The sequence below is a fragment of the Pagrus pagrus genome (assembly GCF_965226575.1).
Source record: "Pagrus pagrus genome assembly, chromosome: 23".
NCBI lineage: Eukaryota > Metazoa > Chordata > Actinopteri > Spariformes > Sparidae > Pagrus > Pagrus pagrus.
This window is the reverse complement of record NC_140205.1, coordinates 7,568,086-7,695,005: the sequence shown is the minus strand read 5'-3', so window position 1 is coordinate 7,695,005 and position 126,920 is coordinate 7,568,086. Positions and strand designations below refer to the sequence as shown.

The 126,920-nt window shown below is 40.4% G+C and overlaps 12 protein-coding genes across 12 annotated transcripts in view; all 12 read left to right on the top strand.

The window, feature by feature from the left end:
- Window positions 1-5,373: 5,373 nt before the first annotated feature.
- On the top strand, window positions 5,374-7,032 carry LOC311252795 (4-galactosyl-N-acetylglucosaminide 3-alpha-L-fucosyltransferase 9-like; the record flags this gene model as incomplete). The annotated part of the gene is made up of 1 exon (XM_084346334.1): window positions 5,374-7,032. One exon carries the CDS (start codon window positions 5,374-5,376, stop codon window positions 6,529-6,531), a length of 1,158 nt encoding a protein of 385 aa, XP_084202460.1. The 3' UTR covers window positions 6,532-7,032.
- A 5,521-nt stretch (window positions 7,033-12,553) lies between these two features.
- Window positions 12,554-18,918, top strand: LOC311252427 (4-galactosyl-N-acetylglucosaminide 3-alpha-L-fucosyltransferase 9-like). The gene is made up of 2 exons (XM_084345576.1): window positions 12,554-12,568; window positions 16,938-18,918. The coding sequence occupies exon 2, from the start codon at window positions 16,945-16,947 to the stop codon at window positions 18,103-18,105; it is 1,161 nt and encodes a 386-aa protein (XP_084201702.1). The 5' UTR covers window positions 12,554-12,568; window positions 16,938-16,944; the 3' UTR covers window positions 18,106-18,918.
- Window positions 18,919-29,196: 10,278 nt separating this feature from the next.
- On the top strand, window positions 29,197-30,354 carry LOC311252794 (4-galactosyl-N-acetylglucosaminide 3-alpha-L-fucosyltransferase 9-like; the record flags this gene model as incomplete). The annotated part of the gene is made up of 1 exon (XM_084346333.1): window positions 29,197-30,354. The coding sequence occupies one exon, from the start codon at window positions 29,197-29,199 to the stop codon at window positions 30,352-30,354; it is 1,158 nt and encodes a 385-aa protein (XP_084202459.1).
- A 6,020-nt stretch (window positions 30,355-36,374) lies between these two features.
- LOC311252445 (4-galactosyl-N-acetylglucosaminide 3-alpha-L-fucosyltransferase 9-like) lies at window positions 36,375-45,629 on the top strand. The gene is made up of 2 exons (XM_084345595.1): window positions 36,375-36,391; window positions 43,715-45,629. Exon 2 carries the CDS (start codon window positions 43,722-43,724, stop codon window positions 44,868-44,870), a length of 1,149 nt encoding a protein of 382 aa, XP_084201721.1. The 5' UTR covers window positions 36,375-36,391; window positions 43,715-43,721; the 3' UTR covers window positions 44,871-45,629.
- An 8,394-nt stretch (window positions 45,630-54,023) lies between these two features.
- Window positions 54,024-55,682, top strand: LOC311252793 (4-galactosyl-N-acetylglucosaminide 3-alpha-L-fucosyltransferase 9-like; the record flags this gene model as incomplete). Its single annotated transcript, XM_084346332.1, has 1 exon — window positions 54,024-55,682. The coding sequence occupies one exon, from the start codon at window positions 54,024-54,026 to the stop codon at window positions 55,179-55,181; it is 1,158 nt and encodes a 385-aa protein (XP_084202458.1). The 3' UTR covers window positions 55,182-55,682.
- A 5,521-nt stretch (window positions 55,683-61,203) lies between these two features.
- On the top strand, window positions 61,204-67,508 carry LOC311252513 (4-galactosyl-N-acetylglucosaminide 3-alpha-L-fucosyltransferase 9-like). Its single transcript, XM_084345710.1, has 2 exons — window positions 61,204-61,218; window positions 65,588-67,508. The coding sequence occupies exon 2, from the start codon at window positions 65,595-65,597 to the stop codon at window positions 66,747-66,749; it is 1,155 nt and encodes a 384-aa protein (XP_084201836.1). The 5' UTR covers window positions 61,204-61,218; window positions 65,588-65,594; the 3' UTR covers window positions 66,750-67,508.
- Window positions 67,509-78,817: 11,309 nt separating this feature from the next.
- On the top strand, window positions 78,818-80,329 carry LOC311252235 (4-galactosyl-N-acetylglucosaminide 3-alpha-L-fucosyltransferase 9-like). Its single transcript, XM_084345215.1, has one exon. It carries the CDS (start codon window positions 78,848-78,850, stop codon window positions 79,889-79,891), a length of 1,044 nt encoding a protein of 347 aa, XP_084201341.1. The 5' UTR covers window positions 78,818-78,847; the 3' UTR covers window positions 79,892-80,329.
- A 4,742-nt stretch (window positions 80,330-85,071) lies between these two features.
- LOC311252418 (4-galactosyl-N-acetylglucosaminide 3-alpha-L-fucosyltransferase 9-like) lies at window positions 85,072-94,764 on the top strand. Its single transcript, XM_084345569.1, has 2 exons — window positions 85,072-85,091; window positions 90,809-94,764. The coding sequence occupies exon 2, from the start codon at window positions 90,816-90,818 to the stop codon at window positions 91,962-91,964; it is 1,149 nt and encodes a 382-aa protein (XP_084201695.1). The 5' UTR covers window positions 85,072-85,091; window positions 90,809-90,815; the 3' UTR covers window positions 91,965-94,764.
- A 3,530-nt stretch (window positions 94,765-98,294) lies between these two features.
- Window positions 98,295-102,692, top strand: LOC311252443 (4-galactosyl-N-acetylglucosaminide 3-alpha-L-fucosyltransferase 9-like). The gene is made up of 2 exons (XM_084345594.1): window positions 98,295-98,367; window positions 99,445-102,692. The coding sequence occupies exon 2, from the start codon at window positions 99,452-99,454 to the stop codon at window positions 100,607-100,609; it is 1,158 nt and encodes a 385-aa protein (XP_084201720.1). The 5' UTR covers window positions 98,295-98,367; window positions 99,445-99,451; the 3' UTR covers window positions 100,610-102,692.
- A 1,209-nt stretch (window positions 102,693-103,901) lies between these two features.
- LOC311252439 (4-galactosyl-N-acetylglucosaminide 3-alpha-L-fucosyltransferase 9-like) lies at window positions 103,902-108,646 on the top strand. Its single transcript, XM_084345590.1, has 2 exons — window positions 103,902-103,930; window positions 107,104-108,646. The coding sequence occupies exon 2, from the start codon at window positions 107,111-107,113 to the stop codon at window positions 108,254-108,256; it is 1,146 nt and encodes a 381-aa protein (XP_084201716.1). The 5' UTR covers window positions 103,902-103,930; window positions 107,104-107,110; the 3' UTR covers window positions 108,257-108,646.
- Window positions 108,647-115,316: 6,670 nt separating this feature from the next.
- LOC311252522 (4-galactosyl-N-acetylglucosaminide 3-alpha-L-fucosyltransferase 9-like) lies at window positions 115,317-119,027 on the top strand. The gene is made up of 2 exons (XM_084345721.1): window positions 115,317-115,385; window positions 116,221-119,027. The coding sequence occupies exon 2, from the start codon at window positions 116,228-116,230 to the stop codon at window positions 117,371-117,373; it is 1,146 nt and encodes a 381-aa protein (XP_084201847.1). The 5' UTR covers window positions 115,317-115,385; window positions 116,221-116,227; the 3' UTR covers window positions 117,374-119,027.
- A 640-nt stretch (window positions 119,028-119,667) lies between these two features.
- tcp11l2 (t-complex 11, testis-specific-like 2) overlaps window positions 119,668-126,920 on the top strand; it is a 9,115-nt gene continuing 1,862 nt past the window's right edge. The window contains exons 1-8 of the mRNA XM_084345235.1: window positions 119,668-119,777; window positions 123,484-123,664; window positions 123,790-123,922; window positions 125,464-125,584; window positions 125,739-125,962; window positions 126,080-126,216; window positions 126,355-126,542; window positions 126,840-126,920. The exon at window positions 126,840-126,920 is cut by the window's right edge and continues 101 nt beyond it. Coding sequence (XP_084201361.1) covers window positions 123,496-123,664; window positions 123,790-123,922; window positions 125,464-125,584; window positions 125,739-125,962; window positions 126,080-126,216; window positions 126,355-126,542; window positions 126,840-126,920 — 1,053 coding nt within the window. The 5' untranslated portion in view covers window positions 119,668-119,777; window positions 123,484-123,495. The remainder of the gene's footprint in view (window positions 119,778-123,483; window positions 123,665-123,789; window positions 123,923-125,463; window positions 125,585-125,738; window positions 125,963-126,079; window positions 126,217-126,354; window positions 126,543-126,839) is intronic.

Here is a 126,920-nt window from a genome sequence, read left to right as displayed (position 1 = left end):
AAGGAAGAAATAAAATCCAGGGTTTCCCCCAGAAAACTTGTTAAGCCCGGTGGTAGGGTGGCCCACCAGCGGCCCACCGGTGCCCAAGCGTGTTTTTTTGGTGTCAGGGGCCTGACCCTGACCATTGACTGATGGCAGGGCCCTATAGGTAACAGAGTCATTAATGGAGTAGTAGAGTTTAGAAGGAGTGATTCCATAAGGCTTTAAGATCAATGTTAAAAGTTGGAAATTTGAAAATATTATCATTATCATGTGTTATTATAAGACGTTTATGTAACACCAGGTCTTACAGATTGCACTCTTGAAATGCTGTTCAACCAAACACAAAAATAAATAAACAATAAAAAATACTATTTAGATAAACTGTCTGCACTAAAAACTAAAAAACAACTGCCTGGTGTCTCCAGAGATTTTTATTGTTTTCCTCAGAGATTTTTACAATCTGGAGTCCCATTGACTTCTCTGTGTGTGTGTGTGTGTGTGTGTGTGTGTGTGTGTGTGTGTGGCACCAGGCATTGTAACCTAAACTGAAGGAATCTCATTCATATTGTCATAGGGCTAGTGCATTTATGTGCTGCAGGGGGCTCAGGGGGAAACACCAGGAACATCCAGCGAGAAAGTTGTTATATCTGATCCCCCCCCCCACACACACACACATAATTCTAAGAAGCAGTGTAATAAACTTGTGTCAAAGACAAAGTTTGGTTCTCAAATGTAATGTGCATAATGTCATTGTGTTTTCATGCTAATTTCTATTCTTTTTCTTCACAGATTCACAGCTGAAGTTCAAGATTCACATTGACAAGAGCATTCTTTTCTTATTTAACTCGACCCTCTTTTTCAGCCTCTTTCTGAAATAAAGATGCCTTTTCAAATCTTCTCTGGGCTCATTTTATGTTTGTGACATTGGTGAAGTGGCTGTAGCAGTCTCCGTGGTAGCCACAGTTAGCTGGCATAGCAGCAGGTTCCTGAAGTTTGAGGTTCACAGTTAACTTATTTAAAAGGACAATTAATAAACGCACGCACACACATCCCTTCTTTTGAAAACTTCAGTCTTCTGTTACATTAATGATGTCCTCAAAATGTCATTGTGAATTTTGCACATAATATTACCAATTTCCAACATCTGAGGTCCAGTGAGTTGTTTTCTTTCCACCTGTCAAAAAAATGGAAATTAGCTTTGATATATATACATATATATATATAATCTCAAAGCTAATTTCCATTTTCAGTCTCTTTGCAAGCTAAAGCCATACACATAACAACCACTATATAGTATGACAACAAAGCTGGGTTGTAAGGTAAAACCTCAGCACTGCCTCTTCTGCCACAGCACTCACAGCAGTAACACATTTCTTCCATCCTGTGTCTGTAAACGGGGTTACAGGAACATCTTTTTCAAAAACATCTCCATTGTTGTGTTTGCTAGCAAACGTAGTTAGAGAGGTGTAGTGTGTGTGGCTAATTTTTGTGACGTTATGCTCATCATTTTTGTCAGGTGGAAAGAAAACTCACTGGACCTCAGATGTTGGAAATTGGTAATATGTGCAAAATTCACAATGACATTTTGAGGACATCATTAATGTTACAGAAGACTGAAGTTTTCAAAAGAAGGGATGACGGGACATTATACATTTTCTTCCTTTCATCAAGCTTAATAACGAACTTTATAGACCGTTAATTTGATTAATTTTACCTCCTCTTAAAGTGATTGATACGCAAAAGTTATATTAGCAATGTGTGTGCAAAGTGTTGATGTACTGTACTCCGATGCCGGTAGCTTAACCGCAGCGGCGAGTTAAACAACAGATCCATGCTAACCATGGTAACCGGCAAACAAAGGGAAAAAAAGTTAAACTCCGGGAAATTTCGAGGCGTGTCATTGGACAATACCTACAATGACGTCATACATGTCGGTCTCCGAGCATAGCTGTCTGCTCGGTTTGCCGGAACTGGTAACTCAGACAAAGTTACCAATAAACAAAAAATGTGCAAGAGGTAAGAGTGCCAACAATTTTTGTTTAATTTGTTGAAAAATTAAGATGTTGTCCACAAAAAATTAGGTCCTCCCTCGGTGGGGATAGTCTAAATACACGTAATCTCCCCTTGGCCCACCGCCTTTCTGGTGTTGGTGGAATTTGACTGAAGCTGAGCAATACAGACATACAAACATGTTGCTTAACAACTGCACACCACCTCATGATAGAGTGACAGACCGGTTTTGCTGCATGTATACATTTGATTTAAAGACAAGGCTGGCATACATATCCCGGCTGCAGTGGAGAGCAGACCAAGGTAAGCTCTTAATCTTACCCATTAAAAGACTTAAATTTAATACTATTTTTTATATTTTCAATGAGATATTTTTCACATTTCTACTTTCTGGAGAATACATTATCTGTGTGAATCGAGTAAGCGTAACATATTAATGTCAGGAAAGTAACACAGCACACATTGCTTTCCACAAGGCCTGCTTTTGGGGAGAGCGATAATCAACACCAAAGTTGTACCAAAATTACTGAGGATGAGGATAGATACGCATGATACACAGGTGGAAACAGCTCATTTAATGACAAAACTTCAATTCAACCTTCTCCACCTACCATAGAGTCAGGGGCGGTTCCTCAAATGGGCAATATGGGCATCTGTGGAGGGGCGGCATTAGCACCCGCAAGAAAAAACCTTTTTATTTTTTGTTTGTATTAATTTCATGCAGTTTTTGTATTGCTCATGTATATGTCAAGTTAATTATGTCATGTTGCCGTGTGGGGAGTGGACAGCTAGGCGCCCTCTGTTTTGTGAAGGTGCGTCTGAAATTCAGTCAGTATCGACTCACCCTCATGCTGATGAGAAGTCCGTTGTAGTTTCTTATTCCTGAAAGTGCAGCTGGAGACCCACGGGGGTACCCTCCGGCAACAATAATCCATATAACGAGCGTCAATTGTGCCCGAGCTTCAAATCACTAGTGCAGGCAGATCCCTCTTGTGTTTTTGTGTCGCTCGGTCGCTCAAAGCAGTTGCCGTGTTTCATTTCTTCTCTCTGACAACATTGGTAAGGTGAGCTTTAAAAATATTTATAGTAATATCAGTGTTGTATGAAGTACCCAAAAGTCATACTTGAGTAAAATAAAGATATCGTGTGAAAATATTACTTTTGGTAAAAGTGAAGGTCGCCCATACGAATAGTACTTGAGTAGAAATCTTAAATTAATTAAAGTCTTATCTGATATTGAATGTAAAGTATCAAAAGTAATTTTCTGACAAAAAATGTAATATGAAATAAAACAGTAATTTATACATATATTTATATGCATATACTGTATACTGTAGGTCAATCGATTATCAGCCTGGCCAATTAACGGATCCGATAGTCAGCATTTTTCAGATTTTCTTTTTCTTTTTTTTTTTTTAAAACTTGGTTGTCGACCAAACAAGTTAATTTTAACATGCACACATTTGGCTCTGATGCAGCATGGAATATGAAAAGTAACCAGTAAATAAAGCTATCAAATGAATGTAGTGAGTATAAAGTATTATTTAATTAAGTAGTAATTATTTGTCTGCAAAATGTAGTGGAGTGGAAGTATAAAGAACCAGAAAATGGAAATACTCTAGTAAAGTGCAGTACTTTAGTACAGTACTAAAGTAACTACTAAAGTACTATGTTTTTACCCTAAGCACTTACATCATAGCACTTATGTACTTAAAGTATCATTGATAAATAGCAGCTCCTATGCTCAGACAAGGGCTTGAAAATGGTTTCATTCTTACTTTATCGACGGTGATATGTTGTGCTTACTTTCTTAATATTTGTACATTTACTTTCACAAAATCAAAAAGTGAACTTGAATACATGAAAAATTAAGTCTCGTTTGAGTATTTTTCTTCCTGCTTCCTTGACTTCTCTTTATGCTCGAACTTAACATGAAACTATAGCAACCAGTATTTTATTTCCTGTTCACCATCGGGTTAAAACACTGAGCAAGTGTTGTGTTGTTGGCGGCATATTGCTGGCGTGAAGAGGACGGCTGTAACAGACCAACAAAAGGAGGACGATAAAAAAAATAAATAAAAAAAGACGTTTTAATACGAAGTGGAAAGTAAGCGTGGATGGCAAGGTTCGCGACTGGCTGGTCTACGATGTCACAACAGAAGAAATGCACTGTCAGGATTGCTGTATGTATGGCATACAAACATGTGTTGCTTAACAAGCAAGTCAAACCAGAGGGAAGTGTCTGCTCCTCCTCCTCTTTTGAGGACTCAGAGCCCTCAGTCTATGCTCTGTGACAGGGTTTTTCAATCGTTGCCTGACCTTGACATTACAGGGTAATATAGTTTGGTTTCTGTTAATTATTACGATTGTTATTGTTGTTGTTTATCTAAATGTTATTCAGTCAAAATAGTCAAAATATTAGACTCTTGTCTTGAAAAGCAACATAAACTCAATATGTACAAACTTAGAGTCTTTTCATATAAATGTAATGTTAACAGTTAATCTAAAATTCAAAAAAATGTCGAACTTGGATATGTATACACTACTGTTATTTTCTATCCTAAATGCCTGCCACACCAGGTCAGATACAGCTGTAAGTCATTATGTAGGTCTAGTCATTAATGAGATTAAGTTGGTTAATAACTCGACAGCACTTTAATGTGTATTCTGTACAAGTTCAAGAACGATTCTTATGCATTTTCTGAGTCATTCACCTTTATTTTAGGCACAAAAACTGGTGGCTGGTAAAAAACCACTGTGGCTTGTGGCCAAGAAAGTTAACTTCAGGCCCTGCTGGCATGTGTTCAATCTTTCATGTGTTTTTATGTGTTGAGGGCAAAAGCTTGCAACTGAGAGCTCCTATTACCTCTGAGTGTGAGGTAATGACACAGAATCAAACAACATAAAATAAAAAATTTAAAAAATCCCCAAAAAGATTTTTGATTTGAAAGAACATTTTATTGTAATTATCTGTTTACCCCCTTGCTTTTTAATGTGTTTCTTTCTACAAATGTCTCGTTTTTCTAAGAGTCACTCCATATCGACTGTCACTTGGGTGACTTATACTTGCGTATCCTCTGCTCCATGTTGGACTGTTTCAGTGTATGACCAGATGCTTATAATGAAGCAAATGGCAGTCGAAATTACATTTGGTAGAGTTAACTAAGTATTCAGTATGGTCAAGTAAAGTGTATTTGTATGGAGTCCAGCATATTGTTTGAATTGTTGTCAGAGCAGCGCTGTGTATTTACACTATGCCAGAAACAACAGCAGCGCGATAATGAACTGAACCACATCCTATGTAAATGATGACACAGTTAACTGCCGTATCAAAAGTTCTTTCTACAATTAATGGATCTATTCTCTCTCCAAAGGTGAGCCATGTCGTCCTCACGATCCTCCCCATGCCAGAGGACAACTCTACGCCCATTTGTCTTCAGCAGCTTCATGGTGTTGTGTTTTGTCACTCTTTTCTTCACATATAACGACTTTGAAATGAAGTTCCCTAGTTTCCCTAACATTTTTGTGGACAGAGGCCGTCAATCCTGTCCTCCAGTTGTGTGTGTAGCTGGAGACTCAAACTGTTCCACAGAGCTGCACCACAACCACACCCAGGAGATCCAGGCTGCAGCAGTGGACACTGAGCCTGACACCATCGTATTGATCTGGATGTGGCCATTTGGTTTCAAGTTTGATCTGAGTTGCAGTGATTTCCACATCAAAAAATGCCACTTGACTGATGACAAGACCCTTTACGACAAAGCCCACGGGGTTCTCTTCCACCAAAGGTCCATTCATGGAAATGTGGAAAACTTGCCAAAAGAGCCACGTCCATGGTTTCAGAAATGGGTGTGGTTCAATATGGAGTCGCCTGCAAACTCAGGTCAAATGAGTGAGCTTGATCACTTATTTAACCTGACATGCAACTATCGACTTGATTCAAATATTCCTGTGCCCTATGGGCGCCTGGAGCCTGTGACACCTGAAGATGAAAGGTTCAAATTGCCAGTAAAGGACAAGTTGGTCTGTTGGATTGTGACCAACTGGAATGCACAGTTTAGGAGAGTCCAGTTCTACAATGAACTGAAAGAACACGTCAAGATTCACACTTATGGAAAGGCATTTGACCATGAACTAAGTGAAGAAGACTATTCAAAGATAGTTTCTAGTTGTAAATTCTACCTCTCCTTTGAAAACTCAGTTTACAAAGACTACATCACAGAGAAGTTATACAAGCCAATGAGGCTCGGTAGTGTACCAGTAGTTCTGGGCCCTACAAGACAAAGTTATGAGGACCACATCCCAGGAGATTCTTTCATTCATGTCGATGACTTTTCCACTCCAAAGGAGCTGGCAGAGAGGCTACTGTACCTCGACACCAACAACTCTGAGTACATGGGATATTTTGATTGGACCAACAGGTTTAAAGTGCAAGGGGCTTCGATTGGCTGGGAACATGCTTGCAAAACCTGTAGGTACCTACAGCATAACAAAGGGTATCAAGCCTTTCATGATCTTAATAAATGGTACTGGGGCTAGCAGAATATCCCTGTTTTCTACAAACAGAACTGCGATATTTTTTTCCTGATCTGCACCTGCTAAATTGTTTATAAAACTCACTCTAGCTTTGATGATAAAGAAAACTGATTTCTGTATTATACTCTCTTCTAATGTCAGATCTAAAACTAGGACAACCTTGGTGTGGCTCTGACTGAAAAACAATGGACAAAAGCACCCAAGAAGGTCCTTTTCGTGTCATTGTATACTAGACTAATCCATTGTTCCAGACTTCCGGCTTGTCAAACTACAATTGTTCGGACCAATCAGCGTCCTCTCAGGGAACTACTGGTAGCTACAGGCGTGATTTAGGTCCGACGACAGCAAGAAAAATGACTGTTCATTTGAAAACAACAATGACTGCTTCTCATCATATCATTAAAGCTGCTATAGCATCGGTGATATCAGACCTAGAGAGTATTTTTTCATGGAGACGAACAAACAACAGCACTGAAGGATTTTCTCTGGAAAGATGTTTTTGCTCCTCTCCTGACTGGCTGATGATGATTTCCCAACAGGCTGCGATGATATCGCTGTCCTACCGTTGATCTGATTAGTTGTCTGACATAGATGCTGATAGACAGATGGTTTTTGTCCAATCACCTGCCAAGTTTTTGTTTTTTTAAAAGTGCCTCTCTTTTTCTAAACAGTTTCCAAAGACAACTTTCCAAATGGTTGCATGTAACAAACCATCTGGCACAGCAGCTTAGTGTGAGACTGGGACTCAAACAGTATAAAGCTTTTCACAGGGTTGATTTTATGGAAAGCTTTCTGATAATAAGATATGAATAATTTATTTACAGAGACCCAACATTTCCCCCATGAGCAAGCACTTGGTGACAGTGGTGAGAAACCTCGAGCAGAGCCGGACTCAGTGGTGGGCGGCCATCTGCCTCGACTGGTTGGGTTGAGAGAAGTGCCAGTGAAGTGCAATGGCTTAAATTTTGTGGCAGGGACAGGTCTCTGTAAAGATGTGGTTACAACAGGCTTTGGTTTTCCTGTTGCTTGGTCTCTGAGTCCCATTAGTCCGCTTCATGTTCCTGCAAACGGACATTAGCCAGTCGCAGCCTTAAATCCAAACTGGATCTTGGGCAATCCAGCTGGTCAGGTAGGACGGTGAGCTCAAAGTCTGCTGCTCTTAATCTAAAACTCGCACTTTCTTCTCCAATACTAATGAATGTATTTCCTGCATACTTGTTTCAGAAATAAAGCCAAAAAAAAACCCAGTTAAATACAGAAGTGTAACAGAAGTTGAAGGAGATGCTTGGCCACTGTCATTGTTTGGTCTCAATACAAGTAGATGTGTTATTGTACAACTCTGGGATTCAGTAAATGGCCACGATTAGTGATTATTATAGTGATTATTATCCTCTCCTCCATTGCAGTTCATGAATATGCAGACATCAGCAACGTTAAAGTCATGACGTCAGTGCGAATGTCAATGCTGATAGGCCTCTGTCACACAGTGTCATGCGCAAAAGTTCAATGTTATTTTTACTTGAAATGGGAACCTTTCCTGTCATACTTATAGAAACTTAAGGATCCATCCACTCCATGAAGGCATTTGAATGTAGGCGCTGATTCGCTTTTTTCTTTCTTCTTTTAAATGATTACCTCACAGGATGTTTGATGTATTGTAAATGAGTTTATTCTGATCCATCTAACACACGGTCAAATACCTGGGAAGAGTATAGAGGTCTGGCTGTGAAAATGTGCACTTGTGTTTGTAAAATGTTCTCTGAGAACAACAGCTGCCAAAGTTTGTTCAGGGAGGGTGGCTGAGGGGAATTTTTGAAATATATACTGTATTGGTTTTCTGAATAAATGACGGGTAATGTAATGGATTATGTGACCTATACTGTAGCAAGGGGATTCTACATAGTGTAGCTTTGATTTACTTATTCGGTGAAGGAGATAATGCAGCCAACTGTGATGTTCCTAAAATGTAACAGAAAGTCTGCAGTGAATGTAACCTTGGATTCTGTGGTTGTGGTTTGTAGTTGCACATATCCTTAATTATTTTCTCTGTTGTTGTTATTTCAGGTACTGTAATTTACAACAATGTTCTTTGTCATACAATGTTGTGTCATAATTGATTTTTATGTACTTTTCCATGGCTGCTACAACCTTTAATAAAATGGAGGTGGATGGAATTTCGTTGCCATTGATCAAAGTGTTGAAGCATTATTTCAAAGCTCGTCTGCATGGATAGATTTTTATTTTTATTTTTATTTAACCTTCATTTAACCAGGAATAGACTCATTGAGATTAAAAATCTCTTTTACAAGAGTGTCCTGGCCAAGACAGGCAGCAGCATAGACATACATACACACAAAGACAAAATGGACATAAACATTAATAACACTTAGCATCCAAAACAGCAAACATTTAAGATAAGCTAAAATAATAAAAGCGTCAGGCAAAACATCTGCAGCTAGAGTTTACAGCCTCCAAGTCATCCAATTTACCTTTAAAGGTGTTCAATGAGACCATCTTATTTAGTTTCAAAGTTTTTTGTAACATGTTCCAGGCAGAGGGAGCAGCAAACCTGAACGCTGTCTTACCCAGCTCAGTTCTGACTCTTGGGACAGACAGCAAGCAAAGATCCTGTGACCGAAGATTGTAAGTCCCAGCATTACTTTGGGTAATGTAGGACATAAGGTAAGAAGGGACTAAACCTAAGATTGCCTTGTAAATGAGAATATGCATATGTCTCAGTCTACGCCTTGATAAGGAGGACCATCCAACCCGTTCGTACAGTGTGCAGTGATGAGTACGTGCTTTAAAACCAGTGATGAACCTCAGAGCTCCATGATACACGGTGTCAAGAGCATGTAAGCTTTGAGACGAGGCTAGCATATAAACAACATCACCATAGTCCAAAACAGACATAAAAGTGGCAGCAACCAGTCTCTTTTTTGATTTAAAAGAAAGACAGGATTTAATCCTAAAGTAAAAACCCAGTTTCAGTTTCAGTCTTTTTACCAGTTGCTGGATATGATTTGTGAAAGAGAGGGATTCATCAATTAGTATCCCAAGATATCTGTAATTTGATACACACTCAATTTTCAAGCCCTGAGAGGAGAGGATTGAGGGCAGATTTTGTGGTTTCGACTTTGTGTTTGAGAACAGCATGACTTTAGTTTTGTCAGCATTTAAAACAAACCACGTTAAAAGCAAGTTGTAACTGGGAGTGGGTGCTGAACTGTAGAGTACAGTGTCATCAGCATAAAAGTGTGATTTCCCATTTGACACATTATGAGCAATGTCATTGATATACAAAATGAATAGGAGTAGCCCCAGGACTGATCCCTGGGGTACACCTTTACTTATAGTGAGCGAGCTAGAGGTGCAGCCCTCCACCTGCACACACTGTGTCCTGTCTGTAAGGTAATTAGCAAACCAACTGACAGTTTTTTGAGACAGTCCAGCTTTAGATAGTCTATGCTTAAGCACAAAGTGGTCCACTGTGTCAAATGCCTTAGAGAGATCAATAAATAGGGCTGCACAATGCTGCTTGTTATCCATAGATTCAATAAAATCATTTAAAACTTTAAGAGCTGCTGTTGTTGTGCTATGCATTTTTCTAAAACCAGATTGAAATTTGGATAAAACATTATTACTATATAAAAAATTCTTTAGTTGATCACTAACAGGATTCCAAAACCTTTGCCAGGACAGACAATTTTGAGATGGGCCTGTAGTTATTTAAAATAGTGGGGTCACCCCCTTTAAGCAGGGGAACAACAAAGGCTGACTTCCAGATACGAGGAATTACCTTTGTGGTTAAGCATAGATTAAAAATGTGAGTTGAAGGAGTGGCAATAAAATTTGCTGCTAACTTTAAAAATTAAGGGTCCGGTTTATCAGGGACTGCAGCTTTAGTTGTAACAAAAAGCTTGAGGGCTTTATGTACCTCAGAAACTGTAAAAGTCTGATTTGATGGATCCTGGCCAACAGACTCTTCTGTAGAAGAACAGTTATGCTGAGGACAGGAGGACTCAAATAAAAACCCAGGGGCTATAAAATGCTCATTAAAACAATCGAGCATTTTGGCCTTGTCTGTAACTTTTCCTTCATTATTCACAATGCATGGGGGAAGCTCCAAGCCTTTATTATCATTTTCTGATAATGATTTAATAATTTTCCAAAATTTTGAGGGGTTGTTCAGATTATCTGATGTTTGGGAAAGAAAATAATCGGCTTTGGCCTTTCTGAAAACCAGCCAGTCAGAGTTCTGTTTAGATTTTCTGGCTTTTGCCCATGCTAGGTTCCGTTTATGCAGGAGATCTGATAAGTCTGGTGTGAACCAAGCATTGTTGCGGCCTTTCACTCTGTACTTTTTTAGTGGAGCATGCTTGTTGATTATACTGTTAAACCCCTCAACTGTAACTGGAGGTAAGTTTTCAGTGTCACTTTGGTTAGGTTCAGGTACCAAAACTACATCTAAAAACATCACGTTCAAACTGCAACAAATATTCTGCTCCCATGAAGGAAGAAATAAAATCTATAAAAATAAAATAAAATCCCCCAGAAAATTTGTTAAGCCCGGTGGTACGGTGGCCCACCAGTGCCCAAGCGTGTTTTTTTGTGTCAGGGGCCTGACCCTGACCATTGACTGATGGCAGGGCCCTATAGGCAACAGAGTCATTAATGGAGTAGTAGAACTTAGAAGGAGTGATGTTAAAAGTTGACTGGAAATTTGAAAATATTATCATTATCATGTGTTATTAGAAGACATTTATGTAACACCAGGTCTTACAGCTTGCACTCTTGAAATGCTGTTCAACCAACCACAAAAATAAATAAACAATAAAAAATATTATTTAGATAAATAATATCAACTGTCTGCACTAAAAACTAAAAAACAACTGCCTGGTGTCTCCTTATTTTTTTCCTCAGAGATTTTTACAATCTGGAGTCACGTAAACGTGACCACGCGTCTTTTTCCAGTCAGTCGTCATGGAAACGTGACAATCACGGATCTACCAAAGATACTCTGTAATCTACTGTTTGGACCAGAGAAAACAAACGTGTGTAAACGCGAACTGTACGAGCTGAAAAATGAAACACTGGGTCATTTTCACATCTGGTGAAAGCACCTCGGCTCACAGAAGTCCAGAGCTCTGATGCTGCAGGGGACGACGTGCTAACAGCTAACAGCTACTGGCCGCTGCAGCAGCTGGCTGAGCCTCTAGAGCCACGGCTGGGCTCACGTTAACGGCTACGAGATCGACGTCGACTTCCTGCGTTCCTCTCGGTCAGCTGGCGAAGCAGCGGTCTGATGAGCATGATGTCCGTGACATGTCCCGTTCTGCGCGACGAAGTTGTGACGTTGTCAGGTGATGAAAAAGACACCTGATCACGTGTCGATGGAGTGCCGGGGGGGGGGCAAGTAAGGCTTATAATACACTGGGGGAAACCCTGCTTGTGCGCAAAGTAATTCCACACAGCTGACATGATAAAATCGCTAGGCTGTCACTCACGACGTTCTGTTTATACATGCTGCAGTGGCTGCCGGTTTACGGCACGCCACGCAACAGCACGTCGCACATTGTGCAACAGCACTTCGGACGTCGCGCAACTGCTGTTGCTGAGGCGATAGTGTCTTACGGCATGTCGTGGAAAGTGAAGTTGAGCATTTGGGATTAGGTATCGGATCGGACGGGCTATAGTTGTTTTTTTTCGATGGTCGATCCTGAAATTTTGACCAATATCGGACCAATACCGACCTAGTTTCTTCCTGGAGTTTTTGGATGAAGATGAAGAGAGAGTTAGTTACAGCTGACCAGTTTGGTGTGTACAAGGCAACAGAGGTCTGTGTACTTCAGCAAGAGTCTGGTGTTGGTGGAATTTGCCTGAAGCTGAGCAATACAGACATACTGTACAAACATGTTGCTTAACAACTGCACACCACTTCCTCATGATAGAGTGACAGACCGGTTTTGCTGCATGTATATATTTGATTAAAAGACAAGGCTGGCATACATATCCCAGCTGCAGTGGAGAGCAGACCAAGGTAAGCTCTTAATCTTACCCATTAAAAGACTTAAATTTAATACTATTTTTTACATTTTCAACAGGATACTTTTGACATTTCTACTTTCTGGAGAATGCATTATCTGTGTGAATCGAGTAAGCGTAACATATTAATGTCAGGAAAGTAACACAGCACACATTGCTTTCCACAAGACCTGCTTTTGGGGAGAGCTATAATTAACACCAAAGTTGTACCAAAATTACTGAGGATGAGGATAGATACGCATGATACACAGGTGGAAACACCCCAAAGCTCATTTAATGACAAAACTTCAATTCAACCTTCTCCACCTACCATAGAGTCAGGGGCGGTTACTCATATGGGCAATATGGGCATTTGTGGAGGGGCGGCATTAGCACCCGCAAAAAAAATAAAAAATAAATAAATTTTAGTTTGTATTAATTTCATGCAGTATAATCCATATAACGAGCGTCAATTGTGCCCGAGTGGAAAAGGTCCATAAAACTACCCTAATATTCTTCCATACTTCTCATCCGCTGCAATCCAAATGTCCTGAAGATGTGACATCCAGAGTTTACTCAAAACGACGTCATTTAGTACATTTTTCTAGCCTAAACAGTCAGTATGCTACATTTGCCTGGAGGCGCGCTCACGCGAGTCTCCCTCACAGCGTTGCCCTACGGAAGCCGCGCCAGACAAGATGAACGAGACTCGCGATAGATACACACCAGTATTTACATCCTACTGTGAGTGTCAAAGCTTCGAATCACTAGTGCAGGCAGATCCCTCTTGTGTTTTTGTGTCGCTCGGTCGCTCAAAGCAGTTGCCGTGTTTCATTTCTTTTCTCTGAAAACATTGGCAAGTGTTGTGTTGTTTACCAATCAGGTAGCCTATGTGTGTTGTTGTGTGTTGTTAAGCAAGCCCCGGCTCGCCATTTTCTTGGATTTTAAAACCAAAATGTGGCGGCATATTGCTGGCGTGAAGAGGCCGGCTGTAACAGACCAACAAAAGGAGGACGATTAAAAATTTTTTTTAAAAAGACGTTTTAATACGAAGTGGAAAGTAAGCATGGATGGCAAGGTTCGCGACTGGCTGGTCTACGACGTCACAACAGAAGAAATGCACTGTCAGGATGTATGGCTCGGAGAAAGCGAAATCAAACCAGAGAGGGGGGGGGGGTTGTCTGCTCCTCCTCTTTTGAGGACTCAGCGCCCTCAGTCTATGCTCTGTGACAGGGTTTTTCAATCATTGCTTGACCTTGACATTACAGTCTAATACGGTTTCTGTTAATTATTACGATTGTTATTGTTGTTGTTTATCTAAATGTTATTTAGTCAAAATGGTCAAAATATTAAACTCTTGTCTTGAAAAGCAACATGAACTCAATATGTACAAACTTAAAGAGTCTTTTCATATAAATGTAATGTTAACAGTTAATCTAAAATTCAAAAAAATGTCAAACTTGGATATGTAATGACACTACAGTGACAAAGAAACAGTGACTAATGGATTACAGTTGGGTGTTAACTAAATAAATGAGACCATCAGTGAGATGATTGGCTGTTTGTATTTCTGTTATTTTCTATCCTAAATGCCTGCTACACCAGGTCAGATACAGCTGTAAGTCATTATGTAGGTCTAGTCATTAATGAGATTAAAGGGTCGAATATAATACTCCTGCTACGTAATACGTAATCCGACTCCATAACCACTGAGACCCCTCAAGCCTTTGCAGTTCTCCGTCGTGGTGCCGGTTACGCAATGCAATTTCCCGCCCGATGTCTTTAAGGAGGTTCTCGTATTTTCTAATTTCTTCGGCTAGGCGTTCTTCGATCGGATTCATTCTCGTCTTAATTTCGAACCGGTCAAACTCTTTCAAAAGTAATTCCGGAAATTGTGTTTTTAGAGGACCAATCGCAGCCCTTGCCGTCTCCGTTTCCCCTCAACAGAGTGACGGACGTTTAAAAAATATTTTTTATGCGCCCGGGGAGTCCTTAGAGGGTCTCCGACAGGCTCTCCGGCGACGGAGAGGGCTCTCCGTGTCCATGTACAGCACTTTGCGCAGTAGTATAAATTAGGCTTAAGTTGGTTAATAACTCGACAGCACTTTAAAGCTCTGGTCTACGATCTGAGAAAGATTTGAAAAAAGCATCCCCCCAACACACACACCCCTCCCCTCAGAGCTTGTATCGCTCTCCCCTCGGAGCCTCCCGAGACACACCCCCTCCCGCAACAAGAGCAACAAGCCGGCCGGCAGAAACCAAATATAACGCCAGCTTTGAATGCGGAGTAATGATGTTGGATTCACAGGTAAAGTTATTACAATGCACGTTAAACTCACGTAAATCTTGTAAGTCATTACAATGTCCACAGCTGAGCTCCACAGCCAAGCTAGCGTAACGTCATTAGCATGTTACAGCTACGTTACGCTACAGCTACGTAATAAGTTACTATTTATCAACAGCTAAGTTGGCCACTTCTAAAAATTATTGAGGGCCAAGAGACTAACAGATGCTGCCGTCTGCTTTAATCACAACGATCGCTTCCACATTGTGGCTGAAAATTAAACCTTCATGAGCCTCGGACCAGCTGTGTCCCAGCTGTAGTCTGAGTAGCACCAGACCGCGACACAAACGTGCCCGTATACCGTAATGTCTTGGTTATGACAGATAAGACACACAAATACACACATCGTAGCGCGTTTATGATAATCCATCATATTGATTTAGCAGAAGCTTCGTTGAAAACAAATGGACAAGACCGGGAGGAGGGTTAGCAAAACAGTTGAGTAGTGACCGGGCGAGAGGTTGTTATGGAGAAAAAAATCTGGACAAATAAAGTAAAAAATCCGGAAATAAATTCGAAACCCCTCCGCTTCACGTTGGGGTTTCATTCATCCCTTCATTCATCTTACTTGCTGCTTCATTTAGCTGCCACGAGCAAATAAATAGGCTGATTTGTGTAAACATGATAGCAATGTTAGCTTGTTGCTAGCTTACAATGCTAAAATAGAGGCTGACGTCTCCGTCGAACAAATAAACAAGTGTTGACAATACTGCAGAGACAGAAATTGTCTCGACACCGTCTAATAACACAGAAACAAACTATCGGCAGCTTTCACAGTCATAAACCAGCATCGGCATGAAAGTTATCTGTGTCACAACATCCACAATAAAGACGAAAGATTACCTGTTCAACAGAAACTCGGCTGTATCAGCAACGCTTTTCAGGTCCATATCTTCGGGCCTTTCGCCACCGTTCAAATGATGACCCAATGTTTACTCTGGTTTGAGCCCTCTTTGTTTCACATCTCCGCTTTTTGTCTTTTCAGTGACAGACTTTCTTTCTTTGACTCTTTGTCAGTGGGGCAAGCAGAGGCAGCTGAACTGCTCAGGGCAAAACAAACCTCTTGTCCGCTTGTAGTTTCAAAAGAGGAAGTGGGTCGGGACCAAACGTGAGCAGGAGAGTGAGCGAGGGGATTGGATGGGAAAATTGATCCAATTGGTCAATTTCTTTTCAGTTTTACAGGCGCTAGAGGGAATGGATTTATTTGGTTCCTTTTACTTTTCACATTGTGTAGGTCGTACTATTGGGCCATAACCACCATCTAAATGATGTTAATAATAATGACAAATCTTTCAAATCGTAGACCATAGTGTGTATTCTGTACAAGTTCAAGAAGCATTTTCTGAGTCGTTCACCTTTATTTTAGGCACAAAAAATGTTGGCTGGTAAAAAACCACTGTGGCAAAAAAAGTTAACTTCAGGCCCTGCTGGCATGTGTTCAATCTTTCATGTATTTTTATGTGTTGAGGGCAAAAGCTTGTAACTGAGAGCTCCTATTACCTCTAAGTGTGAGGTAATGATACAGAATCAAACAACATAAAATAAAAAAATTTAAAAAAATTTAAAAAAATAAAAAACGACCAGATTTTTTATCTGAAAGAACATTTTATTGTAGTTATGGCTCTATTCTAATTATCTGTTTACCCCCTGCTTTTTAATGTGTTTCTTTCTACAAATGTCTCTTGTTTTTCTAAGAGTCACTCCATATCGACTGTCACTTGGGTGACTTATACTTGCATCTCCTCTGCTCCATGTTGGACTGTTTCGGTGTGTGACCAGATGCTTATAATGAAGCAAATGGCAGTCGAAATTACATTTGGTAGAGTTAACTAAGTATTCAGTATGGTCAAGTGAAGTGTATTTGTATGGAGTCCAGCATATTGTTTGAATTGTTGTAAGAGCAGCGCTGTGTTTTTACACTATGCCAGAAACAACAGCAGTGCGATGCTAAACTGAACCACATCCTATGTAAATGATGACACAGTTAACTGCCTTATCAAAAGTTCTTTCTACAATTAATGGATCTATTCTCTCTCCAAAGGTGAGCCATGTCGTCCTCACGATCCTCCCCATGCCAGAGGACAACTCTACGCCCATTTGTCTTCAGCAGCTTCATGGTGTTGTGTTTTGTCACTCTTTTCTTCACATATAACAACTTTGAAATGAAGTTCCCTAGTTTTAATATTTTTGTGGAGAGAGGCCGTCAATCCTGTCCTCCAGTTGTGTGTGTAGCTGGAGAATCAAACTGTTCCACAAAGCTGCACCACAATCACACCCAGGAGATCCAGGCTGCAGCAGTGGACACTGAGCCTGACACCATCGTATTGATCTGGATGTGGCCGTTTGGTCACAAGTTTGATCTGACTTGCAGCGATTTCCACATCAAAAAATGCCACTTGACTGATGACAAGACCCTTTACGACAAAGCCCACGGGGTTCTCATCCACTACAGGGACATTTATAGAAATGGAAAGATGGAAAGCTTACCAAAAAAGCCACGTCCATGGTTTCAGAAATGGGTGTGGTTCAATATGGAGCCGCCTGCAAGCTTTGATCCAATCCCTGAGATTAATAACTTATTTAACCTGACATGCAACTATCGACTTGATTCAAATATTCCTGTGCCCTATGGGCGCCTGGAGCCTGTGACACCTGAAGATGAAAGGTTCAAATTGCCAGTAAAGGACAAGTTGGTCTGTTGGATTGTGAGCAACTGGAAAGAACATTTTAGGAGAGTTCAGTTCTACAATGAACTGAAAGAACACATCAAGATTCACACTTATGGAGGGGCATTTGACCATGAACTAAGTTACAAAGAGTATACAAATGTAGTTTCTAGTTGTAAATTCTACCTCTCCTTTGAAAACTCAGTTTACAAAGACTACATCACAGAGAAGGTATACAAGCCAATGATCCTCGGTACTGTACCAGTAGTTTTGGGCCATTCAAGACAAAGCTATGAGGACCACATCCCAGGAGATTCTTTCATTCATGTCGATGACTTTTCCACTCCAAAGGAGCTGGCAGACAGGCTACTGTACCTCGACACCAACAACTCTGAGTACATGCGATACTTTGATTGGACCAAGAGGTATAAAGTGCAAAGGGCTAAGCTTGGCAGGACACATGCTTGCGAAACCTGTAGGTACCTACAGCATAACAAAGGGTATCAAGCCTTTCATGATCTTAATAAATGGTTCTGGGGCTAACTCAAACAACAAAAAGAAGCATTTTGCTCAGTTTTCTACACACAAAACCGAATGCCATGGGAATCATTTTAAAGATGTTATGATCAATCACAATCAAAAATCTACATGTTGTACCTTGGATTGACTTCTTTACCTAAATCCTCATTCATCCTCAATGCAGATACAGAAATTCTTCAGTGACAGTCTTGGCATATCCCTGTTTTCGACAAACAAAACTGCGATATATTGTCCTGATCTGCACCTGCTAAACTGTTTATAAAACTCACTCTACCTGAGAACTGATCTTTGTATTATACTCTCTTCTAATGTCAGGTTTAAAACTAGGATAACCTTGGTGTGGCTCTGACTGAAAAACAATGGTCAAAACCACCCAAGAAGGTCCTTTTTGTGCATTATATATTAGACTTGTCCCCCAAGGCAGCTGGATCTCACAAATCCATTGTTCCAGACTTCCGGCTTGTCAAACTACAATTGTTCGGGCCAATCAGTGTCCTCTCAGGGAACTACTGGTAGCTACAGGCGTGATTTAGGTCCGACGACAGCAAGAGGAGTGACTGTTGTGAAAACAACAATGGCTGCTTCTCGTCATATCATAAAAGCTGTTATAGCATCGGTGATATCAGACCTAGAGACATTTTTTTCATGGAGACGAACAAACAACAGCACTGAAGGATTTTCTCTGGAAAGATGTTTTTGCTCCTCTCCTGACTGGCTGATGATGATTTCCCAACAGGCTGCGATGATAGCGCTGTCCTACCGTTGATCTGATTAGTTGTCTGACATAGACGCTGATAGAGAGATGTTTTTTGTCCAATCACCTACCAAGTTTTTTTTTTTTTTTAAATGCCTCTCAGGTGTGGTCATTAGAAATTCATAATTATTGATGATAAATCACTAAATTAAATGAATAAAAGTTAATAAATTTAATTTGGAAATCGTTAAAACGGGGCACCACCGTGGAATTAGGGACCAATAACAAGATCAAAAATTGTCTCAAAAGAAGGGTTCACTTTAAATGTAAATATCTGTAAACAGTTTCCAAAGACAACTTCCATGTAACAAACCATCTGGCACAGTAGCTTAGTGTGAGACTGGGACTCAAACAGTATAAAGCTTTTCACGGGGTTGATTTTAAGGAAAGATTTCTGATAATAAGATATGAATAATTTATTTACAGAGACCCAACATTTCCCCCATGAGCAAGCACTTGGTGACAGTGGTGAGAAACCTCGAGCAGAGCCGGACTCAGTGGTGGGCGGCCATCTGCCTCGACTGGTTGGGTTGAGAAAAGTGCCAGTGAAGTGCAATGGCTCAAATTTTGTGGCAGGGACAGGTCTCTGTAAAGATGTGGTTACAACAGACTTTGGTTTTCCTGTTGCTTGGTCGTTTGAGTCCCATTTGTCCGCTTCATTTTCCTGCAAACGGACATTAGCCAGTCGCAGCCTTAAATCCAAACTGGATCTTGGGCAATCCAGCTGGTCAGGTAGGACGGTGAGCTCAAAGTCTGCTGCTCTTAATCTAAAACTCGCACTTTCTTCTCCAATACTAATGAATGTATTTCCTGCATACTTGTTTCAGAAATAAAGCCAAAAAAAACCCAGTTAAATACAGAAGTGTAACAGAAGTTGAAGGAGATGCTTGGCCACTGTCATTGTTTGGTCTCAATACAAGTAGATGTGTTATTGTACAACTCTGGGATTCAGTAAACGGCCACGATTAGTGATTATTATAGTGATTATTATCCTCTCCTCCATTGCAGTTCATGAATATGCAGACATCAGCAACGTTAAAGTCATGACGTCAGTGCGAATGTCAATGCTGATAGGCCTCTGTCACTCAGTGTCATGCGCAAAAGTTCAATGTTATTTTTACTTGAAATGGGAACCTTTCCTGTCATACTTATAGAAACTTAAGGATCCATCCACTCCATGAAGACATTTGAATGTCGGCAGTGATTCACTTTTTTCTTTCTTCTTTTAAATGATTACCTTACAGGAGGTTTGATGTATTGTAAAGGAGTTAATTCTGATCCATCTAACACACGGTCAAATATCTGGGCAGAGTATAGAGGTCTGGCTGTGAAAATGTGCACTTGTGTTTGTGAAATGTTCTCTGAGAACAACAGCTGCCAAAGTTTGTTCAGGGAGGGTGGCTGAGGGGAATTTTTGAAATATATACTGTATTGGTTTTCTGAATAAATGACGGGTAATGTTATGGATTATGTGACCTATACTGTAGCAAGGGGATTCTACATATTGTAGCTTTGATTTACTTATTCGGTGAAGGAGATAATGCAGCCAACTGTGATGTTCCTGAAATGTAACAGAAAGTCTGCAGTGAATGTAACCTTGGATTCTGTGGTTGTGGTTTGTAGTTGCACATATCCTTAATTGTTTTCTCTGTTGTTGTTATTTCAGGTACTGTAATTTACAACAATGTTCTTTGTCATACAATGTTGTGTCATATAATTGATTTTTATGTACTTTTCCATGGCTGCGGCAACCTTTAATAAAATGGAGGTGGATGGAATTTCGTTGCCATTGATCAAAGTGTTGAAGCATTATTTCAAAGCTCGTCTGCATGGATAGATGTAACTGGAGGTAAGTTTTCAGTGTCACTTTGGTTAGGTTCAGGTACCAAAACTACAAGGCTAACTTTAGGCAGGAAAAATTAGGTTGGTTAGGTTTAGGCATCAAAATTTCTTGGTAAGTTTTAGGCAACAAAATTACTTTGTTTACTTTAGGCAAGAAAACGGCTTGATTACCTTTGGGCACCAAAACTATGTGGTTAGGTTCAAGCACTAAAACTACTTGGTTAGGCCACAAACTAATTGGTTGGTTTAGGCAACAAAACTATCTTGTTTGTTTTTTATTTGTTGAGAGATTTGCATGGAATATGGCCAACGCTCACCACTCAAAGCTCCACTGAACTTTGCTACACAAGAGAACAAATAACAAAGAAAGGAAAATGAACACAAACTAAACTGCTTTGAAGAACACTGTTTCCAACTCAGACATTTTGCACTTCATGCTGACAGCAGCCGATGCAACAGCGGTTGCAGACCACACTTGACCACCATCCTGTCCACCATTATTGTCTCTCACGTAGTGTAGAATGTTCTGTGATCTTTACATCCTGTGACATTTCTGCTGTCACAGGATGCTAATAAGCTAGACCACACAGCCTTACTAGAAGCCCCTTTTCTTTCTTTTTTTTGAAGTTTGGTAAGCCATATATAAAACACTCAGACCAAAGACCCTGGTGTTGATTCTCTGAAAAGCAGACTGCAACAGCCTTGCAATAAACAGTCTGAAACTCCCTTGGATAAGCTAAACGTTTAACTATTTGATGCTAAATTGCAAAGCTGATGACCAGTTGCTGAACTGACGTTAAATTGTTGAACGGATGCCAATCTGCTATATGGTGAATATTCACAGTTTAACTACTAGATGCTCAACAGAACATTGTCATGTCGATTATTTGATGCTAAAGCTAATAGATTTACCTCAAAATGACTGTGAGTTAAAGCTAACATGATCTCTCTGGAATTGCTTCTGAGTTCAAACTAATATGTGACTTGGTTTTTCTGAACCACAACTTCCAAGAGTTTTAAACTGAAATTATGACATCTATGTCTTGTGTTGCACAGATGTCTGCTGAAGTTAGCGTGCTATCCAGCTATCCCTGGCCCATCCTGGTCCAAAGCTCTGAGCTTCCAGTCCTGACTGCTAACTGCACAACTAATCAAGCAAACTAGCCAACATCAGCTACAATTAGCAGCAGTTAGCGGTTCCTCTGGTGATATGCTGCCACTTATTTGTTTGAGGGATTTGACAGGCAGACAATTCTTACAAATTGCACCTTTTATCAAGTATTTTTTTGTGCATAAATTTAATCAAACTCAACCCATACTGTTGCTAAAATGAAATCATGCAGCCAACAGGGTCATTAGATCAGAAAACGCTAATATTGTTGATAGTTTGGCTATTTTGGCAATGACGAGCAACCTTTTTTGGCATTTTAGTTTGGAGGACTGTGATAAAGTATATATTATTCACTCAAAACACATTATTTAATTCTTGATTGTTTCGGCTCATTCATACCCAGAACAATTCACTGTAATGGGGAAAATAGTCTCATCCAGGGCAACTGCTTTCTGGACAGGACACTGACTGAAACACATTTCTGAACCATGAAAACCAGAGCCGGTTCAGACCTCCATGGGGCCCTAGGCAAAATTCTGCTAAGGCGCCTACCTAACTGAACTCAAAAAATGTTCAACAGTCGCATCTGACACCCAGTGCTTCCACTCATCCCAACTGACTGCATTTGTTTTATTTTCATATACTTCAAATGTAGGTAATTAGTTATAGTATTATTTATTTTATAATTATTATTTATTTAGCACCATTGTCATAATATTTCATGAGTTTTATTTATTCACTAAGATATCTGCATCTTTATTTGCCTGTGGGCTATCCAAGCAAACAAAATTCAATCTTAGTCAATATTTATCTATTACTTTCCATTTTGTATAAGTGCAGTTGTAACTACACTACAACTAAAATGATAGAAGCCAGCAAGAGGCACACGGAGACCGGGGTTCACCGGGCTCACCGCCCTGTTAATGTAGGTCAAACACGGACTAGTCCCTCCCACTCTCCCACCCGGAGAGGAGAGTTACCTGACTGCTGTTCCCGCAGTTCATTGTCATGTTGTTTCTTCCTCCTTTTTTCATTCCCCCGAGGGATAACTCCGCTTCATCCTGGCGTGCTACACGCTGTCTTGCTAGGCTGATGCGCTGGGAATCTGGGACACGTGCACGACGGACGGTCACGTTGTCACGTTTTTATTTCTTTTGTCACGGTGCCTCTATTAGTTTGCGGGGCCCTGCGCAACGTGCGTAGTGTGCGTATTGGGTGAACCGGTACTGATGAAAACAAACCGGTTTATCCGTAGGTGTGTCTGACTAACGAAAACAGGTTCACAGTGAACATTCCTTTGCTTCCTCAGAACTTCAGGTGATGTGGGTTAAGAGTTGGGCATGTATGAACTGCAGCATAAGTTACACAGTCAAATTTTGTGTTCTCTTTGGATTTTACGGCTTCTCTAACCCTGGTACTGCTGGCCGTTTCCCTTAAGTTTAAAGAAGAAGTATAATCTTAAGAAAGAAAGAAAACACTCAAGAAACAGTCAGGTTTGAGCACAATTTAAATCTATGAGGTTAACCTATTATAATACATTACAACAACATGACGGCCGGGTGGATAACCGTTAGCGACGTTAGCCAGCCACATGCTGACGTTAGGTCGCTATGGCTCTTTTTTTACACTTGGTGCTTGGAAGAGCTACCAAAAATGAAAGTGACTGACGTGTGCAGTCTGGTGAAATGGGGCAGTAAAGCTTCAACCTCATTGCGACAAAGAGATTAATGATGCTGGTGTGATATTTTATTTGATATCATCATGCTTCAGACACTACTTTTAAGTGACCTGCAAGAAAGGAGAGGACTCAGGCAATTTCTTCTAGGGATGGCTCGATACAACTTTTTCATGTCCGATACTGATACCGATATCAATCCGATACCGTCTTTTCTCCTGTTCATGTTAATAATACATATCATTTGTATAGACGTACTTTGCTTAATATGGACATCTAAAAACATCATGTTCAAACTGTGCAACAAATATTCTGCTCCCCTAAAGGAAGAAATAAAATCCAGGGTTTCCCCCAGAAAACTTGTTAAGCCCGGTGGTAGGGTGGCCCACCAGCGGCCCACCGGTGCCCAAGCGTGTTTTTTTGGTGTCAGGGGCCTGACCCTGACCATTGACTGATGGCAGGGCCCTATAGGTAACAGAGTCATTAATGGAGTAGTAGAATTTAGAAGGAGTGATTCCATAAGGCTTTAAGATCAATGTTAAAAGTTGGAAATTTGAAAATATTATCATTATCATGTGTTATTATAAGACGTTTATGTAACACCAGGTCTTACAGATTGCACTCTTGAAATGCTGTTCAACCAAACACAAAAATAAATAAACAATAAAAAATACTATTTAGATAAACTGTCTGCACTAAAAACTAAAAAACAACTGCCTGGTGTCTCCAGAGATTTTTATTGTTTTCCTCAGAGATTTTTACAATCTGGAGTCCCATTGACTTCTCTGTGTGTGTGTGTGTGTGTGTGTGTGTGTGTGTGTGTGTGTGTGTGTGTGTGTGTGTGGCACCAGGCATTGTAACCTAAACTGAAGGAATCTCATTCATATTGTCATAGGGCTAGTGCATTTATGTGCTGCAGGGGGCTCAGGGGGAAACACCAGGAACATCCAGCGAGAAAGTTGTTATATCTGATCCCCCCCCCCCCACACACACACATAATTCTAAGAAGCAGTGTAATAAACTTGTGTCAAAGACAAAGTTTGGTTCTCAAATGTAATGTGCATAATGTCATTGTGTTTTCATGCTAATTTCTATTCTTTTTCTTCACAGATTCACAGCTGAAGTTCAAGATTCACATTGACAAGAGCATTCTTTTCTTATTTAACTCGACCCTCTTTTTCAGCCTCTTTCTGAAATAAAGATGCCTTTTCAAATCTTCTCTGGGCTCATTTTATGTTTGTGACATTGGTGAAGTGGCTGTAGCAGTCTCCGTGGTAGCCACAGTTAGCTGGCATAGCAGCAGGTTCCTGAAGTTTGAGGTTCACAGTTAACTTATTTAAAAGGACAATTAATAAACGCACGCACACACATCCCTTCTTTTGAAAACTTCAGTCTTCTGTTACATTAATGATGTCCTCAAAATGTCATTGTGAATTTTGCACATAATATTACCAATTTCCAACATCTGAGGTCCAGTGAGTTGTTTTCTTTCCACCTGTCAAAAAAATGGAAATTAGCTTTGATATATATACATATATATATATAATCTCAAAGCTAATTTCCATTTTCAGTCTCTTTGCAAGCTAAAGCCATACACATAACAACCACTATATAGTATGACAACAAAGCTGGGTTGTAAGGTAAAACCTCAGCACTGCCTCTTCTGCCACAGCACTCACAGCAGTAACACATTTCTTCCATCCTGTGTCTGTAAACGGGGTTACAGGAACATCTTTTTCAAAAACATCTCCATTGTTGTGTTTGCTAGCAAACGTAGTTAGAGAGGTGTAGTGTGTGTGGCTAATTTTTGTGACGTTATGCTCATCATTTTTGTCAGGTGGAAAGAAAACTCACTGGACCTCAGATGTTGGAAATTGGTAATATGTGCAAAATTCACAATGACATTTTGAGGACATCATTAATGTTACAGAAGACTGAAGTTTTCAAAAGAAGGGATGACGGGACATTATACATTTTCTTCCTTTCATCAAGCTTAATAACGAACTTTATAGACCGTTAATTTGATTAATTTTACCTCCTCTTAAAGTGATTGATACGCAAAAGTTATATTAGCAATGTGTGTGCAAAGTGTTGATGTACTGTACTCCGATGCCGGTAGCTTAACCGCAGCGGCGAGTTAAACAACAGATCCATGCTAACCATGGTAACCGGCAAACAAAGGGAAAAAAAGTTAAACTCCGGGAAATTTCGAGGCGTGTCATTGGACAATACCTACAATGACGTCATACATGTCGGTCTCCGAGCATAGCTGTCTGCTCGGTTTGCCGGAACTGGTAACTCAGACAAAGTTACCAATAAACAAAAAATGTGCAAGAGGTAAGAGTGCCAACAATTTTTGTTTAATTTGTTGAAAAATTAAGATGTTGTCCACAAAAAATTAGGTCCTCCCTCGGTGGGGATAGTCTAAATACACGTAATCTCCCCTTGGCCCACCGCCTTTCTGGTGTTGGTGGAATTTGACTGAAGCTGAGCAATACAGACATACAAACATGTTGCTTAACAACTGCACACCACCTCATGATAGAGTGACAGACCGGTTTTGCTGCATGTATACATTTGATTTAAAGACAAGGCTGGCATACATATCCCGGCTGCAGTGGAGAGCAGACCAAGGTAAGCTCTTAATCTTACCCATTAAAAGACTTAAATTTAATACTATTTTTTATATTTTCAATGAGATATTTTTCACATTTCTACTTTCTGGAGAATACATTATCTGTGTGAATCGAGTAAGCGTAACATATTAATGTCAGGAAAGTAACACAGCACACATTGCTTTCCACAAGGCCTGCTTTTGGGGAGAGCGATAATCAACACCAAAGTTGTACCAAAATTACTGAGGATGAGGATAGATACGCATGATACACAGGTGGAAACAGCTCATTTAATGACAAAACTTCAATTCAACCTTCTCCACCTACCATAGAGTCAGGGGCGGTTCCTCAAATGGGCAATATGGGCATCTGTGGAGGGGCGGCATTAGCACCCGCAAGAAAAAACCTTTTTATTTTTTGTTTGTATTAATTTCATGCAGTTTTTGTATTGCTCATGTATATGTCAAGTTAATTATGTCATGTTGCCGTGTGGGGAGTGGACAGCTAGGCGCCCTCTGTTTTGTGAAGGTGCGTCTGAAATTCAGTCAGTATCGACTCACCCTCATGCTGATGAGAAGTCCGTTGTAGTTTCTTATTCCTGAAAGTGCAGCTGGAGACCCACGGGGGTACCCTCCGGCAACAATAATCCATATAACGAGCGTCAATTGTGCCCGAGCTTCAAATCACTAGTGCAGGCAGATCCCTCTTGTGTTTTTGTGTCGCTCGGTCGCTCAAAGCAGTTGCCGTGTTTCATTTCTTCTCTCTGACAACATTGGTAAGGTGAGCTTTAAAAATATTTATAGTAATATCAGTGTTGTATGAAGTACCCAAAAGTCATACTTGAGTAAAATAAAGATATCGTGTGAAAATATTACTTTTGGTAAAAGTGAAGGTCGCCCATACGAATAGTACTTGAGTAGAAATCTTAAATTAATTAAAGTCTTATCTGATATTGAATGTAAAGTATCAAAAGTAATTTTCTGACAAAAAATGTAATATGAAATAAAACAGTAATTTATACATATATTTATATGCATATACTGTATACTGTAGGTCAATCGATTATCAGCCTGGCCAATTAACGGATCCGATAGTCAGCATTTTTCAGATTTTCTTTTTCTTTTTTTTTTTTTAAAACTTGGTTGTCGACCAAACAAGTTAATTTTAACATGCACACATTTGGCTCTGATGCAGCATGGAATATGAAAAGTAACCAGTAAATAAAGCTATCAAATGAATGTAGTGAGTATAAAGTATTATTTAATTAAGTAGTAATTATTTGTCTGCAAAATGTAGTGGAGTGGAAGTATAAAGAACCAGAAAATGGAAATACTCTAGTAAAGTGCAGTACTTTAGTACAGTACTAAAGTAACTACTAAAGTACTATGTTTTTACCCTAAGCACTTACATCATAGCACTTATGTACTTAAAGTATCATTGATAAATAGCAGCTCCTATGCTCAGACAAGGGCTTGAAAATGGTTTCATTCTTACTTTATCGACGGTGATATGTTGTGCTTACTTTCTTAATATTTGTACATTTACTTTCACAAAATCAAAAAGTGAACTTGAATACATGAAAAATTAAGTCTCGTTTGAGTATTTTTCTTCCTGCTTCCTTGACTTCTCTTTATGCTCGAACTTAACATGAAACTATAGCAACCAGTATTTTATTTCCTGTTCACCATCGGGTTAAAACACTGAGCAAGTGTTGTGTTGTTGGCGGCATATTGCTGGCGTGAAGAGGACGGCTGTAACAGACCAACAAAAGGAGGACGATAAAAAAAATAAATAAAAAAAGACGTTTTAATACGAAGTGGAAAGTAAGCGTGGATGGCAAGGTTCGCGACTGGCTGGTCTACGATGTCACAACAGAAGAAATGCACTGTCAGGATTGCTGTATGTATGGCATACAAACATGTGTTGCTTAACAAGCAAGTCAAACCAGAGGGAAGTGTCTGCTCCTCCTCCTCTTTTGAGGACTCAGAGCCCTCAGTCTATGCTCTGTGACAGGGTTTTTCAATCGTTGCCTGACCTTGACATTACAGGGTAATATAGTTTGGTTTCTGTTAATTATTACGATTGTTATTGTTGTTGTTTATCTAAATGTTATTCAGTCAAAATAGTCAAAATATTAGACTCTTGTCTTGAAAAGCAACATAAACTCAATATGTACAAACTTAGAGTCTTTTCATATAAATGTAATGTTAACAGTTAATCTAAAATTCAAAAAAATGTCGAACTTGGATATGTATACACTACTGTTATTTTCTATCCTAAATGCCTGCCACACCAGGTCAGATACAGCTGTAAGTCATTATGTAGGTCTAGTCATTAATGAGATTAAGTTGGTTAATAACTCGACAGCACTTTAATGTGTATTCTGTACAAGTTCAAGAACGATTCTTATGCATTTTCTGAGTCATTCACCTTTATTTTAGGCACAAAAACTGGTGGCTGGTAAAAAACCACTGTGGCTTGTGGCCAAGAAAGTTAACTTCAGGCCCTGCTGGCATGTGTTCAATCTTTCATGTGTTTTTATGTGTTGAGGGCAAAAGCTTGCAACTGAGAGCTCCTATTACCTCTGAGTGTGAGGTAATGACACAGAATCAAACAACATAAAATAAAAAATTTAAAAAATCCCCAAAAAGATTTTTGATTTGAAAGAACATTTTATTGTAATTATCTGTTTACCCCCTTGCTTTTTAATGTGTTTCCTTCTACAAATGTCTCGTTTTTCTAAGAGTCACTCCATATCGACTGTCACTTGGGTGACTTATACTTGCGTATCCTCTGCTCCATGTTGGACTGTTTCAGTGTATGACCAGATGCTTATAATGAAGCAAATGGCAGTCGAAATTACATTTGGTAGAGTTAACTAAGTATTCAGTATGGTCAAGTAAAGTGTATTTGTATGGAGTCCAGCATATTGTTTGAATTGTTGTCAGAGCAGCGCTGTGTATTTACACTATGCCAGAAACAACAGCAGCGCGATAATGAACTGAACCACATCCTATGTAAATGATGACACAGTTAACTGCCGTATCAAAAGTTCTTTCTACAATTAATGGATCTATTCTCTCTCCAAAGGTGAGCCATGTCGTCCTCACGATCCTCCCCATGCCAGAGGACAACTCTACGCCCATTTGTCTTCAGCAGCTTCATGGTGTTGTGTTTTGTCACTCTTTTCTTCACATATAACGACTTTGAAATGAAGTTCCCTAGTTTCCCTAACATTTTTGTGGACAGAGGCCGTCAATCCTGTCCTCCAGTTGTGTGTGTAGCTGGAGACTCAAACTGTTCCACAGAGCTGCACCACAACCACACCCAGGAGATCCAGGCTGCAGCAGTGGACACTGAGCCTGACACCATCGTATTGATCTGGATGTGGCCATTTGGTTTCAAGTTTGATCTGAGTTGCAGTGATTTCCACATCAAAAAATGCCACTTGACTGATGACAAGACCCTTTACGACAAAGCCCACGGGGTTCTCTTCCACCAAAGGTCCATTCATGGAAATGTGGAAAACTTGCCAAAAGAGCCACGTCCATGGTTTCAGAAATGGGTGTGGTTCAATATGGAGTCGCCTGCAAACTCAGGTCAAATGAGTGAGCTTGATCACTTATTTAACCTGACATGCAACTATCGACTTGATTCAAATATTCCTGTGCCCTATGGGCGCCTGGAGCCTGTGACACCTGAAGATGAAAGGTTCAAATTGCCAGTAAAGGACAAGTTGGTCTGTTGGATTGTGACCAACTGGAATGCACAGTTTAGGAGAGTCCAGTTCTACAATGAACTGAAAGAACACGTCAAGATTCACACTTATGGAAAGGCATTTGACCATGAACTAAGTGAAGAAGACTATTCAAAGATAGTTTCTAGTTGTAAATTCTACCTCTCCTTTGAAAACTCAGTTTACAAAGACTACATCACAGAGAAGTTATACAAGCCAATGAGGCTCGGTAGTGTACCAGTAGTTCTGGGCCCTACAAGACAAAGTTATGAGGACCACATCCCAGGAGATTCTTTCATTCATGTCGATGACTTTTCCACTCCAAAGGAGCTGGCAGAGAGGCTACTGTACCTCGACACCAACAACTCTGAGTACATGGGATATTTTGATTGGACCAACAGGTTTAAAGTGCAAGGAGCTTCGATTGGCTGGGAACATGCTTGCAAAACCTGTAGGTACCTACAGCATAACAAAGGGTATCAAGCCTTTCATGATCTTAATAAATGGTACTGGGGCTAGCAGAATATCCCTGTTTTCTACAAACAGAACTGCGATATTTTTTTCCTGATCTGCACCTGCTAAATTGTTTATAAAACTCACTCTAGCTTTGATGATAAAGAAAACTGATTTCTGTATTATACTCTCTTCTAATGTCAGATCTAAAACTAGGACAACCTTGGTGTGGCTCTGACTGAAAAACAATGGACAAAAGCACCCAAGAAGGTCCTTTTCGTGTCATTGTATACTAGACTAATCCATTGTTCCAGACTTCCGGCTTGTCAAACTACAATTGTTCGGACCAATCAGCGTCCTCTCAGGGAACTACTGGTAGCTACAGGCGTGATTTAGGTCCGACGACAGCAAGAAAAATGACTGTTCATTTGAAAACAACAATGACTGCTTCTCATCATATCATTAAAGCTGCTATAGCATCGGTGATATCAGACCTAGAGAGTATTTTTTCATGGAGACGAACAAACAACAGCACTGAAGGATTTTCTCTGGAAAGATGTTTTTGCTCCTCTCCTGACTGGCTGATGATGATTTCCCAACAGGCTGCGATGATATCGCTGTCCTACCGTTGATCTGATTAGTTGTCTGACATAGATGCTGATAGACAGATGGTTTTTGTCCAATCACCTGCCAAGTTTTTGTTTTTTTAAAAGTGCCTCTCTTTTTCTAAACAGTTTCCAAAGACAACTTTCCAAATGGTTGCATGTAACAAACCATCTGGCACAGCAGCTTAGTGTGAGACTGGGACTCAAACAGTATAAAGCTTTTCACAGGGTTGATTTTATGGAAAGCTTTCTGATAATAAGATATGAATAATTTATTTACAGAGACCCAACATTTCCCCCATGAGCAAGCACTTGGTGACAGTGGTGAGAAACCTCGAGCAGAGCCGGACTCAGTGGTGGGCGGCCATCTGCCTCGACTGGTTGGGTTGAGAGAAGTGCCAGTGAAGTGCAATGGCTTAAATTTTGTGGCAGGGACAGGTCTCTGTAAAGATGTGGTTACAACAGGCTTTGGTTTTCCTGTTGCTTGGTCTCTGAGTCCCATTAGTCCGCTTCATGTTCCTGCAAACGGACATTAGCCAGTCGCAGCCTTAAATCCAAACTGGATCTTGGGCAATCCAGCTGGTCAGGTAGGACGGTGAGCTCAAAGTCTGCTGCTCTTAATCTAAAACTCGCACTTTCTTCTCCAATACTAATGAATGTATTTCCTGCATACTTGTTTCAGAAATAAAGCCAAAAAAAAACCCAGTTAAATACAGAAGTGTAACAGAAGTTGAAGGAGATGCTTGGCCACTGTCATTGTTTGGTCTCAATACAAGTAGATGTGTTATTGTACAACTCTGGGATTCAGTAAATGGCCACGATTAGTGATTATTATAGTGATTATTATCCTCTCCTCCATTGCAGTTCATGAATATGCAGACATCAGCAACGTTAAAGTCATGACGTCAGTGCGAATGTCAATGCTGATAGGCCTCTGTCACACAGTGTCATGCGCAAAAGTTCAATGTTATTTTTACTTGAAATGGGAACCTTTCCTGTCATACTTATAGAAACTTAAGGATCCATCCACTCCATGAAGGCATTTGAATGTAGGCGCTGATTCGCTTTTTTCTTTCTTCTTTTAAATGATTACCTCACAGGATGTTTGATGTATTGTAAATGAGTTTATTCTGATCCATCTAACACACGGTCAAATACCTGGGAAGAGTATAGAGGTCTGGCTGTGAAAATGTGCACTTGTGTTTGTAAAATGTTCTCTGAGAACAACAGCTGCCAAAGTTTGTTCAGGGAGGGTGGCTGAGGGGAATTTTTGAAATATATACTGTATTGGTTTTCTGAATAAATGACGGGTAATGTAATGGATTATGTGACCTATACTGTAGCAAGGGGATTCTACATAGTGTAGCTTTGATTTACTTATTCGGTGAAGGAGATAATGCAGCCAACTGTGATGTTCCTAAAATGTAACAGAAAGTCTGCAGTGAATGTAACCTTGGATTCTGTGGTTGTGGTTTGTAGTTGCACATATCCTTAATTATTTTCTCTGTTGTTGTTATTTCAGGTACTGTAATTTACAACAATGTTCTTTGTCATACAATGTTGTGTCATAATTGATTTTTATGTACTTTTCCATGGCTGCTACAACCTTTAATAAAATGGAGGTGGATGGAATTTCGTTGCCATTGATCAAAGTGTTGAAGCATTATTTCAAAGCTCGTCTGCATGGATAGATTTTTATTTTTATTTTTATTTAACCTTCATTTAACCAGGAATAGACTCATTGAGATTAAAAATCTCTTTTACAAGAGTGTCCTGGCCAAGACAGGCAGCAGCATAGACATACATACACACAAAGACAAAATGGACATAAACATTAATAACACTTAGCATCCAAAACAGCAAACATTTAAGATAAGCTAAAATAATAAAAGCGTCAGGCAAAACATCTGCAGCTAGAGTTTACAGCCTCCAAGTCATCCAATTTACCTTTAAAGGTGTTCAATGAGACCATCTTATTTAGTTTCAAAGTTTTTTGTAACATGTTCCAGGCAGAGGGAGCAGCAAACCTGAACGCTGTCTTACCCAGCTCAGTTCTGACTCTTGGGACAGACAGCAAGCAAAGATCCTGTGACCGAAGATTGTAAGTCCCAGCATTACTTTGGGTAATGTAGGACATAAGGTAAGAAGGGACTAAACCTAAGATTGCCTTGTAAATGAGAATATGCATATGTCTCAGTCTACGCCTTGATAAGGAGGACCATCCAACCCGTTCGTACAGTGTGCAGTGATGAGTACGTGCTTTAAAACCAGTGATGAACCTCAGAGCTCCATGATACACGGTGTCAAGAGCATGTAAGCTTTGAGACGAGGCTAGCATATAAACAACATCACCATAGTCCAAAACAGACATAAAAGTGGCAGCAACCAGTCTCTTTTTTGATTTAAAAGAAAGACAGGATTTAATCCTAAAGTAAAAACCCAGTTTCAGTTTCAGTCTTTTTACCAGTTGCTGGATATGATTTGTGAAAGAGAGGGATTCATCAATTAGTATCCCAAGATATCTGTAATTTGATACACACTCAATTTTCAAGCCCTGAGAGGAGAGGATTGAGGGCAGATTTTGTGGTTTCGACTTTGTGTTTGAGAACAGCATGACTTTAGTTTTGTCAGCATTTAAAACAAACCACGTTAAAAGCAAGTTGTAACTGGGAGTGGGTGCTGAACTGTAGAGTACAGTGTCATCAGCATAAAAGTGTGATTTCCCATTTGACACATTATGAGCAATGTCATTGATATACAAAATGAATAGGAGTAGCCCCAGGACTGATCCCTGGGGTACACCTTTACTTATAGTGAGCGAGCTAGAGGTGCAGCCCTCCACCTGCACACACTGTGTCCTGTCTGTAAGGTAATTAGCAAACCAACTGACAGTTTTTTGAGACAGTCCAGCTTTAGATAGTCTATGCTTAAGCACAAAGTGGTCCACTGTGTCAAATGCCTTAGCGAGATCAATAAATAGGGCTGCACAATGCTGCTTGTTATCCATAGATTCAATAAAATCATTTAAAACTTTAAGAGCTGCTGTTGTTGTGCTATGCATTTTTCTAAAACCAGATTGAAATTCGGATAAAACATTATTACTATATAAAAAATTCTTTAGTTGATCACTAACAGGATTCCAAAACCTTTGCCAGGACAGACAATTTTGAGATGGGCCTGTAGTTATTTAAAATAGTGGGGTCACCCCCTTTAAGCAGGGGAACAACAAAGGCTGACTTCCAGATACGAGGAATTACCTTTGTGGTTAAGCATAGATTAAAAATGTGAGTTGAAGGAGTGGCAATAAAATTTGCTGCTAACTTTAAAAATTAAGGGTCCGGTTTATCAGGGACTGCAGCTTTAGTTGTAACCAAAAGCTTGAGGGCTTTATGTACCTCAGAAACTGTAAAAGTCTGATTTGATGGATCCTGGCCAACAGACTCTTCTGTAGAAGAACAGTTATGCTGAGGACAGGAGGACTCAAATAAAAACCCAGGGGCTATAAAATGCTCATTAAAACAATCGAGCATTTTGGCCTTGTCTGTAACTTTTCCTTCATTATTCACAATGCATGGGGGAAGCTCCAAGCCTTTATTATCATTTTCTGATAATGATTTAATAATTTTCCAAAATTTTGAGGGGTTGTTCAGATTATCTGATGTTTGGGAAAGAAAATAATCGGCTTTGGCCTTTCTGAAAACCAGCCAGTCAGAGTTCTGTTTAGATTTTCTGGCTTTTGCCCATGCTAGGTTCCGTTTATGCAGGAGATCTGATAAGTCTGGTGTGAACCAAGCATTGTTGCGGCCTTTCACTCTGTACTTTTTTAGTGGAGCATGCTTGTTGATTATACTGTTAAACCCCTCAACTGTAACTGGAGGTAAGTTTTCAGTGTCACTTTGGTTAGGTTCAGGTACCAAAACTACATCTAAAAACATCACGTTCAAACTGCAACAAATATTCTGCTCCCATGAAGGAAGAAATAAAATCTATAAAAATAAAATAAAATCCCCCAGAAAATTTGTTAAGCCCGGTGGTACGGTGGCCCACCAGTGCCCAAGCGTGTTTTTTTGTGTCAGGGGCCTGACCCTGACCATTGACTGATGGCAGGGCCCTATAGGCAACAGAGTCATTAATGGAGTAGTAGAACTTAGAAGGAGTGATGTTAAAAGTTGACTGGAAATTTGAAAATATTATCATTATCATGTGTTATTAGAAGACATTTATGTAACACCAGGTCTTACAGCTTGCACTCTTGAAATGCTGTTCAACCAACCACAAAAATAAATAAACAATAAAAAATATTATTTAGATAAATAATATCAACTGTCTGCACTAAAAACTAAAAAACAACTGCCTGGTGTCTCCTTATTTTTTTCCTCAGAGATTTTTACAATCTGGAGTCACGTAAACGTGACCACGCGTCTTTTTCCAGTCAGTCGTCATGGAAACGTGACAATCACGGATCTACCAAAGATACTCTGTAATCTACTGTTTGGACCAGAGAAAACAAACGTGTGTAAACGCGAACTGTACGAGCTGAAAAATGAAACACTGGGTCATTTTCACATCTGGTGAAAGCACCTCGGCTCACAGAAGTCCAGAGCTCTGATGCTGCAGGGGACGACGTGCTAACAGCTAACAGCTACTGGCCGCTGCAGCAGCTGGCTGAGCCTCTAGAGCCACGGCTGGGCTCACGTTAACGGCTACGAGATCGACGTCGACTTCCTGCGTTCCTCTCGGTCAGCTGGCGAAGCAGCGGTCTGATGAGCATGATGTCCGTGACATGTCCCGTTCTGCGCGACGAAGTTGTGACGTTGTCAGGTGATGAAAAAGACACCTGATCACGTGTCGATGGAGTGCCGGGGGGGGGGCAAGTAAGGCTTATAATACACTGGGGGAAACCCTGCTTGTGCGCAAAGTAATTCCACACAGCTGACATGATAAAATCGCTAGGCTGTCACTCACGACGTTCTGTTTATACATGCTGCAGTGGCTGCCGGTTTACGGCACGCCACGCAACAGCACGTCGCACATTGTGCAACAGCACTTCGGACGTCGCGCAACTGCTGTTGCTGAGGCGATAGTGTCTTACGGCATGTCGTGGAAAGTGAAGTTGAGCATTTGGGATTAGGTATCGGATCGGACGGGCTATAGTTGTTTTTTTTCGATGGTCGATCCTGAAATTTTGACCAATATCGGACCAATACCGACCTAGTTTCTTCCTGGAGTTTTTGGATGAAGATGAAGAGAGAGTTAGTTACAGCTGACCAGTTTGGTGTGTACAAGGCAACAGAGGTCTGTGTACTTCAGCAAGAGTCTGGTGTTGGTGGAATTTGACTGAAGCTGAGCAATACAGACATACTGTACAAACATGTTGCTTAACAACTGCACACCACTTCCTCATGATAGAGTGACAGACCGGTTTTGCTGCATGTATATATTTGATTAAAAGACAAGGCTGGCATACATATCCCGGCTGCAGTGGAGAGCAGACCAAGGTAAGCTCTTAATCTTACCCATTAAAAGACTTAAATTTAATACTATTTTTTACATTTTCAACAGGATACTTTTGACATTTCTACTTTCTGGAGAATGCATTATCTGTGTGAATCGAGTAAGCGTAACATATTAATGTCAGGAAAGTAACACAGCACACATTGCTTTCCACAAGACCTGCTTTTGGGGAGAGCTATAATTAACACCAAAGTTGTACCAAAATTACTGAGGATGAGGATAGATACGCATGATACACAGGTGGAAACACCCCAAAGCTCATTTAATGACAAAACTTCAATTCAACCTTCTCCACCTACCATAGAGTCAGGGGCGGTTACTCATATGGGCAATATGGGCATTTGTGGAGGGGCGGCATTAGCACCCGCAAAAAAAATAAAAAATAAATAAATTTTAGTTTGTATTAATTTCATGCAGTATAATCCATATAACGAGCGTCAATTGTGCCCGAGTGGAAAAGGTCCATAAAACTACCCTAATATTCTTCCATACTTCTCATCCGCTGCAATCCAAATGTCCTGAAGATGTGACATCCAGAGTTTACTCAAAACGACGTCATTTAGTACATTTTTCTAGCCTAGAAATTTTTTTTTTGATATCTCCAGTTTTATCCAACGGGAGGCCCCGGTGAGAACAGTGAGGAAGCGCTACCTTACCCCCGAAGTGGCTGCAAATTTTATTGAAATTTTACACAACAGCACTGCCGACATTTTACCTGCACCCTGCGATTTTATTGTTGATAATTTTAACAGTAAACTGAGGTCAGCCCTAGACACAGTGGCTCCCATTTCCACAAAAACAATATCAATCAAACCTACATCACCCTGGATAAACACTGAAATAAAACAACTGAAAAGAAATTGCAGGAGCGCAGAGAGAAAATGGAGGCAGACAAAGCTAACAGTTCATTTTGAAATATTCCGGGACATACTCAAAACCTACAATAAATCAGTAAAACAGGCAAGAACTTCCCACTTCTCACGACTCATCTCAGACAAAAAGAACAACCATAAATTTCTCTTTTCCACTATTTCTCGTTTAATTAATACTGATTTTAAGAAATCGTCCACAGTTCCAACAGTCGATCTATGTGAAGACTTTGCAGACCACTTCAGAGGTAAAATCATTGACATTAGATCCACTCTTTTAGAACAGAAGAATGCTGCTTTTAACAGACCTGAACCATCGCTTTTATCTGTGGAGACAATGGAGCATTTTGTCCTGGTTGATGCAGAAACGCTCGGTAGAGTTTTCTCCCGAGCTAACCCAACAACCTGCCTTTTAGACCCAATTCCCACATCACTTTTAAAACAATTTTATGCGTTCTTTGAGTTTGAACTTTTAAATATTGTGAATTGCTCTCTCCAGACGGGTGTCTTCCCCACTGCCTTTAAAACAGCAGTGGTGAAGCCCCTTCTGAAGAAGAGCAATTTGGATCCTGACATTTTTGCCAACTACCGACCTGTGTCCAACCTACCCTTTTTAAGTAAAATTGTAGAAAAACTAGTTTTTATCCAATTAAATGATTTTTTAAAGACCAACAATATTTTAGAACAGTGTCAATCTGGTTTTAGGACGAACCACAGTACCGAGACAGCCCTCGTGAAGATTGTGAATGATCTCAGGTGTAACATGGACTCTCAGAAACTCTCTGTCCTGGTTCTACTGGATCTAAGTGCTGCTTTTGATACAGTAGATCACCACATCTTATTAAACAGACTTAGCCACCTAGTGGGCCTCTCTGGTACTGTTCTTAACTGGTTTTATTCCTACCTCACAGATCGTCACTTTCTTGTAAATATGGATACATGTTCCTCAGGAACGCATAAACTTGAATGTGGGGTGCCCCAAGGATCAATTTTAGGTCCAATACTTTTTAATTTATATATGCTACCCCTTGGGGACGTCATCAGGAGGCACGGCATCAATTTTCACAGCTACGCTGATGATACACAGCTTCACATTGCCGTCTCTCCTGATGACTCGGGACCTATTGATTCCCTTTTAAACTGTATTCTTGATATAAAGTCATGGATGGCAGAAAACTTCTTACAGCTCAACCAGGACAAAACAGAGGTTTTAATTATTGGTCCTGAAGGCAAAAGAGAGAAACTTTTACCAAAATTAAATGCTTTTAAACATTCACAATGCGTAAAAAACTTGGGCGTTCTTTTCGACTCTGAGCTTAATTTTATTCCACACATTAGAAACTCTACAAAGATTGGTTTTTACCATCTCAAAAATATAGTCAGAGTCCGCCCGTTTCTCTCTCTGGCCAGCACAGAGGTGCTAATGCATGCTTTTATCTCCAGCCGATTAGATTACTGTAATGCCCTGCTCTCTGGTCTTCCAAAAAAGAGCCTTTCACACCTTCAACTGCTCCAGAACTCAGCTGCACGTGTGCTGACGAAGACCAGAAAGCGGGCCCACATTACACCCGTTTTAGAATCGCTGCATTGGCTCCCTGTGCGCTTCAGGATCGACTTTAAGGTTCTTTTATTAGTTTTCAAGTGTCTTAACGGCCTTGGCCCTTCTTATCTGTCTGACCTGCTTTTACCGTATCTGCCCTCCCGGACCCTGAGGTCCTCCGGTACTGGTCTTTTATCTGTTCCCAAGGTTAGAACCAAAACCTTTGGTGAAGCCTCATTTTATCATTACGGCCCTCGCTTGTGGAACAGCCTGCCGGAGGGCCTCAGGGCCGCGGAGTCTGTTGATGCTTTTAAACGTAGGCTCAAGACTCATCTTTTTAATCTAGCTTTTAACTGAGCTCCCTTTTATCATTGTTATTTTAGTTTAATTTAACTCATTTTACTCCATTTTATTTATTTTATTTATTTACTTTTAGTATTACTCATTTATTGTCTTTTATTTTCCTCTCAAAAGTTTTATTATTTATTTTTTATTTATGTATTTATTTATATTTTCATGTATCTATTTTAATACTGCATTTATGGGTTTAACATTCATTTATGTTGTTTTAGGACGCTCTTCCATCTCTTTTAATAGTTTATAGGTTCTTAGTTTCCAGCTCCATTGTTCTCCTCATGGGGGCCCTCCACTCCGGGAGCTCTGTCTGGCCTGCCTGCGGGGGTGCCATCCTGGGGATAGTCCGGGCCTGGATAGTCAGGGAGTCCTGCCCCAGGGCTTTATGGCCGTGGTAGGGGCCCCTGGCTGTCTGGGTCGGGATGGTCTCTGTGGCGGCGCCCCCCCTGTGGTCGTGGCCTTGGGGGGCTCTCGGTGGGGATGGCTCCAACAGGTTGGCGTTTCCTCACCTGGTCTATCGGTGCTCAGCCATACTACATTTTATTTTGTATATATGTGTGTGTGTGTGTGTGTGTGTGTGTGTACGTGTGCGTGAGTGTGTGCGCATGTGTGTGTGTGCGCATATGCGTGTGTATCTGTGTCACATGAATGGGGATGTTATGCGGGGTTTGTTTCATTTTTCTTTTCTTTTAATGTACAGCACTTTGGGCTGCATTTTAACATGTATGAAAGGTGCTATATAAATAAAGTTGATTTGATTTGATTTGATTAAACAGTCAGTATGCTACATTTGCCTGGAGGCGCGCTCACGCGAGTCTCCCTCACAGCGTTGCCCTACAGAAGCCGCGCCAGACAAGATGAACGAGACTCGCGATAGATACACACCAGTATTTACATCCTACTGTGAGTGTCAAAGCTTCAAATCACTAGTGCAGGCAGATCCCTCTTGTGTTTTTGTGTCGCTCGGTCGCTCAAAGCAGTTGCCGTATTTCATTTCTTTTCTCTGAAAACATTGGCAAGTGTTGTGTTGTTTACCAATCAGGTAGCCTATGTGTGTTGTTGTGTGTTGTTAAGCAAGCCCCGGCTCGCCATTTTCTTGGATTTTAAAACCAAAATGTGGCGGCATATTGCTGGCGTGAAGAGGCCGGCTGTAACAGACCAACAAAAGGAGGACGATTAAAAATTTTTTTTAAAAAGACGTTTTAATACGAAGTGGAAAGTAAGCATGGATGGCAAGGTTCGCGACTGGCTGGTCTACGACGTCACAACAGAAGAAATGCACTGTCAGGATGTATGGCTCGGAGAAAGCGAAATCAAACCAGAGAGGGGGGGGGGGTTGTCTGCTCCTCCTCTTTTGAGGACTCAGCGCCCTCAGTCTATGCTCTGTGACAGGGTTTTTCAATCATTGCTTGACCTTGACATTACAGTCTAATACGGTTTCTGTTAATTATTACGATTGTTATTGTTGTTGTTTATCTAAATGTTATTTAGTCAAAATGGTCAAAATATTAAACTCTTGTCTTGAAAAGCAACATGAACTCAATATGTACAAACTTAAAGAGTCTTTTCATATAAATGTAATGTTAACAGTTAATCTAAAATTCAAAAAAATGTCAAACTTGGATATGTAATGACACTACAGTGACAAAGAAACAGTGACTAATGGATTACAGTTGGGTGTTAACTAAATAAATGAGACCATCAGTGAGATGATTGGCTGTTTGTATTTCTGTTATTTTCTATCCTAAATGCCTGCTACACCAGGTCAGATACAGCTGTAAGTCATTATGTAGGTCTAGTCATTAATGAGATTAAAGGGTCGAATATAATACTCCTGCTACGTAATACGTAATCCGACTCCATAACCACTGAGACCCCTCAAGCCTTTGCAGTTCTCCGTCGTGGTGCCGGTTACGCAATGCAATTTCCCGCCCGATGTCTTTAAGGAGGTTCTCGTATTTTCTAATTTCTTCGGCTAGGCGTTCTTCGATCGGATTCATTCTCGTCTTAATTTCGAACCGGTCAAACTCTTTCAAAAGTAATTCCGGAAATTGTGTTTTTAGAGGACCAATCGCAGCCCTTGCCGTCTCCGTTTCCCCTCAACAGAGTGACGGACGTTTAAAAAATATTTTTTATGCGCCCGGGGAGTCCTTAGAGGGTCTCCGACAGGCTCTCCGGCGACGGAGAGGGCTCTCCGTGTCCATGTACAGCACTTTGCGCAGTAGTATAAATTAGGCTTAAGTTGGTTAATAACTCGACAGCACTTTAAAGCTCTGGTCTACGATCTGAGAAAGATTTGAAAAAAGCATCCCCCCAACACACACACCCCTCCCCTCAGAGCTTGTATCGCTCTCCCCTCGGAGCCTCCCGAGACACACCCCCTCCCGCAACAAGAGCAACAAGCCGGCCGGCAGAAACCAAATATAACGCCAGCTTTGAATGCGGAGTAATGATGTTGGATTCACAGGTAAAGTTATTACAATGCACGTTAAACTCACGTAAATCTTGTAAGTCATTACAATGTCCACAGCTGAGCTCCACAGCCAAGCTAGCGTAACGTCATTAGCATGTTACAGCTACGTTACGCTACAGCTACGTAATAAGTTACTATTTATCAACAGCTAAGTTGGCCACTTCTAAAAATTATTGAGGGCCAAGAGACTAACAGATGCTGCCGTCTGCTTTAATCACAACGATCGCTTCCACATTGTGGCTGAAAATTAAACCTTCATGAGCCTCGGACCAGCTGTGTCCCAGCTGTAGTCTGAGTAGCACCAGACCGCGACACAAACGTGCCCGTATACCGTAATCTCTTGGTTATGACAGATAAGACACACAAATACACACATCGTAGCGCGTTTATGATAATCCATCATATTGATTTAGCAGAAGCTTCGTTGAAAACAAATGGACAAGACCGGGAGGAGGGTTAGCAAAACAGTTGAGTAGTGACCGGGCGAGAGGTTGTTATGGAGAAAAAAATCTGGACAAATAAAGTAAAAAATCCGGAAATAAATTCGAAACCCCTCCGCTTCACGTTGGGGTTTCATTCATCCCTTCATTCATCTTACTTGCTGCTTCATTTAGCTGCCACGAGCAAATAAATAGGCTGATTTGTGTAAACATGATAGCAATGTTAGCTTGTTGCTAGCTTACAATGCTAAAATAGAGGCTGACGTCTCCGTCGAACAAATAAACAAGTGTTGACAATACTGCAGAGACAGAAATTGTCTCGACACCGTCTAATAACACAGAAACAAACTATCGGCAGCTTTCACAGTCATAAACCAGCATCGGCATGAAAGTTATCTGTGTCACAACATCCACAATAAAGACGAAAGATTACCTGTTCAACAGAAACTCGGCTGTATCAGCAACGCTTTTCAGGTCCATATCTTCGGGCCTTTCGCCACCGTTCAAATGATGACCCAATGTTTACTCTGGTTTGAGCCCTCTTTGTTTCACATCTCCGCTTTTTGTCTTTTCAGTGACAGACTTTCTTTCTTTGTCTCTTTGTCAGTGGGGCAAGCAGAGGCAGCTGAACTGCTCAGGGCAAAACAAACCTCTTGTCCGCTTGTAGTTTCAAAAGAGGAAGTGGGTCGGGACCAAACGTGAGCAGGAGAGTGAGCGAGGGGATTGGATGGGAAAATTGATCCAATTGGTCAATTTCTTTTCAGTTTTACAGGCGCTAGAGGGAATGGATTTATTTGGTTCCTTTTACTTTTCACATTGTGTAGGTCGTACTATTGGGCCATAACCACCATCTAAATGATGTTAATAATAATGACAAATCTTTCAAATCGTAGACCATAGTGTGTATTCTGTACAAGTTCAAGAAGCATTTTCTGAGTCGTTCACCTTTATTTTAGGCACAAAAAATGTTGGCTGGTAAAAAACCACTGTGGCAAAAAAAGTTAACTTCAGGCCCTGCTGGCATGTGTTCAATCTTTCATGTATTTTTATGTGTTGAGGGCAAAAGCTTGTAACTGAGAGCTCCTATTACCTCTAAGTGTGAGGTAATGATACAGAATCAAACAACATAAAATAAAAAAATTTAAAAAAATTTAAAAAAATAAAAAACGACCAGATTTTTTATCTGAAAGAACATTTTATTGTAGTTATGGCTCTATTCTAATTATCTGTTTACCCCCTGCTTTTTAATGTGTTTCTTTCTACAAATGTCTCTTGTTTTTCTAAGAGTCACTCCATATCGACTGTCACTTGGGTGACTTATACTTGCGTCTCCTCTGCTCCATGTTGGACTGTTTCGGTGTGTGACCAGATGCTTATAATGAAGCAAATGGCAGTCGAAATTACATTTGGTAGAGTTAACTAAGTATTCAGTATGGTCAAGTGAAGTGTATTTGTATGGAGTCCAGCATATTGTTTGAATTGTTGTAAGAGCAGCGCTGTGTTTTTACACTATGCCAGAAACAACAGCAGTGCGATGCTAAACTGAACCACATCCTATGTAAATGATGACACAGTTAACTGCCTTATCAAAAGTTCTTTCTACAATTAATGGATCTATTCTCTCTCCAAAGGTGAGCCATGTCGTCCTCACCATGCCAGTGGACAACTCTACGCCCATTTGTCTTCAGCAGCATCATGGTGTTGTGTTTCGTCACTCTTTTCTTTGAATATAACAACTTTGAGATGAAGTTCCCTAGTTTCCCTAACATTTTTGTAGACAGAGGCCGTCAATCCTGTCCTCCAGTTGTGTGTGTAGCTGGAGAATCAAACTGTTCCACAAAGCTGCACCACAATCACACCCAGGAGATCCAGGCTGCAGCAGTGGACACTGAGCCTGACACCATCGTATTGATCTGGATGTGGCCGTTTGGTCACAAGTTTGATCTGACTTGCAGCGATTTCAACATCAAAAAATGCCACTTGACTGATGACAAGACCCTTTACGACAAAGCCCACGGGGTTCTCATCCACCACTGGGACATTGATGGAAATATGGAAAACTTGCCAAAAAAGCCACGTCCATGGTTTCAGAAATGGGTGTGGTTCAATATGGAGTCGCCTGAAAACGCAGGTCTAATCCACGGGATTAATAACATATTTAACCTGACATGCAACTATCGACTTGATTCAAATATTCCTGTGCCCTATGGGCGCCTGGAGCCTGTGACACCTGAAGATGAAAGGTTCAAATTGCCAGTAAAGGACAAGTTGGTCTGTTGGATTGTGAGCCACTGGAACGAACAGTTTAGGAGAGTTCAGTTCTACAATGAAATGAAAGAACACATCAAGATTCACACTTATGGAAAGGCATTTGACCATGAACTAAGTTACAAAGAGTATACAAATGTAGTTTCTAGTTGTAAATTCTACCTCTCCTTTGAAAACTCAGTTTACAAAGACTACATCACAGAGAAGGTATACAAGCCAATGATCCTCAGTACTGTACCAGTAGTTCTGGGCCATTCAAGACAAAGCTATGAGGACCACATCCCAGGAGATTCTTTCATTCATGTCGATGACTTTTCCACTCCAAAGGAGCTGGCAGACAGGCTACTGTACCTCGACACCAACAACTCTGAGTACATGCGATACTTTGATTGGACCAAGAGGTATAAAGTGCAAGGGGCTAAGCTTGGCAGGACACATGCTTGCGAAACCTGTAGGTACCTACAGCATTACAAAGGGTATCAAGCCTTTCATGATCTTAATAAATGGTTCTGGGGCTAGCAGAACTCAAACAACAAAAAGAAGCATTTTGCTCAGTTTTCTACACACAAAACCGAATGCCATGGGAATCATTTTAAAGATGTTATGATCAATCACAATCAAAAATCTACATGTTGTACCTTGGATTGACTTCTTTACCTAAATCGTCAAAATACAGAAGTTGAAGGAGATGCTTGGCCACTGTCATTGTTTGGTCTCAATACAAGTAGATGTGTTATCGTACAACTCTGGGAGTCGGTAAACGGCCACGACTAGTGATTATTATAGTGATTATTATCCTCTCCTCCATTGCAGTTCATGAATATGCAGACATCAGCAACATTAAAGTCACGACGTCAGTGCGAATGTCAATGCTGATAGGCCTCTGTCACACAGTGTCATGCGCAAAAGTTCAATATGCTATTTTAACTTGAAATGGGAACCTTTCCTGTCATAGAAACTTAAGGATCCATCCACTCCATGAAGACATTTGAATGTAGGCGGTGATTCTCTTTTTTCTTTCTTTTAAATGATTACCTCACAGGATGTTTGATGTATTGTAAAGGAGTTTATTCTGATCCATCGAACACACGATCAAATACCTTGGAAGAGTATAGAGGTCTGGCTGTGAAAATGCGCACTTGTGTTTGTGAAATGTTCTCTGTGAACAACAGCTGCCAAAGTTTGTTCAGGGAGGGTGGCTGAGGGGAATTTTCGAAATATATACTGTATTGGTTTTCTGAATAAATGACGGGTAATGTAATGGATTATGTGACCTATACTGTAGCAAGGGGATTCTACATATTGTAGCTTTGATTTACTTATTCGGTGAAGGAGATAATGCAGCCAACTGTGATGTTCCTAAAATGTAACAGAAAGTCTGCAGTGAATGTAACCTTGGATTCTGTGGTTGTGGTTTGTAGTTGCACATATCCTTAATTATTTTCTCTGTTGTTGTTATTTCAGGTACTGTAATTTACAACAATGTTCTTTGTCATACAATGTTGTGTCAGAGAATTGATTTTTATGTACTTTTCCATGGCTGCTGCAACCTTTAATAAAATGGAGGTGGATGGAATTTCGTTGCCATTGATCAAAGTGTTGAAGCATTATTTCAAAGCTCGTCTGCATGGATAGATGTAACTGGAGGTAAGTTTTCAGTGTCACTTTGGTTAGGTTCAGGTACCAAAACTACAAGGCTAACTTTAGGCAGAAAAAAACTCCCAATTTGGTTAGGTTTAGACACCAAAACTATGTGGTTAGGTTGAAGCCACAAACTAATTGGTTGGTGTAGGCGACAAAGCTATCTTGTTTGTTTTTTTGGATTTTTTTTTTTTTTGGTATTTGTTGAGAGGTTTGCATGGAATATGGCCAACGCTCACCACTCAAAGCTCCACTGAACTTTGCTAAACAAGAGAACAAGTAACAAAGAAAGGAAAATGAACACAAACTAAACTGCTTTGAAGAACACTGTTTCCAACTCAGACATTTTGCACTTCATGCTGACAGCAGCCGATGCAACAGCGGTTGCAGACCACACTTGACCACCATCCTGTCCACCATTACTGTCTCTCATGTAGTGTAGAATGTTCTGTGATCTTTACATCCTGTGACGTTTCTGCTGTCACGGGATGCTAATAAGCTAGACCACACAGCCTTACTAGAAGCCCCTTTTCTTTCTTTTTTTTGAAGTTTGGTAAGCCATATATAAAACACTCAGACCAAAGACCCTGGTGTTGATTCTCTGAAAAGCAGACTGCAACAGCCTTGCAATAAAAAGTCTGAAACTCCCTTGGATAAGCTAAACGTTTAACTATTTGATGCTAAATTGCAAAGCTGATAACCAGTTGCTGAACTGACGTTAAATTGTTGAACGGATGCCAATCTGCTATATGGTGAATATTCACAGTTTAACTACTAGATGCTCAACAGAACATTGTCATGTTGATTATTTGATGCTAAAGCTAATAGATTTACCTCAAAATGACTGTGAGTTAAAGCTAACATGATCACTCTGGAATTGCTTCTGAGTTCAAACTAATATGTGACTTGGTTTTTCTGAACCACAACTTCCAAGAGTTTTAAACTGAAATGATGACATCTATGTCTTGTGTTGCACAGATGTCTGCTTAAGTTAGCGTGCTATCCAGCTATCCCTGGCCCATCCTGGTCCAAAGCTCTGAGCTTCAAGTCCTGACTGCTAACTGCACAACTATTCGAGCTAACAGTCTAATAGTCTCATCCAGGGCAACTGCTTTCTGGACAGGACACTGACTGAAACACATTTCTGAACCACGAAAACCAGAGCCGGTTCAGACCTCCATGGGGCCCTAGACAAAATTCTGCTAAGGGGCCTACCTAACTGAACTCAAAAAATGTTCAACAGTCGCATCTGACACCCAGTGCTTCCACTCATCCCAATTGGCTGCATTTGTTTTATTTTCATATACTTCAAATGTAGGTAATTATTTATATTATTATTTATTTTATAATTATTATTTATTTAGCACCATTGTCATAATATTTCATGAGTTTTATTTATTCACTAAGATATCTGCATCTTTATTTGCCTGTGGGCTATCCAAGCAAACAAAATTCAATCTTAGTCAATATTTATCCATTACTTTCCATTTTGTATAAGTGCAGTTGTAACTACACTACAACTAAAATGATAGAAGCCAGCAAGAGGCACACGGAGACCGGGGTTCACCGGGCTCACCGCCCTGTTAATGTAGGTCAAACACGGACTAGTCCCTCCCACTCTCCCACCTGGAGAGGAGAGTTACCTGACTGCTGTTCCCGCAGTTCATTGTCATGTTGTTTCTTCCTCCTTTTTTCATTCCCCCGAGGGATAACTCCGCTTCATCGTGGCGTGCTACACGCTGTCTTGCTAGGCTGATGCGCTGGGAATCTTGGACACGTGCGCGACGGACGGTCACGTTTTTATTTCTTTTTGCCTCTTTTAGTTTGCGGGGCCCTGCGCAACGTGCATAGTGTGCGTATTGGGTGAACCGGTACTGATGAAAACAAACCGGTTTATCCGTAGGTGTGTCTGACTAACGAAAACAGGTTCACAGTGAACATTCCTTTGCTTCCTCAGAACTTCAGGTGATGTGGGTTAAGAGTTGGGCATGTATGAACTGCAGCATAAGTTACACAGTCAAATTTTGTGTTCTCTTTGGATTTTACGGCTTCTCTAACCCTGGTACTGCTGGCCGTTTCCCTTAAGTTTAAAGAAGAAGTATAATCTTAAGAAAGAAAGAAAACACTCAAGAAACAGTCAGGTTTGAGCACAATTTAAATCTATGAGGTTAACCTATTATAATACATTACAACAACATGACGGCCGGGTGGATAACCGTTAGCGACGTTAGCCAGCCACATGCTGACGTTAGGTCGCTATGGCTCTTTTTTTACACTTGGTGCTTGGAAGAGCTACCAAAAATGAAAGTGACTGACGTGTGCAGTCTGGTGAAATGGGGCAGTAAAGCTTCAACCTCATTGCGACAAAGAGATTAATGATGCTGGTGTGATATTTTATTTGATATCATCATGCTTCAGACACTACTTTTAAGTGACCTGCAAGAAAGGAGAGGACTCAGGCAATTTCTTCTAGGGATGGCTCGATACAACTTTTTCATGTCCGATACTGATACCGATATCAATCCGATACCGTCTTTTCTCCTGTTCATGTTAATAATACATATCATTTGTATAGACGTACTTTGCTTAATATGGACATCTAAAAACATCATGTTCAAACTGTGCAACAAATATTCTGCTCCCCTAAAGGAAGAAATAAAATCCAGGGTTTCCCCCAGAAAACTTGTTAAGCCCGGTGGTAGGGTGGCCCACCAGCGGCCCACCGGTGCCCAAGCGTGTTTTTTTGGTGTCAGGGGCCTGACCCTGACCATTGACTGATGGCAGGGCCCTATAGGTAACAGAGTCATTAATGGAGTAGTAGAATTTAGAAGGAGTGATTCCATAAGGCTTTAAGATCAATGTTAAAAGTTGGAAATTTGAAAATATTATCATTATCATGTGTTATTATAAGACGTTTATGTAACACCAGGTCTTACAGATTGCACTCTTGAAATGCTGTTCAACCAAACACAAAAATAAATAAACAATAAAAAATACTATTTAGATAAACTGTCTGCACTAAAAACTAAAAAACAACTGCCTGGTGTCTCCAGAGATTTTTATTGTTTTCCTCAGAGATTTTTACAATCTGGAGTCCCATTGACTTCTCTGTGTGTGTGTGTGTGTGTGTGTGTGTGTGTGTGTGTGTGTGTGTGTGTGTGTGGCACCAGGCATTGTAACCTAAACTGAAGGAATCTCATTCATATTGTCATAGGGCTAGTGCATTTATGTGCTGCAGGGGGCTCAGGGGGAAACACCAGGAACATCCAGCGAGAAAGTTGTTATATCTGATCCCCCCCCCCACACACACACACATAATTCTAAGAAGCAGTGTAATAAACTTGTGTCAAAGACAAAGTTTGGTTCTCAAATGTAATGTGCATAATGTCATTGTGTTTTCATGCTAATTTCTATTCTTTTTCTTCACAGATTCACAGCTGAAGTTCAAGATTCACATTGACAAGAGCATTCTTTTCTTATTTAACTCGACCCTCTTTTTCAGCCTCTTTCTGAAATAAAGATGCCTTTTCAAATCTTCTCTGGGCTCATTTTATGTTTGTGACATTGGTGAAGTGGCTGTAGCAGTCTCCGTGGTAGCCACAGTTAGCTGGCATAGCAGCAGGTTCCTGAAGTTTGAGGTTCACAGTTAACTTATTTAAAAGGACAATTAATAAACGCACGCACACACATCCCTTCTTTTGAAAACTTCAGTCTTCTGTTACATTAATGATGTCCTCAAAATGTCATTGTGAATTTTGCACATAATATTACCAATTTCCAACATCTGAGGTCCAGTGAGTTGTTTTCTTTCCACCTGTCAAAAAAATGGAAATTAGCTTTGATATATATACATATATATATATAATCTCAAAGCTAATTTCCATTTTCAGTCTCTTTGCAAGCTAAAGCCATACACATAACAACCACTATATAGTATGACAACAAAGCTGGGTTGTAAGGTAAAACCTCAGCACTGCCTCTTCTGCCACAGCACTCACAGCAGTAACACATTTCTTCCATCCTGTGTCTGTAAACGGGGTTACAGGAACATCTTTTTCAAAAACATCTCCATTGTTGTGTTTGCTAGCAAACGTAGTTAGAGAGGTGTAGTGTGTGTGGCTAATTTTTGTGACGTTATGCTCATCATTTTTGTCAGGTGGAAAGAAAACTCACTGGACCTCAGATGTTGGAAATTGGTAATATGTGCAAAATTCACAATGACATTTTGAGGACATCATTAATGTTACAGAAGACTGAAGTTTTCAAAAGAAGGGATGACGGGACATTATACATTTTCTTCCTTTCATCAAGCTTAATAACGAACTTTATAGACCGTTAATTTGATTAATTTTACCTCCTCTTAAAGTGATTGATACGCAAAAGTTATATTAGCAATGTGTGTGCAAAGTGTTGATGTACTGTACTCCGATGCCGGTAGCTTAACCGCAGCGGCGAGTTAAACAACAGATCCATGCTAACCATGGTAACCGGCAAACAAAGGGAAAAAAAGTTAAACTCCGGGAAATTTCGAGGCGTGTCATTGGACAATACCTACAATGACGTCATACATGTCGGTCTCCGAGCATAGCTGTCTGCTCGGTTTGCCGGAACTGGTAACTCAGACAAAGTTACCAATAAACAAAAAATGTGCAAGAGGTAAGAGTGCCAACAATTTTTGTTTAATTTGTTGAAAAATTAAGATGTTGTCCACAAAAAATTAGGTCCTCCCTCGGTGGGGATAGTCTAAATACACGTAATCTCCCCTTGGCCCACCGCCTTTCTGGTGTTGGTGGAATTTGACTGAAGCTGAGCAATACAGACATACAAACATGTTGCTTAACAACTGCACACCACCTCATGATAGAGTGACAGACCGGTTTTGCTGCATGTATACATTTGATTTAAAGACAAGGCTGGCATACATATCCCGGCTGCAGTGGAGAGCAGACCAAGGTAAGCTCTTAATCTTACCCATTAAAAGACTTAAATTTAATACTATTTTTTATATTTTCAATGAGATATTTTTCACATTTCTACTTTCTGGAGAATACATTATCTGTGTGAATCGAGTAAGCGTAACATATTAATGTCAGGAAAGTAACACAGCACACATTGCTTTCCACAAGGCCTGCTTTTGGGGAGAGCGATAATCAACACCAAAGTTGTACCAAAATTACTGAGGATGAGGATAGATACGCATGATACACAGGTGGAAACAGCTCATTTAATGACAAAACTTCAATTCAACCTTCTCCACCTACCATAGAGTCAGGGGCGGTTCCTCAAATGGGCAATATGGGCATCTGTGGAGGGGCGGCATTAGCACCCGCAAGAAAAAACCTTTTTATTTTTTGTTTGTATTAATTTCATGCAGTTTTTGTATTGCTCATGTATATGTCAAGTTAATTATGTCATGTTGCCGTGTGGGGAGTGGACAGCTAGGCGCCCTCTGTTTTGTGAAGGTGCGTCTGAAATTCAGTCAGTATCGACTCACCCTCATGCTGATGAGAAGTCCGTTGTAGTTTCTTATTCCTGAAAGTGCAGCTGGAGACCCACGGGGGTACCCTCCGGCAACAATAATCCATATAACGAGCGTCAATTGTGCCCGAGCTTCAAATCACTAGTGCAGGCAGATCCCTCTTGTGTTTTTGTGTCGCTCGGTCGCTCAAAGCAGTTGCCGTGTTTCATTTCTTCTCTCTGACAACATTGGTAAGGTGAGCTTTAAAAATATTTATAGTAATATCAGTGTTGTATGAAGTACCCAAAAGTCATACTTGAGTAAAATAAAGATATCGTGTGAAAATATTACTTTTGGTAAAAGTGAAGGTCGCCCATACGAATAGTACTTGAGTAGAAATCTTAAATTAATTAAAGTCTTATCTGATATTGAATGTAAAGTATCAAAAGTAATTTTCTGACAAAAAATGTAATATGAAATAAAACAGTAATTTATACATATATTTATATGCATATACTGTATACTGTAGGTCAATCGATTATCAGCCTGGCCAATTAACGGATCCGATAGTCAGCATTTTTCAGATTTTCTTTTTCTTTTTTTTTTTTTAAAACTTGGTTGTCGACCAAACAAGTTAATTTTAACATGCACACATTTGGCTCTGATGCAGCATGGAATATGAAAAGTAACCAGTAAATAAAGCTATCAAATGAATGTAGTGAGTATAAAGTATTATTTAATTAAGTAGTAATTATTTGTCTGCAAAATGTAGTGGAGTGGAAGTATAAAGAACCAGAAAATGGAAATACTCTAGTAAAGTGCAGTACTTTAGTACAGTACTAAAGTAACTACTAAAGTACTATGTTTTTACCCTAAGCACTTACATCATAGCACTTATGTACTTAAAGTATCATTGATAAATAGCAGCTCCTATGCTCAGACAAGGGCTTGAAAATGGTTTCATTCTTACTTTATCGACGGTGATATGTTGTGCTTACTTTCTTAATATTTGTACATTTACTTTCACAAAATCAAAAAGTGAACTTGAATACATGAAAAATTAAGTCTTGTTTGAGTATTTTTCTTCCTGCTTCCTTGACTTCTCTTTATGCTCGAACTTAACATGAAACTATAGCAACCAGTATTTTATTTCCTGTTCACCATCGGGTTAAAACACTGAGCAAGTGTTGTGTTGTTGGCGGCATATTGCTGGCGTGAAGAGGACGGCTGTAACAGACCAACAAAAGGAGGACGATAAAAAAAATAAATAAAAAAAGACGTTTTAATACGAAGTGGAAAGTAAGCGTGGATGGCAAGGTTCGCGACTGGCTGGTCTACGATGTCACAACAGAAGAAATGCACTGTCAGGATTGCTGTATGTATGGCATACAAACATGTGTTGCTTAACAAGCAAGTCAAACCAGAGGGAAGTGTCTGCTCCTCCTCCTCTTTTGAGGACTCAGAGCCCTCAGTCTATGCTCTGTGACAGGGTTTTTCAATCGTTGCCTGACCTTGACATTACAGGGTAATATAGTTTGGTTTCTGTTAATTATTACGATTGTTATTGTTGTTGTTTATCTAAATGTTATTCAGTCAAAATAGTCAAAATATTAGACTCTTGTCTTGAAAAGCAACATAAACTCAATATGTACAAACTTAGAGTCTTTTCATATAAATGTAATGTTAACAGTTAATCTAAAATTCAAAAAAATGTCGAACTTGGATATGTATACACTACTGTTATTTTCTATCCTAAATGCCTGCCACACCAGGTCAGATACAGCTGTAAGTCATTATGTAGGTCTAGTCATTAATGAGATTAAGTTGGTTAATAACTCGACAGCACTTTAATGTGTATTCTGTACAAGTTCAAGAACGATTCTTATGCATTTTCTGAGTCATTCACCTTTATTTTAGGCACAAAAACTGGTGGCTGGTAAAAAACCACTGTGGCTTGTGGCCAAGAAAGTTAACTTCAGGCCCTGCCGGCATGTGTTCAATCTTTCATGTGTTTTTATGTGTTGAGGGCAAAAGCTTGCAACTGAGAGCTCCTATTACCTCTGAGTGTGAGGTAATGACACAGAATCAAACAACATAAAATAAAAAATTTAAAAAATCCCCAAAAAGATTTTTGATTTGAAAGAACATTTTATTGTAATTATCTGTTTACCCCCTTGCTTTTTAATGTGTTTCTTTCTACAAATGTCTCGTTTTTCTAAGAGTCACTCCATATCGACTGTCACTTGGGTGACTTATACTTGCGTATCCTCTGCTCCATGTTGGACTGTTTCAGTGTATGACCAGATGCTTATAATGAAGCAAATGGCAGTCGAAATTACATTTGGTAGAGTTAACTAAGTATTCAGTATGGTCAAGTAAAGTGTATTTGTATGGAGTCCAGCATATTGTTTGAATTGTTGTCAGAGCAGCGCTGTGTATTTACACTATGCCAGAAACAACAGCAGCGCGATAATGAACTGAACCACATCCTATGTAAATGATGACACAGTTAACTGCCGTATCAAAAGTTCTTTCTACAATTAATGGATCTATTCTCTCTCCAAAGGTGAGCCATGTCGTCCTCACGATCCTCCCCATGCCAGAGGACAACTCTACGCCCATTTGTCTTCAGCAGCTTCATGGTGTTGTGTTTTGTCACTCTTTTCTTCACATATAACGACTTTGAAATGAAGTTCCCTAGTTTCCCTAACATTTTTGTGGACAGAGGCCGTCAATCCTGTCCTCCAGTTGTGTGTGTAGCTGGAGACTCAAACTGTTCCACAGAGCTGCACCACAACCACACCCAGGAGATCCAGGCTGCAGCAGTGGACACTGAGCCTGACACCATCGTATTGATCTGGATGTGGCCATTTGGTTTCAAGTTTGATCTGAGTTGCAGTGATTTCCACATCAAAAAATGCCACTTGACTGATGACAAGACCCTTTACGACAAAGCCCACGGGGTTCTCTTCCACCAAAGGTCCATTCATGGAAATGTGGAAAACTTGCCAAAAGAGCCACGTCCATGGTTTCAGAAATGGGTGTGGTTCAATATGGAGTCGCCTGCAAACTCAGGTCAAATGAGTGAGCTTGATCACTTATTTAACCTGACATGCAACTATCGACTTGATTCAAATATTCCTGTGCCCTATGGGCGCCTGGAGCCTGTGACACCTGAAGATGAAAGGTTCAAATTGCCAGTAAAGGACAAGTTGGTCTGTTGGATTGTGACCAACTGGAATGCACAGTTTAGGAGAGTCCAGTTCTACAATGAACTGAAAGAACACGTCAAGATTCACACTTATGGAAAGGCATTTGACCATGAACTAAGTGAAGAAGACTATTCAAAGATAGTTTCTAGTTGTAAATTCTACCTCTCCTTTGAAAACTCAGTTTACAAAGACTACATCACAGAGAAGTTATACAAGCCAATGAGGCTCGGTAGTGTACCAGTAGTTCTGGGCCCTACAAGACAAAGTTATGAGGACCACATCCCAGGAGATTCTTTCATTCATGTCGATGACTTTTCCACTCCAAAGGAGCTGGCAGAGAGGCTACTGTACCTCGACACCAACAACTCTGAGTACATGGGATATTTTGATTGGACCAACAGGTTTAAAGTGCAAGGGGCTTCGATTGGCTGGGAACATGCTTGCAAAACCTGTAGGTACCTACAGCATAACAAAGGGTATCAAGCCTTTCATGATCTTAATAAATGGTACTGGGGCTAGCAGAATATCCCTGTTTTCTACAAACAGAACTGCGATATTTTTTTCCTGATCTGCACCTGCTAAATTGTTTATAAAACTCACTCTAGCTTTGATGATAAAGAAAACTGATTTCTGTATTATACTCTCTTCTAATGTCAGATCTAAAACTAGGACAACCTTGGTGTGGCTCTGACTGAAAAACAATGGACAAAAGCACCCAAGAAGGTCCTTTTCGTGTCATTGTATACTAGACTAATCCATTGTTCCAGACTTCCGGCTTGTCAAACTACAATTGTTCGGACCAATCAGCGTCCTCTCAGGGAACTACTGGTAGCTACAGGCGTGATTTAGGTCCGACGACAGCAAGAAAAATGACTGTTCATTTGAAAACAACAATGACTGCTTCTCATCATATCATTAAAGCTGCTATAGCATCGGTGATATCAGACCTAGAGAGTATTTTTTCATGGAGACGAACAAACAACAGCACTGAAGGATTTTCTCTGGAAAGATGTTTTTGCTCCTCTCCTGACTGGCTGATGATGATTTCCCAACAGGCTGCGATGATATCGCTGTCCTACCGTTGATCTGATTAGTTGTCTGACATAGATGCTGATAGACAGATGGTTTTTGTCCAATCACCTGCCAAGTTTTTGTTTTTTTAAAAGTGCCTCTCTTTTTCTAAACAGTTTCCAAAGACAACTTTCCAAATGGTTGCATGTAACAAACCATCTGGCACAGCAGCTTAGTGTGAGACTGGGACTCAAACAGTATAAAGCTTTTCACAGGGTTGATTTTATGGAAAGCTTTCTGATAATAAGATATGAATAATTTATTTACAGAGACCCAACATTTCCCCCATGAGCAAGCACTTGGTGACAGTGGTGAGAAACCTCGAGCAGAGCCGGACTCAGTGGTGGGCGGCCATCTGCCTCGACTGGTTGGGTTGAGAGAAGTGCCAGTGAAGTGCAATGGCTTAAATTTTGTGGCAGGGACAGGTCTCTGTAAAGATGTGGTTACAACAGGCTTTGGTTTTCCTGTTGCTTGGTCTCTGAGTCCCATTAGTCCGCTTCATGTTCCTGCAAACGGACATTAGCCAGTCGCAGCCTTAAATCCAAACTGGATCTTGGGCAATCCAGCTGGTCAGGTAGGACGGTGAGCTCAAAGTCTGCTGCTCTTAATCTAAAACTCGCACTTTCTTCTCCAATACTAATGAATGTATTTCCTGCATACTTGTTTCAGAAATAAAGCCAAAAAAAAACCCAGTTAAATACAGAAGTGTAACAGAAGTTGAAGGAGATGCTTGGCCACTGTCATTGTTTGGTCTCAATACAAGTAGATGTGTTATTGTACAACTCTGGGATTCAGTAAATGGCCACGATTAGTGATTATTATAGTGATTATTATCCTCTCCTCCATTGCAGTTCATGAATATGCAGACATCAGCAACGTTAAAGTCATGACGTCAGTGCGAATGTCAATGCTGATAGGCCTCTGTCACACAGTGTCATGCGCAAAAGTTCAATGTTATTTTTACTTGAAATGGGAACCTTTCCTGTCATACTTATAGAAACTTAAGGATCCATCCACTCCATGAAGGCATTTGAATGTAGGCGCTGATTCGCTTTTTTCTTTCTTCTTTTAAATGATTACCTCACAGGATGTTTGATGTATTGTAAATGAGTTTATTCTGATCCATCTAACACACGGTCAAATACCTGGGAAGAGTATAGAGGTCTGGCTGTGAAAATGTGCACTTGTGTTTGTAAAATGTTCTCTGAGAACAACAGCTGCCAAAGTTTGTTCAGGGAGGGTGGCTGAGGGGAATTTTTGAAATATATACTGTATTGGTTTTCTGAATAAATGACGGGTAATGTAATGGATTATGTGACCTATACTGTAGCAAGGGGATTCTACATAGTGTAGCTTTGATTTACTTATTCGGTGAAGGAGATAATGCAGCCAACTGTGATGTTCCTGAAATGTAACAGAAAGTCTGCAGTGAATGTAACCTTGGATTCTGTGGTTGTGGTTTGTAGTTGCACATATCCTTAATTATTTTCTCTGTTGTTGTTATTTCAGGTACTGTAATTTACAACAATGTTCTTTGTCATACAATGTTGTGTCATAATTGATTTTTATGTACTTTTCCATGGCTGCTACAACCTTTAATAAAATGGAGGTGGATGGAATTTCGTTGCCATTGATCAAAGTGTTGAAGCATTATTTCAAAGCTCGTCTGCATGGATAGATTTTTATTTTTATTTTTATTTAACCTTCATTTAACCAGGAATAGACTCATTGAGATTAAAAATCTCTTTTACAAGAGTGTCCTGGCCAAGACAGGCAGCAGCATAGACATACATACACACAAAGACAAAATGGACATAAACATTAATAACACTTAGCATCCAAAACAGCAAACATTTAAGATAAGCTAAAATAATAAAAGCGTCAGGCAAAACATCTGCAGCTAGAGTTTACAGCCTCCAAGTCATCCAATTTACCTTTAAAGGTGTTCAATGAGACCATCTTATTTAGTTTCAAAGTTTTTTGTAACATGTTCCAGGCAGAGGGAGCAGCAAACCTGAACGCTGTCTTACCCAGCTCAGTTCTGACTCTTGGGACAGACAGCAAGCAAAGATCCTGTGACCGAAGATTGTAAGTCCCAGCATTACTTTGGGTAATGTAGGACATAAGGTAAGAAGGGACTAAACCTAAGATTGCCTTGTAAATGAGAATATGCATATGTCTCAGTCTACGCCTTGATAAGGAGGACCATCCAACCCGTTCGTACAGTGTGCAGTGATGAGTACGTGCTTTAAAACCAGTGATGAACCTCAGAGCTCCATGATACACGGTGTCAAGAGCATGTAAGCTTTGAGACGAGGCTAGCATATAAACAACATCACCATAGTCCAAAACAGACATAAAAGTGGCAGCAACCAGTCTCTTTTTTGATTTAAAAGAAAGACAGGATTTAATCCTAAAGTAAAAACCCAGTTTCAGTTTCAGTCTTTTTACCAGTTGCTGGATATGATTTGTGAAAGAGAGGGATTCATCAATTAGTATCCCAAGATATCTGTAATTTGATACACACTCAATTTTCAAGCCCTGAGAGGAGAGGATTGAGGGCAGATTTTGTGGTTTCGACTTTGTGTTTGAGAACAGCATGACTTTAGTTTTGTCAGCATTTAAAACAAACCACGTTAAAAGCAAGTTGTAACTGGGAGTGGGTGCTGAACTGTAGAGTACAGTGTCATCAGCATAAAAGTGTGATTTCCCATTTGACACATTATGAGCAATGTCATTGATATACAAAATGAATAGGAGTAGCCCCAGGACTGATCCCTGGGGTACACCTTTACTTATAGTGAGCGAGCTAGAGGTGCAGCCCTCCACCTGCACACACTGTGTCCTGTCTGTAAGGTAATTAGCAAACCAACTGACAGTTTTTTGAGACAGTCCAGCTTTAGATAGTCTATGCTTAAGCACAAAGTGGTCCACTGTGTCAAATGCCTTAGAGAGATCAATAAATAGGGCTGCACAATGCTGCTTGTTATCCATAGATTCAATAAAATCATTTAAAACTTTAAGAGCTGCTGTTGTTGTGCTATGCATTTTTCTAAAACCAGATTGAAATTTGGATAAAACATTATTACTATATAAAAAATTCTTTAGTTGATCACTAACAGGATTCCAAAACCTTTGCCAGGACAGACAATTTTGAGATGGGCCTGTAGTTATTTAAAATAGTGGGGTCACCCCCTTTAAGCAGGGGAACAACAAAGGCTGACTTCCAGATACGAGGAATTACCTTTGTGGTTAAGCATAGATTAAAAATGTGAGTTGAAGGAGTGGCAATAAAATTTGCTGCTAACTTTAAAAATTAAGGGTCCGGTTTATCAGGGACTGCAGCTTTAGTTGTAACAAAAAGCTTGAGGGCTTTATGTACCTCAGAAACTGTAAAAGTCTGATTTGATGGATCCTGGCCAACAGACTCTTCTGTAGAAGAACAGTTATGCTGAGGACAGGAGGACTCAAATAAAAACCCAGGGGCTATAAAATGCTCATTAAAACAATCGAGCATTTTGGCCTTGTCTGTAACTTTTCCTTCATTATTCACAATGCATGGGGGAAGCTCCAAGCCTTTATTATCATTTTCTGATAATGATTTAATAATTTTCCAAAATTTTGAGGGGTTGTTCAGATTATCTGATGTTTGGGAAAGAAAATAATCGGCTTTGGCCTTTCTGAAAACCAGCCAGTCAGAGTTCTGTTTAGATTTTCTGGCTTTTGCCCATGCTAGGTTCCGTTTATGCAGGAGATCTGATAAGTCTGGTGTGAACCAAGCATTGTTGCGGCCTTTCACTCTGTACTTTTTTAGTGGAGCATGCTTGTTGATTATACTGTTAAACCCCTCAACTGTAACTGGAGGTAAGTTTTCAGTGTCACTTTGGTTAGGTTCAGGTACCAAAACTACATCTAAAAACATCACGTTCAAACTGCAACAAATATTCTGCTCCCATGAAGGAAGAAATAAAATCTATAAAAATAAAATAAAATCCCCCAGAAAATTTGTTAAGCCCGGTGGTACGGTGGCCCACCAGTGCCCAAGCGTGTTTTTTTGTGTCAGGGGCCTGACCCTGACCATTGACTGATGGCAGGGCCCTATAGGCAACAGAGTCATTAATGGAGTAGTAGAACTTAGAAGGAGTGATGTTAAAAGTTGACTGGAAATTTGAAAATATTATCATTATCATGTGTTATTAGAAGACATTTATGTAACACCAGGTCTTACAGCTTGCACTCTTGAAATGCTGTTCAACCAACCACAAAAATAAATAAACAATAAAAAATATTATTTAGATAAATAATATCAACTGTCTGCACTAAAAACTAAAAAACAACTGCCTGGTGTCTCCTTATTTTTTTCCTCAGAGATTTTTACAATCTGGAGTCACGTAAACGTGACCACGCGTCTTTTTCCAGTCAGTCGTCATGGAAACGTGACAATCACGGATCTACCAAAGATACTCTGTAATCTACTGTTTGGACCAGAGAAAACAAACGTGTGTAAACGCGAACTGTACGAGCTGAAAAATGAAACACTGGGTCATTTTCACATCTGGTGAAAGCACCTCGGCTCACAGAAGTCCAGAGCTCTGATGCTGCAGGGGACGACGTGCTAACAGCTAACAGCTACTGGCCGCTGCAGCAGCTGGCTGAGCCTCTAGAGCCACGGCTGGGCTCACGTTAACGGCTACGAGATCGACGTCGACTTCCTGCGTTCCTCTCGGTCAGCTGGCGAAGCAGCGGTCTGATGAGCATGATGTCCGTGACATGTCCCGTTCTGCGCGACGAAGTTGTGACGTTGTCAGGTGATGAAAAAGACACCTGATCACGTGTCGATGGAGTGCCGGGGGGGGGGCAAGTAAGGCTTATAATACACTGGGGGAAACCCTGCTTGTGCGCAAAGTAATTCCACACAGCTGACATGATAAAATCGCTAGGCTGTCACTCACGACGTTCTGTTTATACATGCTGCAGTGGCTGCCGGTTTACGGCACGCCACGCAACAGCACGTCGCACATTGTGCAACAGCACTTCGGACGTCGCGCAACTGCTGTTGCTGAGGCGATAGTGTCTTACGGCATGTCGTGGAAAGTGAAGTTGAGCATTTGGGATTAGGTATCGGATCGGACGGGCTATAGTTGTTTTTTTTCGATGGTCGATCCTGAAATTTTGACCAATATCGGACCAATACCGACCTAGTTTCTTCCTGGAGTTTTTGGATGAAGATGAAGAGAGAGTTAGTTACAGCTGACCAGTTTGGTGTGTACAAGGCAACAGAGGTCTGTGTACTTCAGCAAGAGTCTGGTGTTGGTGGAATTTGCCTGAAGCTGAGCAATACAGACATACTGTACAAACATGTTGCTTAACAACTGCACACCACTTCCTCATGATAGAGTGACAGACCGGTTTTGCTGCATGTATATATTTGATTAAAAGACAAGGCTGGCATACATATCCCAGCTGCAGTGGAGAGCAGACCAAGGTAAGCTCTTAATCTTACCCATTAAAAGACTTAAATTTAATACTATTTTTTACATTTTCAACAGGATACTTTTGACATTTCTACTTTCTGGAGAATGCATTATCTGTGTGAATCGAGTAAGCGTAACATATTAATGTCAGGAAAGTAACACAGCACACATTGCTTTCCACAAGACCTGCTTTTGGGGAGAGCTATAATTAACACCAAAGTTGTACCAAAATTACTGAGGATGAGGATAGATACGCATGATACACAGGTGGAAACACCCCAAAGCTCATTTAATGACAAAACTTCAATTCAACCTTCTCCACCTACCATAGAGTCAGGGGCGGTTACTCATATGGGCAATATGGGCATTTGTGGAGGGGCGGCATTAGCACCCGCAAAAAAAATAAAAAATAAATAAATTTTAGTTTGTATTAATTTCATGCAGTATAATCCATATAACGAGCGTCAATTGTGCCCGAGTGGAAAAGGTCCATAAAACTACCCTAATATTCTTCCATACTTCTCATCCGCTGCAATCCAAATGTCCTGAAGATGTGACATCCAGAGTTTACTCAAAACGATGTCATTTAGTACATTTTTCTAGCCTAAACAGTCAGTATGCTACATTTGCCTGGAGGCGCGCTCACGCGAGTCTCCCTCACAGCGTTGCCCTACGGAAGCCGCGCCAGACAAGATGAACGAGACTCGCGATAGATACACACCAGTATTTACATCCTACTGTGAGTGTCAAAGCTTCGAATCACTAGTGCAGGCAGATCCCTCTTGTGTTTTTGTGTTGCTCGGTCGCTCAAAGCAGTTGCCGTGTTTCATTTCTTTTCTCTGAAAACATTGGCAAGTGTTGTGTTGTTTACCAATCAGGTAGCCTATGTGTGTTGTTGTGTGTTGTTAAGCAAGCCCCGGCTCGCCATTTTCTTGGATTTTAAAACCAAAATGTGGCGGCATATTGCTGGCGTGAAGAGGCCGGCTGTAACAGACCAACAAAAGGAGGACGATTAAAAAATTTTTTTAAAAAGACGTTTTAATACGAAGTGGAAAGTAAGCATGGATGGCAAGGTTCGCGACTGGCTGGTCTACGACGTCACAACAGAAGAAATGCACTGTCAGGATGTATGGCTCGGAGAAAGCGAAATCAAACCAGAGAGGGGGGGGGGGTTGTCTGCTCCTCCTCTTTTGAGGACTCAGCGCCCTCAGTCTATGCTCTGTGACAGGGTTTTTCAATCATTGCTTGACCTTGACATTACAGTCTAATACGGTTTCTGTTAATTATTACGATTGTTATTGTTGTTGTTTATCTAAATGTTATTTAGTCAAAATGGTCAAAATATTAAACTCTTGTCTTGAAAAGCAACATGAACTCAATATGTACAAACTTAAAGAGTCTTTTCATATAAATGTAATGTTAACAGTTAATCTAAAATTCAAAAAAATGTCAAACTTGGATATGTAATGACACTACAGTGACAAAGAAACAGTGACTAATGGATTACAGTTGGGTGTTAACTAAATAAATGAGACCATCAGTGAGATGATTGGCTGTTTGTATTTCTGTTATTTTCTATCCTAAATGCCTGCTACACCAGGTCAGATACAGCTGTAAGTCATTATGTAGGTCTAGTCATTAATGAGATTAAAGGGTCGAATATAATACTCCTGCTACGTAATACGTAATCCGACTCCATAACCACTGAGACCCCTCAAGCCTTTGCAGTTCTCCGTCGTGGTGCCGGATACGCAATGCAATTTCCCGCCCGATGTCTTTAAGGAGGTTCTCGTATTTTCTAATTTCTTCGGCTAGGCGTTCTTCGATCGGATTCATTCTCGTCTTAATTTCGAACCGGTCAAACTCTTTCAAAAGTAATTCCGGAAATTGTGTTTTTAGAGGACCAATCGCAGCCCTTGCCGTCTCCGTTTCCCCTCAACAGAGTGACGGACGTTTAAAAAATATTTTTTATGCGCCCGGGGAGTCCTTAGAGGGTCTCCGACAGGCTCTCCGGCGACGGAGAGGGCTCTCCGTGTCCATGTACAGCACTTTGCGCAGTAGTATAAATTAGGCTTAAGTTGGTTAATAACTCGACAGCACTTTAAAGCTCTGGTCTACGATCTGAGAAAGATTTGAAAAAAGCATCCCCCCAACACACACACCCCTCCCCTCAGAGCTTGTATCGCTCTCCCCTCGGAGCCTCCCGAGACACACCCCCTCCCGCAACAAGAGCAACAAGCCGGCCGGCAGAAACCAAATATAACGCCAGCTTTGAATGCGGAGTAATGATGTTGGATTCACAGGTAAAGTTATTACAATGCACGTTAAACTCACGTAAATCTTGTAAGTCATTACAATGTCCACAGCTGAGCTCCACAGCCAAGCTAGCGTAACGTCATTAGCATGTTACAGCTACGTTACGCTACAGCTACGTAATATGTTACTATTTATCAACAGCTAAGTTGGCCACTTCTAAAAATTATTGAGGGCCAAGAGACTAACAGATGCTGCCGTCTGCTTTAATCACAACGATCGCTTCCACATTGTGGCTGAAAATTAAACCTTCATGAGCCTCGGACCAGCTGTGTCCCAGCTGTAGTCTGAGTAGCACCAGACCGCGACACAAACGTGCCCGTATACCGTAATCTCTTGGTTATGACAGATAAGACACACAAATACACACATCGTAGCGCGTTTATGATAATCCATCATATTGATTTAGCAGAGGCTTCGTTGAAAACAAATGGACAAGACCGGGAGGAGGGTTAGCAAAACAGTTGAGTAGTGACCGGGCGAGAGGTTGTTATGGAGAAAAAAATCTGGACAAATAAAGTAAAAAATCCGGAAATAAATTCGAAACCCCTCCGCTTCACGTTGGGGTTTCATTCATCCCTTCATTCATCTTACTTGCTGCTTCATTTAGCTGCCACGAGCAAATAAATAGGCTGATTTGTGTAAACATGATAGCAATGTTAGCTTGTTGCTAGCTTACAATGCTAAAATAGAGGCTGACGTCTCCGTCGAACAAATAAACAAGTGTTGACAATACTGCAGAGACAGAAATTGTCTCGACACCGTCTAATAACACAGAAACAAACTATCGGCAGCTTTCACAGTCATAAACCAGCATCGGCATGAAAGTTATCTGTGTCACAACATCCACAATAAAGACGAAAGATTACCTGTTCAACAGAAACTCGGCTGTATCAGCAACGCTTTTCAGGTCCATATCTTCGGGCCTTTCGCCACCGTTCAAATGATGACCCAATGTTTACTCTGGTTTGAGCCCTCTTTGTTTCACATCTCCGCTTTTTGTCTTTTCAGTGACAGACTTTCTTTCTTTGACTCTTTGTCAGTGGGGCAAGCAGAGGCAGCTGAACTGCTCAGGGCAAAACAAACCTCTTGTCCGCTTATAGTTTCAAAAGAGGAAGTGGGTCGGGACCAAACGTGAGCAGGAGAGTGAGCGAGGGGATTGGATGGGAAAATTGATCCAATTGGTCAATTTCTTTTCAGTTTTACAGGCGCTAGAGGGAATGGATTTATTTGGTTCCTTTTACTTTTCACATTGTGTAGGTCGTACTATTGGGCCATAACCACCATCTAAATGATGTTAATAATAATGACAAATCTTTCAAATCGTAGACCATAGTGTGTATTCTGTACAAGTTCAAGAAGCATTTTCTGAGTCGTTCACCTTTATTTTAGGCACAAAAAATGTTGGCTGGTAAAAAACCACTGTGGCAAAAAAAGTTAACTTCAGGCCCTGCTGGCATGTGTTCAATCTTTCATGTATTTTTATGTGTTGAGGGCAAAAGCTTGTAACTGAGAGCTCCTATTACCTCTAAGTGTGAGGTAATGATACAGAATCAAACAACATAAAATAAAAAAATTTAAAAAAATTTAAAAAAATAAAAAACGACCAGATTTTTTATCTGAAAGAACATTTTATTGTAGTTATGGCTCTATTCTAATTATCTGTTTACCCCCTGCTTTTTAATGTGTTTCTTTCTACAAATGTCTCTTGTTTTTCTAAGAGTCACTCCATATCGACTGTCACTTGGGTGACTTATACTTGCGTCTCCTCTGCTCCATGTTGGACTGTTTCGGTGTGTGACCAGATGCTTATAATGAAGCAAATGGCAGTCGAAATTACATTTGGTAGAGTTAACTAAGTATTCAGTATGGTCAAGTGAAGTGTATTTGTATGGAGTCCAGCATATTGTTTGAATTGTTGTAAGAGCAGCGCTGTGTTTTTACACTATGCCAGAAACAACAGCAGTGCGATGCTAAACTGAACCACATCCTATGTAAATGATGACACAGTTAACTGCCTTATCAAAAGTTCTTTCTACAATTAATGGATCTATTCTCTCTCCAAAGGTGAGCCATGTCGTCCTCACGATCCTCCCCATGCCAGAGGACAACTCTACGCCCATTTGTCTTCAGCAGCTTCATGGTGTTGTGTTTTGTCACTCTTTTCTTCACATATAACAACTTTGAAATGAAGTTCCCTAGTTTTAATATTTTTGTGGAGAGAGGCCGTCAATCCTGTCCTCCAGTTGTGTGTGTAGCTGGAGAATCAAACTGTTCCACAAAGCTGCACCACAATCACACCCAGGAGATCCAGGCTGCAGCAGTGGACACTGAGCCTGACACCATCGTATTGATCTGGATGTGGCCGTTTGGTCACAAGTTTGATCTGACTTGCAGCGATTTCCACATCAAAAAATGCCACTTGACTGATGACAAGACCCTTTACGACAAAGCCCACGGGGTTCTCATCCACCACTGGGACATTGATGGAAATATGGAAAACTTGCCAAAAAAGCCACGTCCATGGTTTCAGAAATGGGTGTGGTTCAATATGGAGTCGCCTGAAAACGCAGGTCTAATCCACGGGATTAATAACATATTTAACCTGACATGCAACTATCGACTTGATTCAAATATTCCTGTGCCCTATGGGCGCCTGGAGCCTGTGACACCTGAAGATGAAAGGTTCAAATTGCCAGTAAAGGACAAGTTGGTCTGTTGGATTGTGAGCCACTGGAACGAACAGTTTAGGAGAGTTCAGTTCTACAATGAAATGAAAGAACACATCAAGATTCACACTTATGGAAAGGCATTTGACCATGAACTAAGTTACAAAGAGTATACAAATGTAGTTTCTAGTTGTAAATTCTACCTCTCCTTTGAAAACTCAGTTTACAAAGACTACATCACAGAGAAGGTATACAAGCCAATGATCCTCAGTACTGTACCAGTAGTTCTGGGCCATTCAAGACAAAGCTATGAGGACCACATCCCAGGAGATTCTTTCATTCATGTCGATGACTTTTCAACTCCAAAGGAGCTGGCAGACAGGCTACTGTACCTCGACACCAACAACTCTGAGTACATGCGATACTTTGATTGGACCAAGAGGTATAAAGTGCAAAGGGCTAAGCTTGGCAGGACACATGCTTGCGAAACCTGTAGGTACCTACAGCATTACAAAGGGTATCAAGCCTTTCATGATCTTAATAAATGGTTCTGGGGCTAGCAGAACTCAAACAACAAAAAGAAGCATTTTGCTCAGTTTTCTACACACAAAACCGAATGCCATGGGAATCATTTTAAAGATGTTATGATCAATCACAATCAAAAATCTACATGTTGTACCTTGGATTGACTTCTTTACCTAAATCGTCAAAATACAGAAGTTGAAGGAGATGCTTGGCCACTGTCATTGTTTGGTCTCAATACAAGTAGATGTGTTATCGTACAACTCTGGTAGTCGGTAAACGGCCACGACTAGTGATTATTATAGTGATTATTATCCTCTCCTCCATTGCAGTTCATGAATATGCAGACATCAGCAACATTAAAGTCACGACGTCAGTGCGAATGTCAATGCTGATAGGCCTCTGTCACACAGTGTCATGCGCAAAAGTTCAATATGCTATTTTAACTTGAAATGGGAACCTTTCCTGTCATAGAAACTTAAGGATCCATCCACTCCATGAAGACATTTGAATGTAGGCGGTGATTCTCTTTTTTCTTTCTTTTAAATGATTACCTCACAGGATGTTTGATGTATTGTAAAGGAGTTTATTCTGATCCATCGAACACACGATCAAATACCTTGGAAGAGTATAGAGGTCTGGCTGTGAAAATGCGCACTTGTGTTTGTGAAATGTTCTCTGTGAACAACAGCTGCCAAAGTTTGTTCAGGGAGGGTGGCTGAGGGGAATTTTCGAAATATATACTGTATTGGTTTTCTGAATAAATGACGGGTAATGTAATGGATTATGTGACCTATACTGTAGCAAGGGGATTCTACATATTGTAGCTTTGATTTACTTATTCGGTGAAGGAGATAATGCAGCCAACTGTGATGTTCCTAAAATGTAACAGAAAGTCTGCAGTGAATGTAACCTTGGATTCTGTGGTTGTGGTTTGTAGTTGCACATATCCTTAATTATTTTCTCTGTTGTTGTTATTTCAGGTACTGTAATTTACAACAATGTTCTTTGTCATACAATGTTGTGTCAGAGAATTGATTTTTATGTACTTTTCCATGGCTGCTGCAACCTTTAATAAAATGGAGGTGGATGGAATTTCGTTGCCATTGATCAAAGTGTTGAAGCATTATTTCAAAGCTCGTCTGCATGGATAGATGTAACTGGAGGTAAGTTTTCAGTGTCACTTTGGTTAGGTTCAGGTACCAAAACTACAAGGCTAACTTCAGGCAGAAAAAAACTCCCAATTTGGTTAGGTTTAGACACCAAAACTATGTGGTTAGGTTGAGGCCACAAACTAATTGGTTGGTGTAGGCGACAAAGCTATCTTGTTTGTTTTTTTGGATTTTTTTTTTTTTTGGTATTTGTTGAGAGGTTTGCATGGAATATGGCCAACGCTCACCACTCAAAGCTCCACTGAACTTTGCTAAACAAGAGAACAAGTAACAAAGAAAGGAAAATGAACACAAACTAAACTGCTTTGAAGAACACTGTTTCCAACTCAGACATTTTGCACTTCATGCTGACAGCAGCCGATGCAACAGCGGTTGCAGACCACACTTGACCACCATCCTGTCCACCATTACTGTCTCTCATGTAGTGTAGAATGTTCTGTGATCTTTACATCCTGTGACGTTTCTGCTGTCACGGGATGCTAATAAGCTAGACCACACAGCCTTACTAGAAGCCCCTTTTCTTTCTTTTTTTTGAAGTTTGGTAAGCCATATATAAAACACTCAGACCAAAGACCCTGGTGTTGATTCTCTGAAAAGCAGACTGCAACAGCCTTGCAATAAAAAGTCTGAAACTCCCTTGGATAAGCTAAACGTTTAACTATTTGATGCTAAATTGCAAAGCTGATAACCAGTTGCTGAACTGACGTTAAATTGTTGAACGGATGCCAATCTGCTATATGGTGAATATTCACAGTTTAACTACTAGATGCTCAACAGAACATTGTCATGTTGATTATTTGATGCTAAAGCTAATAGATTTACCTCAAAATGACTGTGAGTTAAAGCTAACATGATCACTCTGGAATTGCTTCGGAGTTCAAACTAATATGTGACTTGGTTTTTCTGAACCACAACTTCCAAGAGTTTTAAACTGAAATGATGACATCTATGTCTTGTGTTGCACAGATGTCTGCTTAAGTTAGCGTGCTATCCAGCTATCCCTGGCCCATCCTGGTCCAAAGCTCTGAGCTTCAAGTCCTGACTGCTAACTGCACAACTATTCGAGCTAACAGTCTAATAGTCTCATCCAGGGCAACTGCTTTCTGGACAGGACACTGACTGAAACACATTTCTGAACCACGAAAACCAGAGCCGGTTCAGACCTCCATGGGGCCCTAGACAAAATTCTGCTAAGGGGCCTACCTAACTGAACTCAAAAAATGTTCAACAGTCGCATCTGACACCCAGTGCTTCCACTCATCCCAATTGGCTGCATTTGTTTTATTTTCATATACTTCAAATGTAGGTAATTATTTATATTATTATTTATTTTATAATTATTATTTATTTAGCACCATTGTCATAATATTTCATGAGTTTTATTTATTCACTAAGATATCTGCATCTTTATTTGCCTGTGGGCTATCCAAGCAAACAAAATTCAATCTTAGTCAATATTTATCCATTACTTTCCATTTTGTATAAGTGCAGTTGTAACTACACTACAACTAAAATGATAGAAGCCAGCAAGAGGCACACGGAGACCGGGGTTCACCGGGCTCACCGCCCTGTTAATGTAGGTCAAACACGGACTAGTCCCTCCCACTCTCCCACCTGGAGAGGAGAGTTACCTGACTGCTGTTCCCGCAGTTCATTGTCATGTTGTTTCTTCCTCCTTTTTTCATTCCCCCGAGGGATAACTCCGCTTCATCGTGGCGTGCTACACGCTGTCTTGCTAGGCTGATGCGCTGGGAATCTGGGACACGTGCGCGACGGACGGTCACGTTTTTATTTCTTTTTGCCTCTTTTAGTTTGCGGGGCCCTGCGCAACGTGCATAGTGTGCGTATTGGGTGAACCGGTACTGATGAAAACAAACCGGTTTATCCGTAGGTGTGTCTGACTAACGAAAACAGGTTCACAGTGAACATTCCTTTGCTTCCTCAGAACTTCATGTGATGTGGGTTAAGAGTTGGGCATGTACGCATGAACTGCAGCATAAGTTACACAGTCAAATTTTGTGTTCTCTTTGGATTTTACGGCTTCTCTAACCCTGGTACTGCTGGCCGTTTCCCTTAAGTTTAAAGAAGAAGTATAATCTTAAGAAAGAAAGAAAACACTCAAGAAACAGTCAGATTTGAGCACAATTTAAATCTATGAGGTGAACCTATTATAATACATTACAACAACATGACGGCCGGGTGGATAACCGTTAGCGACGTTAGCCAGCCACATGCTGACGTTAGGTCGCTATGGCTCTTTTTTTACACTTGGTGCTTGGAAGAGCTACCAAAAATGAAAGTGACTGACGTGTGCAGTCTGGTGAAATGGGGCAGTAAAGCTTCAACCTCATTGCGACAAAGAGATTTAAATCACAAATCAGAGAGAGAGAAGGGTGACTGGTTCTACTATTACTACAGTATGTGTATATGCAGGAGTCAGCTAGGCTAGCTGACAGGAGATATTCACAGTCAGTGGTTTGTGTTGTTCATGGGTGGAGTGTGAGGCAGTTGGGAACAAAACAATAGGACAAATGTAGCCAAACCAGTATGTTGTTTTCATGAGAAAGTAATTATGTGTTCCGATCAACGTCAGAGGTCAGAATTTCCGAGTCAAAACTTCCTCCTATTATTTAACAAATATATGTTATGGGTTGGATTCACGTTTCTGGAGATGGTGAAATTCGGATCGCCGCATTTTCCGTAAATAATGATGCTGGTGTGATATTTTGAAGGACAAGCATTCCTGCAATAACCATGAAGTTGCACAAAACTTTGAAGCATAGTAAAAAAGGAAAAAAGGAAATTAAAGCATCATGCTTCAGACACTACTTTTAAGTGACCCGCAAGAAAGGAGAGGACTCAGGCAATTTCTTCTAGGGATGGCTCGATACAACTTTTTCATGTCCGATACTGATACCAATATCAATCCGATACCGTCTTTTCTCCTGTTCATGTTAATAATACATATCATTTGTATAGACGTACTTTGCTTAATATGGACATCTAAAAACATCATGTTCAAACTGTGCAACAAATATTCTGCTCCCCTGAAGGAAGAAATAAAATCCAGGGTTTCCCCCAGAAAACTTGTTAAGCCCGGTGGTAGGGTGGCCCACCAGCGGCCCACCCGTGCCCAAGCGTGTTTTTTTGTGTCAGGGGCCTGACCCTGACCATTGACTGATGGCAGGGCCCTATAGGTAGAGACATTAATGGAGTACAAGGACGAAATTTTGATTTCAGAGGTGGGGGGGACACAAGTTCTTCTAGTTTTCTATTGCTACTTTTAAGTTTACTGTTCACTTTTTTGGTTTGAATGGTTGTAAAGCATGTAGCAAAACATTTTCACCCAATTCTGTGTTTCACCTTGTTAGTCAACTTCACTCCAACTCAGTACCACCAATTTTACACTTATTTTTGGAATATATGGTAAACAGACCTCATTTCTGCTCTTCCATCTTGTGCTCCTTTACTGCCTGAGCATCTACTGACCCCTGGCTGCTGCTGACCCAGCTAAGATAAACATTACAAAAGGTGGAATATCTATGAGCAACTTATAATTTAATTAATTACAATAATGACAACAAATATTGCTCATGAACTCTCTGCTTAGTCTCTACTATTTCTTACCAATAAAATAATACATTTACACATTTACACAGACTTTTTAGTACACCGGCCTCAATATAAAACTGTACCTGGCCAGTTTGCTTCTTTCATCTGACAAAATATAAGATGCATGGTGTTTGAACTTTGAAAGCTCTGATACAGATCATCATCACCCTCACATTTGTCACAATGCTTAATCTCATGACTAACACATGTTTATTCTTTCAACCTCACCTGTGAGCCTCCAGCCTCTCCTCCTCTACCTCCTCCAGCTTCTCCTCCTCTACCTCCTCCTACATCTCCTCCAGCCTCTCCTGCTCTACCTCCTCCAGCCTCTCCTCCAGCCTCTCCTCCTCTACCTCCTCCAGCTTCTCCTCCTCTACCTCCTCCAGCCTCTCCTGCTCTCCCTCCTCCAGCCTCTTCTCCTCCATCTCCTCCAGCTTCTCCTCCTCTACCTCCTCCAGTCTCTTCTCCTCCATCTCCTCCAGCTTCTCCTCCTCTACCTCCTCCAGCCTCTTCTCCTCCATCTCCTCCAGCCTCTCCTCCTCTACCTCCTCCTACATCTCCTCCAGCCTCTCCTGCTCTCCCTCCTCCAGCCTCTCCTCCTACATCTCCTCCAGCCTCTCCTCCTCTACCTCCTCCAGCCTCTTCTCCTCCATCTCCTCCAGCCTCTCCTCCTCTACCTCCTCCAGCCTCTCCTCCTCCATCTCCTCCAGCCTCTCCTGCTCTCCCTCCTCCAGCCTCTTCTCCTCCATCTCCTCCAGCCTCTCCTCCTCTCCCTCCTCCAGCCTCTCCTCCTCTACCTCCTCCAGCTTCTCCTCCTCTACCTCCTCCAGCCTCTCCTCCTCCACCTCCTCCAGCCTCTTCTCCTCCATCTCCTCCAGCCTCTCCTCCTCTACCTCCTCCAGCTTCTCCTCCTCCATCTCCTCCAGCCTCTCCTGCTCTACCTCCTCCAGCCTCTTCTCCTCCATCTCCTCCAGCCTCTCCTCCTGTATCTCCTTCTGCATCTCTACTATCCGTCACCTGACAAAAATATATTGATACATGACATGAACAGTGGGACAATTTGGGGTGCAACAATCATCAATTTTGATGATACGGTTATAGAGGAAAAAGCTTAGTTTCACAATTATCATGAGTTTGGATATAAAATCACATTTGTAATCCGAGGTTTTATTGTATTTTTCCCTAAATCATTCATCGTTGGTGTTTTTTAAACAGTTGCTGCCTTTCAACATAAAAATAATACATGAAAATAAGTGTATCTCTTCGGCATTAAATAGAAGCTTTTTTTAAATCTTTGCATTGTTGGGGCTCTACAGTTATAATAATAATAATAATAATAATAATAATAATAATAACAACAATAATAACAATACATTTGATTTATCAGCACTTTCAATACAACTCAAAGACACTTTACAAGATTTTTGAGAGCTTTGTAATTGATGAGGAGGATCTTGAAGTGGATATGCTGCTTTATTGGGAGCCAGTTGCAGGATGGGTGTAAGGCATTTCTTTGAGTAACTTACACTTTGACTTCTAAAGAAATCTCTTATGTCCACTTTTCTTTTTTTAGACATCCTGGCTGCGCCTAATTACCAAACACACATACGCACGCACGCACACATGCACAAACGCACGCACGCACATGGACACCGATTCAAACGTTAATGTAAATGAAACCTCTGATATTACAATCCTTCTAGCTGACGTGACCCAGGCTGAACAAACGCCCAATTTACCGTGGCAGATTAATAAGGACTCCTGGGCAACTAGCAGACCGGTGTGCAAGCAAGATGGAGTGACAGCGGGGCCGGCCAATCACACAAGAAACGGCTGAGCCAATCGAGGAGCTTGTGGGCGGTCTAAACTCAGGGAAAACAGGCTTCAGTGTGAGCGGCCGTTTTCCGCTTGGTCCTAGTGCTTGTCGAGTCTCTGTTTACTATAGCGTAACATTGTTTTTGGACGGTAAAAACTGCAGGGAACCACAACGGCCTTTTGAAAAAGTGCAGGGGACATGTCCCCTGTGTCCCCCCCCCCAAATTACGTCCGTGATGGAGTAGTAGAATTTAGAAGGAGTGATTCCATAAGGCTTTAAGATCAATGTTAAAAGTTGGAAATTTGAAAATATTATCATTATCATGTGTTATTATAAGACATTTATGTAACACCAGGTCTTACAGATTGCACTCTTGAAATGCTGTTCAACCAACCACAAAAATAAATAAACAATAAAAAATACTATTTAGATAAACTGTCTGCACTAAAATTTTTTTTAAAAACTGCCTGGTGTCTCCAGAGATTTTTATTGTTTTCCTCAGAGATTTTTACAATCTGGAGTCCCATTGACTTCTGTGTGTGTGTGTGTGTGTGTGTGTGTGTGTGTGTGTGTGTGTGGCACCAGGCATTGTAACCTAAACTGAAGGAATCTCATTCATATTGTCATAGGGCTAGTGCATTTATGTGCTGCAGGGGGCTCAGGGGGAAACACCAGGAACATCCAGCGAGAAAGTTGTTATATCTGATCCCCCCCCCCCCCCACACACACACACATAATTCTAAGAAGCAGTGTAATAAACTTGTGTCAAAGACAAAGTTTGGTTCTCAAATGTAATGTGCATAATGTCATTGTGTTTTCATGCTAATTTCTATTCTTTTTCTTCACAGATTCACAGCTGAAGTTCAAGATTCACATTGACAAGAGCATTCTTTTCTTATTTAACTCGACCCTCTTTTTCAGCCTCTTTCTGAAATAAAGATGCCTTTTCAAATCTTCTCTGGGCTCATTTTATGTTTGTGACATTGGTGAAGTGGCTGTAGCAGTCTCCGTGGTAGCCACAGTTAGCTGGCATAGCAGCAGGTTCCTGAAGTTTGAGGTTCACAGTTAACTTATTTAAAAGGACAATTAATAAACGCACGCACACACATCCCTTCTTTTGAAAACTTCAGTCTTCTGTTACATTAATGATGTCCTCAAAATGTCATTGTGAATTTTGCACATAATATTACTAATTTCCAACATCTGAGGTCCAGTGAGTTGTTTTCTTTCCACCTGTCAAAAAAATGGAAATTAGCTTTGATATATATACATATATATATATAATCTCAAAGCTAATTTCCATTTTCAGTCTCTCTGCAAGCTAAAGCCATACACATAACAACCACTATATAGTATGACAACAAAGCTGGGTTGTAAGGTAAAACCTCAGCACTGCCTCTTCTGCCACAGCACTCACAGCAGTAACACATTTCTTCCATCCTGTGTCTGTAAACGGGGTTACAGGAACATCTTTTTCAAAAACATCTCCATTGTTGTGTTTGCTAGCAAACGTAGTTAGAGAGGTGTATGCTCATCATTTTTGTCAGGTGGAAAGAAAACTCACTGGACCTCAGATGTTGGAAATTGGTAATATGTGCAAAATTCACAATGACATTTTGAGGACATCATTAATGTTACAGAAGATTGAAGTTTTCAAAAGAAGGGATGACGGGACATTATACATTTTCTTCCTTTCATCAAGCTTAATAACGAACTTTATAGACCGTTAATTTGATTAATTTTACCTCCTCTTAAAGTGATTGATACGCAAAAGTTATATTAGCAATGTGTGTGCAAAGTGTTGATGTACTGTACTCCGATGCCGGTAGCTTAACCGCAGCGGCGAGTTAAACAACAGATCCATGCTAACCATGGTAACCGGCAAACAAAGGGAAAAAAAGTTAAACTCCGGGAAATTTCGAGGCGTGTCATTGGACAATACCTACAATGACGTCATACATGTTGGTCTCCGAGCATAGCTGTCCGCTCGGTTTGCCGGAACTGGTAACTCAGACAAAGTTACCAATAAACAAAAAATGTGCAAGAGGTAAGAGTGCCAACAATTTTTGTTTAATTTGTTGAAAAATTAAGATGTTGTCCACAAAAAATTAGGTCCTCCCTCGGTGGGGATCGTCTAAATACACGTAATCTCCCCTTGGCCCACCGCCTTTCTGGTGTTGGTGGAATTTGACTGAAGCTGAGCAATACAGACATACAAACATGTTGCTTAACAACTGCACACCACCTCATAATAGAGTGACAGACCGGTTTTGCTGCATGTATACATTTGATTTAAAGACAAGGCTGGCATACATATCCCGGCTGCAGTGGAGAGCAGACCAAGGTAAGCTCTTAATCTTACCCATTAAAAGACTTAAATTTAATACTATTTTTTATATTTTCAATGAGATATTTTTCACATTTCTACTTTCTGGAGAATACATTATCTGTGTGAATCGAGTAAGCGTAACATATTAATGTCAGGAAAGTAACACAGCACACATTGCTTTCCACAAGGCCTGCTTTTGGGGAGAGCGATAATTAACACCAAAGTTGTACCAAAATTACTGAGGATGAGGATAGATACGCATGATACACAGGTGGAAACAGCTCATTTAATGACAAAACTTCAATTCAACCTTCTCCACCTACCATAGAGTCAGGGGCGGTTCCTCAAATGGGCAATATGGGCATTTGTGGAGGGGCGGCATTAGCACCCGCAAGAAAAAACCTTTTTATTTTTTGTTTGTATTAATTTCATGCAGTTTTTGTATTGCTCATGTATATGTCAAGTTAATTATGTCATGTTGCCGTGTGGGGAGTGGACAGCTAGGCGCCCTCTGTTTTGTGAAGGTGCGTCTGAAATTCAGTCAGTATCGACTCACCCTCATGCTGATGAGAAGTCCGTTGTAGTTTCTTATTCCTGAAAGTGCAGCTGGAGACCCACGGGGGTACCCTCCGGCAACAATAATCCATATAACGAGCGTCAATTGTGCCCGAGCTTCAAATCACTAGTGCAGGCAGATCCCTCTTGTGTTTTTGTGTCGCTCGGTCGCTCAAAGCAGTTGCCGTGTTTCATTTCTTCTCTCTGACAACATTGGTAAGGTGAGCTTTAAAAATATTTATAGTAATATCAGTGTTGTATGAAGTACCCAAAAGTCATACTTGAGTAAAATAAAGATATCGTGTGAAAATATTACTTTTGGTAAAAGTGAAGGTCGCCCATACGAATAGTACTTGAGTAGAAATCTTAAATTAATTAAAGTCTTATCTGATATTGAATGTAAAGTATCAAAAGTAATTTTCTGACAAAAAATGTAATATGAAATAAAACAGTAATTTATACATATATTTATATGCATATACTGTATACTGTAGGTCAATCGATTATCAGCCTGGCCAATTAACGGATCCGATAGTCAGCATTTTTCAGATTTTCTTTTTCTTTTTTCTTTTTTAAAACTTGGTTGTCGACCAAACAAGTTAATTTTAACATGCACACATTTGGCTCTGATGCAGCATGGAATATGAAAAGTAACCAGTAAATAAAGCTATCAAATGAATGTAGTGAGTATAAAGTATTATTTAATTAAGTAGTAATTATTTGTCTGCAAAATGTAGTGGAGTGGAAGTATAAAGAACCAGAAAATGGAAATACTCTAGTAAAGTGCAGTACTTTAGTACAGTACTAAAGTAACTACTAAAGTACTATGTTTTTACCCTAAGCACTTACATCATAGCACTTATGTACTTAAAGTATCATTGATAAATAGCAGCTCCTATGCTCAGACAAGGGCTTGAAAATGGTTTCATTCTTACTTTATCGACGGTGATATGTTGTGCTTACTTTCTTAATATTTGTACATTTACTTTCACAAAATCAAAAAGTGAACTTGAATACATGAAAAATTAAGTCTCGTTTGAGTATTTTTCTTCCTGCTTCCTTGACTTCTCTTCATGCTCGAACTTAACATGAAACTATAGCAACCAGTATTTTATTTCCTGTTCACCATCGGGTTAAAACACTGACCAAGTGTTGTGTTGTTGGCGGCATATTGCTGGCGTGAAGAGGACGGCTGTAACAGACCAACAAAAGGAGGACGATAAAAAAAATAAATAAAAAAAGACGTTTTAATACGAAGTGGAAAGTAAGCGTGGATGGCAAGGTTCGCGACTGGCTGGTCTACGATGTCACAACAGAAGAACTGCACTGTCAGGATTGCTGTATGTATGGCATACAAACATGTGTTGCTTAACAAGCAAGTCAAACCAGAGGGAAGTGTCTGCTCCTCCTCCTCTTTTGAGGACTCAGAGCCCTCAGTCTATGCTCTGTGACAGGGTTTTTCAATCGTTGCCTGACCTTGACATTACAGGGTAATATAGTTTGGTTTCTGTTAATTATTACGATTGTTATTGTTGTTGTTTATCTAAATGTTATTCAGTCAAAATAGTCAAAATATTAGACTCTTGTCTTGAAAAGCAACATAAACTCAATATGTACAAACTTAGAGTCTTTTCATATAAATGTAATGTTAACAGTTAATCTAAAATTCAAAAAAATGTCGAACTTGGATATGTATACACTACTGTTATTTTCTATCCTAAATGCCTGCCACACCAGGTCAGATACAGCTGTAAGTCATTATGTAGGTCTAGTCATTAATGAGATTAAGTTGGTTAATAACTCGACAGCACTTTAATGTGTATTCTGTACAAGTTCAAGAACGATTCTTATGCATTTTCTGAGTCATTCACCTTTATTTTAGGCACAAAAACTGGTGGCTGGTAAAAAACCACTGTGGCTTGTGGCCAAGAAAGTTAACTTCAGGCCCTGCTGGCATGTGTTCAATCTTTCATGTGTTTTTATGTGTTGAGGGCAAAAGCTTGCAACTGAGAGCTCCTATTACCTCTGAGTGTGAGGTAATGACACAGAATCAAACAACATAAAATAAAAAATGTAAAAAATCCCCAAAAAGATTTTTGACTTGAAAGAACATTTTATTGTAATTATCTGTTTACCCCCTTGCTTTTTAATGTGTTTCTTTCTACAAATGTCTCGTTTTTCTAAGAGTCACTCCATATCGACTGTCACTTGGGTGACTTATACTTGCGTATCCTCTGCTCCATGTTGGACTGTTTCAGTGTATGACCAGATGCTTATAATGAAGCAAATGGCAGTCGAAATTACATTTGGTAGAGTTAACTAAGTATTCAGTATGGTCAAGTAAAGTGTATTTGTATGGAGTCCAGCATATTGTTTGAATTGTTGTCAGAGCAGCGCTGTGTATTTACACTATGCCAGAAACAACAGCAGCGCGATAATGAACTGAACCACATCCTATGTAAATGATGACACAGTTAACTGCCGTATCAAAAGTTCTTTCTACAATTAATGGATCTATTCTCTCTCCAAAGGTGAGCCATGTCGTCCTCACCATCCTCACCATGCCAGTGGACAATTCTACGCCCATTTGTCTTCAGCAGCATCATGGTGTTGTGTTTTGTCACTCTTTTCTTCACATATAACGACTTTGAAATGAAGTTCCCTAGTTTCCCTAACATTTTTGTGGACAGAGGCCGTCAATCCTGTCCTCCAGTTGTGTGTGTAGCTGGAGACTCAAACTGTTCCACAGAGCTGCACCACAACCACACCCAGGAGATCCAGGCTGCAGCAGTGGACACTGAGCCTGACACCATCGTATTGATGTGGATGTGGCCATTTGGTTTCAAGTTTGATCTGAGTTGCAGTAATTTCCACATCAAAAAATGCCACTTGACTGATGACAAGACCCTTTACGACAAAGCCCACGGGGTTCTCTTCCACCACAGGGCCATTCATGGAAATATGGAAAACTTGCCAAAAGAGCCACGTCCATGGTTTCAGAAATGGGTGTGGTTCAATAGGGAGTCGCCTGCAAACTCAGGTCAAATGAGTGAGCTTGATCACTTATTTAACCTGACATGCAACTATCGACTTGATTCAAATATTCCTGTGCCCTATGGGCGCCTGGAGCCTGTGACACCTGAAGATGAAAGGTTCAAATTGCCAGTAAAGGACAAGTTGGTCTGTTGGATTGTGACCAACTGGAATGCACAGTTTAGGAGAGTCCAGTTCTACAATGAACTGAAAGAACACGTCAAGATTCACACTTATGGAAAGGCATTTGACCATGAACTAAGTGAAGAAGACTATTCAAAGATAGTTTCTAGTTGTAAATTCTACCTCTCCTTTGAAAACTCAGTTTACAAAGACTACATCACAGAGAAGTTATACAAGCCAATGAGGCTCGGTAGTGTACCAGTAGTTCTGGGCCCTACAAGACAAAGTTATGAGGACCACATCCCAGGAGATTCTTTCATTCATGTCGATGACTTTTCCACTCCAAAGGAGCTGGCAGAGAGGCTACTGTACCTCGACACCAACAACTCTGAGTACATGGGATATTTTGATTGGACCAACAGGTTTAAAGTGCAAGGGGCTTCGATTGGCTGGGAACATGCTTGCAAAACCTGTAGGTACCTACAGCATAACAAAGGGTATCAAGCCTTTCATGATCTTAATAAATGGTACTGGGGCTAGCAGAATATCCCTGTTTTCTACAAACAGAACTGCGATATTTTTTTCCTGATCTGCACCTGCTAAATTGTTTATAAAACTCACTCTAGCTTTGATGATAAAGAAAACTGATTTCTGTATTATACTCTCTTCTAATGTCAGATCTAAAACTAGGACAACCTTGGTGTGGCTCTGACTGAAAAACAATGGACAAAAGCACCCAAGAAGGTCCTTTTCGTGTCATTGTATACTAGACTAATCCATTGTTCCAGACTTCCGGCTTGTCAAACTACAATTGTTCGGACCAATCAGCGTCCTCTCAGGGAACTACTGGTAGCTACAGGCGTGATTTAGGTCCGACGACAGCAAGAAAAATGACTGTTCATTTGAAAACAACAATGACTGCTTCTCATCATATCATTAAAGCTGCTATAGCATCGGTGATATCAGACCTAGAGAGTATTTTTTCATGGAGACGAACAAACAACAGCACTGAAGGATTTTCTCTGGAAAGATGTTTTTGCGCTGTCCTACCGTTGATCTGATTAGTTTTCTGACAGACGCTGATAGAGAGATGTTTTTTGTCCAATCACCTACCAAGTTTTTTTTTTTTTTTAAATGCCTCTCAGGTGTGGTCATTAGAAATTCATAATTATTGATGATAAATCTCAAAATTAAATGAATAAAAGTTAATAAAATTAATTTTGAAATCGTTAAAACGGGGCACCACCGTGGAATTAGGGACCAATAACAAGATCAAAAATTGTCTCAAAAGAAGGGTTCACTTTAAATGTAAATATCTGTAAACAGTTTCCAAAGACAACTTCCATGTAACAAACCATCTGGCACAGCAGGTTAGTGTGAGACTGGGACTCAAACAGTATAAAGCTTTTCACGGGGTTGATTTTAAGGAAAGATTTCTGATAATAAGATATGAATAATTTATTTACAGAGACCCAACATTTCCCCCATGAGCAAGCACTTGGTGACAGTGGTGAGAAACCTCGAGCAGAGCCGGACTCAGTGGTGGGCGGCCATCTGCCTCGACTGGTTGGGTTGAGAAAAGTGCCAGTGAAGTGCAATGGCTCAAATTTTGTGGTAGGGACAGGTCTCTGTAAAGATGTGGTTACAACAGACTTTGGTTTTCCTGTTGCTTGGTCGTTTGAGTCCCATTTGTCCGCTTCATTTTCCTGCAAACGGACATTAGCCAGTCGCAGCCTTAAATCCAAACTGGATCTTGGGCAATCCAGCTGGTCAGGTAGGACGGTGAGCTCAAAGTCTGCTGCTCTTAATCTAAAACTCGCACTTTCTTCTCCAATACTAATGAATGTATTTCCTGCATACTTGTTTCAGAAATAAAGCCAAAAAAAACCCAGTTAAATACAGAAGTGTAACAGAAGTTGAAGGAGATGCTTGGCCACTGTCATTGTTTGGTCTCAATACAAGTAGATGTGTTATTGTACAACTCTGGGATTCAGTAAACGGCCACGATTAGTGATTATTATAGTGATTATTATCCTCTCCTCCATTGCAGTTCATGAATATGCAGACATCAGCAACGTTAAAGTCATGACGTCAGTGCGAATGTCAATGCTGATAGGCCTCTGTCACACAGTGTCATGCGCAAAAGTTCAATGTTATTTTTACTTGAAATGGGAACCTTTCCTGTCATACTTATAGAATCTTAAGGATCCATCCACTCCATGAAGGCATTTGAATGTAGGCGCTGATTCGCTTTTTTCTTTCTTCTTTTAAATGATTACCTCACAGGATGTTTGATGTATTGTAAATGAGTTTATTCTGATCCATCTAACACACGGTCAAATACCTGGGAAGAGTATAGAGGTCTGGCTGTGAAAATGTGCACTTGTGTTTGTAAAATGTTCTCTGAGAACAACAGCTGCCAAAGTTTGTTCAGGGAGGGTGGCTGAGGGGAATTTTCGAAATATATACTGTATTGGTTTTCTGAATAAATGACGGGTAATGTAATGGATTATGTGACCTATACTGTAGCAAGGGGATTCTACATAGTGTAGCTTTGATTTACTTATTCGGTGAAGGAGATAATGCAGCCAACTGTGATGTTCCTAAAATGTAACAGAAAGTCTGCAGTGAATGTAACCTTGGATTCTGTGGTTGTGGTTTGTAGTTGCACATATCCTTAATTATTTTCTCTGTTGTTGTTATTTCAGGTACTGTAATTTACAACAAATAATTGATTTTTATGTACTTTTCCATGGCTGCGGCAACCTTTAATAAAATGGAGGTGGATGGAATTTCGTTGCCATTGATCAAAGTGTTGAAGCATTATTTCAAAGCTCGTCTGCATGGATAGATGTAACTGGAGGTAAGTTTTCAAGGCTAACTTTAGGCAGGAAAAAACTCCCAATTTGGTTAGGTTTAGACACCAAAACTATGTGGTTAGGTTTAGGCAAGAAAACTGCTTGATTAGGTTGAGGCCACAAACTAATTGGTTAGTTTAGGCAACAAAACTATCTTGTTTGTTTTTTTTTGTTGTTTTTTTTGTATTTGTTGAGAGGTTTGCATGGAATATGGCCATCGCTCACCACTCAAAGCTCCACTGAACTTTGCTACGCAAGAGAACAAATAACAAAGAAAGGAAAATGAACACAAACGAAACTGCTTTGAAGAACACTGTTTCCAACTCAGACATTTTGCACTTCATGCTGACAGCAGCCGATGCAACAGCAGTTGCAGACCACACTTGTCTTGACCACCATCCTGTCTAGAAGGCAGCAGCATTAATGTGGTCTTTGTGCTAAAAAATAGTTCACTCTCTGTCACGTAGTGAAGAATGTTCTGTGATCTTTACATCCTGTGACATTTCTGCTGTCACAGGATGCTAATAAGCTAGACCACACAGCCTTACTAGAAGCCCCTTTTCTTTCTTTTTTTTGAAGTTTGGTAAGCCATATATAAAACACTCTGACCCTGGTGTTGATTCTCTGAAAAGCAGACTGCGACAGCCTTGCGATAAAAAGTCGGAAACTCCCTTGGATAAGCTAAATGTTTAACTATTTGATGCTAAATTGCAAAGCTGATGACCAGTTGCTGAACTGACGTTAAATTGTTGAACGGATGCCAATCTGCTATATGGTGAATATTCACAGTTTAACTACTAGATGCTCAACAGAACATTGTCGTGTTGATTATTTGATGCTAAAGCTAATAGATTTACCTCAAAATGACTGTGAGTTAAAGCTAACATGATCTCTCTGGAATTGCTTCTGAGTTCAAACTAATATGTGACTTGGTTTTTCTGAACCACAACTTCCAAGAGTTTTAAACTGAAATTATGACATTATGTCTTGTGTTGCACAGATGTCTGCTTAAGTTAGCGTGCTATCCAGCTATCCCTGGCCCATCCTGGTCCAAAGCTCTTAGCTTCCAGTCCTGACTGCTAACTGCACAACTAATCGAGCTAACTAGCCAACAGCAGCTACAATTAGCAGCAGTTAGCGGTTCCTCTGGTGATATGCTGCCACCTATTTGTTTGAGGGATTTGACAGGCAGCCAGTTCTTACAAATTGCACCCTTTATCAAGTAGTTTTTTGTGCATTAATTTAATTAAACTCAACCCATACTGTTGCTAAAATGAAATCATGCAGCCAACAGGGTCATCAGAAAATAGTCTCATCCAGGGCAACTGCTTTCTGGACAGGACACTGACTGAAACACATTTCTGAACCATGAAAACAAACCGGTTTATCCGTAGGTGTGTCTGACTAACCAAAACAGGTTCACGGTGAACATTCCTTTGCTTCCTCACAACTTCATGTGATGTGGGTTAAGAGTTGGGCATGTACGCATGAACTGCAGCATAAGTTACACAGTCAGATTTTGTGTTCTTCGGATTTTACGGCTTCTCTAACCCTGGTACTGCTGGCCATTTCCCTTAAGTTTAAAGAAGAAGTATAAACTTGTAAACTAAAGAAACAAAGAAAACACTCACTCAAGAAACAGTGAGATTTGAGCACTTTTTAAATCTATGAGGTTAACCTATTATAATACATTACAACAACATGACGGCCGGGTGGATAACCGTTAGCGACGTTAGCCAGCCACATGCTGACGTTGGGTCGCTATGGCTCTTTGTTTACACTTGGTGCTTGGAAGAGCTACCAAAAATGAAAGTGACTGACGTGTGCAGTCTGGTGAAATGGGGCAGTAAAGCTTCAACCTCATTGCGACAAAGAGATTTAAATCACAAATCAGAGAGAGAGAAGGGTGACTGGTTCTACTATTACTACAGTATGTGTATATGCAGGAGTCAGCTAGGCTAGCTGACAGGAGGTATACATCACACTCCATATCTGATTTAAATGTGTAAGTTAATAAAATAATAATAATAATAATAATAATAATAATAATAATAATAGGTTTCTATGACCTGGCTCCAGTGGCAACAACAAAAAGGGTAGACACCATGCGTAGCAGATAACAATACATGTTTTATCAAATGAAGTTGAATCAAATTAGACCAAGTTGAAATGTGATATTAAATGTTCACACGCGGGGTGTGGAAAACAGTCAGTGGTTTGTGTTGTTCATGGGTGGAGTGTGAGGCAGTTGGGAACAAAGCAATAAGACAAATGTAGCCAAACCAGAATGTTGTTTTCATGAGAAAGTAATTATGTGTTCCGATCAACGTCAGAGAATTTCCAAGTCAAAACTTCCTCCTATTATTTAACAAATATATGTTATGGGTTGGATTCACGTTTCTGGAGATGGTGAAATTCGGATCACCGCATTTTCCATAAATAATGATGCTGGTGTGATATTTTGAAGGACAAGCATTCCTGCAATAACCATGAAGTTGCACAAAACTTTGAAGCATAGTAAAAAAGGAAAAAAGGAAATTAAAGCATCATGCTTCAGACACTACTTTTAAGTGACCTGCAAGAAAGGAGAGGACTCAGGCAGTTTCTTCCTGGTGTTTTTGGATGAAGATGAAGAGAGAGTTAGTTACAGCTGACCAGTTTGGTGTGTACAAGGCAACAGAGGTCTGTGTACTTCTGCAAGAGTCTGGTGTTGGTGGCATTTGACTGAAGCTGAGCAATACAGACATACAGACATGTTTTGCTCACCAACTGCACACCACTTCCTCATGATAGACTGACAGACCGGTTTTGCTGCCTGTATACATTTGATTAAAAGACAAGGCTGGCATACATATCCCGGCTGCAGTGGAGAACAGACACAGGTAAGCTCTTAATCTTACCCATTAAAAGACTTAAATTTAATGCTATTTTTTATATTTTCAATGGGATCTTTTTGACATTTCTACTTTCTGGAGAATACATTATCTGTGTGAATCGAGTAAGCGTAACGTATTATTGTCAGGAAAGTAACACAGCACACATTGCTTTCCACAAGGCCTGCTTTTGGGGAGAGCGATAATTAACACCAAAGTTGTACCAAAATGACTGAGGATGAGGATAGATGCACATGATACACAGGTGGAAACACCCCAAAGCTCATTTAATGACAAACTTCAATTCAACCTTCTCCACTTACCATAGAGTCAGGGGCGGTTACTCATATGGGCAATAGTGGAGGGGCGGCAATAGCACCCGCAAAAAAAAAAAAGCTTTTTTATTTTTTGTTTGTATTAATTTCTTCCGGTTTTTGTATTGCTCATGTACATGTCAAGTCAATTATGTCATGTTGCCGTGTGGGGAGTGGACGGCTGGGTGCCCTCTGTTTTGTAAATGTGCGTCTGCTTGCTGATGAGAAAGTCTCACATAGAGGTTGTGGAAGAAGGGGGAGGTTAGCTACAACTTATCTTCTTTCACAAAAACAGACAACCACTTCCTACAGCACTACAATAAAACGAACTGACACTACCCAAAACCAGAGCAAATCATTGACCAAAATAACCCTGACAAGAAGGCATGGAGCCAAAACCAACACAGTGCATTGCAGTTTGCATGTGAATGGCAGCTGGAAATAATACTGCATGTAACTTTAAAGTGACAAGTTGACAATTTGAAACTTATGAAGTGCTTCCTTCTGCTCCTTTTTTTTGTCGCTAACACGGTCGGTCATTGAAGGCGCAGTGGCAGTTGTAGCCGTCGTTTCCGGTAGCATACTCTGATGACGGACCTAAGCTTTGTGACTGGCGTCAAACTGGCGGGCACTTTCTTCCCACTGCTGCCGTACAGTAGCTTCTTCGAACACGCGCTGCGGGACAAGCACCCAGCTCCCTCATTTTGTGGCGGTACCACACCACACTCACATTTCTTGGCAAGACCCGCCCTACTCTGCCTCTGATTGGCTCATTTGTTATACTCTAGCAGTATTCAAAACTGGACCCACAATGTAGATACTGGAGACAGGAGAAAACTATTTTAATGAAAAAAATCAAGAGTTCAAAATGAAGCAGCAGCAGTTCCAAGAAAGTCCAAAGCTGAAAGTCCAGAGCAGGGTTTCTGGCGAGATATCAGGCGAGACTGGGCGTGACTGGACAGGCTGGTGAGTGTGGGAGGTCTGCAGCACAGAGGCAAAGATGGCAGGTTTTAGGCAGGCATAAAAACGGCGCTGAATTGCGAAAAATTCACTCAAAGCGAGGCCTAGGTGTTACCGCAAAAGGTTTCACAACAGACTGGGAAAGACCGGCTTAAGACAGGTAACTGGTGATCAGTGTAGATGGACCGCAGGTGTGTGAAGCAGCAGGTGAGAGGAGTCTGGCTGATGAGCAGAATGTAGGTCAGCCACACCCAGCCTGAGACAAACACTGTGACAGAAAGAGGGAGACAAATATACAACAAGAAGGGAGGGGGGGAATCACAGGAGAAACAAGAGGAAATAGACAAAGCTCTGCAGATCCTAACATCGTTGGTCAGCCTCAGTTGATTAGTAGGTGGAACTACCCTTTGCTTCGATGAAGATGATTGACTAAACCACGTCAAAAAACAAATCCCATGTGGACCTTTTATTTCTTTCTAAAAATAGTCATACACTGGAGTACTTTAAGCCCTGTGCTATGACTTGGCTCAACTGGCCATAATATAAAAGAAACACCATGTGAAGTAGTTAAAGATATTTTACTAAATCAAGTTATAGAAAAAAGACAAAAACAAAATGGCTAATTAAATGATAACAACATGGGGTGAGGGAATCAATAAAGTCAGTGGTATATGATGATGTCAGGTCCGAAGTCCTTTTGTTTAACAACTAGCTTCAGATCTGTACCCTTTAAGCACTTTGAATTTTGCAGACATGGCATCATGATTTACCTCCATTCCACTCCATTTTGCCATGTTTTATTTATTTTAGATTAAATAAGGCATCTCTCTAGTTACCAGCCCTGACATCATGGCCGGTATTGTTTTCACCTTGTGAGTCTGTGTGTGTGAGAGTGTGTGTTGCAGATTACTGTTTCCCAGTTTCGGTCATTTTTCGTACACTCCGAGGCATGAGTTAAAACTACAAACAGAAGATCTTGCGACGCGAAACGTATTTAACTAGGAAGCCACATTTAAGATTAAAATCTCTTTTGCAGGTGAGAACTAGCCAAGACAGGGTCAAAACGGCAGCATCGAGGACATGACAAAACAACATCAAATCAAATCACAATAGCAGCTGTAAATATAAAGATACATTTCAATACACGGTGTGTACACAATAGTGGGGCGTGGGTCAGCCACTTAGCAGGTGGGACCAACCCTGCCTAGGTTGGGCGAGTGCCAGGAGGATGTCCGTGCCCTTTGGAAAGATATTCGTTACACATACCTTCTCCTCTCAATGCTGGCTCGAGCGGTGCAGTGCATTCCAGCAACAAGCACATCCAGTGAACGTGTTTTCAGCTCAGCTGGCTTTGTGCCCGAAGTGCATCAGAATAGGTCAAATTCTGGAACTGTAGACTCCTCTTTTTCTACACAGTGCAGCCAAACACTAGGCTGAAACACTGAGTAGAGGCTGGGTGGACCGACATAACTATTTGGTAACAGTTCATCATTATAATGGGAGGAATGCGTTGCTCTTTTGGTGTGTGAGAAAGAAAAAGAGTGGCAGAGTCCGTGTTCAAAGTTGAGGCTTGTCATTAATTTATTTATTTTATTTATTCTATTCCATTAAATTATATCTCCCCACTAGCTGGCAGTGACTATTTCCATTATTCTGCATTTACATTTATTTGAAGATACAAGGGTTGCATCGTCTGCATACAGATGGTACTTGCAGAACTTGAACTTGTCTCATACATGGTTGAAATAGATTTTAAGTGAGTGAACTGAACCGTGTAAAAGTTGAGCATTCCTTGTATAAAAGGAGGGAATGTTCCATTGCACCACACAAATCAGCTGGTATGATCAAATTTAGAATTTGCAATTCAAATGTGTCTGAAAAGAAATTGCTGACATATTGTCCTCCTGTGCCTCCTGAGGGCTAAGATTTTGCAATTCAAATTCACATCAACTTGTGACTTCATTTCCTGCACCTCCTGAGGGCTACACACACTGTATACTGTACATGTGAATGGGAATGAAACATCAAATTCCAATGAACACATCACAACCATGTGTGAATGGCCACTATTTCTTCTCTCTGACAACAGTGGTAGGTGAGCTTTAAAAATATTTATATTAATATCAGTGTTGTATTAAGTACCCAAAAGTCATACTTGAGTAAAATAAAGATATTGTGTGAAAATATTACTTTTGGTAAAAGTGGAGGTTGCCCAAACGAATAGTACTTGAGTAGAAGTCTTAAATTAATTAAAGTCTTATCTGATATTGAATGTACTAAAGTATCAAAAGTAATTTTCTGACAAAAAATGAACGTAATATGAAATAAAAGTACATATAACAATAAATTATACATATATTTATATGCATATACTGTATACTGTAGGTCAATCGATTATCAGCCTGGCCAATTAACGGATCCAATATTCAGCATTTTTCTTATTATTTTTTTATTTTTAAGTTAATTTCAACATGCACACATTTGGCTCTGATGCAGCATGTAATATGAAAAGTAACCAGTAAATAAAGCTATCAAATGAATGTAGTGAGTATAAAGTATTATTTAATCAAGTAGTAATTATTTGTCTGCAAAATGTAATGGAGTGGAAGTATAAAGAACCAGAAAATGGAAATACTCAAGTAAAGTGCAGGTATCTCAAAATTGTACTTACGTACAGTACTAAAGTAACTGTACAAAAGTACTATGTTCTTACCCTTAGCACTTAAATCACAGCACTTATGTACTTAAAGTATCATTGATAAATAGCAGCTCCTATGCTCAGACAAGAGCTTGAAATTTGTTTCATTCTTACTTTATCGACGGTGATATGTTGTGCTTACTTTCTTAATATTTGTACATTTACTTTCCCCAAATCAAAAAGTGAACTTGAATACATGAAAAATTAAGTCTCGTTTGAGTAGTTTTCTTCCTGCTTCCTTGAGTTCTCTTTATGCTCGAACTTAACATGAAAGTAGAGCAACCAGTATTTTAATTCCTGTTCACCATCAGGTTAAAATTTCCCTTTTATTGCCCTGCGGTGTGCCACTAACAACAGTCATAAGTCAGGTGACAGTGCCAAACATCCTATCACAACATCAAGGTGTCAACTTGTGAAACAAGGATGGGCATTTGAGACTCATACTCAGGTTTCAGAGGGGAGGGGAGAGGGAAGTTTCCTTGTGGATCTATCATTTATAGGATCCACACTATCAGAAAAAGGTCTGCTTCTTCTGCTGTTCCTTTTAACACAGTTTTTTTCTACTCCAAGGTGAGTTTGTTGCTCTGTTTCTTATTACAATACTAGCTATGCCTCAATGATTTCTTATGACGGAATGAATTTTCTTGTTTTATCAACCTCTTAAAGTTTGAAAGTTAAGTGTAACATTTTAAACGTCTCCTTCCTATTGTTTTCCTACATACGTCTCCACAAATCAGTGTTATATTTCTATTAAGCAATTATATCAATGAAATGAGGTCGAGTCAATGTTGCTTCACTCTCTCAACCGGTGTATCAGAAAGTGAGTCATCAGGTGAGATCACAGTTCACAGGAAGACGGAAACAACAAGTGCATCGTACAAAAATGACTGAAATGACTTCTATCAGACAAATATTAAAATATTAAAGAGAGAATACTAACAATAACTAAAGATAAAATTATGAAGTGAGGGAAAGGTAGCTCTACTATTTTTCACTGGGTGACTGCTGATCACGGGGAATATGCTCGTCTTCTTCCTCTTTTTTAAAAAGAGTTGGGGTCGAGGCCCATTTAGGTGCTTATCTTGTGTCTTATTGTATTAAACAAAGAAGGAAAGACAACCTAACTCCCATTTTTGCCCTCAGGTGAAGAGGTTCAAGTTTCACTTCCTTTCTGGCATGTGTTCAATCTTTCATGTATTTTTTTGTGTTGACGGGAAAAGCTTACAACTGAGAGGTCCTATTACCTCTGAGTGTGAGGTAATGATACAGTATAAAAAAATCCAAAAAGATTTCCAGATTTTTGATTTGAAAGAACATTTTATTGTAATTATGGCTCTATTCTAGTTATCTGTTTACACCCTTGCTTTTTAATGTGTTTCTTTCTACAAATGTCTCTTGTTTTTCTAAGAGTCACTCCGTATCGACTGTCACTTGGGTGACTTATACTTGCGTATCCTCTGCTCCATGTTGGACAGTTTCAGTGCGTGACCTGATGCTTATAATGAAGCAAATGGCAGTTGAAATTCAATATGGTAGAGTTAATTAAGTATTAAGTATGGTCAAGTGAAGTGTATTTGTATGGAGTCCAGCATATTGTTTGAATTGTTGTAAGAGCAGCGCTGTGTATTTACACTATGCCAGAAGCAACAGCAGTGCAATGCTAAACTGAACCACATCCTATGTAAATAATGACACAGTTAACTGCCTTATCAAAAGTTCTTTCTACAATTAATGGATCTATTCTCTCTCCAAAGGTGAGCCATGTCGTCCTCACCATGCCAGTGGACAACTCTACGCCCATTTGTCTTCAGCAGCATCATGGTGTTGTGTTTTGTCACTCTTTTCTTCACATATAACAACTTTGAAATGAAGTTCCCTAGTTTCCCTAACATTTTTGTAGACAGAGGCCGTCAATCCTGTCCTCCAGTTGTGTGTGTAGCTGGAGACTCAAACTGTTCCACAAAGCTGCACCACAATCACACCCAGGAGATCCAGGCTGCAGCAGTGGACACTGAGCCTGACACCATCGTATTGATCTGGATGTGGCCGTTTGGTTTCAAGTTTGATCTGAGTTGCAGTGATTTCCACATCACAAAATGCCACTTGACTGATGACAAGACCCTTTATGACAAAGCCCACGGGGTTCTCTTCCACCACAGGGACATTCATGGAAATATGGAAAACTTGCCAAAAAAGCCACGTCCATGGTTTCAGAAATGGGTGTGGTTCAATATGGAGTCGCCTGCAAACTCAGGTCGAATGAGTAAGCTTGATCACTTATTTAACCTGACATGCAACTATCGACTTGATTCAAATATTCCTGTGCCCTATGGGCGCCTGGAGCCTGTGACACCTGAAGATGAAAGGTTCAAATTGCCAGTAAAGGACAAGTTGGTCTGTTGGATTGTGAGCAACTGGAATGCACAGTTTAGGAGAGTTCAGTTCTACAATGAACTGAAAGAACACATCAAGATTCACACTTATGGAGGGGCATTTGGCCAAACACTAAGTCGCGAAGACTATTCAAAAGTAGTTTCTAGTTGTAAATTCTACCTCTCCTTTGAAAACTCAGTTTATAAAGACTACATCACAGAGAAGTTATACACGCCAATGAAACTCGGTACTGTACCAGTAGTTTTGGGCCCTTCAAGACAAAACTATGAGGACCACATCCCAGGAGATTCTTTCATTCATGTCGATGACTTTTCCACTCCAAAGGAGCTGGCAGAGAGGCTACTGTACCTCGACAAAAACAACTCTGAGTACACAGGATACTTTGATTGGACCAACAGGTTTAAAGTGCAAGGGGGTTCGTTTGGCAGGACACAAGCTTGCGAAACCTGTAGGTACCTACAGCATAACAAAGGGTATCAAGCCTTTCATGATCTTAATAAATGGTACTGGGGCTAACTCAAACAACAAAAAGAAGCATTTTGGTCAGGTTTCTACACACAAAACTGAATGCTATGGAAATTATTTTAAAGATGTTATGGTCAATCACAATCAAAAATCTACATGTTGTACCTTGGATTGACTTCTTTACCTAAATCGTCATAATGTAGTTACAGAAATTCTTCCGTGATAGTCTTGGCATATCCCTGTTTTCGACAAACAGAACTGCGATATTTTTTCCTGATCTGCACCTGCTAAATTGTTTATAAAACTCACTCTAGCTTTGATGATGAAAAACTGATCTCTGTATTATACTCTATTCTAATGTCTAAAACTAGGACAACCTTGGTGTGGCTCTGACTGAAAAACAATGGACAAAAGCACCCAAGAAGGTCCTTTTCGTGTCATTGTATACAAGACTTGCCCTCCAAGGCAGCTGGATCTCACAAATCCATTGTTCCAGAGTTCCAGCTTGTCAAACTGCAATTGTTCGGACCAATCAGCGTCCTCTCGGGGAACTACTGGTAGCTACAGGCGTGATTTAGGTCCGACGACAGCAAGAAAAATGACTGTTCATTTGAAAACAACAATGACTGCTTCTTGTCATTTCATAGAGGCTGCTATAGCATCGGTGATATCAGACCTAGAGAGTATTTTTTCATGGAGACGAACAAACAACAGCACTGAAGGATTTTCTCTGGAAAGATGTTTTTGCTCCTCTCCTGACTGGCTGATGATGATTTCCCAATGGGCTCCGATGATATCGCTGTCCTACCATTGATCTGATTAGTTGTCTGACATAGACGCTGACAGACAGATGGTTTTTGTCCAATCACCTGCCAAGTTTTTTGTTTTTTTTTAAAAGTGCCTCTCTTTTTCTAAACAGTCTCCAAAGACAACTTTCCAAATGGTTGCATGTAACAAACCATCTGGCACAGCAGCTTAGTGTGAGACTGGGACTCAAACAGTATAAAGCTTTTCACGGGGTTGATTTTATGCAAAGCTTTCTGATAATAAGATATGCATAATTTATTTACAGAGACCCAACATTTCCCCCATGAGCAAGCACTTGGTGACAGTGGTGAGAAACCTCGAGCAGAGCCGGACTCAATGGTGGGCGGCCATCTGCCTCGACTGGTTGGGTTGAGAGAAGTGCCAGTGAAGTGCAATGGCTCAAATTTTGTGGCAGGGACAGGACTCTGTAAAGATGTGGTTACAACAGGCTTTGGTTTTCCTGTTGCTTGGTCGTTTGAGTCCCATTTGTCTGCTTCATGTTCCTGCAAACGGACATTAGCCAGTCGCAGCCTTAAATCCAAACTGGATCTTGGGCAATCCAGCTGGTCAGATTGGACGCTGAGCTCAAAGTCTGCTGCTCTTAATCCAAAACTCGCACTTTCTTCTCCAATACTGATGAATGTATTTCTTACATACTTGTTTCAGCAATAAAGCAAAAAAAAATAACAGTTGAATACAGAAATGTAACAGAAGTTGAAAGAGATGCTTGGCCACTGTCATTGTTTGGGGTTTGGACTCAGGTTTGGACTCATCCACAGGTAGTGTGCCTTCCTTGCTCACTTTCCTCCACACCAGCTCCGATGATAGCGCTGTCCTACCGTTGATCTGATTAGTTGTCTGACATAGATGGTGATAGACAGATGGTTTTTGTCCAATCACCTGCTAAGTTTTTTGTTTTTTTTAAAAGTGCCTCTCTTTTTCTAAACAGTTTCCAAAGACAACTTCCCAGATGGTTCCATGTAACAAACCATCTGGCACAGCAGGTTAGTGTGAGACTGGGACTCATACAGTATAAAGCTTTTCACGGGGTTGATTTTAAGGCAAGCTTTCTGATAATAAGATATGAATAATTTATTTACAAATACCCAACATTTCCCCCATGAGCAAGCACTTGGTGACAGTGGTGAGAAACCTCGAGCAGAGCCGGACTCAATGGTGGGCGGCCATCTGCCTCGACTGGTTGGGTTGAGAGAAGTTTTGGGGTCATCCACAGGTAGTGCGCCTTCCTTGCTTACTTTCGTCCACACCAGCTCCCTTTTTGTCCTGTCTCAATACAAGTAGATGTGTTATCGTACAACTCTGGGAGTCAGTAAACGGCCACGATCAGTGATTATTATAGTGATTATTATCCTCTCCTCCATTGCAGTGCATGAATATCCAGACATCAGCAACGTTAAAATCACTACGTCAGTGTGAATGTCAATGCTGATAGGCCTCTGTCACACAGTGTCAGGTGCAAATGTTCAATGTTATTTTTACTTGAAATGGGAACCTTTCCTGTCATACTTATAGAATCTTAGGGATCCATCCACTCCATGAAGACATTTGAATGTAGGCGGTGATTCGCTTTTTTCTTTCTTCTTTTAAATGATTACCTCACAGGATGTTTGATGTATTGTAAATGAGTTTATTCTGATCCATCTAACACACGGTCAAATACCTTGGAAGAGTATAGAGGTCTGGCTGTGAAAATGTGCACTTGTGTTTGTGAAATGTTCTCTGAGAACAGCAGCTGGCAAAGTTTGTTCAGGGAGAGTGGCTGAGGGGAATTTTTGAAATATATACTGTATTGGTTTTCTGAATAAATGACGGGTAATGTAATGGATTATGTGACCTATACTGTAGCAAGGGGATTCTACATATTGTAGCTTTGATTTACATATTCGGTGAAGGAGATAGAGAGGAGAGGAGATGTTGTTTCAGGTACTATAATTTACAACAACGTTCTTTGTCATACAATGTTGTGTCATATAATTGATTTTATGTACTTTTCCATGGCCGCTGCAACCTTTAATAAAATGGAGGTGGATGGAATTTCGTTGCCAATGATCAAAGTGTTGAAACATTATTTCAAAGCTCGTCTGCATGGATAGATGTAACTGGAGGTATGAGATAATATGCCGAATGTTTAATTTCACCTAACCTTTTATTGTACATTATCCAAATTAATGATTAGTTGTACAAAAAAAATGCATAAATAATTGAATACATTTATCTTCATTTTGATAATTGTTGTCATGTTATGACATGACAAAATTAATGAATTATCATAAATGTCACAACTGCATCATTTTATCCTTTGAGAAAATAGTGTACAATTTTTTCTCATAATTACCACATGAATTCTTGAATCTACTGGACCTCAGCTCTCCCTACTGGTAAGGGGGAGCAGTGAAGCAGGGGATTCATCAATCACATCACGAATTGCTTCCAAATAAAGCACATTTCAGTCATAATGAGATAGATAGATAGATAGATAGATAGATAGATAGATAGATAGGAAATTAGGTTATCAGAGCAGCAGGTACATTAAAATACAATCAAAATACAAGGGCAAATATAGAAACAATAAAGTACTATATACAATATAAAAAAAAACAATAAAATACTATTTACAGTAAAATGCTTAAGTAGCTATAAAATAAAGTAGGGGGCTGAAGGTCCGCCCAGGGCGTCATGCAAGCTAGGATCGCCACTATAGACGGACAACCCTAAAAGATAATTGTCCATGTCTGTCACCTGTTCGGAAGCACAAAAATGCAATTTCATATGTCACCATTTAAAGCAAACACAGGCAGCTGCTGAGTACTCAGCCTCCATACATGGGAAGCACACTGATAGCTCACACATATGAGGTGAGCTATCAGGGCCTCCACAACAATTATATTTTAATGCGTGTTGTTAATGTGATATTACATGTTTGTACTGATATGAACTCAATTTAGACTAATGCCAAAAAGCTCTGGATTTGTATCTATTATGATGGAATCTAAATTGAGGTACCTGGATAGATGATGGACCTATTGTTGTTTTCTTTGTTGTTTTTTACCATTTTTTGGACATTATTCTTTGTGTGTAGCACGTGTGTCCCATGTACAGAGGCCTTGTCCTCACTGCAGTGGCCCAGTGCTCAAGTCTGAACTGCGGTCCTTATAGCTGCGCGACATCCCCCCTCTCTCTCATCCCATTTCCTGTCATCTCCCCAAGCTGCCCTATGAATAAAGCCATAAAAGGCCGAAAAGTACTTATACTGGCTGGTTTATCCAGTTTGAGTAGACAAACGAACAAACCAACACATCGTCAAACCAAAACAACTGAATAGGTTGCTTGTCTCCCAAAACCTCCCAGAACAAATTATCACTGTATGTCTAATTGTAACGGGCTCAATATGGCAGTTGTGAAATATAACAATAACATATATTTCAAATATTGCTACTGGATCTTTAAAAGGCTCTCCTCTTGCATCAGTGTTCTCTTTTACAGCGATTGAATGTAATTACGTACCTCCTACCTCCTATAGCAAAGACAGAAATGGGGCACTACACCATCAGTGAGCTGCAGACAGCCCACCAAGACAGATTTCTCATACTTGCTGTAGATTTCAATCATGGCAACTAAAGCCAGTATTACCAAAAGTACACCAGGTAGCTTAGTCGGTAGCACGTGTGTCCCATGTACAGAGGCCTTGTCCTCGCTGCAGTGGCCCATGCTCAAGTCTGAACTGTGGCCCTTAGCTGGTCGACATCCCCTCTCTCTCATCCCATTTCCTGTCATCTCCCAAAGCTGTCCTAAGAATAAAGCTGGTTTATCCAGTTTGAGTAGACAAACGAGGAAACAAACAAAGTACACCAAGGGGTACACACCTAAAAGTACCCTCCCCCCCTTTTATGAGCTACAGCATAAAGACCAAAAAAGTCACACAACTGGTTCATAAACAGGTATGTGTCTAACCTGAGATTACCTGCTTTTTACTCCAGGAGTTTCTTGGCATCACTGCCCCAACCATATTCATCCAAGCAGTAACATCCAAACAACAGTGACATACAGATAATATAATTTAAACAATCTATAACACCTTTTCTGCACATCAAAATCCCTCCTTCTCCTTTCCATTTTCTTGTCTTTGCAATGCGCTTCTACCGCGAATTGCTGCCACGCCAGAAAAAGACATTCTTATCAAGTTATAACACAAAAGCATATTGTTAGAACAAATTGTTTTTCACGTTATAACAAGATATTGTCACACATACATGGTTGAAATAGATTTTAAAAAGCAAGGGTCCCAAAACAGAGCCTTGTGGGACACCTTTCATAGCAATGACTGGCTCGAACAAGATGTTGCCATGTTTGACAATCTGTGAACGATTAGTCAGGTAGTTGTGGAACCACATGAGAAGAGTACGTTTGAGGAAATGAGTGAACTGAACCGTGTCAAAGTTTTGCATTCCTTGTATCAAACGAGGAAATATTCCATTGCACCACAACAATGAGCTGGTATGATCAGATTTAGAATTTTGCAATTCAAATATTCCCCCCAAGAAACTGCTGACTTATTTCCCTCCTGTGCCTCCTCAGGGCTACACACACTGTATACTTTACATGTGAATGAGAATGAGAAATCAAATTCCAATGAACACATCACAACCATGTGTGAATGGCCACTGCCGTGTTTCATTTCTTCTCTCTGACAACATTGGTAAGGTGACCTTTAAAAATATTTAATTAATTAATATCAGTGTTGTATAAAGTACCCAAAAGTCATACTTGAGTAAAATAAAGATATCGTGTTAAAATATTACTTTTGGTAAAAGTGAAGGTCGCCCATACAAATAGTACTTGAGTAAAAGTCTTAATTCTTAAAGTCTTATCTGATATTGAATGTACTAAAGTATCAAAAGTAATTTTCTGACAAAAAATGAACGTTATATCAAATAAAAGTGCATATAACAGTAAATTATACATGTATTATATGCATATACTGTATACTGTAGGTCAATCGATTATCAGCCTGGCCAATTAACGGATCCAATATTCAGCATTTATCTGATTATTGGAAAGTGTTTTGTTTTTTTTAAAAAAAACAAAAAAAAAAAAACCTGATTGGTGACCAAACAACTTAATTTCAACATGCACACATTTGGCTCTGATGCAGCATGTAATGTGAAAAGTAACCAGTAACTAAAGCTATCAAATTAATATAGTGAGTATAAAGTACTTTATTTGTCTCCAAAATGTAGTTGAGTGGAAGTATAAAGAACCAGAAAATGGAAATACTCAAGTAAAGTGCAAGGGCCTCAAAATTGTACTTAAGTACATTACTAAAGTAAATGTTCTTAAAACAAGTAAAACAAGTTAAATCCACCATCAGGGTAACATTTCACTTTGAATGCCCTGCATTGTACCACTAACAACAGTCATAAGTCAGGTGACAGTGCCTAACATCCTATCACAACAGTAAGGTGTCAACTTGTGAAACAAGGATGGGCATTTGAAACACACACTCAGGTTTCAGAGAGGAGGGGAGAAGGAAGTTTCCTTGTGGCTCTGTCATTTATAGGATCCACACTATCAGAAAAAGGTCTGCTTCTTCTGCTGTTCCTTTTACTGCAGTTTTTTCTACTCCAAGGTGAGTTTGTTGCTCTGTTTCTTATTATAATACGAGCTATGCCTCAAAGATTTCTTATGAAGGAATGAATTTTCTTGTTTTATCAACCTCTTAAGGTTTGAAAGTAAACAGTAAAATTTTAAGCATCTCTTTCCTTTTGTTTTCCTACATGCGGAGCCTCTCCACACATCAGTGTTATATTTCTATTAAGCCATTATATCAATGAAATGAGGTCCAGTCATTGTTGCTTCACTCTCAACCGGTGTATCAGAAAGTGAGGCATCAGTTGAGATCACAGTTCACAGGAAGACAGAAACAGTAACAAGTGCATCGTACAAAATGACGAGTGAGGGAAATTATGGGGAATATGCTTTTCTTCGTCCTCTTTTTTTTTTCTTTTTTCTTTTTTTTGATCTTTCTCTAATTTGGAGCACGTCATGTCTTTTTAAATATATTTCATAACACACATTTGTAACCATTTGTTTGCCTACTGGGGCGTCGTAACGGCGGTTTAGGTGCTCATCTCATTGTCTCATTGTATTAAACAGGAAAGATAACAGCTGCCATTTTTGCCCTCAGGTGAAGAGCTTCAAGTTTCACTTTAACATCATCACTTTTAACACGCTTTCACATCCAGCATACATTTGTAAGATTTTATCATCATACATATTCACACACAATCTTGGAACATGCAACTCTACCTTTGCACACTTTAATTTAAACATTTAATTTTAATTCATTTGCTTTGGTCTATTCTGTGCCTCTATTTTGTAGGCTTTTGGTTTATTACTTCGTTGCTTTTCTGTGCAACTGAGAGCTCCTATTACCTCTGAGTGTGAGGTAATCATACAGTATCAAACAACATAAAATAACAACAATTAAAAGACATCCAAAAAGATTACCAGATTTTTTCCTTATTATCTGTAAACGCCCCTGCTTTTTAATGTGTTTCTATCTACAAATGTCTCTTGTTTTTCTAAGAGTCAGTCCGTATCGACTGTCACTTGGGTTTCTTACACCACTTAGTGTATCCTCTGCCCCAAGTTGAACTGTTTCGAAGTTCTTTCTACAATTAATGGATCTATTCTCTCTCCAAAGGTGAGCCATGTCGTCCTCACCATCCTCACCATGCCAGTGGACAATTCTACGCCCATTTGTCTTCAGCAGCATCATGGTGTTGTGTTTTGTCACTCTTTTCTTCACATATAACGACTTTGAAATGAAGTTCCCTAGTTTCCCTAACATTTTTGTGGACAGAGGCCGTCAATCCTGTCCTCCAGTTGTGTGTGTAGCTGGAGACTCAAACTGTTCCACAGAGCTGCACCACAACCACACCCAGGAGATCCAGGCTGCAGCAGTGGACACTGAGCCTGACACCATCGTATTGATCTGGATGTGGCCATTTGGTTTCAAGTTTGATCTGAGTTGCAGTGATTTCCACATTACAAAATGCCAATTGACTGATGACAAGACCCTTTACGACAAAGCCCACGGGGTTCTCTTCCACCACAGGGACATTCATGGAAATGTGGAAAACTTGCCAAAAGAGCCACGTCCATGGTTTCAGAAATGGGTGTGGTTCAATATGGAGTCGCCTGCAAACTCAGGTCCAATGAGTGAGCTTGATCAATTATTTAACCTGACATCCACCTATCGACTTGATTCAAATATTCCTGTGCCCTATGGGCACCTGGAGCCTGTGACACCTGAAGATGAAAGTTTCAAATTGCCAGTAAAGGACAAGTTGGTCTGTTGGATTGTGAGCAACTGGAACGAACAGTTTAGGAGAGTCCAGTTCTACAATGAACTGAAAGAACACGTCAAGATTCACACTTATGGATGGGCATTTGACCATGAACTAAGTGAAGAAGACTATTCAAAAGTAGTTTCTAGTTGTAAATTCTACCTCTCCTTTGAAAACTCAGTTCACAACGACTACATCACAGAGAAGTTATACAAGCCAATGAGGCTCGGTAGTGTACCAGTAGTTCTGGGCCCTACAAGACAAAGTTATGAGGACCACATCCCAGGAGATTCTTTCATTCATGTCGATGACTTTTCCACTCCAAAGGAGCTGGCAGACAGGCTACTGTACCTCGACACCAACAACTCTGAGTACATGGGATACTTTGATTGGACCAACAGGTTTAAAGTGCAAGGGGCTTCGTTTGGCTGGGAACATGCTTGCAAAACCTGTAGGTACCTACAGCATAACAAAGGGTATCAAGCCTTTCATGATCTTAATAAATGGTACTGGGGCTAGCAGAATATCCCTGTTTTCTACAAACAGAACTGCGATATTTTTTTCCTGATCTGCACCTGCTAAATTGTTTATAAAACTCACTCTAGCTTTGATGATAAAGAAAACTGATTTCTGTATTATACTCTCTTCTAATGTCAGATCTAAAACTAGGACAACCTTGGTGTGGCTCTGACTGAAAAACAATGGACAAAAGCACCCAAGAAGGTCCTTTTCGTGTCATTGTATACTAGACTAATCCATTGTTCCAGACTTCCGGCTTGTCAAACTACAATTGTTCGGACCAATCAGCGTCCTCTCAGGGAACTACTGGTAGCTACAGGCGTGATTTAGGTCCGACGACAGCAAGAAAAATGACTGTTCATTTGAAAACAACAATGACTGCTTCTCATCATATCATTAAAGCTGCTATAGCATCGGTGATATCAGACCTAGAGAGTATTTTTTCATGGAGACGAACAAACAACAGCACTGAAGGATTTTCTCTGGAAAGATGTTTTTGCTCCTCTCCTGACTGGCTGATGATGATTTCCCAACAGGCTGCGATGATATCGCTGTCCTACCGTTGATCTGATTAGTTGTCTGACATAGACGCTGATAGACAGATGGTTTTTGTCCAATCACCTGCCAAGTTTTTGTTTTTTTAAAAGTGCCTCTCTTTTTCTAAACAGTTTCCAAAGACAACTTTCCAAATGGTTGCATGTAACAAACCATCTGGCACAGCAGCTTAGTGTGAGACTGGGACTCAAACAGTATAAAGCTTTTCACAGGGTTGATTTTATGGAAAGCTTTCTGATAATAAGATATGAATAATTTATTTACAGAGACCCAACATTTCCCCCATGAGCAAGCACTTGGTGACAGTGGTGAGAAACCTCGAGCAGAGCCGGACTCAGTGGTGGGCGGCCATCTGCCTCGACTGGTTGGGTTGAGAGAAGTGCCAGTGAAGTGCAATGGCTTAAATTTTGTGGCAGGGACAGGTCTCTGTAAAGATGTGGTTACAACAGGCTTTGGTTTTCCTGTTGCTTGGTCTCTGAGTCCCATTAGTCCGCTTCATGTTCCTGCAAACGGACATTAGCCAGTCGCAGCCTTAAATCCAAACTGGATCTTGGGCAATCCAGCTGGTCAGGTTGGACGGTGAGCTCAAAGTCTGCTGCTCTTAATCTAAAACTCACACTTTCTTCTCCAATACTGATGTATGTATGTATTTCCTACATACTTGTTTCAGCAATAAAGCCAAAAAAATAACAGTGAAATACAGAAATGTAACAGAAGTTGAAGGAGATGCTTGGCCACTGTCATTGTTTGGGGTTTGGACTCAAGTTTGGACTCATCCACAGGTAGTGCGCCTTCCTTGCTCACTTTCCAAGACATCAGCAACGTTAAAGTCACAACATCAGTGTGAATATCAATGCTGATAGGACTTTGTGACACAGCGTCTCACGCAAATGTTCAATATGTTATTTTTACTTGAAATGGGAACCTTTCCTGTCATACTTATAGAATCTTAGGGATCCATCCACTCCATGAAGGCATTTGAATGTAGGCGGTGATTCGCTTTTTTCTTTCTTCTTCTAAATGATTACCTCACAGGATGTTTGATGTATTGTAAATGAGTTTATTCTGATCCATTGAACACACGGTCAACTACCTGGGAAGAGTATAGAGGTCTGGCTGTGAAAATGCGCACTTGTGTTTGTGAAATGTTCTCTGTGAACAACAGCTGGCAAAGTTTGTTCAGGGAGGGTGGCTGAGGGGAATTTTTGAAATATATACTGTATTGTTTTTCTAAATAAATGAAGGGTAATGTAATGGATTATGTGACCTATACTGTAGCAAGGGGATTCTACATATTGTAGCTTTGATTTACTTATTCGGTGAAGGAGATGTCTGCAGTGAATGTAACCTTGGATTCTGTGGTTGTGGTATGTAGTTGCACATATCCTTAATTATTTAAATGTTGTTGTTATTTCAGGTACTATAATTTACAACAATGTTCTTTGTCATACAATGTTGTGTCATATAATTGATTTTTATGTACTTTTCCATGGCTGCTGCAACCTTTAATAAAATGGAGGTGGATGGAATTTCGTTGCCATTGATCAAAGTGTTGAAGCATTATTTCAAAGCTTGTCTAAATAATTGAATACATTTATTTTTATTTTGATAATAATTGTTGTGTGAATATTTCAAATTAGTTGCCCCACATGCAAATTTGTATATGGAAATGTCATAACTGCATCATTTTATGCTTTGAGAAAATAGTGTATAATTTTTTCTCATAATTACCATATGAATTCTTGAGTTATGGCTAAAAATGTGTTTTGTGAGGTCAGTTTGACCTTGACCTCTGACAGTTCATCCCTGAGTCATAGTGGACATTTGTACCAAATTTGTAGAAATTCCAATTTGGCATATTTGAGATATCGCGCTCACCGTCTGTCTGTCTGTATGATGATCCGTTGTCTCATTGTATTAAACAGGAAACATAACATAGCTGCTATTTTTGCCCTCAGGCTAAGGGCTTCAAGTTTCACTTTTACATCATCACTTTAAACGCGCTTTCACGTCCAGCATACATTTGTAAGATTTTATCATCATTCATATTCACACACAATCTTAGAACATGCAACTCTACCTTTGCACACTTTAATGTTAAACACTTAATTTGAATTCATTTGCTTTGGTCTATTCTGTGCCTCTATTTTGTAGGCTTTCAGATACTTGATTGCTTTTCTGTGCAACTGAGAGCTCCTATTACCTCTGAGTGTGAGGTAATGATGGTAAATGGTCTGCATTTATATAGCGCTTTTCCAGTCCTCTCGGACAGCTCAAAGCGCTTTACAATACATGCCACATTCACCCATTCACACTCACATTCATACGCTGATGCCGGAGGCTGCCATGCAAGGCGCCAGCTGCTCATCAGGAGCAATTTGGGGTTCAGTATCTTGCTCAAGGATGCTTCGACATGTAGCTGGGGGAGCCAGGATTCGAACCAGTGACCTTCCAATCACTAGACGACCCGTTCTACCTCCTGAGCTACAGCCATCAATCCTGTCCTCCAGTTCTGTGTGTAGGTGGAGACTCAAACTGTTCCACAGAGCTGCACCACAATCACACCCAGGAGATCCAGGCTGCAGCAGTGGACACTGAGCCTGACACCATCGTATTGATCTGGATGTGGCCATTTGGCTAGAGAGAGAGAGAGAGAGAGAGAGTGAGAAAGGGGGAGAGACTTAGAGCAAAGAGCCACAAGCTGGAGTCAAACCCAGGCAGCTGCTGATGACTCAGCCTCCATACATGGGAAGCACACTCTACCAGGTGAGCTATCAGGGCCTCCACAACAATTATATTTTAATGCGTGTTGTTAATGTGATATTACGTGTTTGAACTGATATGAACTCAATCTAGTCTAATGCCAAAAAGCTCTGGATTTGTATCTATTATGATGGATTCTAAACTGTTTTTGGACATTATTCTTTGTAAGCAGCCAATTTACTGCATCTTACAGTCATCGTAAAAGTCAGTAGTTTCCCTGGTCACTGCTGTAGTTTTTTTTTGCAACTTACCATTCCTTTCCCTTGGACAAGCGACCTATCTTTTTGACATTAAGAAGAATGTTGCTGCGGGCACCAGGTGGCTTAGTCAGTAGCACGTGTGTCCCACGTACAGACAGCATAAAGACCAAAAAAGTCACAAAACTGGTTCATAAACAGGTATGTGTCTCACCTGAGATTACCTGCTTTGCACTCCTAGTGTCTTGATGTCACTGCCCCGACCACATTCATTCAAGCAGTAACAGTCAAACAACAGTGACACACAGGTGTACTGAGAGCCTATACGATACAGGGAGGAAGATTTACTCAATTCTTGAGCTGGGATGACAAAAATAGACCTTTTCTATGTGTATTGTGTGTTTTTCTTTTGCACTAATATCAATATACACAGGCAGCTGCATAGTTTTTTTGTACTTTCCCACATCAGTCAGTTATATGCTGCTACTGGATGTATAAATTTCCCTTGGGGTGAATAAAGCATCCATCCATCCATCCATCCAATCTACATCAGTGAAGTAAATATTCGAGTCAGAGCACCCTCTACTGAATAATGTAATTATAATGATAACAAATTTTCTGCACTGCAAAAAAAATCAATCAAATATCCCTCCTCCTCCTTTCTATTTTCTTGTCTTTGCATTGCACTACTACCGCGAATTGCTGCCATGCCAGAAGAAGAAATCCTTATCAAGTTATAACACAAAAGCGTATTGTTAGAACAAACTGTTTTTCAAGTTATGACAAGATTTTGTCACGTCGTTGCCTTTTTTTCAATTTGATTTTTTAACTTTTTCTGGTGTCCGTACACTGCAGTAGGCAGACGATCCAAATGAGTGAATGACATGTTTATCATTGGGTCTCATCATCTCAAATAATACCAGCAGAGAGACAGTGCCACTTTTTTTTGGAAAAGACAGCTTTACCAATGTTTCCACAGGGGCGACTGATATCGCACAACAACGTAACTAAGATTTAACAGCAGCATGACGATGAATAATTCAGCTCCTGGATTGAGAAGTCTTTGTACATCAGACTCCTCAATCGAGCATTGAATCTTTCATGACAAAACAAGTTGCATCCATTCCATCACCTGGTTAAGCAATATCCGTCTACAGTTATCACACGAGGAACCGCACAAACCGGTATTGAGAGGAGTGGAAAATGCTCTAAGAGACTTATCCCAACATGTTTTGAAAACATGGGTAATTAAAATAAAAAATGTTACCCTCATCAGACCTTAGACCTGTAATGAAGAGCCCCCAGATATTTTTTGTTTTGTTACAGTAACATAAGACTTGCTTTAACAGATGAAAAGAACTGGAAAGTCGAGTTTCTTAACCGCTTTTGTTCTACTATTATGTCAACAGACTCTTTAGAATTGTTTTGCACATCATATTCAACGCAGAGCAGCTGTTGAAACCCAGTGCTTTGAAAGCTACCAATCATGCAGTCAGTTTTGCAGCCCATTAGTTGGTGGGATCGGTTATTAATATAGGCATCAGAGGAGTTGGTGAAACTGGCTCACCCTGTCCTGCTACATTACGAACTCTAGAGGGAGTAGAGACTCCATTACATTATTCATTTGTTTTGGCATACCAGTATGATTTGTTTCATCCTGTCAGGCACACCCACAACATTCCCACATTCATCTTTGTATCACATACTGCGGAAAAACATGTCCAGTATGTTCCTTTCTGGGTTGAATTCACGTTTCTGTAGATGGTGAAACTCAGGTCACCCTATTTTCTATGCATAACGATGCTGATGTGATATTTTGGAGGGAAATCATTCATTTAATAACAGTGAAGTTGCATCAAGCCTCGCAGCATAGGAAAAAAAAAAAAAAGAAAAAAAAAGCGTTCCACTGTGTATCCTTCAAGCTTTAGCGGCATAGCAGTTTGTGTTTGTTGAAAAACAAGACATCTGTGTACTTCTGAAAAAGCTCGTTGCTGGTGTCATATGACCGAGTTGAGAAAGTGCACCACTTCCTGAAGCGAGATTGAGTTGCATACCAGTTCTACCACCTTCAGATGTCTGCTTGTAAAGAGCAAATAGCAAAGACTGTTATACGTGGAACAGACCCCGGAGGAGGACAAAGGCTGGTAAGCCCTTCAACCAATCTTGTACAGACTGAAATTCAAATATCATTTTTGAAATATTCAGTGTGATATTTTTGTAAATGTTTCTACTATCTGAAGTGACTTAACTGTGTGAATCAAGGAGAGACAGAGAGACATTCACTGAACGTGGGGGGAGGTGTGTGCAATTCAATGGCAGGAAAACATCACAGCTCACGAAAACCCACTTCTGGCAGTAAATACAAAAATAGTTACAGTGTAATTTATTTCTTCTTTCCTCTTAAATTCCTCATTCGTACTCCCCAGTTCTGCTTTACTACATTTAAGTACCAGTAGGAACCTCTAAGTATTGTATATGTACGGATTTCTACAGCTAAATTACACTGTAGTTACATGGTAACGGTTACTGATACAAAAAACATTGGCATGTGCTGTAGCGTTAGCATTAAACATGTGAAGTGTGACCTGATCTCACTTCCTTGTTTGATATCATGACGTCATCTTGAGTCATGATGAGGCTGTAATCGTCTAGTCACAAAGCTGTGACATGACAAAAACGTTGTCGATCAGTTCCAGTGATGGTAGTGAAGCAACAAACGCAGCAAAAGATCATAACATTCACTTGGTCCTACTCCTTTTCGGTCAATTACTTATGTTCTTAATTTGTAAGTTTGCTCATGTTCACTGTTAATTTTATTGATTATTCATGTTTGGTCTTTCTTAAAGATTTCTTTACAACTCTATATCTTAACCTGTAATATATAAAATGGTCAGTAAAGTACCACTTGTGTAGAAGCAGTCAACAATGTTCATTGTTATATCAAATGCTGTACTTAATCCATCTTTTCTTTCTGCAAAGGAGAGCCATGCCATCATCAGTCCCCCAGTGGATATCCCTGCGCCGATTTGGCTTCGGCAGCCTCATGGTGTTGTGTTTATTAGGCATTTTCTTCGCATATCACAAACTGGACATCAAGTTCCTAACTTCCAAAATTTTCATGGACAGAGCCCGTCAATCCTGTTCTCCAGTTCTGTGTGTACCTGGAGACTCAAACTGTTCAAAAGAGCTGCACCACAACCACACCCAGGAGATCCAGGCTGCAGCAGTGGACACTGAGCCTGACACAATCCTATTGATCTGGATGTGGCCGTTTGGTTTCAAGTTTGATTCGAGTTGCAGTGATTACAACATCACAAAATGCCACATGACTGATGACAAGACTCTTTACGACAAAGCCCACGGGGTTCTCTTCCACCACAGGGACATTCATGGAAATCTTGCAGACTTGCCAAAAAAACCACGTCCCTGCTTTCAGAAATGGGTGTGGTTAAATATGGAGTCGCCCGCAAACTCAGGTCCAATCCCCGAGATTAATGACTTATTTAACCTGACATCCACCTATCGACTTGATTCAAATATTCCTGTGCCCTATGGGCACCTGGCGACTGTGACACCTAAAGATGAAAGTTTCAAATTGCCAGTAAAGGACAAGTTGGTCTGTTGGATTGTGAGCAACTGGAACGCACAGTTTAGGAGAGTTCAGTTCTACAATAAACTGAAAGAACACATCAAGATTCACACTTATGGAAAGGCATTTGGCCATGATCTAAGTGACAAAGACTATTCAAAGATAGTTTCTAGTTGTAAATTCTACCTCTCCTTTGAAAACTCAGTTCACAAAGACTACATCACAGAGAAGTTATACACGCCAATGAGGCTCGGTAGTGTACCAGTAGTTCTGGGCACTTCAAGACAAAACTATGAGGACCACATCCCAGGAGATTCTTTCATCCATGTCGATGACTTTTCCACTCCAAAGGAGCTGGCAGAGAGGCTACTGTACCTCGACAAAAACAACTCTGAGTACACAAGATACTTTAACTGGACAAACAGGTTTAAAGTGCAAGGGGATTGGTTTGGCAAAGAACATGCTTGCAAAACCTGCAGATACTTACAAAAACACAGAGTGTACGAATATGTTCATGATCTCAACAAATGGTACTGGGGTTAACAGACGAAAAAGAGTTTTCAATTATCTCACTTTTCTGGTTGTGCATGTATTTTTACAGGTCAGCAATTGATTCATGTTACATATGTTGTAGGTATATTGGAGATTCTAGCTGTTAAATTTTTGTTAAACACATTTATGTTTTTGCAGGTCAATATTTTATTTTTCAAGTAGAAATTCTTCTAACTGTGATCTGTCTCAAGAGTATTTGAAGTATCATTATTTTTGCAAATGTACAATATTATTTTGAATGCAATATAATGAAGGTGGATGGAAGTTTGTGTGGCTTTTGTGATTTTCGAAGCGTAAATTCAACCGCTGGAAGTAAAAAGCTAACGTTAGGCTGTAAACAGACCACATCAAAGTCGCATGACTTCGACGTCACCACCACTCACTACATAACTATCAGTGTTGGGCAAGTTACTTTCAAAATGCAATATATTACAAATTACTAGTTATCTTTAGTTTAAAGTAATACATTACATTACAATATTACTGTCTTCGTAGAGTAATGAATTACTTATTACACTACTTTTTAGTTACATTCAACGAAATGCTCAAATAACCTGTATAAGGCAAGGCAAGTTTCTTTGTATAGCACAATTCAGACACAAGGCAACTCAAAGTGCTTAACAGGGGCACAAAAATTACATTAAAAGAAATTTAAAAATGCATTTAAAATACATTAAAAACAAGTGGGAAGACATCAAGAAACATTAAACCAAGTTAAGAAATAGGAAAGTAGGCTAAAATAGAATAGGTTTAAAAGAGACAAGACTAGAAAATAAAAGTCCCAGTGCAGTTCAAGGCCTTGAAATTGCTTCAGTGAAAGGCTATGGCAAACAGAAAGGTCTTCAGCCTTGATTTAAAAGGGGTGAGAGTTGGAGCAGACCTGCAGTTTTCTGGGAGGTTGTCCTTCGATATATGGCGCATAATAACTGAACGCTGCTCCTCCATGTTTAGTTTTGACTCGAGGGACTGAAAGCAGACCTGTACCTGACGACCTCAGAGGTCTGGATGGTTCATAACGTGGTGGCAGATCAGAAATGTATTTTGGCCCGAAACCATTTTCAGTGCTTTATAAACCAACAGCAGGATTTTGAAATCTATTCTTTGACTGACAGGAAGCCAGTGGGTTAAGATCTAAGAACTGGAGTGATGTGATCCACTCTTTTGGTTCTTGTTCTCTTGTATAGAACAACTAAAGCCTAGATCTTTTTAAGTCTGATATATTATGAGAAAGGAATAAATATTTCTTAATTGTAGACTTCATTGTAGAAGTCATATGAAACACAATAGACCTGTACCTTTTATGATGTAGCCAATATTGACATGACAAAACAAAAATCTCTTTTTTCTATGCCTTTTTATTTTAGTAAACAGAACAAGGAATGTATGGGCATACATATATATTATTTCAGTAACATATATTACTCCGTTGTCATTCAGCTGTAACAACAAAAGAAGTGCAGCAAAAATGAGATTACGTTTCTCTGGGATCCCACAACACGAACACAACAAATACACACAATACATTACTATAATAATTAAAATAATTAATAAAACTAAACTATGACTAAAGCTCATGAAGTGCAGTTCAACAATCTAACAGCTTGTGGAAGGAAGCTGTTGATTAGTCTGTTTGTTCGACCTTCTAGTCTCCAGAACCGTTTTCCTGATGTATGTAACTATTCTCTGCAGGGCTTTTTTGTCTGACATACTGCAAGCTGGAGTACCATGTCGAGATACAATATGTCAGAACGCTCTCCACCACACCACTATAGAAGGTCCTGAGGATGTTGATGGGGAGAGAGGCTTGTTTCAGCTTCCTCAGGAAGTGCAGTCTGTGCTGGGCCCGTTTTGTGATCCCTGAGGTGTTCTAATCCGGGCTTAGGTCCTGCGAGATCTGCACTCCGATCACTTTACAGTAGACGTGTATAGTAACCAGTGCTGCCAGTTTTTTTTACCCTTATTTAATGTGTTAATATTCCTATTTATGACTGTGTGTAACAGTGGTTCATTGTTATTGTGCTAACTATGAGGTCATATAGCTTGTCTAGTGATTATTAGTAGCCTGTATTATGTTTATTAACATCATTTTATTACTTTTTTATTTTTGAGCTCTAATTTTAATCTTGCATTGTTTTATTTGCATTATATTGGTACGATCACTGACTCTTGGCCAACACTTTAAATGTGCTACCCTCAAGCTATTCTTCATAAATCCCTCAAACCTGCTCTCTGTGTCTGCAGGCTTAGCATACACCATTCAACTACAACAGAAGTATTTATTTAACGGGACTGGAAAACCAACAGACAGAAACAATATAGGGATTATTATATAGGGTGACCATATTTTGATTACCAAAAACCAGGACACTCGGCCCAGCAACGAGATATGATACTCAAAATCCACTCAAAGATGCCTTAAAATGAACATACTGTACATTTAAAGTATGCCTCCTCTGTATGGATAGAAAATGTATGTATTACAAACAAAATACTATCTATAACCAAAGACACACATTCAGACATGCTTCTCAGAGGTTACTTAACATGTTTTATTATATTATTTATTATTTATATTTATTGTTTCAAAAACAACAAATGAAATAATGATAGAAATAATGTCTCTTCTGTATTCGAAAAATAAATAATAATAAATAACTGAAAAATACCTCTGCATCAATCCAACTACTACACTCACCTCGCACACTTTTTTTTATGTTTTTCGGTGTCCATGTGGGCTTTGAGGTCCCTGGCACCCCCATTGGACACCGAAACATATGTACTGGGTTTGCACACAGTGCACGAAGCCTCACACTTGCCCCGACCGGGACGGTAAGTGGGGAATTTCTTTTGTAGCTCATCGTTAAATGTGCATTTACGCTTCGGCATGATGATGCAGGCAGGAGTGCTATGGCTGTCTGCTCGCTCGTTGTGAGCGTCAATTTAATGGCCCAATGAAAAACAGGACATTTCACCATTTTATAAAAATCTCCCGGGACGGCCAGGACAGGACGTGAAAACAGGACATGTCCTGGGAAAACAGGACGTTTGGTCACCCTAGATTATTTCCACACTGTTACTTCCTTGTGCAGTAATCCTTTACCATACTATGCCAGGCACTTCCTTCTGTATTCACACATGAGTGGTGAATACCATATTAACTCCTTCAGTTACACTCAGGGGCGGCTCCTCATATGGGCAGACGCCCAGGACGGCATGTGTACAGTGATCGGCTCTGTAGCAGCCGTCTCTGGGCTTATCTCGGAGCACGACTCAGCAAATCAACCGAATTCAGCACAGAGCAAACAGGAAGTCAAACACAAAACAACAACATGACATCCAGTTAAGTTTCAAAATAAAACACACCATTGATGCCAGCACAAAAACCTAAAAAAAAAGACAAATACAAGCTCCTCTTCTAATCCTTCAGTTGGGAACACTTCCTGTTGTTGTGTTTATAACATACCTATAACCATAGACATATATACGTATATATGTATATATGTCTATGCCTATAACTGCGGTCGCGGGTGATTATGTAATTATCACGGGAACTCCTCGATCTCGTAACTCCAGCTGTTTGGTGGAGCTGCGCCGTGGCAGACTCAAAAACACAGCTGGTGGGGGTTGGAGGACGACGGACGACGGACGACGGAGCAAAACCATACAGGGGGAACGCATCCTGACAGCTTGGAGTATTACTACTGTCAGATACTGTTCTCCCTCTGTTCAATATAAAAGGACGCTCACACATCTTTCAAATTCATACTCCTGACTTCTTTGCCCACAGGGGAAATTTACAACAGGGGGAATGGACCTGGATCACCCCAGAAAACACTGCCACTCCAGCTGCCCTTTCCTCTGCCTACTCATTCTCACACTCCCCGAGACAAACAGGTCGAGGAGGAGGAACTGGACTCTTCATCCCACCCATATCTGCATTTGAATTCCACGCTGTCTCTGTCACCGTTCCCTTCAAAATCACCATTGTCGTGATATATCCCCCTCCTGGTCCTCTCTGCGACTTCTATGATGAGATGGACGCCCTCCTAAGCTGCTCCCCAGATGATGGCACACTGCTCGTCGTCCTTGGGGACTTCAACATCTCCCCTGAGAAGCTGCGCTCATCTGAATTTATCAGCTTCTTTTCCACATTTGACCTCACACTCTCCCACTCTCCACCCACCCACCGGACCGGGAACCAACTTGACCTTGTCTTCACAAGGTCCTGTAGTACCTCGGCACTCCTGTTACCCCGCTCACTGTGTCGGACCACCACTTTGTCAGTCCCCCCGGAACCTCCCTCGACCCAATTCCCTCCTCTCTTCTCCAAAGCATCTCGCACGATATCTTGCCTTACCTCACCACCCTGATCAACTCCTCCCTCACTTCTGGCCATATTCCAGCTCCTTTCAAGACCGCTACAGTAAAGCCACTCCTAAAGAAACCCACTCTAGACTCAGCTGATATACAAAACTACAGACCTGTATCTCTTCTTTTGTTCCTCTCTAAAACCCTGGAACATGCTGTCTTCAACCAACTGTCTGCTTACCTTTTGCAAAACGACCTCCTTGACCCTAATCAGTCAGGCTTCAGGACTGCTCACTCCACTGAGACGGCCCTCCTCACAGTGACTGAGTCGCTCCGGGCCGCCAGAGCCTCATCTCACTCTTCGGTCCTCATCCTCCTGGACTTATCCTCTGCGTTTGACACAGTCAACCACCAAATCCTTCTCTCCACTCTGGCCAAACTTGGCATTACTGGCGCTGCTCTAACCTGGTTCAAATCATACCTGACAGAACGCACCTTTCAGGTCATGTGGAATGGCTCCTTGTCCAAACCCTGCTCCCTGGAAACTGGTGTCCCTCAAGGCTCAGTACTCGGACCGCTTCTGTTCTCACTATACACTAGATCATTAGGCTCTGCAATCCCATCACATGGATTCTCTTACCACAGTTATGCTGATGACACCCAGCTGTTCCTCTCCTTTTCCCCATCCTCCAACACCCATGTTGCCACGCGCATCTCGGAATGTCTGGCAGACATCTCCGCTTGGACAACTGCGCATCATCTCAAGCTCAACCTTAGTAAAACTGAACTCCTCTTCATCCCGGGGAAAAACTGCCCTCACATGGACCTGTCGGTCACTGTTGAAGACGTCATTGTATTGCTTTCATCGACTGCAAAGAATCTGGGTGTAATCCTCGACGACAGACTGTCCTGCACCCCCAACATCACCGCGGTGGCCCGATCCTGCAGATTTGCCCTCTACAACATCCGTAGGATCCGGTCCTTCCTCACATAGGAAGTGACGCAACTCCTGGTTCAATCCCTGGTCATCTCCCGCCTCGACTACTGCAACTCGCTATTGGCTGGACCCCCAGCCTCTGCGACTAAACTGTTGCAATGTATCCAGAACGCTGCAGAGCGCCTCGTTTTCAATCTACCCAAATTCTCCCATGTGACCCCCCTCCTCCGTGACCTCCACTGGCTTCCTGTTGCAGCCCGCATCCGATTCAAGACCATGGTGCTGGCCTTCAAAGCCATCAACCGAACTGCACCCGTCTACCTCCAAACACTGATCAGACCACACGCCCCAGCGTGAGCACTTCGCTGTACTACATCAGCTGGCCAGCTGGTACCGCCATCGCTAAGAGCAAACAAAGACCGCACAGCGAAATCCCGACTCTTCTCTGTTCTGGCACCTCAGTGGGACGGACGAGGGGAACGCATCCTGACAGCTTGGAGTATTACTGTCAGATACTGTTCCCCCTCTGTTCCATAGGAAAGGAGGCTCACACATCTTTGAAATTCATACTGCTGACTTCTTTCCCCACAACAGATAAGTCCTGTGATTTTCAGGCTGATATCTTTAAATTTGACCATTTACAACAGGGGGAACGCATCCTGACAGCTATTGCTGTCAGATACTGTTCCCCCTCTGTTCCATAGGAAAAGAGGCTCACACATCTTTCAAATTCATACTGCTGACTTCTTTCCCCGCAACAGGTAAGTCCTGTGATTTTCAGGCTGATATCTTTAAATTTGACCATTTACAACAGGGGGAACGCATCCTGACAGCTATTGCTGTCAGATACTGTTCCCCCTCTGTTCCATAGGAAAGGAGGCGCACACATCTTTCAAATTCATACTGCTGACTTCTTTCCCCACAACAGATAAGTCCTGTGATTTTCAGGCTGATATCTTTAAATTTGACCATTTACAACAGGGGGAACGCATCCTGACAGCTATTGCTGTCAGATACTGTTCCCCCTCTGTTCCATAGGAAAGGAGGCTCACACATCTTTCAAATTCATACTGCTGACTTCTTTCCCCACAACAGATAAGTCCTGTGATTTTCAGGCTGATATCTTTAAATTTGACCATTTACAACAGGGGGAACGCATCCTGACAGCTATTGCTGTCAGATACTGTTCCCCCTCTGTTCCATAGGAAAGGAGGCTCACACATCTTTCAAATTCATACTGCTGACTTCTTTCCCCACAACAGATAAGTCCTGTGATTTTCAGGCTGATATCTTTAAATTTGACCATTTACAACAGGGGGAACGCATCCTGACAGCTTGGAGTATTACTGTCAGATACTGTTCCCCCTCTGTTCCATAGGAAAGGAGGCTCACACATATTTCAAATTCATACTGCTGACTTCTTTCCCCACAACAGATAAGTCCTGTGATTTTCAGGCTGATATCTTTAAATTTGACCATTTACAACAGGGGGAACGCATCCTGACAGCTTGGAGTATTGCTGTCAGATACTGTTCCCCCTCTGTTCAATATGAAAGGAGGCCCACACATCTTTCAAATTCATACTGCTAACGTCTTTCCCCACAACAGATATGTCCTGTGATTTCCTAAGCGTTGTCCACTGTGTATCCTTCAAGTTATAGTGGTATAGCAGTTTGTGTTTGTTGAAAACCAAGACATCTGTGTACTTCTGCAAAAGCGTGTTGCTGGTGTCATATGACAGAGTTGAGAAAGTGCACCACTTCCTGAAGCGAGATTGAGTTTCATACCAGTTCTACCACCTTCAGACCGTCTTATTAAGAACAAATAGCAAAGACTGTTATATGTGGAAAAGACACCAGAGGAGGACAAATGCTGGTAAGCCCTTCAACTAATCAAGTACAGACTGAAATTCAAATATCATTTTTTAAATATTCAGTGGGATTCTTTTGTAAATGTTTCTACTATCTGAAGTGACTTATCTGTGTGAATCAAGGAAGCATCTAGAGAGACATTCACTGAAGATGGGGGGAGGTGTGTGCAATTCAATGGCAGGAAAACATCACAGCGCACAAAAAACCCACTTCTGGCAGTAAATACAAAAATAGTTACAGTGTAATTTGTTTCTTCTTTCCTCTTAAATTCCTCATTCGTACTCCCCAGTTCTGCTTTACCTGTATTTAAGTACCAGTAGGAACCTCTAAGTATTGTATATGTACGGATTTCTACAGCTAAATTACACTGTAGTTACATGGTAACGGTTACTGATACAAAAAACATTGGCATGTGCTGTAGCGTTAGCATTAAACATGTGAAGTGTGACCTGATCTCACTTCCTTGTTTGATATTGAGATGTCATGATATTTTCTGAGGCTGTAATCGTCTAGTCACAAAGCTGTGACATGACAAAAACGTTGTCGATCAGTTCCAGTGATGGTAGTGAAGCAACAAACGCAGCAAAAGATCATAACATTCACTTGGTCCTACTCCTTTTCGGTCAATTACTTATGTTCTTAATTTGTAAGTTTGCTCATGTTCACTGTTATTTTTATTGATTATTCATGTTTGGTCTTTCTTAAAGATTTCTTTACAACTCTATATCTTAACCTGTAATATATAAAATGGTCAGTTAAGTACCACTTGTGTAGAAGCAGTCAACAATGTTCATTGTTATATCAAATGCTGTAATTAATCCATATTTTCTTCTGCAAAGGAGAGCCATGCCATCATCAGTCCCCCAGTGGATATCCCTGCGCCGATTTGGCTTCGGCAGCCTCATGGTGTTGTTTATTATTAGTATTTTCTTCACATATCACAAACTGGACATCAAGTTCCTAACTTCCAAAATTTTCATGGACAGAGCCCGTCAATCCTGTCCTCCAGTTCTGAGTGTACCTGGAGACTCAAACTGTTCAAAAGAGCTGCACCACAACCACACCCAGGAGATCCAGGCTGCAGCAGTGGACACTGAGCCTGACACAATCCTATTGATCTGGATGTGGCCGTTTGGTTTCAAGTTTGATTCGAGTTGCAGTGATTACAACATCACAAAATGCCACATGACTGATGACAAGACTCTTTACGACAAAGCCCACGGGGTTCTCTTCCACCACAGGGACATTCATGGAAATCTTGCAGACTTGCCAAAAAAACCACGTCCCTGCTTTCAGAAATGGGTGTGGTTAAATATGGAGTCGCCCGCAAACTCAGGTCCAATCCCCGAGATTAATGACTTATTTAACCTGACATCCACCTATCGACTTGATTCAAATATTCCTGTGCCCTATGGGCACCTGGCGCCTGTGACACCTGAAGATGAAAGTTTCAAATTGCCAGTAAAGGACAAGTTGGTCTGTTGGATTGTGAGCAACTGGAACGCACAGTTTAGGAGAGTTCAGTTCTACAATGAACTGAAAGAACACGTCAAGATTCACACTTATGGAAAGGCATTTGGCCATGATCTAAGTGACAAAGACTATTCAAAGATAGTTTCTAGTTGTAAATTCTACCTCTCCTTTGAAAACTCAGTTTACAAAGACTACATCACAGAGAAGTTATACACGCCAATGAGGCTCGGTAGTGTACCAGTAGTTCTGGGCACTTCAAGACAAAACTATGAGGACCACATCCCAGGAGATTCTTTCATCCATGTTGATGACTTTTCCACTCCAAAGGAGCTGGCAGACAGGCTACTGTACCTCGACACCAACAACTCTGAGTACATGGGATACTTTGATTGGACCAACAGGTTTAAAGCGCAAGGGGATTGGTTTGGCAAAGAACATGCTTGCAAAACCTGCAGATACTTACAAAAACACAAAGTGTACGAATATGTTCATGATCTCAACAAATGGTACTGGGGTTAACAGATGAAAAAGAGTTTTCAATTATCTCACTTTTCTGGTTGTGCATGTATCTTTACAGGTCAGCAATTGATTCATGCTACATATGTTGTAGGTATATTGGAGATTCTAGCTGTTAAATTTTCCACATTTATGTTTTTATATAGGGATTATTTCCACACTGTTACTTCCTTGTGCAGTAATCCTTTACCATACTATGCCAGGCTTTCCTTCTGTATTCACACATGCGTGGTGAATACCATATTAACTCCTTCATTTACACTCAGGGGCGGCTCCTCGTATGGGCAAACGCCCAGGACGGCATGTGTACAGTGATCGGCTCTGTAGCAGCCGTCTCTGGGCTTATCTCGTCGGAGCACGACGCAGCAAATCAGCCGAATTCAGCGCAGAGCAGACCGGAAGTCAGGCGCAAAACAACAACATGACATCCGGTTAATTTTCAAAATAAAACACTCCCTGTTGATGCCAGCAAAAAAAAACTTCAAAAAAGATCCTTCGGTCGGGAACACTTCCTGTTGTTGTGTTGCGGGTGATTATGTAATTACCGTGGCGGACTCAAAAACGCAGCTGGTTCACACATCTTTAAAATTCATACTGCTGACTTCTTTCCCTACAACAGATAAGTCCTGTGATTTTCAGGCTGATATCGTTAAATTTGACCATTTACAACAGGGGAACACATCCTGACAGCTTGGAGCATTACTGTCAGATACTGTTCCCCCTCTGTTCAATAGGAAAGGAGGCTCACACATCTTTCAAATTCATACTGATGACGTCTTTCCCCACAACAGATAAGTCCTGTGATTTCCTAAGCGTTGTCCACTGTGTAGGAAAGGATAGGAAAGGAAAGGACGCTCACACATCTGTACCTCCATTTCAAGAGAAAGTTGCCCCATCTAGTGTCACAATCTGGTACAACAACAAGACTCCATTTCAGACTGATTCAAAGACTATCCCTCATCTCTGACATTGTTTATTTTCCTGATCAAAATATGAACTGATTTCTGGATTAATCACTTCCACCGAAACTGCTGATTAATTTGTGATGTTTCTTAAATTTTAGTAGAAGTTTTGAATTGATGATTCTCATCAGTGGATTGAGCAGGAGAGACAATCAGGGTGGTTCAGTTTTTTACCTCCAAGATGACAACTGGCACTGAAGAATGGGTGAAGTCAGAACAGACAGTAAAACAGTGGATAAGGTCTGCACAATCTACATCATAAAAATACACCCTTCTCTTTATCCATGAACGGCTGATATTTTACACTGCGACAGACAGCAGAAGCTTTGTACTTATCTCCTTTCCTTAACATAGAGTAGAACAAAGCTCAGTCACATTATAGGGACTCAGCCCTTGTTTTGGAGCAAGAAAACAGCCCCATCAGGGTGTATCATTAGATTTGTTTCAGGGTAAAAACTTATATTCATTAATAACAAAAACAAACCAATGACAGTAAGAATGGATGATAATAATATCTTTAATTCTATACCACAAAACACGTTTTTGACATGGAAGTAAATGTAAAAATTTACAATGAAATGAGAATAAATAACATTAAATAGCCTACATGTAAATGGAGATCTTTTGCAATTTACATATCGGTACATGTATTTATCCGTATCTCTATTGTAAGTTTTCATGATTTATTTGCTTTGCGTTATGTTTTGTGGTGTAAATTTATGGGTTTTTGTTGTTGTTGTTGTTGTTGTTGTTGTTGTTGTTATTATTATTTATATGTATATTATTATTCAAAAATACAAGTCTTGACCATTTTCTTGCTCCAAAATGTTTTTTTTTTTTTTCCTTATTGAATAATTAGGAACATAAAATATCTCGTGGAGGATATAGAAAAAAGTGGAGCAAAGTCATCAGACTCTCAGTAGGTTTTAAGTGCCCACTCTTGGGCATAATGTGATTAAGTTTTGTCGTCATAAGAAATATAAATAATTAAATAATACCCATAATAAGGTTTGGCCACACACACACGCACGCACGCACGCACGCACACACACATACACACGCCAGTCAACAACACTGATGTCATATCCGTAAACAAACACGTCCCACGTGAAGCAGAGCGGAGCGTACCATTTGAATGACAGGCACAAGAGTGTAGAATATCGCTTTAAATTGCTTTTCCCGTTCAAAGTTCGTGCATTCATTTTTATGTATATCAATTTAAAGTTGTTATTGTTATTGAAACACTTGAATCGCAAATATAAACACGTTTAAGGCGGTTGAACCCCCCCTTTGTGTGAAATGGTTTCGCCTGTTTGTCCTCGGAGCTAGCTGGAGTGAAGAAGGACCTTTAAACAGAGCGACGAACAGCACAGCTCGACGCCGAAGCTCCCTTTCAGAACTGAGCTATTTTTGTGTCAGTCTCCCTTTCCGGAGACTTTAAGGAGGTAAAAGTCGCCTTTGTTTCTCGCATTTTAGTGTGTTTGAAACTGTGAGTACATCGGCTGGCTCTGTTCGTAACTTTTACGCTCAATTGAGTTTGGCTTTGTTGTGGAGCGGAAACTTGGGTACAGTCGTCGAAGGTGTCAGCTAGCATGTCAAGGCTAATGTCGAAGTACATCTGCTCGGTGGATTTAAAACATTTCAGCATTTTTATTCGGTTCTTACAGCCAAAGTGGATGGTTAAGTAACAAAGACTGTCGTGTAAACGCTGATAACAGTATGACACTTAACGTTATCGTCTACAAATATCTTTCACGGCATGAACGTACTGCATTTAATCTCACTGCCTTTTTCGCATAGGGTCTGGCGTGGGTACAACGTACTATTTTAAAATGTGCTTGGAGTTCTTGTTTTGGTCTGCTGCTCAGATCACGTGTATCCACTTCTTGCGCGTGTGTGGATGTTTTTTTTTATCCATGTGCAGAGCAATGTAACCAAACATTTTCCATGTAGGGTTGAGAGACAGGGAGCTGCAGCCAATAACGACGGTGCCCGTGTAGTTAGCCCAGCCTCCTTCATCCACTGCTTTGTTTACATTATACTGCAGTGAAATCTGGATCCCAGCAGGCTGTCTTTGTTTCTCCAGGAGTTACTGTAACTGTATGCAGCCTATATGTCATTTCCTTTGTTTAGTTTCTGCTCATGTGAGTGTCCTCCAAAACACATGGGTAAATCCTAAACATATCCATGCACATATATTGTTATCAGCACACTGCATTTTAAAATCTAAAGTATATTTAAAAGCAGTCAAATACATTTCTGTAAACATGTCCAGGCATGTCTAATGTTTCTGTTTTTGCATTAACAGTCCACCGCATTTGATTTTGCCAACATCCAGACTACTTAAAGAGGATTTCTGGTAACGAAGCGGCAGATGACAGAGTAGACCTAATCCACTATCAGTTTTCCGGACTGTGCCGTGTCCATCGCTCTGGATAATCTTTGAAAATTGGCCTGCTTGCGTTGCTGTGACCTAGCTGTCAAGTCTAGCAGATGATGTAATGAATGAGCAGGGGTACATGGAAGTCACACACTCCCCACCCCCCCACACACATCCACACTCACCCCCTTGAGCTATCTTTAAACTAAAAGAGCAGCGAGGGAGTGTGCGTTCATTTTCGGCAGCAGATAACTAAAACTGGGGACAGGAACACCCAAGGGTCACACTGCTCGCACTGTATGCCTCAGATAATATTAGAAAGGCAGAGGACTACTTAATTATAGTTGTTACAGAAATCAAAATACATTTGTGTGTGGTTTTTTAGCCAACTGTGGTTGTTTGTCTACAATGATGGGAACATGTACACAACGTAAAGGGACAATTCACTCCAAAAGTGAAAATACACATTTTTCCTCTTGCTTATAGTGCTTTTTATCCATCTAGATTGTTTTGGTGTGAGTTCCAGAGTTTTGAAGATATTGGCTGTCGAGATGTCTGACTTCTCTCAAGTATATATGAGCTAGATGGCACTCATCTTGCATTAAAAGATACATTTGAAAAACTCAACAACAATGTCACTCTCCAGAAATCATGGCTTTGTTACTCAGAAAATACACAGACCTTGATGTTGGTAGATTCACGGAGGAACTTTTTTCTTTTCTGCAAAACTGCACCAGCTGTATCAAAATGCAGAAGGAAAGATGCATTTACTAGAGGGCTCATACTTATGAAAGCGCGTTAATGGCGTCCTCCTTGGCTGAGCTGTAACATTAATTAGTGAGTAGATGCATTTTTCCTTCTGTGCGCTGATATGAAAAGAAAATAGTTCCTGATATATCTGCTCACAAAAAGGTCTGACTACTATCTTGAGTAACCGACTCGTGATTTCTGGAAACGGATATTGCTGTTGCACTTTTAAAACCCATTTTATTGGCGCTTCAAGCACCACAAAGCCAAGTGCCTTTTTGGTATCGATGTCTCCAAAACTTGGCAACTCACACCAAAACAATCTAGATGGATCAATAGCACTACGGGTAAGTGGGAATATTGGGAGTATTGATTTTGGGGTGAACTGTCCCTTTAAAACTTCAAGTTTGGCTTTAGCTGATCAATTTTTTGTACTTCCATATGCTAATGTTTTTATATTTGCGCAGGAAAACAGACTACACAGGTACAGGTGCAACAGGATCAGTGTGACGGTTGAAAAGCCGCTCAGTTGTCCCATGTTGCCCTGGAGACACGGTTGATCCGAGATAGGTGTGGACACAGTGTCCCTTTTTATCCTCAAGGAACAATAGCTATTGTGTAGCCAAGGTATGGAGCCAGTTCTGTTTTGTGCGCCCTGACTGTGGCTCGTGTTGCCAACCCCTGTGGCGGTAAACACGTACTTAATCATCAGACGGTATTTTTCCAATGAATTACTTCATGCACCATGAGGAAGTTTAACATTAGGGTAATAAGATGTCGATGTCGATGTTGACAGAACTGTGGAGCCAGGCAGCTACCTCCGTTTCCATGGAGACTGGCCTGCCAGCTGTTCGAGTGTGTCTGGTGTTTTTGTTACAATCTGTGTTAACTGCCTTAGCAACAGCAGCTATCGCTTAAGTGAACAAATAACGCTCTCTCACTCACTCACACTCTGCTAACACAATCGCAGGTACCACTGAAGGAAAGCTTACTTCATTGGTTTTCTTTTTTAGAAATTCCTTTCAAGGATTTATAGCTTATAGTTTTGTAATTGTTAGCAAATTCAAGGGAAAAGACAAAAAATGTTTTAATAGCACATTTGTCTTGGACTGTTTCCATCCACAGTATAATACATGTTTGTGTGTCTGTAGTCATGGAACATGTTACCCAGCTCAACAGTGTGGCACATTTAGTTGTTTTTAATAGTTTTTAGACAACTATGGCACGAAAATAAGAAGTTACATCAGCGTTTGACAACACAGACCAGACTTGTTAGAAGGATAAGCCATGGTTGGTTTTGGGTCTTTTCGTGGAACTTATTGCGAATAGTTAAAAATACAAGATTTCATCATGCATCAGATGTCAGAGATTTTTTTTTTTTTTTTTTACTGTTCCTGTTAGGAGCTACTAAAAAGCTTTTTTCTTAAATCAGCAAATGGGGGCTGGGCAATATGGCATTAAAATAATATCACAATATTCTTAGGCTTTATCATGATAAACAATATATAATCTCAATATTTTGAAATATCCTCAAAAGCATGCTACAAATGCTATGACTGAGCAACACAATCAAATATTATCATGTTTTTTACCAAATACCTCGATATTGACTATTGGTGCTTTCACAAAATATTATCACAGTTAGATTTTTGATCAATAATCATCTGTAATGTTGATATAATGACTAATTGAATAAAGACAAGATTTACAACAAGTCAAAAAGGCTGGTATGTTCAGAGGATGACATCACTTTACTGTAATGCAGCCGTTACAACCAGGAAAAGACAACACTGATGCCGTATCACGATAACATCAGAGTATTGCCCCGTTCCAATCCAAACAAAGGAGGAATGATAAACTCTCCATTTAAATACTAAACCGGTTCCTGTAACAGTAGAAAATAGCACAATATCCATTAGCTTGTGACTGGTTGAACAGGTTGAGTTAGACAAAGAGTGTTAAATCCAGTTGCATCTATAGAGGTTATAGTCAACAAGCTAAAGGTTATAACGTCTCATGTGCAGCTGTGACCCAAGATGCCTCTAAACGATGAGCGACCCACCTCCACATCCAGCGGCGAGGACCAAGGCAGCGATGCGGAGTCGTCGTCGGAGCGCTGTGACAGCATGACGTCGACCAGCGACCTGGACTGTTCCCGTGAAAGCTTCACGAGCGACTGCTCCAGCAAGCACTGCACACCTTCCTGTGAGCTTGCTCACTTGTTACTGATTTACTGTCTACATTTCTGTGTCCGCGATTTGTTTTCCTGTCATTTTGATTTGAACAGTTGATTTTATGCTCCCGCCTTTTGGCTCTCATTGTTCCCTCAGCAAGCCCACCCAAAACCTTAAACCTGGATGAAGTCATGGAGTCTGCCAGAGACCTGTTCCATCTCCGCTTGAGCCATGAGATCGTTATGAACCGCAACTTCCATCTGCAGCTAGACAGCCTACCTCAGGACAGGTATACTATGAAAAAGATTGTGTGTCTCCATTTGTTTACACCCTGATCATGTTTTGTAGAATATCAGTGAACCTAAATACCACAGAGAGCTGCTTATTGTGACTATACTTTCTATAAAGATGCATACATCTCATGAAGGAGGAACTTTATCATTTATCACCAAACATAATGCTAGTGCTATTATCTTGACTGTGGAATAGCTGTAACAGGGCCTCTGGCAGTTGATGCCGACATGTGAGTTTTCAAAGGAACACGAGACAGCAGAAATCCAAAGAGACACCATTATTTGTTGCCAAACTGCAACACTGGTGAACTATAAGATAAGTCAAGGAGAACAGCTTTAAATGCCACAAAAACTTCTATCAAACACAGAAAAATCCATCAGAAAGAAGTACTCTATCTTTAAAAGGGCTGTGTGTATTAATTTGTGTCAATTTATATTAATCACTTTTTTTTTTTTTACCAGCCATATGTGAGCGGACAGACCAAAGGATGTGACTTTACGTACTTTCTTGTGTGCCTCGCTCTGCTAACAGAGAGCAACAGTAGCTAATGTTAGTTTAGAAATGGAGTCCGCTAACATAAACTAACCACTGACTGCCGGCACAACATAGAAGTTCCACACAGCCCTTTTTAACTGAAGAAGAAGTAGTATTAGCATTAAACTAAACTTAAAGTAATAATAATAATACATGTAACAAGATTATGTATTATGTTATTAGAATACAAACAAAGTAACTGTAACTGCATTCTGGTAAAGTTACAGAAAAAAGATGTAATCAGATTACAGATACATTCAGGTAAACAGGGGATTACTAATAGGATTACAATTTTAAAATAAAGAATGATGTACTAGTCCGTCACCATGCACGCGTACACACGACAACACTGTGGTTCCTCAGTGAAACCAAACTACAAATCCAAAGGTAATGGAAAGTAATCAAGTTACATTACTTCAATTTTGTGATACTTAGATTACGTCACTGACAAGAAATTTTAACAGGAAATTGGTGAGTGTATTGGAACACATTTTTAAAGTGACCCTCCCGACCTGAATCATAATTAAAGTACAATGACCTCGAGTAAATACATTCAGTTACCTAAAATAAGCAACCAACATTACACTGTCTGGAAAGGTTATTTCGCTACATATTAATTGATTGATTAATTATATCTTTCCATCTTTTCAATTGAGATGTGTTGCGCACATGTGTGCCTCACAACTAGCTTGACTGAACAAGAGAGTGACGAGGACGGAGACAAAGAGAGATAAAAGGAATGAAAGAGTGCAGAGAGGGACAGCAGCAGACAAGATGGACAGCAATGTACACTGAAGTTATTTATCACTACACAGTATTTCTGACAATAGGAGTGATTTTCTTTTTATTCTGAGGACGATGTGTGTCAGGTTTTTAGTACTTCAAACACATTTTCTCTTTCAGTTTGACACAAGCCAAACCCCATTTCACAAACGGGCATTTTTCCTGACACTCTCAGCTAAACCAAATCCTCCTCCTCCCCTCCTTTTTTTTTTTTTTTAGTTTGTGGAAGTTAGTTCGAGATAATGTCCACAAGGCCTTCTGGGACATCCTGGAGTCTGAGCTGAATGACGACCCGCCTGAGTACAGGCAAGCCATCACATTATTGGAGGAGATCCGAGAGGTCAGCACACACACAATCTGATGTTTAGAGCTTCATCGTAATGAAGTTTTAAAGATCTTTTTGTAATTAATCGTGGCCTGCTCTGTGACCGGCTTATGTAGAAAACAATAATAACTTTAGCAACAAGATTACAATGATTTTCCTCTGCGGTCAGACATTACTGTCGTTCCTCAATCCGGGTGCCAACCGCATGAGGACCCAGATCATGGAGGTGCTGGACATGGACCTGATTCGTCAGCAGGCCGACAACAATGCTGTTGACATCCAGGGGCTTGCCTCTTACATCATCACCACAATGGGCAAGCTGTGTGCACCAGCAAGGGATGAAGAAATCAAGAAGCTCCGTGAAAACACAGACAACATAGTGCCATTGTTCAGGTAAATACACATTTGGTAAAGCATTTAAAAAACATTTCAATGCTGAGATAAAGCCAGAGATTGGCTGTCTTTTTTAGCTCAGCTTTATCTCAATGGCTCTTCTTTTTCACACACCAGGGAGATATTCCGGGTGCTGGACCTGATAAAGGCAGACGAGGTCAACTTCTCAATAGATTATTTAAGGCCTGTGCTGCAGAAGCACGGTGTCGAGTACGAGAGGGAAAAGTTTCAGAGCATTCTGGACAAGACACCCAGTGAGTGAGAACACCATATTCTCTAGGGCTTTTAATACTATATGTAGGTCCATGAAATAAACAAATAATTTTCTGGCTAGTCTGCCTTTTATTAAGAACAAACTCCTCAATCAGTATTACTGTGATGAACTTCCTCAGGTGCTTTGGACCACACCACCTCATGGATCAAGTCGGCACTGGAGGAGCTGCTGTCGGCCACCACTCCCACAGAGAAGAGCTCAGGTCAGGGGAAAGGACAGCAAGCAGCGCCCGGGCCCTTCAAGGTCCTCAACACCGCCTTTCTCAACATCCTCACTTGGGACTACAATAAGAGCCCACTGCCCGAGGTGAGCGTACTTTAAATATGTGTAGGTTTAGGTTGCTCACATTAGTTTGTGAGGCAACAATTTACACAGCATCAGAAGTGCTTGGCGGTGGATTTCTCAACTTTAGCCAGAGCCAGGTCAGCTGCTTACCCCTATTTCCAGTTTTTGTGCGAAGCTAAGCTAGTCACCTCTCAGCTTTAGCACCATACTTACCCACAGACATGACCCTGGTGTCCATCTTCTCATCTAACTCTTGTATATTTCCCAGAACTATTCCCAAACTATTCATTCACGTCTCTCTTTTTAATTCTGCTTTAGACCTTGATGGCTGATGAGCCCCGTCTGCGAGAGATTCAATTGCAGCTCCGGCAGGGTCAGGTGGTGAACGAGGTGCTGCTG

Bases quoted from the DNA above. Each gene is read 5' to 3' on its own strand.
- LOC311252443 (XM_084345594.1), top strand. From the start codon at position 99,452: ATGTCGTCCTCACCATCCTCACCATGCCAGTGGACAATTCTACGCCCA.
- LOC311252235 (XM_084345215.1), top strand. From the start codon at position 78,848: ATGAAGTTCCCTAGTTTCCCTAACATTTTTGTGGACAGAGGCCGTCAA.
- LOC311252427 (XM_084345576.1), top strand. From the start codon at position 16,945: ATGTCGTCCTCACGATCCTCCCCATGCCAGAGGACAACTCTACGCCCA.
- LOC311252418 (XM_084345569.1), top strand. From the start codon at position 90,816: ATGTCGTCCTCACCATGCCAGTGGACAACTCTACGCCCATTTGTCTTC.
- LOC311252439 (XM_084345590.1), top strand. From the start codon at position 107,111: ATGCCATCATCAGTCCCCCAGTGGATATCCCTGCGCCGATTTGGCTTC.
- LOC311252513 (XM_084345710.1), top strand. From the start codon at position 65,595: ATGTCGTCCTCACGATCCTCCCCATGCCAGAGGACAACTCTACGCCCA.
- LOC311252522 (XM_084345721.1), top strand. From the start codon at position 116,228: ATGCCATCATCAGTCCCCCAGTGGATATCCCTGCGCCGATTTGGCTTC.
- LOC311252445 (XM_084345595.1), top strand. From the start codon at position 43,722: ATGTCGTCCTCACCATGCCAGTGGACAACTCTACGCCCATTTGTCTTC.